Source organism: Rhinichthys klamathensis, unplaced genomic scaffold (assembly GCF_029890125.1).
Source record: "Rhinichthys klamathensis goyatoka isolate OS25496 unplaced genomic scaffold, OSU_Roscu_1.1 h1tg000299l_1, whole genome shotgun sequence".
Classification (NCBI taxonomy): Eukaryota; Metazoa; Chordata; class Actinopteri; order Cypriniformes; family Leuciscidae; genus Rhinichthys; species Rhinichthys klamathensis.
This window is the reverse complement of record NW_026606818.1, coordinates 1,432-145,610: the sequence shown is the minus strand read 5'-3', so window position 1 is coordinate 145,610 and position 144,179 is coordinate 1,432. Positions and strand designations below refer to the sequence as shown.

Genomic DNA, 144,179 nt, shown 5'->3' with positions numbered 1-144,179 from the left:
AGTTGTGACATAAAAAATAATGAATACATTTGTACACTCACATAGTTATTTCCATTTCTAATATATTTTAAAAAAATATATTTATTAAAATAATAAAACAAATAATCAATATTATTATATTTCCATCTAGAATTATTCATCATTGCATCAAAATTAGAATTTCAAATATCAATAGCAAAAAAAGAATATCAGTTGTATATCTGGTATCTTAAAATATATATACTACTATTAATAATAAAATATAGATAATGGCTTTCACAACAACAAACATTATGATACTTGCATTAGATGGCTGTTAACCTATTTTTATGCACATTTTGGGATATTGTATAAAAAACGCTTGATAGAAACGCCAAGATGTGCATAAATTCTAAAAATGCAAATTAAAAAAATGTATTCGCTCAATTGAGCTGGATAAATATTCTATCCAGTAAGAAGACATGCACATAAACTATGATGAAAACACATTTATCGAATAAATCCCTCGATGTACAACAAAACACTCACATGCCTTTGCTTCCAACAGTGGATGTGATTGGATAATTCACCAGCGGACCAATCAAATGTTGGTTGGATCATTCAGAAATGCCTGAGAAATAATTTAATTCCCTTCCAGAAGCGTCTCACACGACTGCGTTCCTAAATACCAGCATCTCAACACAAACATGATGTTTATTGTGTTTCGTCTGACGCTCTGAGACTTCTGAGCAACTTCCATTTTTAATACATATATTTTGCACCAGTTTCCCAGGAAGTGTTGAATTTGTTCTCTTGAACACAAGCGATGGAAACGCTGATTTATTTGCAAAAGTTTTATGCGAAATTCCAAATTTGCGCACAAGTTACATTTGCAACTTTGGATGGAAACATAACTTATGTTTACTGTATCCCTATTCAAATAAATATTGAGTGCAGTGGTCCCACCAGTTGAGTTTAATAGACTGTGAGCTGCCATAGCTGCTTTTAGAGTTGAAGAGCCCAAACTGTGTTTACAGACATGCTGTGGCACCTGTGTGTGTCAAAGAGAACGAGCGGCGCAGGTGCTTGATCACCACTGATGTCACAAAGGTCTCAGTGGGGTCAGGAGAAGCTGGGGGGGGGGGGGGGGGGTTACAGGATGAGACAAAGTTGTGCAAGACCACGGTAGCCAAATGATTCGAAGCGGTTGCTTATTGATGTGTTTTTCCAATATACCTGTGTATATCGTCTCCCTTCAGGAACACTGCACTCAACATTGACATTCTCATTAAAATGATATGATATGTTGTGTAGATATTCAGTTCGAGACCACTGAACAAACATAGTACAAGGCAGTCTCACCAGGATTTGACAGAACATCTAAGATTGCTGCAACACAAAATGACTGAAATTGGAGTGGCTTTCTCAAAATTAGTTATGTCATTAGTGACATTTTGCAATCTTTTCAATAATTATAAAATCATGTAATTATTTCCTTTGACAGTGGAGTTCAATCACCTATAAATATTTTAATGCATGATAAGTAATACACTCACCGGCCACTTTATTAGGTACACCTGTCCAACTGCTCGTTAACACTTAATTTCTAAGCAGCCAATCACATGGCGGCAACTACGTGCATTTAGGCATGTAGACATGGTCAAGACAATCTCCTGCAGTTCAAACCGAGCATCAGTATGGGGAAGAAAGGTGATTTGAGTGACTTTGAACGTGACATGATTGTTGGTGCCAGAAGGGCTGGTCTGAGTTTTTCAGAAACTGCTAATCTACTGGGATTTTCACGCACAACCATCTCTAGGGTTTACAGAGAATGATCCGAAAAAGAAAAAACATCCAGTGAGCGGCAGTTCTGTGGGCGGAAATGCCTTGTTGATGCCAGAGGTCAGAGGAGAATGGCCAGACTGGTTCGAGCTGATAGAAGGGCAACAGTGACTGAAATAACCACTCGTTACAACCGAGGTATGCAGCAAAGCATTTGTGAAGCCACAACACGCACAACCTTGAGGCGGATGGGCTACAACAGCAGAAGACTCCACCGGGTACCACTCATCTCCACTACAAATAGGAAAAAGAGGCTACAATTTGCAAGAGCTCACCAAAATTGAACAGTTGAAGACTGGAAAAATGTTGCCTGGTCTGATGAGTCTCGATTTCTGTTGAGACATTCAGATGTTAGAGTCAGAATTTGGCATAAACAGAATGAGAACATGGAACCATCATGCCTTGTTACCACTGTGCAGGCTGGTGGTGGTGGTGTAATGGTGTGGGGGATGTTTTCCTGGCACACTTTAGGCCCCTTAGTGCCAATTGGGCATCGTTTAAATGCCACGGCCTACCTGAGCATTGTTTCTGACCATGTCCATCCCTTTATGGCCACCATGTACCCATCCTCTGATGGCTACTTCCACCATGCCACAAAGCTCTAATCATTTCAAATTGGTTTCTTGAACATGACAATGAGTTCACTGTACTAAAATGGCCTCCACAGTCACCAGATCTCAACCCAATAGAGCATCTTTGGGATGTGGTGGAACGGGAGATTCGCATCATGGATGTGCAGCCGACAAATCTGCGGCAACTGTGTGATGCCATCATGTCAATATGGACCAAACTCCCTGAGGAATGCTTCCAGCACCTTGTTGAATCTATGCCACGAAGAATTGAGGCAGTTCTGAAGGCAAAAGGGGGTCCAACCCGTTACTAGCATGGGGTACCTAATAAAGTGGCCGGTGAGTGTATATACATTCAGTATATATTACTGGCCAAAAGTTTGGCATAATTATGATTTTAGTAATTGTTTTTAAGTTAATTTAAGTTTCTTATGCTCAAGGCTACATTTATTGGAGCAAAAACACAACACTTTTGAATGGTGTCAGTTTCCACAAAAATATGAAGTAGCAAAAAGTAATGAAAAAATATAAAAAATAAGAAGAAAAATTATTCTTGAGCAGCAAATCAGCATATTAAAATGATTTCTGAAGGATCATGTGACACTGAAAACTGGAGTAATGATGATGAAAATTCAGCTTTGAATCACTATATATACTGTATGTATGTATATATACAGGTCCTTCTAAAAAAATTAGCATATTGTGATAAAGTTCATTATTTTCCATAATGTAATGATAAAAATGAAATTTTCATATATTTTAGATTCATTGCACACCAACTGAAATATTTCAGGTCTTTTATTTTTTTTAATACTGATGATTTTGGCATACAGCTCATGAAAACCCAAAATTCCTGTCTCAAAAAATTAGCATATCATGAATAGGGTCTCTAAACGAGCTATTAACCTAATCATCTGAATCAACTAATTAACTCTAAACACCTGCAAAAGATTCCTGAGGCTTTTAAAAACTCCATTCATTACTTCATTACTCAAAACCACAATCATGGGTAAGACTGCCGACCTGACTGCTGTCCAGAAGGCCATCATTGACACCCTCAAGCAAGAGGGTAAGACAGAAAGAAATTTCTGAACAAATAGGCTGTTCCCAGAGTGCTGTATCAAGGCACCTCAGTGGGAAGTCTGTGGGAAGGAAAAAGTGTGGCAAAAAACGCTGCACAACGAGAAGAGGTGACCAGACCCTGAGGAAGATTGTGGAGAAGGACCGATTCCAGACCTTGGGGGACCTGCGGAAGCAGTGGACTGAGTCTGGAGTAGAAACATCCAGAGCCACCGTGCACAGGCGTGTGCAGGACATGGGCTACAGGTGCCGCATTCCCCAGGTCAAGCCACTTTTGAACCAGAAACAGCGGCAGAAGCGCCTGACCTGGGCTACAGAGAAGCAGCACTGGACTGCTGCTCAGTTTTGTATGTCATTCGGAAATCAAGGTGCCAGAGTCTGGAGGAAGACTGGGGAGAAGGAAATGCCAAAATGCCTGAAGTCCAGTGTCAAGTACCCACAGTCTGTGATGGTCTGGGGTGCCATGTCAGCTGCTGGTGTTGGTCCACTGTGTTTTATCAAGGGCAGGGTCAATGCAGCTAGCTATCAGGAGATTTTGGAGCACTTCATGCTTCCATCTGCTGAAAAGCTTTATGGAGATGAAGATTTCATTTTTCAGCACGACCTGGCACCTGCTCACAGTGCCAAAACCACTGGTAAATGGTTTACTGACCATGGTATTACTGTGCTCAATTGGCCTGCCAACTCTCCTGACCTGAACCCCATAGAGAATCTGTGGGATATTGTGAAGAGAAAGTTGAGAGACGCAAGACCCAACACTCTGGATGAGCTTAAGGCCGCTATCGAAGCATCCTGGGCCTCCATAACACCTCAGCAGTGCCACAGGCTGATTGCCTCCATGCCACGCCGCATTGAAGCAGTCATTTCTGCAAAAGGATTCCCGACCAAGTATTGACTATTGAGTGCATAACTGAACATAATTATTTGAAGTTTTTTTTGTATTAAAAACACTTCTTTTATTGGTCGGATGAAATATGCTAATTTTTTGAGACAGGAAATTTGGGTTTTCATGAGCTGTATGCCAAAATCTTCAGTATTAAAACAATAAAAGACCTGAAATATTTCAGTTGGTGTGCAATGAATCTAAAATATATGAAAGTTTAATTTTTATCATTACATTATGGAAAATAATGAACTTTATCACAATATGCTAATTTTTTGAGAAGGACCTGTAGAAAGAAAACTATATGATATTATTTAATGTTTGCTAATTAATATGTGTACTAAGATATAATACAGTTGTTTAAAAATTCACAATATTAATATAGTTTTTACTGTTCTCAATTAAATGCACCCCTTGGTGAGAATAAGAGACTTTTTTCAAAAACACTAAAAAAAATCTCACCAATCCCAAGTTTTTGAATGGTGGTGTATGCAAACAGATGTTTTGCATCATAGTTTCATCATAGACAACAGTTAGTTCTGCTCCTCTAATATTATTGTCCGAACAATATTAAGTATCAGTACTTGTAATAATGATATCATCACTGGAACACTGTAGTAACCAATCAGCATCCAGGACTAAAATCGTTTTTTATAAAAAAAAAAAAAAAAAAAAAAAGAATTTAGATTTGTTCATGTTGTGGCTGCAATTGTTGCAATCACATTGACAGAGACTAGCCTTCATTATAAAGTGACACAAGAAACAAAATGCGCTGTAACAAACCTAAAAAACCACCGAATGATCAAGCACGTATAAACATAACAATGCAGCCGCTACGCAAACAATCTTCAGGAGGGAAAGAGGAAATGCAGAGCGCTCCATCAAAATACACATCAGGGTTATTATTAGAATCGGTGTGGGGATTCCCCTTCTCCTCCAGTGTGCTGATCAAGACCTCTTCAAGCCAAATCCCGGCATTGTGACTCTGGTCTTCACTGACCGCTGACACTGACAGATGGAGGGATGGTGTGGGTGGATTAACCAGAGGCGATAGGAAGGAAAAGGAGGGGCTGGTGCATTAAAGACTTTCCCTTTTAAAACGCCTTTGTCTGTCCCGACTAACCTGGACCATAAAGGCACATCACTCTTTACACGCGGGACCCCCTGCAACGGTTTCCCAATACAAAATGTCACTTCCTCTCTAGGTGGGCAGCCTGTTGTCATGCAGGCACTGTGGTATTTATTTATTTAGGGGTGACGGTTATTGTTTTCCTGTCTGAAGTTGCTCATTACATATAGAGTCCCGCAATGATCATAGAGATGTACAAGTTTCCATTCGTCGACGCATCCGGCATCTTAGAACAGTTAACTAGACACTGTTCATCACTCACACTAACAAAACGATTCATTTTCATAGAACATGTCACTGCATTGAGCAGCCAATGGCTGTAAAAACCACCAGGCTATAACTTAGACGAAATGGGATAACCTTTCAGGGGCGAGAATGTGCTTGATTCGTGTTGTTACGTATAACTCAATATGCAATATCCATATGCAGAATTATCACTCTAATAATAAACTAAATGCTGTGAAAATCATCTGCAGATATAGATATTAATACACACTAGGTTGCAGATGCAGTGAACTCGCTCTCATGGTCCGTCTATGGCGGACGGCTTATATATAGCAGTCCGTAGACAAGACACTAATGAGGCATCTATGTTTAAATATATATATATATATATATATACACAGTGTATATATGGCAAGGATGGTGTATTTTTGTAGGCCAAAAGCTGGAAAGAGAGAGAATTTTAGCACTTCCAGTTCCATTGTCCCGAAATTCAATGCGTTTTTAAATCACGCTCTTGCAAATGATTCTAACTCAAACTTTCAGGGAAAATGTTTTTTTTAAAATAAAGAGTTGTGGAAAGTTTAGTTGAAGCCATGCAACTATGGTGTAGCTTTTTTTCTAAAAGTGATTGTATTTTGGCTTCAGTTTGTGAAGATTATCATGATGAACAAAACGTGTAAGAATTATAAACTAGAGCCTATTTCCCGCAATAATCCAAAAGCCAATGGAAAAATCTTATTGTGTTTTTGTCGAGGGCACCAGGGTGATGCGGGCCTACAAAAATACATCATCCCTGCAGCGCTCTATGAACCCACCCGATGACATCTTTCATTAGTCATTAAAGGCATAGTTTATGCAAAAAAAAAATATATATTCTAATTAAAATCATTTACTCACCCTCATGGAGATATTCACATTGACTAACACTGACTTTCATTTGTTTCGACCAAAACACTACCATTTTAGTGACAGTAGGAGTAAAATTACCTGTAAATATATTAGTGCTGTCAAATCAATTAATCGTGATTAATGACATCTAACATAAAAGTATTTTGTGTGTGTGTGTATGTGTATATACACACATATAACATACACTCGTATTATATAATATTACAAACTTTTGTGTTAGATGTGATTAATCGCGATTAATCTATTTGACAGCACTATGAGTTAACAGTAATTAAGCAAACATTATACCCAAATATAGATATAGATATATATTTATGTATTCATTCTGTAGGACATAGACGTAATATCATATTCCAAAACAATCTTTAAAGACACTATAGTTTGTCTAGTTTAGTTTTTTTGGGAAACCTGAGTGAAAAGAGTTGTTATTTCTACTTTCTTTTTTTAGCAAGTAACCAAAATCCAATGAAATCCTGAATGGAAAAAGAGGAAATGCAACACGAAATGTGTTTGGTGTCTGCGTCCAGCACCTACTAACTCTTCATTGCAACAGCTCCAGAAATAAGACACCTTTCAAGAGTGGCATATATTTTCTAGCATCAGAGGAACGTGTGCGCATGATATCACTTACCATGAAGACAGGACCACAGCAGGTGAAGAGAACGACAAAACGGTTGTCAGTGTCCTACATCACTGTTTTTTAATGACTGGCAGCATTTTGACAGCTACATATACGCACTAGAAACAGGCCAGGTGACAGAAATGAGCTGCAAATGAGCCACTGTATGAAGATTTTTAATGTCTGTATTCATAGCAGACTGTCTTCAAAGGGGAAAGCATGCAGATATACAAAGTAGTAGCATACAGTGGCCTCAAAAAGTATTTGGACACTTTTAAAAGTGTAATAGTAAAACATCAAACCAAATGGCATCTATAAGTATTTTCTCTACTAAGTAATTTCACTTTTTGCTGCTATTACTTTCAACCGACTGATGTGGAGGTGATTTTTAGTGGATGTATAAAAAGTCAGTTCCCCTCATCGTAGAATAACCACAGGTGCAGTTTATCACATTACCTTTAAAGATCCACTAACATTTGACAACAGGAAGAAGCTAAGTACTTTGTCTTCAGCCCTATTATGATGGTAATTGTTTCTCATACACTGTAAAAAATAAAATGCCATTTTTACGGTAAAATACCGGCAGCTGTGGTTGCCAGAACTTTACCGTCAATAACCGACGTTATTGGTTTTACAGACTTAACTTAAAATTTACAGTAATACACCGTATTTTATTATCTGATATAATGTTAATTTACCAACCTATGTATGTATTAATTTCTGTTTTGTACCAATGTAATACACTGACAACCAACAATCATCACAGCAGTGATGAGAGTCACATGATCAATCAAAGCTCATCACAAGCAGCTCTTCCACGAAAGTTAGTACTACTAATATATAGAAGCTGCACAGTCTCATTCACACAAACACTAAACAGCATCATGGTAACACATGAAATTTTAAAAATGCAATAAACATTAATTTAACAACATTAAATGTAACATAAAACTCTAATGTACATAACTGATAAGAAAAGAACTAAGAAAACTATGAAGAAACAGTTATTTCAACAAAAATACATCAAATGCGAAGTGTCACGCAGGGAATTGTGGGAATGTCAATTTACGGTTTTTCACTGTAAATTATACAATGAGTTGTTCTTTTTCACTTTCAAAAACTGTAAATTTAACGGTATTTTATAGTAAAATTACATTAAATGTACCGTTAGATCTATCACAGTTATTTACCGTATATAGTAAGGAAAATTTCTGTTAACCAATTAACAGTTTTTCACTGTAGCATTTTTACAGTGTAGGGATGTACAGTATTTTCCGCATTTGGGGTTAGTCTGCAATTTTATTGCTGCTTGAATACAAAACGTCTGTTTTTCTCCCACCACCCGCCTGAAAATCCCCGGCCGAATTACCTATGTTTTTTTTGATGAACACCAAGGTCGTGTGGTGATTTAATTGCTGATCTCGAAGTTTACAAGAAGAGATCAATTCAAAATTCACTGTTTAAATCCTTTTTGACCACTGCCGAGCACCGTACGACAACTGTTACAATTCGTGGTAATTTGCATTTTAACGATTTTTTTATTGAAATGCTGGAAAGTAATACAAAAACAATATTTCATCATTGCTGTTAAGAACAAAAAGGAGAAAGAGAAGAAAAGCATAAAATGGGTCAATATTATGGCAGCAACAGGTATGCAATACAATTTTAAAATATGTATTATGTACAATTATATAGATTATGAATATAAAACAAGTAGTGTTATGTTGACCTGTTGACCTTGTAAATACGAGGTTGCATTAACTTATTTCTGCTCATTTCCACTTTTTTAAAATGACATACTGTACATCATTTTGAGAGATAATCTGATAATCATTTTGATTGCCATCTAAATGCATGAGTTTTATCACTGAGCTGCCATTCGAATTTTATTTTTACAGACGGATGGACACATGAGAAACAATTACCGTCCGGATAGGGCTTTAATTTTGTATGCATCTTTCTTTATAATAAATGCCATTTGGTTTGATATTTCATCACATTCTGGCCACATTCATACATTTTAAACTATGACTTCAGTGTCCAAATATTTTATGAGGCCACTTTGGTTATTACTCTACCTGACAAGAAACTTAAGAGTCTCTCTCAAACGCCCACACTTACAAATGGACCTTTTTCAGCCTTTAATTTTATTTTATTTTCAGCCTAAACAACATTAACTTCACTTGAAACATTACTGCAGTCCTCTTGGCCCTAAACATGTTTTGCTGATACCTTCCAATTTCATCCATCTTTACACTTCTCCTGCTCCCCTCTCTCTCTCTCTCTCTCTCTCTCTCTCTCTCTGCCCTGGGCCTTCCCCCACTCCTCAGCATTGCTATTTTAGGCGAGTGCACCTGTCATTCTCACATTCCCCTCCACTGCTGACTGGCAGATAGTTCAGAGGCTCTTTCAGGGCAGAGGAGGGTCTGTGATCCCACAGCCACAGAAAACCAAGCATTAACTACAACATACTATTATACTACAACTACTGTACTTCAACTGCTGTCACTTTTAATCAATTGAATACACCCTTGAATAAGAATAAGCTTTCTGTAGAACGTTGTGTTACAGGTTTCAGCACAGATATTACAAAAAAAATCTTTTTTTAAAATAAATCCTGTTCTTTTTAACTTTCTATATATCAAAGAATCCTGAAAAAAAAAGTATCACGGTTTCCAGACATATTTTAGCCAGCACAACTGTTTTTAACATAATACATGTTCCCTGAGCAGAAAAACTGCGTATAAGAATGATTTCTGAAGGATCATGTGACACTGAAACTAGAGTAATGATGCTGAAAATTCAGCTTTGCATCACCAAAAAAAATTACATTTTAAAATATATACAGTTTTTCTTTTAAATGTAATATTATTATTTACACTGTTACTGTATTTACTGTATTTTTGTATTGTTAAAAACATTTTTTAAAAACATTACTGATCCCAAACTGTACTGTTTATACAAATGTTATTCACATTATTTTTATGAATTCCAAAATGTATGATTTAATCATTTTAATTTATATGCACCAATTGCTGACATGTGAAATGATTCATTGCAATTGACAGTTTACACTAAATGAATCAAACCTACCAACTTGAAACGTTGCTACTGAAGATTAAAGGGGTCATGACATGGATTTTTATTTTATTTTAATATGTTCTTTGAGGTTCACTCATGTTAATTAAGTTTTTAGCACACAAAACAAAACATATGTGGAAAAATTATTATTTTCAATCCTCATTCTGACCCTCAGTCTGAAATGATCCGTTTTAAGGCGCTGCTACTTTAAGGCTTGCCAGTAAATGGCCTCTGTTATGATTGGCTAACCTCATTGCATAGGAAACAGTATCAACTCCCACTCGCTATTGCACGGGTTGCTGATTCATCTTTCAATAAAAGCTTATTTCCGAACTCTCCATTACACTGTGCCTCTTTTACAAAACATCTGCAGTCAAATGCTCTGAACAAACATATAATCCTGCAACCCAATCCATGACTATCCACAAACTATTCACTTGTTCCTGACGCTGGTCTCCTCTGAAGTGTCTACAGAAATGAGCAAACAAGCCGTTTAAACGTCAAAGCGAACGTTCTTTCACTCTTCCATTTGTCCTGTTGTCGACAGGCTAAAGTGTGTGGAGTGTGTCAGAAACTGAACACACATCTGTATGCTGTATCAGTGTAGACAGCATCAGTGATTATAATGGGCTCTATTTGCTTTTTGATGCGAACCTCACAACCAGTAGGCGAATGTCAGCCGTTAAGCGACTGAACGCCAGTGTATCTATGATTCGATGATGCACTGTAGAACTGGAGGCAGTAATATACAAATATCACAACCCCACAGTATCCAAACGAGCCTTTTTTGAAGCTTGATTGAATAAATATTTTGTTTATAATTTGAAACTTGCAGGATATTTTAATGGTAGAGACCTCTTATATGTCAAAAGATCAAGGCAAATTTGATTTCTCATGTCATGACCATTTAAATCAGTTAATCTAGCCTATTAAAACAGAGAGATCGCAAAACTAGTCTAATGACGCGGTCTTTGAGAAACATATAATGGTCAAATAAAAAAAGTAAACTAGAAAATAATTGCAATATTCACTTTATATGAATATATTTGCTCAACGAGTGAAACACCTCAATATTTTGTGTTCACAAAATACTACATTTGCAATGTTACATCTAACAAAAATTTTTTTTTTTAATCTTTTATATTAAAACACTGACTAATGGCACAGTGATGGAAAATAAAATATGACAAACTTTGGTTGATAAAACAAACAAATTGTGTACACTTCGTTGTCAAGGCCTAATAACTACTATCTCTCTGTCCCAGGGGTCTATATGAGAGGCACTTATAAAGGCTCTCATCACTGATGCAGTTTCATCAACTGCTGAAAACATCTAAAGCCCTTAAACATGAAACATCCGCAGTTTTATGAGTCATAACCATGACTTCACCAACATAATTTCAATAGTTTGACTCACAGAAGCTCGATCATGTGCTTATGGGTCATTGTTTAGAGAAATATAACATAATCCTAATTAATCTTGGATCTTTGTTTATCCAACAAGAATTAGATCTCTGTGTTTTTTTATCCAAACAATGGAAGTCAAAGGGTGAACTATTGCTTAGATGTTGTCAATGAAGAGTACCAGTATTCTTTCTATGCAAGTAAGGCAGCTTTCAGATCGTTCTGTTACTTTTACAAAACAAAGACCCAACAATCCAGAGAAACAATAAAGAAACATTAAATCAAACATTTAAAGTGGAGAATATATAATAATCTTATAGTATAATTTCAAAATTGGGCAGATAACATTGAAATTCACTGTAACAATCCAGGTAAAGATGAGGAAATTGCATTGTATTTCATTGCTCCCTTCAACAAGTGCAATAAAATACAACATAAGTTGAGTGAACTTCCTCTCTGCTCTCAACTTTAAAACTTGCCTTCTTTGAACCCTGCATGTAGTCACATTTACCTAACGTATCAAACACATTTCTTACCTGAAACTTGTTTAAACATCATATGACATTTATGACAAAAATTAGGGATGTCCCGATCAGGGTTTTTTGCCCTCGAGTCCGAGTCATTTGATTTTGAGTATCTACCGATACCGAGTCCCGATCCGATACTTATATAATACACAAAAAAAGAATAAAGAGGAGAGAAAAAACAGATCCAGGATGTTCCTTATTTTTTATTTAATTCACCTTATTTTAACATTTAACAACTCTGTTAATAGAGCACTTCTGTGAGGTAGCTTGAACAATCAAGTAATAAATAACATAAAATCTTCACTTTTGGACTTTAGTGCAACAGTAAATATAGAAAAAGTATAATCTAAAAACAAATAACACCTCAACTTAAAATACCCGGCAGGCATGTAAACAAAAAATAAAAATGTTTTAAAACTGTATAAAAAAATAATGCGAATATATATATACATTAGGGGTGTAACAGTTCACAAAATGTGCGGTTTGGTTCGATACGATACAGCAAAAAGAAAGAAATGCCAGAGAAATTTCCTATTTATTAAAAGAAAAACAATTTTTTAAATAAGTTTGAGTTTTCCTACATCTTGAAACTTTCAGGTTTATAAATGGGGGTAATCTTTGAAGGATGAACAAATAATGTTTTGGTAATCACATTAAAAATAACATTTAAATACGTTGTGGTGGTCGCGCCAGCGTGGATTTTGTCTGCAGGAAAAATGGTCCTAGGAATCGTTCGGTTTGTATGTGTACCGAACCGGAAGCCTCGTACCGAAACGATTCAATAATTACGAATACATGTACCGTTACACCCCTAATTTACATATATCCGAGTCCTGATCGGGAGGTAACGTCCGATTTCGATCGAGTCTGAAACCACGTGATCGGGCCCGATTTCCGCTCGCGTGATCGGATCGAGACATCCCTAACAAAAATGTGACAAAACAAAACAACTTGAATTATCCTGTTTATACGTTTACTCAAACTCTCCCGCCATCTAGCTTCAAAATGAATCACAAGGATTCCTCACCCTGGGTCACATGACCGTAAAGGATACAATTACTTCCTTGAAGTGACCATTGCATGTACCCATCGCTGATAAACTTGTGGAAGGGCCCTTCGTGAAGTGATTCAGTTGTTCACTTTTGTTTGGAAAGCCCCAAAAACGCCATTTGGAATTCGCTCTTATGCTTTCAAAGCTTAGCCTCTCAGAAATTGCCTATCCTACCTTTAATTATGTAAAATACATAATTACTAAATAATCTATATTGTCAGACAAACTCTAGGCTACTTTAAAGGTTAACTGAACTATCAAATGTATAGAAAACGTTAATGTGACCCTGGACCACAAAACCAGTCACATGGGTCAAATTTCTGAGATTGAGATTTATACATCATTTGAAAGCTGAATAAATAAGCTTTCCATTGATGTATGGTTTGTTAGAATAGGACCATATTTTGGCCGAGATGCAACTATTTGAAAATCTGGAATCTGAGGGTGCAAAAAAATCAAAACATTGAGAAAATCGCCTTGTCCATTGAAAAGTTGTCCATTTATGTTTGCGATTGTGCTGCATTCACTCACAAAAACAAATGTTTTATATATTTACGGTAGGAAATTTATAAAATATCTTCATGGAACATGATCTTTATTTAATATCCTAATGATTTTTGGCATAAAAGACAATAGATAATTTTGACCCATAAAATGTATTGTTGGCTATTGGTTTTGTGGTCCCGGGTCACATTTGAGGGTCTGACCACTGATGATACACTTGAATAATTGGTGTTTTTGGTTAAAACAAGGGAATACATTTTTGTTATTCCAAACTCATAGATGTTTTAGCTAACGTTTTTTATTGTGTTTTGTTGTAAAAGTTGTGTTATGATTGAAGTCACCATTATGGTGATTAGTGTGATCTACAGTGAAGTTTCTTCCATTTCTTCCAACTCAAAGAAGTAACCTTTTTCATTTTGCCCAACAAACTGTGACCCAAGTTAGACAAAGGAAGTTCTACAACAATATTGTAATGTTATTGCTCAGATTAATTTTAAAATGCTACTTGAATACACAAGTAAAAAACATAATTTTTTTGTTTATTATGTTTGATGTAAGCACAGACCAACTTAATATAACAATTTTGTAATGTGGACTCATGCATATTCTGTAAAGCTGCTTTGAAACGATGTGTATTGTGATGTAATGCATAATTTACTGTTATTACTATAGTAAGTACATGTATAGTGTAACCTTAAAATAAATGATCAACTTTATTTTTTTACAGTGTAGATTAATAACTGTGTAAATAACTATTGTGAACATAGCATAGCAATGAAAGAAATGAGTCTTTGCTGTTACAAATAAACATCGTGAATTGAATAAATGACTTAAAAAACACATAATATTGATGATGAGGAGATAAAATATTCTACAATGACTGTTTTTAATGTCATATATTCATGTTGGTGCCAAGATCTCCATCTACATTTATGCATTTAGCAGACGCTTCTACTCAAAGCGACTTACAACAGAGGAACATGAGAAAAGCTATGAAGCTGCTGTCATATGTGTGTTATAATTTGAACCATGAGTAATTTTCCTTCACACATTACAGTGCAGTAGTGGACTCAAGGGGTCAGTAAAAGTTTCTGGCTGACGTAAGCGATTCTTCTGGCGTGCTAGCAGAGGGAACACCTGTTTATTGTAAAGATGTGACAGAGCACACAAATCTATGTCTCTGAACAGATGGTCTGTCAGGGCTGAGGTGTAGATTCGATCATCTGTGGGCTAAGCAAAATATAAGCCCAAGGAAGACTGCTGCTTTACACACTCAAGACCTGAGGAATCTTCTGAAGAGCTCATGGTCTAATCCTCCATCTCACACACACACACACACACACCATGAAGAGTCCCCTGTGACGGACAGGCCCTTATTGTGGACTCTATCTGCATAACTGAGCACTAAAATTAGTGCTTCTAGATCCTTCTCACCTCATTTCTGAGGCTGATCATCACAAAATTCCATCTTTAGACTTACAACATTTTAAATAAATCAGTTAACCCCTCAATACCATATTTCTAAGAGTGTGAGATGTTTAAATGCTCATTATGTCACAGTAGCCACTAAACTAACTGCCTTTCTCTCTCTTTACCCTTATTTTGTTCTCTATTACTCATGCACAAATCAATCAATTATCGTTTAGAAGTGATTACAGGCTCCAATTCACAATACTTAGATGCTTTTATGTCTCATGTGCAACACACACATGTAAAAACACACACATACTCGCTGTCCTCCCTATGGAAAGACGAAGTAGGACACAGACTCTCTTGCTCTCCCTCCTGAGTGTCAGGCGCTTATAGTGGAGGAACTATAAAAGGAAACGGCTGTTATAGCCTGGAACCCGAATACCCCCTCAAATGCACTCCAACACCACTGATGCTATTCTCTCTCTCTCTTTTCCATCGCTTTATTTTCAACACCTTTAAGGAGCTCAGTAAAACCTGGAGAAAGCTATCCAGTAGCATTGGCATTCATCTCAATAGCAGTGGCTTGGCTGGCGCTGGACCTCTTTTGAAAATATGGCATCAGGAATTTTTGTCACACTTTAGATTAGGGTCCAATTCTCACTCTTAACTAACACTTAACCACGACTTTTGCCTCAATAAACTCCTAATTCCTGCTTATTAATAGTTAGTAAGGTAGTTGTTAAGTTTAGGTATTGGGTAGGATTAAAGGATGTAGAATATGGTCACGCTGAATAAAGGTCCTTGCACACTGAGTCCGAAATTCACATGCAAAATTTTCGCACGTTAAAAAATAAATACAACCTCATGTCAATCACGCTTACACACTGCCTCCGAAACTTTCGTCCGTCATAAAAAAAATTCGGATCGGGTTCGATTTTCTGTGTTTTTCGCATCCGTAGCAAGCAGTTTGAATTGTGTTTTGACAATTCAGAGCCACCGAATCACAAATACGGAAAAACTTGTACGAAAATTTCGGACTCAGTGTGCAAGGACCTTAAGGCTTTAATATGTCCATAATATAAGAACAAATAGCCAACATATGCTAATAAACAACTAGTTAATAGTGAGAATTGGATTCTAAACTGAAGTGTTTTTAAATATTTTTTTTGTGTCAATCACCTGAGCCATGAATGCATTGTGATTCTGGAGCCGCATGAAAATGATGTCATGACAACATTAGCAGCTTTTGCCCCTTTGGGCCAAACCATTCTGAAAACAGGGGGTGCTTTCACAACTGAGCATTTGTTTCCAAACCTGGTGCGTTTTCTCTCTTGGTTCGGTTCGTTTAGGCATATGTAAACTGGGCAATCGCTCTTGGATCCGCACCAAAAAAAGCGCCAAAGACCGCCTGACTCGGCCCGATTGCAGACGAACTCTGGGGCGGTTCGCTTGAGGTGTGAAAGCAATCCGACCCAACGGACCAAATGATATTATAATTCATAACGGGAAATGTGCTATATAAATAGCAGTAGTGTCTGATTCTGTGAGTGAGCACATTAGCTATCACAGTTGAAAACAAAAAGAGCACCTCTTCATCTTAAAATGTTGTGTAATTGCGCTTCTCCATGCGAGAATGCTGTCCCATGAAGCCTTGATGCATTACAACATTCGTATGTTCGCTTGTGTCTTGACACCGATAACCTCTAGACAGCACTGCGAGATCCAGAGAGAGCATGTTTGAATTTGCTGCAGTAATAAAATGAATGTAGTATATCATTTAACAGCGGGAATGACGACTCAGTCGTGTAGTGTTTGTCTCGACAGTTACAAATAAAGCCACAATAAGCTCATGGAGCGAACTTGTCAATCATCTTGATGGATGATGCAGAGGAAAAACTGACTAATAAGAGGACAGTTGTCCTCACATGTGACTTGCTTAGGCTGCGTTCACACTGCAGGGGCTTAATGCTCAAATCCGATTTTTGGAAAAAATTAGATTTTTTTGCAAGGCGTTCACATTTCCAATTAAATGCGACCTTTTGTGATCTCCTGTGTGAACGTGAAATGACCCAGAAGTGACCCGCATGCGCAGAAGAGTACTCAACGGTCAACGACGTCACTTGTTTGCGGAAGTAGCTAAACATGAATGTCAACAGTGGAGCTCGTTTAGCAATATTAAAGTTATTTGTGTGGGTGCGGAGTCGGCGGAGTGGCTTCACTAAAACAGAATTCATCAGTAACTTCCGAATGACCAGATCCACCTTCGATTATGTTTGAGCACCTTCGATTAACTCTGTCACGGAAGAGACACGTCTGCGGCGGACCATAACAGTGCAACGCGTTGGAGTGTAGTGGCTAGCTACAGGTGCGTGCTATCGTACAATAGCTAACTTGTTTATCTTCTCATTCCCGCCTACTTCAACGCAGAATTATGACGTTTGTCGCATATCAATGGCGTGCGGGTCGGATACATGTGACCTGGCCGTTCAGATTGAGGTCGCATTTCAAAAGATCGGATACATATCGGATTTGGACCACATACCCAAGTGGCCTGGGTCGCATTTGAAAAGATCGGATCTGTGTCGTTCAGACTGTCATGAAAAGATCAGATACAGGTCGCATAGGGGCAAAAAAACGACCCCGGAATTGGGTCGTTTCAGCCTGCAGTGTGATTGAAGCCTTAAACACATTTTGGTACGTTTTGAAAGGTTGCCTTGTGAAAGCGAACCGAACCAAGAAGAAAATGCAACATTGTATCAAATTAAGTCTTTGTTTCGGAACAAAACAAACAATCTGTCGGCGTGAAAACACCCAAAATGTGCCTTGCCAAACCAGGCTCAAGTGGAAATATAACTGGAACCATTCCTTACCGTTCTTATGGCGCTTTTTCACTGCATAGTACGGTACGGCACGGTTTGGCGCTTTTCCACTGCATGGTACGGTACGGCTCGGCTCGGTACGGCTCACTTGTGGCGCTTTTCCACTGCATGGTACGGCACGGTACGGCTCGCTTTGGCTCGCTTTAAATGGTACCACCTCTGTCGAGGTTCCAAGCGTACCGTACCGATACTAAAATGTGACGTGAACACACTGCAGATCACTGATTGGTCAGACAGAATCGTCACTACCAGCGTCATTGTATTTGCGAGACATCAAACCCGCTAGATTTAAATAGCCAGTAACAGCCACCGCTGTTCTTCACAAAGAGCCGGCAAAAGTAATGATTTTGAATATGTAAAATATAGCAAGGAGATATTTTAATTGTTTATTAATAAAACAAAAGTTTTCTTAGTCGGCTAAGATGAAGTTGACGATGCTGACTCGCGATCTTCAGTAGCCGAGTGAACGCGCCAGAGAGAAATGCACATTTCATAAGGATTACATAAGCAGAGAGCAGTCTGTAGTCTGTTTTCTTTCGTTTTGAATTGTTCTGTTTAAAAGTAGACATGTGAGGCAAGTAGGCTACCTTATATGCTGAGTTTCGGTTCATTTATGAGACGAGCTCCAGTTCACACGCCGGCGCCTCCGTTTCCTATCTATCGTCTGCTATATTTACTACTTCTTATTTATTAAATCCAGGCAATTGGTTGATGAAACATTGATTAAAATTAAGATACAATTAATACAAAACGAAATTCAGGTTAAAGAAAGGTTTTGTGCTTTCTGTTGGATGTCTAAGTGAAAGTTTTAAAGCATCTTTTAGTGCCGCTGTCAGAGCGCTCACGTCCGTAACGGAGAACACATCCGTAACATTGTTTTTTCCTCATAAATGCGAACACGAAAAATAAAATAAAATAAAATAAAATGAATATTTTATGTACTGTGGAGACTGAGAGCCAACCCTTCTTCATCCGGTGGGTATTTGGTTTGCGCAGTGTAATTCACATAATCACTAAAAAATATTTTGCCTCCAAGTTTTTGTTTTTTTAAGCAATCAGAAATCCGAGGGCACTGCTATAATCCCACCCACTTTGAAGCGGTACTAACTGCAGTGGAAAACCAAACCGAGCTAAAGCGAACCGAGCCGTGCCGTGCTGAGCCGAGTCGTACCACGCAGTGGAAAAGCGAAGCGAGCCGAACAGTGCCGCGCCGAGCCGAGCCGAACCGTACTGAGCCGTACCAGCAGTGGAAAAGCGCTGTTAGAACCGTTCGGCCCGATGGTGGAAACGTGGCTATTGATTGCATGATGGCACCATAAGGGCCAATTCACAAAGAACAGGGCAGTGGACCGGGAATACAAATGCAAGGTCTAGAGACGTGTTTTTTAACTGTTTACATAGACATAAACAATGGGAAAGCAGTGCAGAACAGCCATTAAGAACACCAGGGATGTAACATTATTGTGAAAGAGTGCCATGGCATGTCTCAGAAACCAAAGATGTCAGTAAAAAAACCAAAGGGCTTTCCTGAAAGGATTCCCCAAGGACAGATACTGGTGAGCCCTTCAGAAAACTGCCAGTTCTTGACTGACCCACACATGCTGAGTCACTGTATGGCTTACAGCAGTTACACACACTCTCCACACAATACCTCTAAATCTCACATAAACACTCTCACACTTCATTAGTATGATGCTGGGATATCGTCATATATGCAGATGAAGATTGCAAAAAAAAAAAAAAAAATTTGTATTCATACTTCTTTTAACAACAGTTAAGTAAAAAGCAGAAAAACTAATAAAGATGGATTACTGCTACAGGTTCCATAATTATTAAAACACACTGACAGATATTATGTTCTCTCATACCTGTGTACTACATATACTCTCCTATTTCCCTTCCACTCATCCCTCTTTTGTCTTTTCCAGTCCTCTGAGTGATATGAAAAAAAAAACCAGAGTGTGTAAGTGGGAGTGAAGAGGAAGAGGTGGGCCGTTTCTAACACACACACACACACACACACACACACACACACACACACACACACACACACACACACACACACACACACACACACACAAATATAGTCAAAGAGTTCCTTCACACCAGATGACACTAAACATCAGTCATAAAACTCAACTAAAATAATTATTCATGTAAACGAAAGGGCAAAATGTTCATTTGAAATCTAATGATGCCTGTAAAAAAAATCACTTCAGACAAGTCTATAGTCTGCATCCTTCCCTTCCCGACAACAATACAGAAATGTCTTTACTCTTTACGCACGTGTGGGCTCAGAACAGCTGTGAGACTTTGTATTGGTGTCTCGTGAAGAATATACAAATCTGACCTCTGATCATAAAGGCGTGAGGGATTCTTTGCAGCATTGTCATCCACATAAAGCTCTAATTAGCATTCCTAAATGAGGCATGCGGGAGTATTATGAGAGATCAGCTGATCCCACTGGCCAAATGTCCAGACTGACGTCTCAAAAGACCATCTTCAACATCCAGTGCATCAATTTATAAAACTGTCAGCTACAACTCTAAATTCTGATAGGATGCATCATTGCTTGGCAGCTGTAAATATGTTATTTAATGTAAATTATAGGAAAAATTAAGGAATATTTTTTTTTAAACTACAATATAAAAATAAAAAAACTACTGGCTAAATTACTCAAGTTACCCAAAATTAACTTCTTGTTTATATAATTATCTAATAAAAGAAAAGTAAATGCCACATAGGCTATTGCTTCATTATTAATACATTTAACTGTTTATGGTACATTGATGTCTCGCATTTTCTTCATATTACTATTGCCACCATTTTAAAAGCAATATTATAAAATAGGACTTTGTGAATACGGATTTTACCTCAGTTGAGTTATTTTTTTAGAAAATAAGAACACCTCTTACCCATGATACAAGTCCATGCAACACACAGCCTTAAGAGCTTTTTGCATTAATAATCTATAATCTTCTAAGGAACTTCCCTATATACTGTGATTTTTGACATTAGCTAAATGCCAAAATGGCATCATTTTCAACTAAAGAAGGAGCCAAGGGTCCTTTATATATTCAATGAATTAACCATGATTTATTTTGTGATTCCAGAAGTTTCAAGAACAGTATGTTCTTCAAAAAAACCTGAAGAACTGCTCATAAAACATTCACTACTAGGCTTAAGAGATATAAGGATCTCAAGCTGACTAGACGTCACTGTAGCTTTACCCATTAATAGACACGGTAAATTCCAGCACAGCTTCAACAACCAGAATGAAACAACCTTTCACAATGTATAATGCTTTACAGTGAACTCTGTTAGAGAGCTACATATGGCAGTTTATCTGTTCAATAAAGTACATTATTCACTTGTTGTTGAGTAATAAAAATGCCATCTTTGTTTCACTTTTACAACATTTCAAATCCCTCAGTTCTCGCCATCTCTGAGAAGCCAAGCCGATGTTGGTTCTTGTTTTATTACGAGCTCTGTAACAACTAACCTTAGACACTTTTCTCTATTTACAGAGATGACAAGACGCAGGCAAGTGACGAATTTACGCAATTTCCAGCGAAAACCCTCCTGACAGGTCAAAAATATAAACACTTATAATAGGCTTGTCATAGTGAATCAGGGTAAGAGATGTTTTGGAAGAAGTATTGATGATGTATTGGCTAATTATTTAAATTTGGTTAATTTTGAACCAAAAAAGGTTACATGGTGTAACTTTAATTATTTGCTATTGATAGTTTATCTGCTTTTTTAACATTTTAATTTCAGAGCTTGAATTTCGGCGTGGGATTGCGGGTATTGCACATAATTAATTCTAATCATTCCCGCAGGTCTCCCACTTATAATGCGGGAAATTTCCGCAACCATTGCTTCAACTTTACCATGTAGGTTGTATTAGTAAATGAATCCACCCTCAGATTATAAAATCAAATCAGTCTTTTTAAAACAGCGTGGGTGATTCAGCAGAGCTGCCGCGTCTTCTCTCTCTCTCTCTCTCTAAATAAGTTTAAGGAATCAGGATTAATAGCCTATGTATTTAATTTAGTCAGGACTAAAATACTACCCAGTTTTGACTTTATTCAGTTTCTGTAGGCCTATTTCTGAATACTAGTGTCAGACCTATTCAAAAACATTTCTCTTTATTGCTATATTTATTCTATTGTATTTATTTGTGCTACTTTTTTCAAATGAATTAAAAAGCTCCCTTGTGTTATGTAAATTCTTAACAACAATATTACCCCATTGTAAAAATGCGATTGCGCAAATATTTAGGCGAGATAAATGTAATACATTGTTTTTGGAAACCCCAACCCCAACTCCCCTTCAAACAAAAAAAAAGTGCATCCCCCCCATGAGAATCACCTAAGTGGGATTTCCCCCACAATTTCCAAAACGAAATTCAGGCCCTGAATATATTATTTTTTATAACTTTTAAGTTATCGTGTGGCTCCCATTGGAAAGTCCCCCTAGTGGTCCCCGGCCCCTGACAATCTCAGTTTCAAATTTTCCACTTCTCTCAATCTCCTAATTCATGTCACATATGCTGTATAATTCCAATTCTTCTTGTTCTTGTTCTTCTTGTACGGCCTTTTCCCCGAGTGTGTAGACTGTGTAAGCTGTGCTCAGTTTGAGAGATGAGGGGCAGAGGCCAGCTGTCCCCCTCAAGGAGCTCGCCTGCTTGTTGCGTCTTACTCTCCACTTCTAAAAGTCTCTCCTTTCCTGAGGTAAAAATAGCTAACGATGCAAACAGATGCACCAGCCGCTGTCCATCCACACACATTCACATCCATCCATCGAATGACAGAATCTTCTGGAAGAATATGCGGAAAGATGCAGCACTTACAATGAGTTCACAGTCAGCAATAACAAAAGCAGGACATGTCCCTGATAAGAGACGTTGTTAGGCAGACTATCAAGTCCATAAGCAGATCAGAAGACAAGTGGGCCACCATAAAAATAGTCAACTAAATACAGGATGAGAAACAGGCTTGCACAATTGTCCAAAAACACCACAGTAACAATTTAACCTGAATAAGCCATGAGCGTATGGATGGAGGAGTCAACAAAATATCTATTAGGGTGTCAAGCACTTGACAAATAAATTAGCATGCATGCTTAAAAACAACCGAACGGATCTACACTCGCATGCAGGAACATCCCTAACAATTCAGCAACGATGGAACCAAAAGTTCAAGATAGAGGGGAACCAGATATAAAAGTTCAAGAATCTTGCGTTTAATATGTACCTACACTACTTAACCACTAGTCTAAATACTGGGGGGGAGACATGAGTGTCTATAGTGAAAAAAGAGTTAAAACTATTTCGTTGAGATTCAACTTTGAGTCCTCCCAAATAACATTATTATTGAGTGAAAAGCAGGTCAAGCGACACTTACCGTCCGTAGGAACTGTATCTCTTCATCTCCCCCCTCTCCCTCTGCCATCCTTCTCCGAGGGTTATTTGCAGCTCCTCAGGAGAAATCAGAAAATCCTTCCGTTTTGTCCTCAGTGTTTCAGTGTCTTCTCTCTCTCTCAGTGTGTGTGTGTGTGTGTGTGGGTGTGCTGGAGGACAGCGTGAGTCCTCCTGTAGCTCTCACGGTGGAGTGAGAGAGAGTGACAGAAGATTCAGCACTGCTCCTCTCTCTCTCTCTCTCTCTCAGATCCTGCTCTACCTTCTTACACACTCACACACTGCAACCATATTTGCACAAGTGGGCCACCCCCTTTGCCTAAAACTGATCCTTGCACAAGTCTAATGAGCTATAAATGGAAAATGTGCTTGTGTGTGATGTCTGAGAAGACACTAAGACACATATGTACTCATACAGGCAAACAAGAAATCAGTTTAGTTTTCCAGAACAATATTTGTGCACAAACACACGGTAAACAGCTCGGACACAGAGGAGTCCTAATGTGAGCCGCACACAGGCAGATACACTGGGCACAGATGTGACTGAAGCAGAATACAGACGGACAATTCACACAAAAACATTCAAATCAATGAATTTCTATTCTGGCACCGTATTTGAAACAAATATCAATATATTAATAAATATTAATGTACTGGTTATATATATATATATATTTTTTTTATTTTTTTTACCGAATTGCTGCCTAAAACACTGATTTTTTAAATAAATGTAATAATTAATATACATTTTTAAATGTTACAATTAATTTATTTATAAGATTTTTTTAAGAACTTTATTTCTGGCACTGTATTTGAAATAAATAGCAATATATTAATGAATTCTGATTATATATTTGTTTTATATTTTATAGTTTTTTATTTATTTATATATAATTATAAAAAAATATGTTCTTTATTTATTAATATCTGTTATCATTATATATATATATATATATATATATATATATATATATATAGTATATATATAGTATATATATATATAAACCTAATTGCTGCTTAAACAACTGATTATATTAAAAATATATTTATACATTTAAACAAATGTAATAAATAATATAGATTTTAAATGCTATAATTATATTAATTAATTACTTAATAATAATAAAATATATATAATTATTATTATATATATATATATATATATATATATATATGTAATAATATACATTTTTAAAATGTTATAATTAATTAATTTCTAAGATTTTTTTAAAGAACTTTATATCTGGCACTGTATTTGAAATAAATAGCAATATATTAATGAATTCTGATTATATATTTGTTTTATATTATATCGTTTTTTTATTTTTTTATATATAATTATAAAAACATGTTCTTTATATATTAATATCTGTTATCATTATATCTATAGTATATATATATATATATATATATATATATAAACCTAATTGCTGCTTAAACAACTAATTATATTAAAAATATATTTTATATATTTAAACAAATGTAATAAATAATATAGATTTTAAATGCTATAATTATATTAATTAATTACTTAATAAAAAAATATATATATTTAATTATTTTTTATATATATATATATATATTGTATATTTATGTAATAATTAATATACATTTTTTAAATGTTATAATTAATTAATTTATAAGATTTTTTAAAGAACTTTATATCTGGCACTGTATTTGAAATAAATATCAACATATTAATGAATTCTGATTATATATTTGTTTTATATTATATAGTTTTTTATTTATTTATTTATAATTATAAAAAAATATGTTCTTTATATATTAATATCTGTTATCATTATACATATATATATATATATATATATATATATATAGTATATATATATATATAAACCTAATTGCTGCTTAAACAACTGATTATATTAAAAATATATTTATATATTTAAACAAATGTAATAAATAAAATATAGATTTTAAATGCTATAATTATATTAATTATTTACTTAATACAAATAAATAAATAAAACATATATATATATATAATTATTTACAGTATATTAAAATATAATTTAGTACATGTAGGATACAAATTGTATTAGAATACCAATGGCTACATGCAAAATTCTCCGAAATCCGTCGTAGTATAATGACTTTTGTCTGATGATGACCTTTCTCCAATGCAGAAAATATTTTCGTTTGGAAAATACTGTATACACTATCCACATTATTATGTCATTTTAAGACTCTGGATCATGAACGAAATGTAAATGATGAAAATAAAATCAACAGCCTAACAGGGCACTGAGCCAACAGACCAATTAAACAAGCAATTAATGAGATAGATAGATAGATAGATAGATAGATAGATAGATAGATAGATAGATAGATAGATAGATAGATAGATAGATAGATAGATAGATAGATAGATAGATAGATAGATAGATAGATAGATAGATAGATAGATAGATAGACATGGCTAATTATATATTCAATCATATTTCCCTGTTCTGCGTCCACAGACACACACAGAGATCACCGGTCGGTCGGCTAGACAAAATGACAGCTGCATAAGCAACACACCCCTAAAATTAGTCTAGGACAATCAGCCAACGTGCTGCACTCATCAACACACTCACATACAGACACACACACACACACAACACACTCATCCTGACCACAAACACAATGAAATATGACAGCTGGCATCCCTCCTCACCTCCACAATCTCCATCTAAGTGTCATCTCCGTGCGTGTCCCTCCTCTCTTCTAAGCCCAGCTGCAACTACATCAGAGTATGGAGTAACAGGGATGCTGATGGATTTTGGGGAGTCTGAACTTCAGAGAGCATGCTCAGACATCACGTAATGAAGACTGGGAACCCGAGTGCATTTGCTGAGCACATCCTGTAGTCCTTCAAAGTCCCCGCTAGATGGCAGTGTATCACCTCATAAACTCACTACGGGAAGAAAACAGAAGCTAAAATTATTTACAGAAGGCTTTGTTTAAATATGAGATGTGCATTAGGTTTCTATAATACATAAGACTATGATACATATTAATATAATACTCTTTATATGATAATGAAATAACTGGTTTCTCTATAATTTACTAAAACGCTTCCCTACGGCACTCATATTCAATTACGTCTTGACAACTGCATTTCGGCTTTTTAAATGAAAAGCGAAACTTAATTAACTTAAATTTACTTAGATATTAATGATATTGATCATTTAAAAAAGGTAATTAATGATTTAATCACATTTAATTCCTTCTTTTCCTGAATGGAAAAAAGTCCTGATTAGTTTTTCAAAACTTCCGTTCCAACTGTCTCTATTTCCGGTCGAAAACGAGCTTAGCGACCAATCACAACTTTTATTATTTGAACATGTGATTAAAAAGTAATAATCAATTTGTTCATAAAGATTGTAAAATATTGTGTGTAGCCTATATATGGTAACTTGTCAAGAATTATTTCAAGTGTTTCACCATTTTAATCACCTTGCAGCTGTTTTTCCTGATCACTTGGACAGGTCTACACTATGATAAATACATTTTTAATGTAGCCTATATTCAGTGTAGTCTCAATTAATATATGTGCATAAAACTGCAAATAAAATGAGAACTTTATACAGAAATATAGTCTACTACAGGCCTATAAACACTGTTCCTAATAGTTACCACATTTTTTGTAGAAGCAATAACTGGCTATAGTAACTAGTATTTTGGTGAAACCCATAGTTTGCTAATAATATTTGCTACATTTGTGCTCTGGCTGGCCAACAACAGATGAAGCAATTAATAGCATGTATGGGCTTGATAGAACCAGTTTCTAGTACATTTTTAGCTAAGGTGATCATTTAGTTTTATGTATGAATAGATACATTGATAATTTTTAACACTGATGTTGGGTGCCGATGTGGTTTCTTGAGTTGTGCAATCGCAATTGCAGAATGTGCAGCGAGAAACTTGCTGATGATGTCAAAAAGAAAAAAAATCTACAAAGATAAGCAATTTGAAAAGTCCAGCTCCACCTGTTACTGACAAATACACAGTCCTCCCTCAGATATAACTCAGTAAAATAAGCCAGTGCAAGTGCTTCCTTGCCATATGAAAGACTAGTTTAACCATTTGAGGAAGTAAACAAAGGTGGAGTGATGAGCAAGGGCTCTGTTGCAAGTTCATTTGTGGTGGTAAAAAGCCAAAAAAACAGTCTTCACACAACACACGAATGCTTCTGCAACGACTCAGATATATCTGTGTCCCCTTTAATACAGAGCAGACGAGACACATTTCACAGAATTGATATTCTAGGTGTCATTCTGAAAGATGGTGGTTGATTCATTCACACTCATCCTTCAACCGACAGAAGCCCCCCTCGTCTGGCTCGTAGGAGAATCCCACCTCTGTGTGAATACACACACACACATGGGCACAGGTTCCCACAGAGTTTGCATGCAGACACACGCACGGACACACATGCAGCAGTCTTTCCTATCATCTCCTCTCCTCCATCTTCAACAAGGCATCCTTTCAGTGACCCGCTCCAGCTGCACGTGGAGGGATTCAACCCTGGAGACACTACCTTACTGTTAAAGAGAGAAAACGAAGGGATGATCGGATTAAAAATGGACTCAGGGCTAACAAGTGAACAGAAACAGCAGGTACAGACACGCGGCGATACTGTACTGTACGCGGAAATTCGTGGAAAACACACCCGAAGGCTCACTCATTTACCTGTGGCCTGAAGGCAAGGAACTGGTACTGAAATATGTGTAAAAACACACACACAGAAACAAACACACACACACACATATTTTAAGGGGACTTTCCATAGACATAATGATTTCTATACTGTACATTCTCTCCCCTTACACTAACCCGACCCCTAAACCTACCCATCACAAAAACCTTTCTGCGTTTTTACATTTTCATAAACATCACTTAGTATGATTTATAAGCTCGTTTCCTCAAGGGGACCAAGAAATGTCCACACAAGCTCACGGATTTTGGATATTGCCATCTTTGTAGGGACATTTTGTCCCCATAACGTAAGGTTTACCAGGCCAGACACACACACACGCACGCAAGCATTCGCACCACACACATACACACACTCACACACACACACACACACACACACACACACACACACACACACACACTCACACGCATGCACTAACACACACACAAGAAGCTAATGAGAGCAGACTCTGGACTGAGTTCTCAGTCTGATTTGGCCCCTGTCTGTTTTCAATCGGCCTTTCAATGATTTTTAATTTATATCACTCACTCTCACACTCTTTCCAAAGAGCTCAATCCCTCCCTCTCTTCATTCTCACTCACTTTTTTCCCCTCCCTCTGTCACACAAGCACGCGGATGACAGTTCCCCTATCTCTCAGAGCCAGTGCCTGTATTTTAAATAGGGACTTGTTTGTATTGAATGCAGTTTGCTGTTTGTTGTGATTATGCTCATTTCGACTTTTTTCTTTTTTGGGTCTACGGTTTCAGTTTTTTTCATTTCTAATGCGGTATCGTTGAATAGGCGTTTGCTGAACTTTCTTTTATTTATTGTTTTGGTAACTCTTTGCCCTGTGGTTGAAGTTCTCTAATAATATTCAGAGAAGCAGAAAAGAGGGGGAGTGTGTGAGAGTGAGTGAGTGAGTGAGTGAAGGAGAGAGAGAGAGACAACTCTGAGCCGCAACAGCTGGTTTTCAGGTTTGAAGTTTTGACAGCCGTGACTGAACAGCCACTGTTCGTCCCAGCCTGTACGAGGTCACTTAGTACCTCTGGCTGGAGGAGAGCGAGTGCAAGGTGCCTGATGGGACAAGTAGGGGTTTAAGCAGCCCGGAGGGACACCAGCAGGACACCGGTGGACAGGATTCGGCACCATGAATCGCAAGGAGTCAAAGAGGTACAGACTTTCTATTACATTCTGCCTGTCCTTTGACAGTCCATTGACAGGCGGCTACTCTCTTTAGAAATGATTCGATGACACCTCAGCGCAAAGCTCTGCTTTAGTTCTCCGTGTCACTGGGTTTAATGTGCACTTGAGGCTTGATAAGTGTGTCGGTGCCTCATTTTGCAGCGCATTGCAAAGTGATCACTGTGGTTATCTGACAAAGCTGTGGTTTCTCATCATGTTCTTCAGAACATTGTGTTTAGGTTTCAGTTCTCTGTGAGAAAGACAGGCTAGTCACTTTCAAAACGGTTCAAAATGCACATTCATCATTCAGACGCTCTCTTCGGGGATCAGACTATGTTTGCATTTGCAAGATTGTATAGATTCACACATGTGTGCTGTGAAGAAGCAGGGGTGCTTGTCTCTGATCTTTAAGAGGGGATTTCGCACTAGGGAGATGAATTGCTTTTGACCTAGTTATACTCCTGTGACCTGTTGTGGATAGAGGTATGTTCGCGCGCTGTGTTTACAGTACATAAGAGGCATTAGCAGGAATATACTGGTCGGTGTTGTGAAGAAACATTGCTATTGTCCACTCATTTAATACCTAATCAGTAAGTTAACTGATGCTACAAACGGAGTCAGATTTTAAAAGAGTGTCAGTGTACATAAAAGTTCTGCCTGCGTAAAATGACTAGTGTAACTAGATAAATGTCATAAATCAACGTGAGAATGGTAAAATCGATATTTCTGACTAGAAGCCTATGGGGCGTCTGTTTTGTGCATGTTATCTCAGAGGTCTTATCTGATTGCTTGGAAATGACAGACATAGCAGTGGCTACAGTGATGCTATCAGCATGAGTCTCATCACAGCAAGTTTATGCAAGCATGTACTACTTCATATTTAATGATTAATATTTAATATTCAATATTTCAATAAAAATAATACTTAATATTAAATATATAATTTGAAAATTATATATATATATATATATAGTATATATATATATATATACACAACTATATATATAAATATTATATATATATACATATATAAGTATAAAATAATATATAATAAACTTATTGTAAATTATATGTATATATATATACATTATACATATATATATATATATATATATATATATATATATTCAATGTATATTTGACAAATATCACTATTTGTCAAATATAAATGTTTTTTTCACATCTGAGATCTTAATACTAAATATATAATTTGAAAATTATATATATAAAACAGATATATGAAAGCCATTATAACAAATAAATATGATATACAAATATATAAAATATATATATATATATATATATTTATATATAGTTTAAAATATGTATTTTATATATATGATGCCTTCATAAATGATTTTAATATATATTTGACAAATATCAGTATTTTTCAAATGAAAAATATTACAGGTACATGAGATGGAGGGTATAGACTAATGGAGAGAGAGAGAGAGAGAGAGAGAGAGAGAGAGAGAGAGAGAGAGAGAGAGAGAGGGAGGGTGGGCTAAAAACAAGACCTTCAAAGTGCTCTGGCATCAATTAATCAATTAACGAAAGAAAGGGAAGAATTTGCATGTTCCCTGACTCTTTGTGTGTGTGTGTGTGTGTGTCTGTGTGTGTGCATGTGTGTGCATGCCTGCGTGCGTGCGTCTGTGTGTATGTATGTGTGTGTGTGTGCGTGAGTGTGTGTGTATGCGTGCGTGTGAGTGTGCGTGCGTGAGTGTGCGTGCGTGCGTTGGTGTGTGTGTGTGCGTGCGTGCGTGTGTGTGTGTGTGTGTGTGTGTGTGTGTGTGTGTGTGTGTGTGTGTGTGTGTGTGTGGAGGGAGAGCGTTGGGGGTAGGGTAATGGAGCTGGAGATGCAGCCAGGAACTGGGAGTAAAACACTGGCTACTGTGGCAGGGAAGGGGTAGGGGAGGTTGGGGGGATTTCCAAAGAGAAAGGAGAAGTTGTTTTCTGAATGACATGAATAGAGCAATGGGTGCAGGAGGAGAGGAAGAGAAAGTGAGCGAGTAGGTGCTATGCATGGCTGAAACACTCATACACTGTATGATTGCAAATGCTTCATTGGATTATGATACTGAATGCCAGGGGTCATGTGCAGATGCAAACAAACCAAACATACTCAAAAAGAAGTTCACTGAGCTAAAAACAGCACACTGGTTCTATAGGGGTCAGTATATTTAATTATAATAATTGATCATTTTTCACATTAATATTTGTTGTAAAACGAAGCAAGACTGAGTGAAGGTGAAATATACAGTACTATTAGATCAACAGAGGTCCAATTATTTATCCAAGCTTAAGTTGCGTTCACATTTACTGTTGCTTGCGAATTTTCACAAGCGAAATCCAGTCATTTCAATAGGAATCCATGCTTTCTGGCAGAGAAAGTGTGAAGAGTACCTGAAGACCATACTTCAGTAAAAGTACAGATACCTTACAGTGAAAATGACTCCATTACAAGTTCCAAGTAACCAACTTCAATCCCACTTGAGTAAGTCTTAAAGGGGTCATATAATGGTACATGCACTTTTTCAAGTTGATTGTACTAAAATGTGTGTTGGCAGTACCCATCATATAATGGTAAAAATCTATCCAGTGTTTTTTTTTAATCTCCTTATATGTTTGCCCCAGTCTCAAATCGAGCCGTCTGACCGTGTGACGTCACACGGTCGGACGCCCCTCCCACGATTATTGATTGACAGCAGCGTTTCAACACAGACCCGCCCTGAGCGAGCTGTCATCATAGTCCGTCATTGTTGATACGCTGGAGCAGAATGGCGTCTAAGCGATTGTGGTGTTCTGTTCTTGGGTGTAATAACGAACACAGCAGTCATTTTGATGTTCCTAAATCCGAACCGCTAAAGACGCAGTGGCTGAGTTTTGTTTTCGAAGGGAATATTCCCCACGATCAACGTCAATGCTTTCATGTTTGGGCGAATCATTTCTCACCAGACTGCTTTATAAACGAGGGTCAGTATAAAGCTGGATTTGCTAAGAAGCTGCTGCTGAAAAAAGGTACCAACTATTCGTGTTCCTGCTGAACCTCCAGAAGAAGTGAGTGTAAAGTTTTATAACCTTTATATTAATCTTTGCAAATCGGAAAAAAAAGTTTTTCATGACCATTAACTGTAACATCAATCAATCTGTCAATGAAGTAACGTATACATCAGTAAACACATAGCGTTCGTATCTCACTACTCTACCCTGCCAGTGCATACAAAGATAGATCAAAGTGACATTACGTTAACCAACCATTCAGAAACGTCCTGTTCGAGCCTTAATTGTCGAACTTCTTCGGGCCGTCATCTTGTTCCGGGTCCGACTCCGACTCCGGTTCAAATTGATACGATTGCACAGATGTGTCCTCGAGACTCCCGCTGTCATTCTTTCTCCAAAATATACCCTCAACTGTTGTCAAGGCAACACTCCACGTGCGTTGTGTCAAAACGCCAGCAGAACAGAGGGGTGGAGTCAGCGAAGCTCATTATCATTTAAAGACACATGCACTTAAATGGCGTGCTGAAAACAGAGCTGTTTTTGACCAGGTAAAATAAGTGTTTTCCTACAATACTAATGAGAATTTTTAATTAAAGTATATTACAAACTTTTTATTTAGACCCTAAAGAATCATATTAACTTGTATAAAAATGGCATTATATGACCCCTTTAAGAGTATCTGATTTTAACAGTAAGCCTACTTAAGTATTTGAATGGCTCAAAGATGCTCTAGTCCTCGCCACCTAAGAGACATGCGAAGAAACAGTTGATTTGGAGAGCAAGCACTCAAGTAGTGTCAAATGCTTGCTTTCTGGAGTTTCATGTGAGGGTGAAAAGTTTTCCACAGCGATTTCGCTCAAGGTGGTCACGCAAATTTTCCGTGCTGACCACCAGAAATCTGCTTGGCTTGAAAGTTCTGACTTCTGTGTGAGAAGTGCTTCATACATCGCTATGCTATTGACAATGGACCTTTTTTTGCCCCTCGAAATTTCGCGAGACAGGGATAGCTGAAGGTCAGTGTAATGGACGTGCTGAAACGTACACAATGCTACCCCCCACACTAAAGGCCGGGACACACCCAGCCGATGGTCGCCCCCGGACAAATTTCGGCCGCTTTCGAGCGTCGGTCAGCTACGTTTTTTCGGTGTGTTCTGGTTTTCATGGGCCGATTCAGCATGTTGAATCGGCATTGGTGAGAGAGAGAACTCTGATTGGCTTAGCACAAGAATAAAAGCGAGTGATGAAAGCGAGCAGAAGAAGTCAAGGCGGTACAGACAAGACGGCTGTTATAATTTTACATCATCTTACCTAAGCATTCGAATGCACGAATATTACCATAAAACATGATCTGACTGGATCAGCGTGATTGATATTTCAAATGCTAAGCAAGCATTGCTTTGTTTACGGTTTGTATATATGCAGTCCTAGTTTCGGTTTCCCTTTTTGAATGACGAAGATAGACTATTGAGACCTGCTGATATAGACAGATATTTCCTTACACGCAGGAGCAGAACGCATATGCTAGTTGACAGTCGCCTTTAGTCCTTTTGGTGTGTTCAAGCGCAGCTTTTTGGCCGAGACGTGGCGACGAGAGGCGAGAAAACAGTCAGCTTTCGTCGCCGCTAGTTCTTTGACGTTGGCTTGGTGTGTCCCGGGCTTAACAAGCTTTTGCAACCAATTGTAAAGACCTTTCAGGATGTCCCTTACTCCAACCTCCAGATACCCACACACTAATTCTCACTGAAATATTGCTAATGTGACAGCACCTTTAGAGTAAAAAAAAAAAAAAAAAATTATCACATTGACAGTTTAAAAAGTCAAAATTACAATACATAAAAATGCAATTGAGTGACATGAGCATTTTGTTCTAACTTCATGCATTCTTTTTTATCAACACTTGAATGTGGCTAAGTTTCATTAAAAAAGCAACATTTTAAACAAAAAGATGAGAAAATCATGTTTTTGTCAAAGACTACATCCGGATCAGATTCAGAACGATGATCAAAACACAGATGGAGTCGATCGAGTGTTATATGCTGTTTAATGTTTGCGTTATTTTACAAGAGCGTAAGCAATGCTTCTATCGCTTGTTTCTGCTTCTTCTCCTGTGTTTTGATCCGGAGATTTAGTACTCTATCGGAAAATATGTAATAGCGCCCCCTACTGTATAACAATGAAAACACGGATTGCTGGAAATTATCATCAAGGTGGGGAAGCGTTGTCATAAATGACAGAAAATTCTGTCAATGGTGGGGAAAGAGTTAAATAGCGATATAAGATCAAATTCAAATCGCAACTCTTAGATATAGTCGTAATTATAAAATCACAGGGCTTTCTTTTAAGTTTAAATTTGAACTTTTTTTACAATAACACCAAATATTGATTCAACATTGTAAGGTCCCAGGTGATTCCACACTGCATATACATTTGCATAGACTTGTTTACATTTACATTAACCAAGTGCATTTTCCCTCATTTGTTTACTGTATGTATGAGTCTGTATCTATGTGTGTATGTGTGTATGTCTGCAGAGTGTGTATTGTCTATTGTCATCAGCCGTAGAGCAGGTTGATGCAAATAAGCAAGCAAGAGAGGTGAAAATGTGATGGTGAATTTGCATTATGCAGTCATGTCTAATATCTGGCCTGTCAGAAATAGAATGAAAGGAAGAGAAGGAAATATGAGGTGTATTTTATGAAGGTATAAATAGGAAGGCCAAAATATCTTCCCGGTCTACAAACTTTAACCGAAGTGAATTTATGCTCTGGGCTCGCTTGAGTGTGTATTCGTGTAGCCCTGATCTCAATGGTTAGACTTGGTTTGCTTAATGAGATGAGAAGGTCAGTGTGTACGTGAGCAGAGAGAATTGAAAACGAGTGTGTTGAACTGGACATTGGTTCAAGAGGAAGGGAGAGAGAGCGTTTGGGAGGGGTTTGGACGTTCTAAGAACTCATCGCTACTTCTCTGCAGTCTCGACCAGCTTCCTGTTCGTGACACTGCCGTCACCGACCACAGTGATTATTGCTGATGCTGTCAGAGACATAATTCGATGTCCAAGTCCAAGAAGGACATATTACTAACTTACGCATTTACCAGCAGATGTGAATTTTACAGACTGTTAGACTGATGTACAATGTTGTTGTTTTCTTTGTGTGACTGATAAAATAAGAGCAAAGCAGAAAGACAGAGATGCTTATCTACTCTCTCTAACTGTCTCTCTTCCTGTGACATTGACGACCTGAATAGTGGCATCTACTGTATAGGGGGACAGATATCAACACACAACCTTACATATACTGTAAACATCAACTTACTTGATCTACCGGTAGGGCTTGCAGAGCGCGAACAGTCACACATGTACACAGGCCTGTGCAGCAGACTTCAAGTGGAACCCATTGCTCTTGGTAAAAAAAAGAAAATGTGTTAGTGTAGATATAAATAATATTTATTTTCGCACCTGTGTCTGCAGGTTTACATCTGAACAACTAGTCACTAGATATTTATATTTTATAAAGAGTGTTGCTTGCTGCTCTGTGCAAAACTCACTGCAAAGGTGCTAGGGTGGTTTCTAGTAGGGCTGGGTAAAAAAAATATATATATTTCTCGATTCTCATTTGGAAGAACTGATATCAATTCCCCTCTGAGCCCTTTTTCTTCAGGAAAATCAATGTAATATATTTTCGTTCTAAAATATTTTTTCGATTATTATTTCGAATTTTGAGGGGATTTTATAATACTATGCAATATTTATAACATTTTAATAAAAAAAATCATTTAAATAAATTTGAAATATTGCATTTATTGAAAAATAATTATTTTTTTAAATAAACTAACATATCCGAATCATTTTGTGTGTGTGTGTGTGTGTTCACAGAATACTGCCACAAAAGTCACCAAGTGCCCTGCCATTTATGAAGCAAAATGTTAAAAATTCAAAACGTAAAATGTTTTTGGTCAGTTCTGACCGAAGAGGCCTAGAGGGTTCAATCGCAAAAGTCGATCTTTCCGTCTGTTTTCCGTTGATGAATAAACAACTTTAACACGCATCCCATCCATTAAATCGCAATACGCTTGGTGCTTTATTACTTCTGATATGAAACAACATCTCAGCTTTCAAATTCTGTCAAATCTATGACGAAATAATACCGTTTTGGCGCTCTTTATTGTGGCGCAACATGTCGCCTTCACGATGCGCACGCGAATGATCATCTCTTCCCCGTTTTATTGCTGCTAGTTATACAACATGAAATAAACACGATGTAGAAGGTATGTTGAAAGATACAGTACAACTTACTGAAATCCGTATCATGTCTCATGTAAGCACTCAATCAGTGTTTCAATCGCGGAATGACATCAATAATAGCCTACAGCTTGAAATATAATGTCATGTAATGTTACATCCTTAGTTAAGCCATTCAATGCCCAGAAACGTGTTATACCGCTAGAAAAATGAACTTAGACAGGAGAATTTTGATAAATATATGCACTATAGGCCTATTGCATATTCATTGTATTTCTACATATCATGTTCTTCAGTTTTGCCATCTTTACCTGATAGGCCCAAATGAATCGATATCGAATCAATTAGAATCGAATCGCAAGCTTGTGAATTGAATTGAATCGTGAAATTTGTGTCAATCCCCATCCCTAGTTGCCTATTTATTCACTAGGTCTTCTGTGGGTTAGAGTGTACTGGCAGGTTGTTAGGGTGTTTCTAAGTGGTTGCTAGGGCATTTCTGGATGGCTGCTAAGTTGTTCTGGGTTGTTACTAGGGTGTTTCTAAATGGTTGCTAATGTGTTCTGTATCTGCCCGGACATTTCTAAGTGATTTCTAAGTGCTTTATTCAAGTGTTTGTCTGGCTGGTTGCAAGACTATAAGTGGTGGCTTGTTTGGTTGCTAGGGCATTTCTAAGTGTTTGCTTTAGTGTTCTGTGTGGTTGCTAGGGCGTTTCTAAGTAGGAATCGGGGTGTTCTGGCTGGTTGCTAGGTTATTTATGTTGTTTATAAGGTGTTCTGCATAGATTTCTTTGCATTCTTTTATTCAAGGTCATGTGGCGTATCAATCTTCTTTTGGTCACACGTCTTCACGTGATATAAATTCGAACTTTGGGGCGCAGCGAAATGCGAAACATGTTTGCTTGAGCTAGCTAGGCCTAGTGTTTCCTATACCCCACATTTGCATGCGTAAGAATGGAAGTCAATGGAACAAAATGTGTAGAATTACCCCTTTTCAGTAGTTGCTGGGGAGTTTTGATTGGTTGCTAGGGCTTTTTTAAGTGGTTGCTAAGGAGTTCTGGATGGTTGCTGGTAGGGTTAACACCTGTCACGGTTTTACCGGGATTGTCCTTCTTTTTAATAACCGGTCCCGGGAAATTTATGCACTCTCCCGGGACACTGAATGTCCCGGTTTTCGAAAGGCTACGTGAATATGTATATGTTCAAACTGTGTAGCGCGTGCACGGCTGAGAGGGAGAGAGCGAGAGACCTTGCATGTGTGTGCTAGTGTGCGTGTGTGCCTCAAAAAGCGCATGTAATTGCATCGATATGTCCCGGTTTTTTATCAGACATAGGTGGCAACCCTAGTTGCTGAGGAGTTTAGACAGGTTGCTTGGGAGTTTCTAAGTGGTTGCTAGGTGTTTGCTTATTGGCCTAAGTCAAAAGATCACATGCCTCGAGTCTCTATGATTTTCTCACCCTTTAATATGACTCAGTTTGTGACATTTTTTGTTATGTACCCCATGAGAAACTGTCAGACCTATGAGAAAAGAAACAGGATATTAGAATAAACAAACAATTTAAAGGTATAGTTCACACAAAAATGAAAATTTTCCCATAATTGACTCGCCCTTGAGTCATCCTAGTGTTCTTTCAGCCAAACCCATTCTGAGTTAGGCTATATTAAAAAATATCCGGGCTCTTCCAAGCTTTATAATGGGAGTGAATGGTACCCAAAAAAGTGCATCCATCCTTCATAAAAGTAATCCATGCGGCTCCATGGGGTTAATAAATGCCTTCTGAAGTGAAGCGACGTTTTTTTTTGTAAGAAAAATATTCACATTTATAACTTTATAAACTATAATCACTGGCTTCCATACCTAATGGCCGTACGTGGGTCTAGTTCCGGCGGAACCATTCACTCCCATTATAAAGCTTAGAAGAGCCAGGATATTTTTTAATATAAAAATACTCTGATTGTGTTTTGCTGAAAGAAGAAAGTCAGTAGAAATTATATACCTAGGATGGCTTGAGAGTAAGAAAAGTATGGGATAATTAAAATTTTTGGGTGAACTATGCCTTTAAGCCCAAAGCATACTTCAGCTGTCCACATTCCACAATGGTACGCAGACTGTCTGCATACAACAGTGCATGTGCGAATGATTTGAGGGCTTGAAAACAAAGTCCACTAGATAGTGCACAGGCGCCGGACGTGTTTTCCGCGCTCACAGCCTAAGTATACATTAAAAGGCTCCCGAGACTGAGAGGAATGCAGAAAATTAAGTATACCAGGGCCTTTAGGTGGCTGTGCAGTATCTTTAGGTGTATGTGCTAATACCTAAGAGGTAGTCTAAGCGAAACAGAACACTTAACACAACATTTCTCACAACCAGATCACATATAAACCATGACACACAGCCATTATCGGAAAAAAAAGCCCCATCATCACTACTGTGGTTTTCAATCCAGCATTAGGGAACCACAAATGAAGTGTTCATCATCAACAACATATTTCATAATATTAAACAAAAGATCTAAATGCTGCTTAGCCTGGTAAAGACAAGTGACCGATGAGATACTGTGAAACTTCTGTGGTTTGATGGACGTCTAAAACTATGTTCTGTAAACTGTTGCTATATATACTATGTTTAGTTTGTTTGCGTTTGGGAATTTTTAATTAATGCTTGTGTCCATGTCCCATTTGCACTGTTGATCAGCATTGGTTGTTTGAATATACCTTTTTTTTTTCTTCACGTGTTTGCAGCAGCAGGAAATCCTGTGCTGTGATAAAGACCAGGAGACCAGTTCAGAGGAGAATGACTTGCCCGAGTCCTCAGGAGATCAGCCGGGTCCTTCAGAGTCCACCGGCTCACTCTTTCCGCTCTGCCAGCCTGGACGAACTCATCGTCCGCTGCCTCCACTGCTTCGGTCAGTGTTCGACTCACCTGTATCTGTCTGTCAGTGTCAGCCTCACCCTACATGACAGCCATTTGCATTCAACAGGTTGCTTGTCCTGATGTTTTCATGAAGAAAACATGACCAAATGATGACTTCCGAATAGTTAAAGTAGTTACATCCAGGGCTTCACATTAACAACCGGGGTTGAAATTTATATATAATATATACGTACATTTTTCAATTGTACTCTTTTAAAAAGGCATCTAAAATAATAAACTAAGTGCGATGCATTTTTGTCAAAAAATATAGATTTTTTCAATGCATATCGATACTGGAATATCTGAAACGCTTCCCATACTCATTTTCCACGGAATACACGATTCCAGCTGCGCTTTCTTGCTCTCTCATCTCTCTGATTTTGTGCTCACACCCAAGTGTGTGCACATAAAGCCGCCTTTCAGTACTAAAATAGTTCCTTTTCGCTGCTTATTGCGCTTAAACCGTCAAATACACACAAAATAATGTCAAAATGCCGGTCTTGGCGAGTACTCACGTAAACACAGTCAGTTATGTTTTAAGTGAACGTAAAGAGTTGAGAAAAAAACGTTCGTGTAACACTAATCCGTGCGTCACGTCTTAAAGTGACAGCAGCCTAATATACCTGCTGACAAATTATGAGATAATATTAAAAATATCTATATGGCAGTTTTTCCCCATGGTAGCTTGGTACCACAATGGCTAGTGAGAAAAAAATGTAAGTGTCAAGTCACTTGTCAGAACAAAAAGTCAAACATCTCCCACTTTTCTGGGGTTTCCAGCCCTGTCTCTGGCCTCATGTGCCCATCATTCCCAGTATCCGTGTGCCAGCCAGATTATGTAAGTCTGCCCGAGTAGTTTGAGGGACAGCTGCTCTTGTCAAAGAGAGAGGGAGAGAGAAAAAGAGAAACAGAGGGAAATCTTTTGGTTTACTAGCATTCAAGGCCTGGGAATGTGTTTGTCCCTCTATGCTAATGAGACAAAGCCTGATTGTGCGCCTCAGTTTCGCAGGCCTGCCCTCTCTCTTGCTCTCTCTATCTTTAGATGTCTCTCCCCCTCTCCCTCAGTTGTTTTTTTCATCATCCCCCTTTTTATAATACACTTTGCAATTTTTTTTCTTACCCTAAGTATTAAACTAGCGATCCACTATATATTTGTACCAAATCTGTTATTGGTCAATATTTGAGATTTTTAAATTCATCAGTATTGGTTGATACTAAATATTTCATGTTTATTTCCCACTTTTTTACCTTTAGATTAGCCTGGCTAACGTCACACCACGTCTCATTGACATTGAGACGTGGTCTGGGAACCACATGTTCATTTTCTCGTATTTGAGGCGGGGTTTACGAACGCCCAGAGCCGTTTATTGGGTGCTACGAATGTCTATCAAATGCGCCTGTACGTAGCTCATAGCCAATCGTTTCAATTATACCAGATGACGCATGTAGAGCGAAAGAAATTAGACGAGGAAGAAGACGATGGGTCCGAGATTTATTTGCGTTCTAAACTACTTAGAACAATATCTAAGGCTGCATCGAAAGGTAACTTCGCGTCTGCTGCCATGTTGGATCCATAGGTATAAACAAACTGCTTCGGTGTGTCGCATAGACGTCGTCATCGTCTTGCTGCTCCCTCCCCGTTCTGTGATTGGTCCCCTCGCTGAGGCGAAAATCTGGTCCATGGTATCCAGACTGCCTTGCAGCGTGAATAAAATCGTGCTGCGCAAAGGCAGTGTGGGGAAACCCAGGCTACCTTTAGATTACCTTTTACATCATCTAATTCTCACTTTAAAGTTGATAATTACAAATAATTATCATTAAATAACACTGTTAAATGTAATCATTAGCAAACCTTAAAATGAATACTCATCAATGTACATTAAAGTAATATTCACCTTAAAAAGGAACATTTTAAAGAGAATGTAGAATTCAGAAGCACTTGTTATTAGCAACACCGGTGGCTGATAAGTGAACTGCAGCCAGCGACGTATTGCTCGTGCTCGCACTCGTACACACGTAACGTACAAGACCCGATATACTCACGGAAAAGTTCTTTTTCGTTCTTTGCTTAAAAGTAAAAAGAAGTTGGAAATTCCTTTGCAGCGATATTGTTGTGATTCCTGTCTTGTGTGGACTTTTGTTATTTCCTGTTCTGTGCCATGTTTTGTAGTCCTTTGTAGTTTTTCTTGTTTATTAGTCTTCCCAGGTGTTTCTGGTAAGCCACGCCCCCCTTGTTATCTTGTTTAGCTTGTTTGCCTTTGTATTTAAGCCCTGTGTCTAGTTCAGTCTTTGTGAGTTCTTGATGTTGTAACGTTGGTTGTTCTGTTCCTGTTCCCGAATCTTGTTCCTGAGCCTATGTCTGAATTTGAGAAGTTTTGAGTTTATTTAATTAAAGTGTGCTGCACGTGGATCCTGCTTCCTCCTATGATTCAACCACATCATTACAGATATACCATAAACGAACATCCACACTGCTGACAGCGACGATTATATGAATATATAAAAATGTGCTGCACGCTTTCCTCTCAATAACAAAATAAACACACAACAAAAACGACAGCGGTGAGAAAGCAGCAGTTTAGAAAGCATCTGATATTAAAATTACACTTTTATGAAAGTTTGATTATAAAGTATATTTGAGACTATATAGACTGTATAGATCTGGCTATGCGAGACAATAGTTTGAATTAATAACATTATAAGCTTTCATTTAATGTGTCATTGAACAGCTCTCGGGAGCGCGTAAGCGTCACATGCTTTTGATTTTCCCGGCAAAAACATAAAAATCAGTCTACAGGCTTTCATAGACAAACTAGGAAGTCGGAAAAGATGTCTATTCACACATTGGCAATTAAAAAGCGATTAATATGTGAAAATTCTTCCAGATAGCCCCTTTAATATCGCCCATTTATTGGTCATCGGTCAAAAACATTCAAATAATACTTAAAGGGATAGTTCACCCCAAAATGAAAATTCTGTCAGTAATTACTCTCCCTCATGTTGTTCAACCCCGTAAGACTTTCGTTCATCTTCGGAACACAAATTAAGATATTTTTGATTAAATCTGAGAGCTGTCTCCCTCCTCCATAGGCTTCTTAAGGGATCGAAACTGGCCGGCCCAAAAGTTTTGAAAGACATCATTAAAATAGTCCGAGTGACTACAGTGGCTCAATCTTAAGTTTATCAAGCGACGAGAATACTTTTTGTGCGCAAAAAACAAACAAAAATTACGACTTTATTCAACTATTCATTTCCTTCTCTGTACGGCCGTGAGATTTCATGTAGTGATATTGCGCAAAGCTTCTGTGTTGCACGTCACACGCAGGCTCACGATTGGCCGACGCTGGTCATGTGTGTGATGCGTGTGACGTACAACCTAGAAGCTTTGCGTATTTTCACTACGTGAAATCTCGAGGCCAACAGAGAAGGAAATGAATAGTTGAATAAAGTCGTTATTTTTGTATGTCTTTCATAACTTTTGGGCCGGCCAGTGTCGATCCCTTAAGAAGCCTATGGAGGAGTGATCCAGCTCTCAGATTTAATCAAAAATATCTTAATTTGTGTTCCGAAGATGAACGAAAGTCTTACGTAATTACTGACAGAATTTTCATTTTTGGGTGAACTATCCCTTTAACTCGTCCTGAAACCATTTCTGCTAAGGATGAATGATTCCTGAAATCACGTGGCATATTGAGAAGACGACTTTTATAAGATGTGCGATTTTCAGATGGCAGACAATAAAATAAACGGGGGGGGGGGGGGGGGGTCATATTGAAGGCGAAATCCAAGCCATGTATAGAGAGGACAATATAGACTTGGGCTTGGCAGGTGGGCTCAAACCCATCTTGTATCTAATTCTAAACATTTTGTTTTGTAGACTCGGAAGGGAAACTGATCAGAGGGACGCAGCTTGTCCATATGACCCTGATGATGCATAACTGGGTCGTACCATCACACATCTTCGCCCATAAGCTGCTTTCTCTATATCCTCCTTCAAGCACCACTGCCATTATTTTACCCCGTCCATCATCCATAGAATAGTCTTGTGTTCAGTCACAGCCTCACATGGCTCTTAATCCCACTGACAAAGAAACAAGAGCTGCCCTGTTTTAGTTTAGCCTGTTTATTGAGGGCGGATTATTTTCACTGAGTGTAAGTGTTTGTAGTCTCGTTTTTCTGTTCTTCCTCCTTGACTTGTTAAAACATATAAGGATTGTCCTTCAGAGAAAAGGGGACAGAGGCGCCCACAAATCTGCCACTTCATCAGGTTGGTGGATCCACAACATTCACGCGTGCACCTAAAAATCACTGAATGAATGAAAGGTTTCATTGGATTCGTTGTCCTCCGCTTCTTCTGTGTCTGTCTCAGGCAGTGGATGAATCAGTTCCGACTGATGTTTGAGGTGGACCCTCTGTTAGAAGAAGCAATGGGAGATCTCTGGGCTCTGGTCAGGGTTGAAGGAACCGATTCACACTATCAGCTCTTCAATACACCTTACATGTGAGTGTTTGTATATGCGAGATTCAAGTAGCTTTATAGGCATGCCAGAAAATCTTTCGGTCAGTAACCTTATATCTACTGTAAGTGGAAATGTGTGTTTCTCGTTATTTAAAAAAAACTTTTGATAGTTTTGATTTCCTTAGACATAATTCAATTTGTGTAATTTTATAGTATTGCTAACTGCACTATAATGCTGAAAAGAACAGTTTATATGTGACGAGCTTCGGAACAGTATAAGTTATTTGTTTCAGTAAAAGTCTTTGTTTCTGACTACATTCTTGTCTTCACCAGTCTGATTTGTGACGATCTATTTGGTTTCTGTCTGTCCATCACTATGTCTGAAACCAGTAATCCTCCAGTGAATGTTTCCCAGACTCCCTCTCCCTCTGTGAAGAAAAGGAAGGTTTCGCTGCTGTTTGACCACATGGAACCAGATGAGATGGCCGAACACCTCAGCTACTTGGAGTTCAAAAACTTCTGTAACGTCTCAGTAAGTCACCCTGAAGGCTTATGACAGTATCTCTCACATCTGACCAGATGTTGCAGGGAAAGCTAGTGCAATCTGAGACTATGCGACAGTCTAACCTCATATAATGCTGAAGTGACGGCACAGACTTGCGCTGACTAATAAAGCAACCATAATCACACCCATTGCACTCATACCAGGACATGTCAGATCATATCAGAGGATCGTTATGTCTTGTCGATCACATTCATGAGTGCTCGACACATCTGGATTCAGCTGTGACTGTTGTTGTGTGTCACGTTAGTTCCTGGACTACCGCAGTTACGTGGTTCATGGCTCAGTGAGGGATAATCCGGCGCTCGAGCGCTCTGTCATGCTCTGCAACGGAGTCTCCCAGTGGGTCCAGCTCATGATCCTCAACAGACACACCCCACAGCAGCGAGCAGAGGTCTTCACCAAGTTCATTCATGTAGCACAGGTAATTACATACAAACACACACACATTCAGTCGAGCGCAACGGTAGGCTTCCCCAAATACAAGTAACATTCATTTTCTCCTGAGAAATTGAACTTTAGCAATGAAATGTAAACACTTTAAGACACCTACAATAGGATCAGAGGTTGTTAAATGATGGTATACGATTTCTTTTTTTTTAAAAGCAGGTCCAAATTCACGATAAAGATCTACACTACCCATAATCCTGGAGAGGAAGCGATATTATGTGGCAACAAAGATCTAATTACTTTGATATTTATTTAAATTGTTAATATTAATTATTAACTATATATATATATATATATGTGTGTGCTGTCCAATTGATTAATCGCATCTAACATAAAAGTTTGTTTATATAATACATTGTGTGTATATATATTTTTTATATTTATATATAAAATATATGCATGTGTATATATACACACACACACACACACACACTGACACACACATACACACATATACATGCATACATATATGTGTGTGTACACACATGACATACATATAATATTTATATTATATTTTTTTATATATATATATATATATATATATATATACATATATTAAATAAACACAAATTTTATGTTAGATGCTATTCATCGATTTAACAGCACTAATATAGATACAGTATACAGTGACATTTTGTAATAAAATATCCGTAGTCTATACTTACAATTAATCACCTATAATTAATAGTTTAAATAATCAGTCAAATCAGTATATAATCAATAATTGCTGTTTTGATTACATCCAAGCCAGTACTTAGTGGAATTTGTAGTTAATTCATTCATACGCAATCTTTTACTTCCTTTGTATATTTTTTCTGCTTCTAATCAAAGTTTGTACTGTTGGGATTCTTTTGGCTTTAAACTTTTTTTCTTTTTTTTTGAAGAATGTTTTTAAAAAAAATACTCTTTGGAGAAAATGAATTGGATTGGATAAACACACCTGGAAACCAATTTTGTGAGCACTGAGCAGTCGCTGTTGCGTTCTGTTGTGGATCTGAAAATGAAAGAATTGTACATGTTGAAATATGCAGTCTGGAACAGTACGTCTGTAACTTTCCATCAAGACACTGACGTAAAATGTACTATAGAGAACATGACAAAACATGTGGTTTATCTCCGACCCTGCGGCAATTCGTTTTTTAGGTTGCCTGTGATATCTGTCCGTGAGATGTCTGACTCATCGTAAAACATTTTACAACATGACACTGAAGACATGAACATTTTTTTGATTACAAAATTTAAAACCATGTAAATTCATCATCGGTCGGTTGATGAGTGACACCTATCAGGATAAGCCGGCTCACTTTGAGGATGCCTGAGCATTTCATTTATTGGTTCAGAGGAAACGATTACATCATTATGTGCTTTGTGTGCTGGCCTGTATTTAACCACACAAACATAAACGTACGTACAAGACAACCCAAAGAAAACACCTAGAAAACATGCAAATGCGTCAAATGATGTGTCAGCGAGGAAATCTGATATATAAGTGTGCCACTCGAGTGTAATGTTCCTGTATTGGGAAATGATTTGGGAGAACTGTTGCGTAACTGTCGCTTTCAAGTGCTTTTTTACAGGAAAGAGGATGTAAGCAGCTCGGTGTTGCCATGCATCGAGAGCGTGTAACGCTACGATTCACTGCGTTTTTTCCTCTGTACCCCGGTCTGAGCAGAAGCTGAGAGCTCTACAGAACTTCAATACTCTGATGGCGGTGATAGGAGGCCTGTGTCATAGTTCCATCTCTCGTCTTAAAGACACAGCCAGCCTGCTGTCCTCTGATGTCACAAAGGTCAGTCTGTCTGACCCCTAGGTTTGCTAGCCACATCCTCTTTGCTCACACGCAACTATTTTTACAAGGGCTTAACAAATTGCCTGATGTTAAGTCATTGATCTATGTATTGATTCTTTGATTAGTTCGAAACAGCTGCATCTTCACAACACAGCCACCATAAGTCAATCATTTTCACTGTTTTCAGTGTTTAATATTAGTTCAGTTGTATGCAGTTCTAGTGGAGCCAAATCCACAGAAATCTAGGTTTCCCTCCAAATTCAGTGCAAAAATGATTGCAGATTGTTTGTGGGCCAGTCTTACTGAAGGATTCGGGCTCCTTGCGTAAATGTTTTAGTTGTTGTCCTATTTTGGAAGGACAATTGAAATAACACTCTTGCTGTTTTGCCCTTGTGTAAGGTACAGGTTGCTTAAGGTTGAACTGTTTCTGCGAGCAGGGTACTATAAATCTCTGAATACCTTTATTCAGCATTAAATTAATCAAAAGTGACAGTAAATACATTTATAATATTACAAAAGATTTCTATTTCAAATAAATGCTGTTCTTTTGAACTTTCTGTTCATCAAAGGTTCCTGAATCATGGTTGCAATTAAATTACATTTTAAAATTGTAATAATATTTCACAATATTTCTGTTTTTACTACATTTCTGATTGATGCAGCATAAGATAACATTAAAAATATTTTGAAATCCAAACTTTCAAAAGGTAGTGTACATTATGCTTATATTAATTTATACAACTTGAAATGTTAAAAAATGTATAAGTGTATGTTGAAATTAACAGATTAATAAATTATGTAATTACAAAAGTGGAGTAAGCGATTTCTGATTGGACTGAGCAGCACAACACACTTATACCCAATCAGCAGTAGGGGGTGTGTCCCCTCATGATGGGGGAGGAGAGTGTGCCAATCAGCAGTGAGGGGCGTGTCCACTCATGATGGGGGAGGAGAGTGTGAGCAAGAGGGAGTTTTGAAGAAACACTGTAGAAAGAGAGATGGCCGAGAGACATTACAAATACAAAAGAGAAAATCTCAGAGGACTATCACAGGAAAAAGGAGGATTATGATCAGGCAAGAGCTTTAGGACATGCATTAATATTAGAAAAGCTTTTCAGCACTGGAGAGACCTAAGCGGGAAGGCCTGAGGTTGCGTTGTTTCTGCTCCATTAATGAGTAACATTGGTTTTGCCACGTTTCACAGATCCAAGATATATGTTATTGTAATGTTAGGTATAGTAACAGGACAGTTTTGACTGTCTTTGTTTGTCTGGAGCTGCTGGAAACTAACAACCAACTCTTATGTACTCTGTTTATTTTTTGTTCTTCCTTGTCGTTCGTTCGTCGTCTTTGCTTTATTTTTTCCGAAGCATTATTTTGCTTTGCCTCAGCTATGATAAAGAGTCATCCACTCTTGCATTGTGTGTTGGTGCATTTTGGGGGCAGAGCAGGGGTGTGTTTGTTTGGGTTGATTTAAAATATCAACAGTGTTTCTCAGAAATCATTTACTGGACCTTTAACTAATATTAAAAAAGCGATCTTTAAAACTAAATGAGATCTAATTTCTCAGAAAGGCTCAACACCTGTTATTTCCCTTTCCCCCCCAGACTCTCAGTGAGCTCACAGAGCTGCTGTCATCCTACAGCAACTATTCAAACTACAGGCGGGTGTATAGCGAATGCACTGGATTCAAGGTGCCCATCTTAGGTGTTCATCTCAAAGATCTGATCTCCCTCAACGAGGCGTTGCCAGACTACCTTGAGGACGATAAGATCAACTTGGGGAAACTGCAGCATTTATACAGCAACATTAGCGACTTGTTGGCCATCCATGACTGCACCCCACCGTTTGAGTCCAACAAAGACCTGCTGCACCTGCTAACGGTGAGACAGAGGAAATGGTGGTTTGAAAGTGATTTATTAACAACAAATCCATTTATACTGGAAAGCCTTTCTTCTCGGAAGTGTTTGTTGTGCCTCATGCATGCTGTGGGTTGTAAATACCTGACCAGGCCCCACCAGTACATGGAATAATTGTGTCTATTTAGAAGCATGTAAACATGTCTTTATTAGATTTCCATAGAGAGCCTGCATCTATTTATAAGCCTAAATAAGTATTTTTAACATCTCGCCGGGCAGCCCTCATCTTTGTGGTTATGCTCGGCTGTTTGTGTGTGATACTGAGAGATGTGGATTGCAAACAGTAGGCGTCCTCTCATGTGTGACGGTTCTGCCCCACCTTGCCCACAGCTCTCGCTAGACTTGTGTTACACGGAGGATGAGATATATGAGCTCTCCTACGCAAAGGAACCCAAGAACCCCAAAATTCAGGTGAGGCCCTCAAAATAAACATTGCCTTGCTATCTGGCTATAGCTCATGCTTAGGATTCAGGCTTCAATCAAACACCTAACACAAGATATTAATGTCAACGACATGGGTATATTTATTTATATAGTTCTTAAATATTAATTTATTTAAATGTATTCATTTATAGATGAATGATTTGAATACACATCTATTATGAGAAGTCTATCTATCTATCTATCTATCTATCTTTTATCCATCTTCTATCCATCCATCCATTTATCATCTATCTATATATCATCCATCCATCATCTCTCTATATTCTATCCATCCATCCATCTGAAAGTCTTGAAAAAAATATAATTTTTTTGCAATTTATACATTAAAATGTTCACAGGTAATTGTACTCTTACTGTCATTGACACCAGTTACTAATGACTAGTTTGTCTATCTATCTATCTATCTATCTATCTATCTATCTATCTATCTATCTATCTATCTATCTATCTATCTATCTATCTATATCTATCTATCTATCTTCTATCCATCCATCCATCTATCATCCACCCATCATCTCTCTATCTTCTATCCATCCATCCATCTGAATGTCTTGAAAAAAAAAATGCAATTTTTTGCAATTTATACATTAAATGTTCACAGGTAATTGTACTCTTACTGTCATTGACACCAGTTACTAATGACTAGTTTGCAATCAAGTTTTAATAGCAAAAGAGCTCAAAAAGGTCACAAATGGCATCATAATTTTTGAAAAAGCTACTACAAATTCATTTTGGGTCACAATAATCCTAAAAGTTCTTAAGAAGTTTGCAAACATCAGCAGGCGAAAAATGCCATATGGACCATTATATCATAGAGAATTGGAGTTGTGCTTTTTTGACATGGCCCAGTAAGAAACCAGCAATAACACTATGAACCACATGGAACACCCTGAAAACCTCTCAGAGCGCCTGAGCAACCACATAGCAACACCCTGGTAACCTCCAACGGTACCATGGCATTATTGCAAGCAAGCATCACTCAGATTTTCTTCAGAAAGTATGAAAATGTAGTTCTCTAACATCTTAAAAAGACTGCATGCACAAACTTTGACACGCATTACATATTAGACATATTCAACCGGCTGATATTCACGACTTATGCTAGTGTTTTCATATCGTCTGACCTTGTATGTGACCTGTTTATAGACAGGGAGTATCCCGTTCAGATGTGTGGGTACAGGATTCGGCGCACTCCTCTTTGTGCAAACACTTCAAAGAAAACCACAAAAAAGACACATTGCTGAAAGACGCGCGATCGTTATCTTCGTTGCTTTCTGTGTGGGTGTTGTTACGCACAAGCTTTGTTTGATTATTTCCTATAAAGCCTCTTGCCCTCTTCGCATTTTACAAATAAAACGGCTTTGTTTGTATAACGTTTTCCAACGTCGCTGATCTTATGAGCGCTGGTGTTATGCAAGTGTCAAAACAAAACTGTCAGGTCTCTAACCACACTTGTTCTGTAGCCCGTAGCTCCGGTGAAGCCCCCAGTGGTTGCAGAGTGGGGTTCGGGACTGACTCCACGCCTGGATCCCGCAACCATCTCCAAACACGTTAAACAGATGGTGGATGTAAGTGAGAAACGTGCTTTTTCCCACTCTTATAGGGCCAGTTCCTTACTGTGACAGTGTGACAGGTTCCTGGCCGTCCACTCTCACTTCCTTAACAGCATGCAAGACCAAATGTCACAAACAGATTTCAGATGTCAGTCTCTCGCTTTCAAGATAACAATGATTGCGTTGCCCCCTACAGTCCATCATGAAGAACTATGATTTGAACATGGACGGCTACATTTCTCTGGAGGACTTTGAGAAGATTGCTGCAAATTTCCCCTTCTCCTTCTGCACACACGAGAGCGATAGGTATGAGGCCTTTCACACTCCGATAGACGCAACCCGCAAAACACACAAGAAGTGAAACTAACACTTTTTTTCGTCCAAAGCTTTTTTGGTGTTTTAGAAAGGAGTATCTTAAGATCACCACGACTACATATATTTGATCAAAAATACAGTAAAAAAATCCATTTACTATTTCAAACTGTTTATTCCTGTGATGCAAAGCTGGATTTTCAGCATTATTACTCCAGTCTTCAGGGTCACATGATCCTTCAGAAATCATTCAAATGGATTTTGATTGATTTGAAAATTGAAATATTTTGTAACATTATAAAACTTGATTAATTTGTCTTAATTGCTATATATATATATTTTCTCCAGGCTTGATTGACTTGTGTGTGCAATTCATTAAATGAATCAATCTCTGTCCTTTATTTTTCAGAGAAGGAGAGATCAGTAGAGAGGAAATCACTTCATATTTCATACGTGGGATGTCAGTGTGTGCTAAGCTCGGCTTCAATCTCCACAACTTCCACGAGACCACGTTCAAAAGGCCCACATTCTGTGACTCCTGCGGAGGATTTGTGAGTGTTTAAACTGAGGACCATTGCATCTGTGCAGCTCTGTCTTTGTACCTCATTTAACTTTTGTCCCTCTATTGTCCCAATAGTTATGGGGAGTCATAAAGCAAGGCTACCACTGCAAAGGTTAGAACATACGAATCCACCAGTTTCCTATAGATAGGCACATCCGCACCATTTATCATAACCCTGCTCTTTCTTTCAGACTGTGGAGTCAACTGTCATAAGCACTGTAAGGATGTGGTGGGAATGGAGTGTATGAAGAGGTTCCAGGTGACCAGTAGCTCGTGTCCCAGCACCCCAGGCCCCGTCTCAGGCCACCACACTAAGGGCAACAGCTGGAGTGAGTTTTCTTATGCCAATCATGATACTGTATTCAGTAAGTCAGCCAGTCAATATCGCAGGGTGATCATGGCATAGAGGGACTTTGTACTATCCTGAAGAGGTTTATATTTGCAATAATGACCTTTTGGTTGTACACTATGCCATTTTTAAATGATTATCACATAAATCGGGTAAATGGATATGAAATATTGATTTGAGAATTATATCATTATGCAATAAGAAAGAGACCATGGTGTGATCATGAAACTAGCATAGCTAAGAGGAAGAAAAATATTTGGATAGGAATATTTGTGTGTTAATTATATTGTTTGTTAATATATTTTAGCAGTCATTATTAAAAAGAAGATTGCATGTTAACACAGTCAACAAATCAGAATTTAAAGTATTCCAGAACACCTTGTATTAAAGGTGCACCCACTGTGTAATACTTAGAAGGATCTGTTGACAGAAATGCAATATCACATACATAACTATGTTTTCAGTGATGTATAAAGACATTACATAATGAACCGTTATGTTTTAAGTACAATAGTATGCTACCATTCGTGAAACTGTTTAATGGGTATTTTAAGCATATTAAGATATGAACAACAGCGGTATGCTATTTTAAAATGAACCAGGTATCACCCCCATAATGATGTATTTCCAATTTAAACAGGAAGTTCGGTCGGGTCATATATATACACTCACCGGCCACTTTATTAGGTACCCCATGCTAGTAACGGGTTGGACCCCCTTTTGCCTTCAGAACTGCCTCAATTCTTCGTGGCATAGATTCAACAAGGTGCTGGAAGCATTCCTCAGGGAGTTTGGTCCATATTGACATGATGGCATCACACAGTTGCCGCAGATTTGTCGGCTGCACATCCATGATGCGAATCTCCCGTTCCACCACATCCCAAAGATGCTCTATTGGGTTGAGATCTGGTGACTGTGGAGGCCATTTTAGTACAGTGAACTCATTGTCATGTTCAAGAAACCAATTTGAAATGATTAGAGCTTTGTGACATGGTGGAAGTAGCCATCAGAGGATGGGTACATGGTGGCCATAAAGGGATGGACATGGTCAGAAACAATGCTCAGGTAGGCCGTGGCATTTAAACGATGCCCAATTGGCACTAAGGGGCCTAAAGTGTGCCAGGAAAACATCCCCCACACCATTACACCACCACCACCAGCCTGCACAGTGGTAACAAGGCATGATGGATCCATGTTCTCATTCTGTTTACGCCAAATTCTGACTCTAACATCTGAATGTCTCAACAGAAATCGAGACTCATCAGACCAGGCAACATTTTTCCAGTCTTCAACTGTTCAATTTTGGTGAGCTCTTGCAAATTGTAGCCTCTTTTTCCTATTTGTAGTGGAGATGAGTGGTACCCGGTGGAGTCTTCTGCTGTTGTAGCCCATCCGCCTCAAGGTTGTGCGTGTTGTGGCTTCACAAATGCTTTGCTGCATACCTCGGTTGTAACGAGTGGTTATTTCAGTCACTGTTGCCCTTCTATCAGCTCGAACCAGTCTGGCCATTCTCCTCTGACCTCTGGCATCAACAATGCATTTCCGCCCACAGAACTGCCGCTCACTGGATGTTTTTTCTTTTTCGGACCATTCTCTGTAAACCCTAGAGATGGTTGTGCGTGAAAATCCCAGTAGATTAGCAGTTTCTGAAATACTCAGACCAGCCCTTCTGGCACCAACAATCATGCCACGTTCAAAGTCACTCAAATCAACTTTCTTCCCCATACTGATGCTTGGTTTGAACTGCAGGAGATTGTCTTGACCATGTCTACATGCCTAAATGCACTGAGTTGCCGCCATGTGATTGGCTGCTTAGAAATTAAGTGTTAACGAGCAGTTGGACAGGTGTACCTAATAAAGTGGCCGGTGAGTGTATATCGAAGAGCCAGTACCTTTTATTTTTAAGTCAGCATGAAATGTAAATTCAAGGTGTTTTCTGAATGCATATTGTGAGTGATTCATCCATGTGTATGTTTTAATTTTAAAAGTCTTAATATTTTGGTGAAATGACAGACTTCTCTCTGGTGACGTATGTCAAACATCATTTAGTCCGCTAGTCCGATGCACCGGCTGTACGTCAACACTTGTGTCACTTTTTCAACAGACATCACAGTTCTCCTAACCAACTTTCAGTTAGGTGTTAAGTTCACATTCAAAATGCATGAAAGCTATCATTCTTCCATAACACTAGCAAAGATTGTCACATGCATCAATGCAACTGCTGTTGTGCTCACAGTGTGAAGCGTTTTGAAAAACTGACCTAAGTATCGAGAAATGTGTCCTAGGGATTGTAAAAAAACAACTATTTGCATAGACAAGAACTTTAATTTGCTGCTTGGCGTCAGTTGTAAATGGTATTGGGGTGTTATAATTTTAGAAACTGTTTGATAAGACATTTGTGTAGTGCAGGATGAGTCATCAGTATATTCTTGATCTGTTTTCCTGGAAGAGTAAGACTGAAATTGAAATGTGTATATCTGCTAAAAGTGAATTCATGTCAATGTCTGCGAGTACACTAGCACACAGATAGCTTCAAAGCTAATACACATGGATTAAGAGCCATAGAAATCCGTTAAGTCTTCATAAAACGGAAGCTGTGACAGTATTGTCTTCCCTATTGTGACGTGAAACGTCTTCTCGAACAAAAAAAAGAAAGAAAAAAAGAACAGCGGGACTGATTGGATGGTTGTTAGCCGTGCGTAGCCAGATCTTCAGACTGACTTCATAGCAGCTTTTATTGGCCAAGGACCGTCCAGAGGCCGTCTGACCGACATGTAAAGCAACCAATCAAATCAGTTCGTTCTGTTCCGCGCAGTGTTGGGGAAGTTACTTTTAAAAAGTAGTGTAACTCGTTACTTCTTAAAAAAAGTAATCCGTTACTTTACTTAGTTACCCCATATGGAAAGTAACTTTTTACGTTACTTGTTACTTTTACGTTACTTTTATGTTGCTTGACTTTGGGCAGAACACAATATCTGTTCCTAAATGTGTAGACCTACATAAAATTCTACTATGCAGAATGTCATATATAATGCCATAAATTCATAATGCATTCATCAAAATGTTTAATATTTATGAAGAAATGCCCGTTAATGGATAGGCATATGTATGGGCAGCGCTAGGGAGGGGCTAGAAAGAAAGCCCCCAAGAAAGACCAAAGCTCCCCGTTAGCACCCCCAAAAATAATTTCTGGGAGCAAAAACGTATCTTGTTATTTCGACATAATAAGGGGACATTCTAATCTGCATTAAGCCAAATTAAGCGTTCTTATAATGGTTTTCTATGGGAGGAAAATGCTTAACGTGTAATTAAAAGCAATGGGTTCATATTCTAGGCTCATCTGATTTTTTGTACATAGTATAGCCTACTTTATTATGATTTTAGTATCATAATGATTAATAAATGCACGCACAATTATCCGTGAACTTGATAAATGTTGCAGATATGTTTTACTACGCACGTAAACAAATGCCTTTCAACTTATGTGCAAAATTCAGAATTAAATAAATGTGCAGCAATTTGTACAAATAGGGAGGGGCTAGAAAGAAAGCCCCCAAGAAAGACCTACTATAGTCTAGGCCTACTATACGTGTTGTAGCCATTAAATAAGCGCATTTAGTTTCATATTTGTTAAAATATTATAATGTTATTTTTTTTCCATCTATGTTGATTATGAAAAGTGAACAGCATGAGTAAGATGGATGCGCAATATATCGGGAGACATTCGGTCAGACATGATTTTGACCACTTCATTAAGTCTTGTTTTGAAGAAAGCCTTTCTTTAAAGCTAATTTCGTTTTGTATAAATTGTATCTTAATTTTATATCAATAATTTTTTATCAACCAATTGCCTGGATTTAATAAATAAGAAGCAAATATAGCAGACAATATAATCATGACATGGAGGCGCCGGCGCGGTCACTTGTTGCGCGTGAACTGGAGCGCATCTCATCATAAATTAACTGAAACTCAGCGTATGCCTCACAGACATGAGAAATATATCTATATATAGAAAGCTTGAAATGTCTTTAAACGAAACAATTCAAAACAAAAAGAAATAGGCTACTCTCTGATTATGTAATCCATTATGTGCATTTCTCTCTGTAGGCGTTCACCACGGAGATGGCGATCGCTGTCAAATCTGTCCCTGGGAAAAGTAACGTTGCGCCGAATTGAAAAAGGAACTACGTTTCGTTACCAAATTTTCAGTAGTAGCGCATTACACTACTTTTTACCAGAAAAAGTAGTTACGTTACTGTAACGCGTTACACACAACACTGGTTCCGCGTCATGTTTAGGGGCGTGAAAATGTAATGTCGATGTCCCTACAATAACAGACTGGTGTGTAAAACTCTTGGACGTACTTTAAAAGTCTTTGCCATGAACTTTACATACTTTTGAAGATCCAGCGTTTAGTTGACCCTGATAAGCGCTCATTGTCACAGTTGTAAACACAACGGCGTTCTTTTTCCGTGAGGGGGTTTGGCTTCACGGCGGCTTTGTTTACAGGCTTTGTTTGTTAAAGAACGCGACACACACGTCTCCTGCTAATCCTGTCGAATTCAACCAATCAGATGACGACTTCAAAAATGCTGGATTGTTTCCAGTTAAGTGTGCCATATGCATCAGACGTTCAGCCGTGTGCGTGACCGGTTAAGGCTAGCTTGTGGTTTGCTGTTGCTGTGATCTCATTTGAGTGATGGGTTGTCCCGTCCTTGCGTCACTAAACACGTCATCAAAGAAGAGAAGTTACAAGAGTGAGGGGAAGTTAGCTATTTTCCACGGATAAATCATTTAGAATAAATGCTCAATTTTGATTTCATGGTGACTAAGTTGCCAGATGATTTATTGCCTTTGTTTTCCGGCCTTTCGAATCAGGTTCTGAAGAGGAAGCATTTGTCTTTCCTAATGGAAACCGATCTGAAAGCTCCAAGGGCCAAACTTCATCAGACAGCGACGCCGAGGCGGCCACACTATCCGACAGGTCCACTCAGACAGACCCAGGAGTTTGGACGCCGGTGGCCAAACGGAAAGATCGTCTTCATTCCCAGAAACAACATCCCCCCCTTGAAAAGGTATTGCCATGAAGCACACAATGTTTGGTTTTATCGCATTCCTCACAGCAAACTTAAATAGATTGCATAGAAACTTAAGTTGGTACGTGAGACTGGTTAGCATACACATCTTGAGACTAACGTTACCTGCCTTATCATCCCAGAGTGCCACTCTTCCAGCAAGGGTGCGAGGTTCATCTGCCCCTAGTTCTCTCCTACAGGAGAAAATGGATGAACTGAAGCTGAACAGAGATAAACGAAAGGAGCCAGACTGAAGTAGTCTGTGCAAATGGCCGTTTGTTTGTGTGTGGTGGAACTGTTAACTACACTGGACAGAACAGACTGAAGAACATGTCCTCATCTTTCTCGCCAACTGTCTTGTTCTATTGTCTTCAACAGATTGTTCATGACGTTCATTAAATGTGATGAAATTCTACCCGGAAGGGATTTTATTTAAGGGATTACAGATGGTCCGCTTCCTCAGGGCTCTTTGAAACCCTGCCGGTGGATCCGTACAGTAAGAACTCTCTATGCACCAGCGTCAACTGCCAGCGAGGACTGGTTAAACGGACCTCGCATCTACTCAAAGGTGGACTGCGACATCATCAACCTCACTACCACTCGTATTTGTACGAGACCGATGGACTTTCTTGCCTTTCGTCACAAAGTGCGAGGTGCTTTCTGCAAGAATCGTCCGATCGAGTACAAACATCTACTGCCTTAACATTCACACTGATGGAAAATGACCAACTGTATTGGACTTGAACAGGAAGAACGTACCTCCTCTGTTAAGGGACGTGATTTCGGTGCTGATATAACACCCAGAATGCATCACTGTGCCTTATGTAATGAACAATTCACTGAGGAGACGACAAAGGGTATTATATCACTGTTTATATCAGACAATAGTCCTGTCTCAATTCATTAGTGATCGTGTCCATCTGGCGTATGGAAAAAGAGCGGGAGAGGGTCAATTAAAACGAACACTGTGGACCAATTTTGATTGTGTTTCTAACATGTTTTCTGTTAGATCATCTCCAACTTGAATGTCTGTTTTACTAAATCTTGAATTTAGGCTATAGATTTTTATTTATTGAGGAATGATAAATCTTAAGTATTTTCCATAATAAAGCACTGCCTGATGTGATTGAAATAAAAATGACAAATGACCGAAATGTTTTTTTTTTGTCCCATACGAATGAACGCTGGTTTCATTAAATTCGACATGTTGTGAGTGTGACAGCACTTTTAAACCATCAGCAGAGCCACTGTAGTGTTTTACAATTTAATTCTCAAAGCAAAAATGGATTGGACAGGACAGAACAAATAACGTCCACGAAGAACACTAAACAGTTCAGAAATAAATGCGGTAGTTTCTCAGCCAGGATAGTTATGAACACTTAAAATTGGCTTGCGTTTTCTTGCGGAAGAGAAGTTATCAACACAAAACCCTTCATCTTCTCATCTGCGATGCCAATGAGTATCTAAAACATTGAACAACTACAATTTAAACCAAAAAAAAAATCTTTACACTCACGTCTCGTGTTAAATTAAGACTTATAATAGTTATATGAAAAGCAGCTTCATTCCAAATTAAATCAAATTTAAGCAAATCAAAACTTTGTTCAGTGTTGAAGCATTTGACAGTTTCTACACCTGCAGGCTGGTTGTGGTACTACAACATGAAGCACCTTCCAATAATAATATCTTTCACATATATTAGAAATCAGTCATGTTATGGTCCTTCATTTCAAACTCGGGGGTTGTATCTTGTATGATCATATCTGTACATTTTATACGGAGTCATTTAGTTCCAAACAATCGTTGACTTATAACAGTCTTGGTAATAAATGTGTACATGGTATGAAAGAGAAAATTAAATGATGTGGACGGACGTGTTTTAATAAGAGAAGCGTGGCATGGTGTGTGTATACGTGTGTGTGATTACAGAGGTGAGGATGTCAGAGCGTTGTTCCTGTTCACTGTGAGCCCTGCTGTCCAGAGTAGTTCCCACTCCCATATTGACTGTAGTACTGGTTCCACTGGCTCTGATTCTGATAATACTGCTGCCACTGCTGCGCATACTGGAGAAAAACATCATGCTTTAATAAAACGACAACTTTACAACAAGCTTTAGGAACTTATTTTACAGATGACAACATGTGACGTCGTACTCAAAGCCTTGTGAACACTCTTAGTGAGCATGGAGTGAACGCACCTATGGTTTTACATTTCAATCTGATCTAATAATGACAAAAGTGTTTAAACATAATAAGAAGACCTAAAATGATTATAAAATATTCAAGGAATGTTAAAAAAAAAATCTATTAACAGGATATGTGGCATGCAGACAATAATTTGAATCACTCAATCAGTTTATTATAATAAAGAACAGAAATTGCATTTACAGTGTACACACACTTCATTGTTTACACACCATTTTTAAATAAAAAAGGCAAACTTTTTATGCGTTTTGCCCGTTCATTTACATGACCACAGTGTTTTGGGGGCCTGAAAATGCAAACTTTTGAAAACGGGTTTCAAAGTGCATGTTTTTGAAAATGATAGCATTATTGTCTCTGTGTAAATTACAAAAACATGAATTTGTGAGAACGGTGACATCATGCGCACGTGTGTATTACGTGTTCGGTCTATAGGTGCGTAGTGTTTCTTTACAACTACGTTTTTGCGGATCCTTGTGAACGAAGATCGTTTTGACAATCTGTCCTTGAGAAACGCCAAATGAAAACTGTTCCGTTGTAGTACATGAATAGTTTTTAAATGGACTTCTTTCACTTTATTATAAAATTAACATTCGGGTGGAGTGCCAACAATCTGTCATATGCTTCATTATTATTAGCAGTAATAAAATTTCTCGGATATTGATTTGTACATTTTAAACCCAGAATATTAACCCCTTTGTATGATAGTTGAGAGATATTCCGAGTTTATACGATTTTACCAAGAGTAGCAGATTAGAAGCTTTTAAAACTGTTCTTTGAGGGACAAGTCAAAATGATTTTCAGCTGCCACAAAAGCTTTCACACACTGTAGCTAAAGTTGTTTTTAAATCACAGAACATTCCTTGTAACTCACCTGTTGATACTGTTGATTGTAGTTTTGCTGGTTATATGATTGCCCAGATCCTTGACTGTCATGGTAACCTTGTCCATAACCTGGATATTGGCTGTAGTTGCCATAGTTGTAGCCTTGGTTGTAGTTTCCTTGGCTATAGTTGCCCTGGTTGTAGCCTTGATTATAACCCTGATGATAACTCTAAAAGATGTTGGGGGGGAAATAGAAAGCAAAATAAAACAAAAACAACAACAAGTAGATAAATGCACACAAACATCTCATAAGGCCCCGATATACTCCCAGTAAAGTTCATTTTTGTCATTTAGCAAACATCCTGACGCCACCCACACTACTGAGACGTTTAGATGAACGTGTGTATGTGCATGCTTTTTACTTTTCAACAACATAAACACACACAAAGAACAGCAGTTAAAGGGGTCCGATTATGCCCTTTTAAGAAGTCTTGATTTTGGGATGTAGTAGAGTATGCTTTTATGCTTGATTGTTTAAAAATCACATTATGTTTCACATATTTTACATTATTAAAGCACCTCTCTCCCAGTCTGGCCCAAACGAATCATTTCGAAGAAGCCCCTCCTTTCAAAATACGAAATGTGCTGTGATTGGTTAGCTGGCCCAGTGTGTTGGGATTAGCAGCACGTATCGAGTGTTGGGGAAATGTCACACCCCTAACCATAACCACAAGCTCTCCTCGGATGTAAATATTAAGAGTGACGTCGATTTCAAACCAATTCAAGCCTGATTCAGACTTACAAGATGATCGTCCAGAACGGATTTCATGCACAGACATAGATTTCCCCTGGACATGGCTGTAAACATCACTCACTTGGCTATTTCCCTCTTTGCTATAGGAGCCGTAGCGGTTATTACTGTGGGTTCCTTCAGACTGATGTCTGCTGCTGTATCCATCTCGCCCGTCTCTGTAATTTCCTCCCCAGCGGCTCTGACTGTAACCATCGCGGTTATAACCTGACAAAGCACAGAGCAAGATGACAAAAACACAAATGACAGAATTGTTGACTAAGTGATCATGACACCCATAAGGTCGCTCCACCTCCCCTATAGCCTCCTGCAGGAGCTCCTCTGTTCCGGTGGTCTCCTCTTGATCCTCCGTGGTTGTCGTACTGCTGGTGGCTGCTTTCACGTCTCCGGGATCCCCAGCTGTCCATGCGTTTCTCAGGAGGAGGCCCGGCCTTACGACCCTCCTCATTGTACCGTTTCACCAGCTCCTCTGCCTCAACTTTCTGAAGCTCAACAAAGATCACCTCATCCAGGAAGTCTCCAACCTCTGGGAGCGCAAAGTTGGCTTTAAAGCCATGGAAAGAGGAAAGAAGGTGGGACAGATCAAACTAACAGAAAACAAAAACTTTATTCAATTCGGAACTCACAGAGAATATTGCTATGAGGATGATGGAACTTTTTTTTAAAGGTGCATTGCGCAACATTTCATGTTAAAAATACCCGTTTTTCTAACCCATACATGCTTAAACAATTGCCTGATGGGCTGAATGAGCCCTTCTCTGATCACTGCGATTGCCTCTGTAATCCTGTACAGTAAAATAAATAAGAGGGATTCGGGATGGATTTGAGACTGGGCGTGACGTCATGCGCGTTCACGCTCACCTGGCTATGTCTGGCAGGATTGTGTATTCGCCGCCATTCTCCGTATCAGCGAAGACAACTCGAGCGACAAAACTTCAGTCAACTTTTGACAAAAGTAGAAGATGGATTCTAAGAGACCGGCTTGTAGTTCATTCCGAACCCCAACGCAAACTCCACGTAAGACAAAGAAAAGAAAACGTTTGTCTAGTGCCACCAAAAGGGCCAAATTGGAGTCAGACACGTGTCGGAATAAGACGAGAGTCAACATTGGGAAGGCTTTCAACAAATGGAGAGATCTCCGGTCTGCTCTAGGGCTCAAACGGGATCCTCACGTTGGCTTTTACAAAGTAATAACTTATATTGTTCATGAACGTGTTTCCATAATAATACAATCATAAGTGGATACAGTAAACACATAAAACAGTTCAACATGGAGATAGATGGAAACAAAAACCAAAGTTTTCTACTACCCCCGTTTTACCCTCACACATAAGTGTGTAATTTACTCAAATGCCTTTCCTTTCATATATTTTAAATGACTTGCAGATTTATAACTGTATTACCTCTGAAGACATTATGACTAAACAAAAGATTTGTGCGGCTGATGCTCCTTTGGTTATGAACAGCTCGTGCTCGTGCAAGCGTGCGTGTGTGTGTGGTCCATGAGCGTGCACACCTCTGGTTGCAGTTTCGCTTGTTGCCAGAGGGGGCATAGTTCTGCAAAAACTCAGAGACTTGCGCAATGCACCTTTAAAACATTTATTTAAAAATCATGCGAGGGAGACGAACAACACTACTGCAAACCAAGAGCAACATCAAAAACACTTCTGGAACTAAACCAAAATGTGTTTATTTGGACTGGTACAATATTAGTGTGAATTATTATTTTATTGGCATTTTTAAATGTTATTGCACTGTAATACACAATGCTTGGTTAGCAGCATCTGATGTTTCATCAAGACACGCAGGTGAGAGTTCAAAAGGACCCAATCAAACTGAGGCCCTGTTTACAGCTGGTAAAGATGCGTTTACGTCGATCGGATCACAAGTAGACGACGGAGACACAAACCCGCTTACATCTGGCGTTTCAATCCGTCTCTTCTGTCCACTTTTAATCACTTCTGTCCTGATTTCTTCGAGGGGAGGCTCTATGGGTGTGTAAATGTTTGGGCTTTTTCAGATCTTTCAATCTAATGGACGAAATAAGCTCATGCAATTTACATATGAACACGACCGGACCCGACAAAAACGCACGGAGAGCATCAGCTTTAGTTTCTGCTCTGACAGCCGTAAGACCAGCCGAACGCTGTGAGTGTGTGTTAGAAACCAGGAACGGTGAGAGAACATTGTGCTTGGCACGTTTTTCATCTTCAAACCAAACTTAGGTCTCCAGCCGACAAAGTTTAAATCCCGTGTGGCTAGAGCGTTTCCCGTAGTGTTCACTCATTAGGTCAGTAGGAGGAGAGTCGGCGTCTTTTGCAAACACATTTGACCATGTAAGCGTTTACACTACCAAAGCAATCCAGTCAAATGCGTTTTTGACTACCTCTGGAAGTGGTCAATAGTGGACAAGTTTTAGACCCCGTTTACACCTGTATTTAGCGTCGTCCACTTGTGATCCGATCGACCAAAATGCATCTTAATATCAGGTGTAAACAGGGCCTGAGAACAGGGGTCCGAGAGATAAAGCCGTTTTCTATGATGATGTACCACTTCATCATAGAAAACGGCTTTATCTCTCTTCATCTCTTATATCTCTCTGTCATTAACCCTCTGGGGTCCAAGGTGTTTTGGGGTCCTTGAGATGTTTTGACATACTCTGACATTTGTGCTTTTTTCAGTTGCTTATAAACATATTACTGGCAAAGGTGTAATTACACTCTATTTAGCACACACAGGGCTACCATAATGTGTTATCAACATGTATGTACATTTTTGTATTTTTGAGAGAATTTTGTTTATGCGTGGTTATTGAAAAAACTAAAACTTAAAGTTTCTGAAATAAGGCCACAAAACACATACTAAATATGTGTCCACAAGACTTTTGACTAATGGATGTTGTTGCCTAGAGTTTTTTCTTCAAAATGATCTGAAAATCATCCTGCCTTATCATTCACATAAAACAATAGATTGGTTTAAATTTAAAAATGACACTTTTTGTTTGGAAAGGCAATATGCGCAGGGGTGTGACCTGCTGTGTTTCACACCTGAGAAGACAATGGGCCCGCATAATGAGCGCATAATGGGGCTGCATACTAATGACCCTTTCATTCAGGTGTGTCACTGAGCCACAAGAATGCAATGACAATATATATATATATATATATATATATATATATATATATATATATATATATATATATATATATATGCCTATATAATACAAAATTGGTTCACAGTTCCAATTATTTATTTATTTTTCAAATTGTGCTTGCAAATTGTATAATATCAAATGTAAAAATTTCTAGTAATTGTGCAGTTAATTATCATACTGTTTTTACTAGGGATGCACCGAATCCAGATTTGTGGGGTTCGGCCGAATACCGAATCCACTGGTTAAGATTCTGCCGAATCCGAAACCGAATACCGAATCCTACTCTCATCCTCAGTCCATTAACACAGTAAACACATTAATGAAGTAAACAAAGTTTTCATTTTATTTTATTACTGTAAATAATAAACACTACTTTTACTTTTATAACTGTAAAAAAAAAAAAAAAAAAAAAAAAAGAATAAGCAACATTATGCATTTTAACAGCGGCGATGTTGTGTAGCCTATTTAGAGTCCTTGACTCCTTGCCACCATGAGACAAATCGGCATTGCAAATTGAACATGTAGCTCGACTTGAATTGCCTTCTTTCACTGAAAGTACTGCCAAACAACACTTTTTCTGCTCACGAGTTCCATTTTCACTTTCTCACAGCCTACTGCATTCGAACGGTCCACCTACTGTAGCGAGTGGAAATAAGGTGTGTCCCCTTTAAGAACTGCGCGCCGTATGTGTCGTGCGCCTCGAACACATGCCCATGTATGCGGGTTATTTCTGTTTGATGCTCATTTTTACCTTATTTTGTTAAGTAGCGCTGTGGACGGTAGAACGTGTGACAGACAGTTACACAAGTTCGATTGTGGAATAAAGTGCGAGTTGTGAGATGCCAATCGCCTCCGTGAGTCTGTCTGGCCTCTGCAATAACTACTACAGGCTTGTTCGACTTGAACCGGCGCTGCACAGACAGATGAGTTTATGACATCAAAGTCCCGCGAGAGCAATTCAAAAGCATAAGGAGCCGTCTGCTCTCTATTCGTTCACGCGGTACTTTGATGTCATTCACTGATCGGTGACTTCGACGTAGCGCGCGTAGTGCAAGCCTAGGGTTCGGTTCGGTGGAAAAAAATTCTGAGGTTCGGCAGAAACCGAACCCCGTTAAAAAGCCCAACATTCGGCCGAATCCGAATCCTGGATTCGGTGCATCCCTAGTTTTTACAGAAAGTTTGGGAATGTATCCCAAATGTGTCACTAATAAAACACAATACAAATAATTTAAAGAGGAGGCTTATATTGAGCTTTTAAGATTTACCTAAGATTTATTTATATGTAGCCTACATATATTTTTGCTATTTTAATAAAAAGGTTACAATTACAACAACAATTAAAATTTTAACTATATTTCAAATGTAATCTTTCTTTGTATTATATACTAAAGTATACATTTTATCATACATATTTCACAGTTGCGGATTAATTAGTTTGAATATAGCTTACAATCGAACAAACACTATAATAACATCTTAGCAACAAGCTTATTTGATGTGGCAGTATTTTACAGTAAAAACGACATCTTGTCTTTCATATGTAACATATCGTTTTTCTGATTAGGACATATAAATGTTAATTTGCAGTTTAATACGTTGCTTATACAAAAATATTTTATTTCAACATATTATTTCAGTCGATTTTTACTCATCTCAGTATTGGAATATAGTTAGGTAAAAGCTGTTCATTCATTCACACACAAAAACGCGATTCAAACAGTCTTTTTGTTTACAGACACTATTCCATATCGCGATTAGCACAAAGCACTTGAAAATAAAGAATGTACCTATTTCCTCGGCTGGATCCGTTGCTCCTCCAAATGAAACTACCTGTAGCCTACTTCTGAGGTAATTTTTTCCAGGATTATTATTAAGATAGTACTATTATTCCTCACAGCATCGTAATATGAGTCTCTTTCGGTGGTTATCCAGCTGATGTGGGCGTGGATCGCCTCAGAGCATTTGTGTTTGAATAGAGCGCGCGCTCCGTGGGCGTGGTCAAATTAACTTTAATGAGCTGAGACGAGAACGACTATCATCTCTCTCTTTTCGTACAGATTACATAAAATGAGAAAAAAAATTTTTTATATAAATTACTTCATTTAAAAGAAGATAATTCAGGCTTCATGCCTGTGTGCCTGTATACCTGTTTGACTGAGTATTTGCAGAGTTACAGATGATTTTTCGGACGCGTTTCAGAATGGACTTCACTGACAGAGAGAACGCAGAACGCGCATCATGTTTATTTTTCTTTATTAGGCGAAAAGCACAACACTTTGTTTTTATTATGAGGTTCCACAAAAAAAATACAAACTTAACAGGATCGAATGATGTACAACACTTATATGTAAGATCAAAATTAACAGAGAAATTTGAGTCTCTTTTGCACTGATAAGGAAAAAAGTCAGCTGGTATCGCCGGCGAGACCGCCGACCCCAGAGAGTTAAAGGAACACTCCGACTTTTTGGGACTTTAGCCTATTCACCTTATCCCCCAGAGTTAGATAAGTCCATACATACCTTTTTCATCTCCGTGCGTGCTATAAGTCTGTTTGACGCACCCACCGCTAGCCTAGCTTAGCACAAAGACTGGATGTAAATGGTTGCAGCTAGCATACTAATCCAAATAAGTGACAAAATAACGCAAACATTTTCCTATTTACATGTTGTGATTTGTATAGTCACAGAGTGTACAAAAAACAAAGTCACATAAGACACAGACATATTTTAACCGTATAAATACTGGGAACTATATTCTCTGAAGGCGAAGCACTGCTACTTGGGCGGAGTGATAACCGCAGCACCTGAGACGCGCCGTGGTGAGGAGCAGAGAACTCCGCCCAAGTAGCAGTGCTTCGCCTTCAGAGAATATAGTTCCCAGTATTTATACGGTTAAAATATGTCTGTGTCTCATGTTACTTTGTTTTTTGTGGTGAATAAAAACCTTCATAAGGTGAATAGGCTAAAGCCCCAAAAAGTGGGAGTGTTCCTTTAAGGTTTAATTACAAAAGGCAGAAGTTTAATCAAGTGATCTTTTATCATTCCTAATGTTGTTGTTTTCCATAGCAGCGTTCTTACCTTTCATTTCTAAAACAGCATGATCGGGCACATCCTTCCCTTCCTCAGTTTGCTTTAACGTTCGCTCTTTTAAATCTTCGTCCGAGGGACAAATTACAACAGCCTTGCGTTGAAAGCCTTCGAAAGGACGCATTTTTCGTCTCTGGGCTGATCCATATACATTTGTCTAGAAAAAGGGACAAGAATGAAGCAGAAGCGGTTTATTATTTTTTCTTTTGCGTTCTGTAAAAAAGTGTTTTCCTAGAACAATATCTGGAACCCTGCAATGAAGTAAGAGTAGATTTTCTTTCTTTCCCTGATGGACTCTTACAACACCTTCACTTTTTTTTAGGGATCCTTCGGCCACGTTCACACAGCAGCAGAATACGGTTGTCATTTGAGTCCTTAATACGGTTACATTCGGTTATTTACGAGAGAGAAAACAGCATTCTATAACCAAACTGTCCATTTTCAGGACTCACAACCAGATTCTCGGAAAGCTTGCGCTGTGTGAACAGAACTGGACAACTAGTTTTCGGTCACGTCATACAGCACGAGAGAGACGCTCTGACATACTGTCCTGAAAAGCCAAGAAATTAGATTTACCACTTACCTTTGTACTGAAAAAAACCCCCCGCTACAACAACAAAAGCAACCCACAGGATAACAGACGTCTCTTTATAACCCAGGATATTTCTTTTAGAATTACCATTGCAACAAAATGTGTTTTTCTCCCTCAGAATACTTGTCTTACTACAGTCATGGGCCACTAATCATTATCAGAGAGGCTCACAGAACAATTCAACATAATTGGAAATGCAAGATAATTAAAATGCTAAAAAGAACATGTTTGATGTTCATGATGTTTTTCTGACACTTCAGTTTGTCCTTTCAATACAACATTCAATCAAAGGCTGCTGCTTCTACTCTATTATATGAAGGATAAGATGAAAGATATTTATCCAGAAAGATAAATTAATTAATTCGAAGAAGAACATGAGAGCTCCTTCACAGTTATGCTTTTGCTGGGAATCATGGGAAGGTGTTTGCTGTACCTGATCCAGGATGTAGTTTCGTTTTTTGCGGGCGGCGATCTGGATCAGTCGGTTCAGACACTGAGTGGCCTGTTGAATCAGGATATCCCAGCGTCCCGCATAGTTACGCTGGCGACGCAATCCCATCACCTACGACCATAAAAGAGAACCATGCTTTTTTTTACCCTTAAAGTGTCCCCTAAAAATGAGCTTTCAGTGAGATTTTGTTTGGGCGCAGTACCAAACTTTTTCACTAGGTCACAACCAGACTCCATTACTGCCCATATAAGGGCGCCTCCATTTCCATATGTGTTTTGAGTGATCTCAACCATTATTTCCACAATTTTCATACAATTTATGTAGTAGACATCCTATTCAGAAGTAATATGAGAAGTTTGGCAGATTTTGATATGAATTCAACCTCTAAGAAACATAAAAATAACAAGTATGTTGCGTTATAGCTTGCTGCCACATCACAAATGGTGAATCTATTTCTTTTTTTTAAACATTTAAAACATTTTCAAACATTATTTTTTTCTAAAATAATTAAATGGATGCTTTCTTTTGAACTCTTGGCATGAACACAAACTTCTACCCTTCTTTCATGATTTTCATGTTCATTGCTATTTCAAAATAAAGGTCTAAACACGCCTTAGGAGTATGAAAATATTATTGTTGCAAATTGATAAATTACGGCTCCTCTGTAATTAATTTTTTGAAAATCAATCACCAAATATGGAAACTAGAGATTGTAAGCTTTCAAATGATATATAGTTTGTCAAGATTAGTTTAGGTTTAGTATAGGATATTACTGTTTTAAAAATGTAATGGATTTGGGCCCACCGGTGGGCCGGTGACACTTAAGATTTTTTTTTTAAAGCAATATACACTACCGTTTAGAAGTATGAAAAATATATACATGTATAAATTTGCACACAAAAAAAAAAAAGTCTGTTCCAGTCAAAAACATGACATCTTTTCTCCAATGTGTGAACCATAAAACACATTTAAACCTGCTGATCCTACCTTCATTTTCTCCATGATGGCGTTTGTGCCCAGGATGTTAAACTTCTTCTCTGGGTTCATTTCTGCATGCTTAGACGCCCATGTGGTTTTACCGCAAGCAGGAAGACCGACCATCATCAGGACCTACAGAAAACAGCCATATACTCTTGATTATACATCTTTATTTGAGACCATATTCACTAATGTTCAAGTTTAGGGACAGCCAGATATTTCAGTTTTTGAAAGAAGTCTCTTATACTCAGAGGCTGCATCTATTTGATCAAAAATACAGTAAAAACCACAATTTTGAGAAATATCACAATTAAAAAAATATTTTTCTATTTGAAAATATTTTAAAATGCAATTTATTCCTGTGATCTTAGCTGAATTTTCAGCATCATTACTCCAGTCTTCAGTGTCACATGATCCTTCAGAAATCACTCTAGTATGATGATAATAAACATTTCTGATTATCAATGTTGAAAACAGTTGTGCTTCTTAATATTGCTGTGGAAACCGTGATACTTTATTATGTTTTTCAGGATTCTTTGATGAATAGAAAGTTCCAAAGAGCAGCATTAATTTAAGATCTTTTGTAACACTAAATGTATTTACTGTCTCCTTTGATCTATTTAATGTACTTTTGCTGAATAAAAGTATTCATTTCTTTAAAAAAAAAAAAATCTTAGTGACCCCAAACTTTTGAACAGTAGTGTATCTATGTACTGTAAAATGTCAAATCAGACAATGTTTGTCTTAAAGATGTTATACAATGATACAAAAGCTTCCCTGCAAAGATAAAGTAAAACATAAAATCTAATGGTCACAAGACCTGTTGAAGGGTCGGACTTATTTTATATTACAAATATATAACCTCTTATATTATATAACAAAAAGGAATCGTAGTTTCTTAAATCTATTGTATTTCTACAGGTTATACCATCATGGCCAATGTCTGTGTCTGATACCTGAGAAGTGAGGAGTGTCTGACCCATGTCAGGAATATAGTAACAGTGTTTATTTATTTAGCCTGGCGAATGTGTACAAACAACTGTGCCTAGGGTCATGAAGGTCAATAACGCACCAAAGTGTCATTGTGTCATTGTCAACAAACTCTTGCTTGCATGTACTGTACATTATGTTCATTTTTTGTTCTCCTTTGTCGTTCGTCATCTTTGCTTTATTTTTCCCACAGCATTATTTTACTTGGCTTCAGCTATGATAAAGAGTCATCCACTCTTGCATTTTGTGGGCAGAACAATGAAGGGAGGGGTGTGTTTGTTTGGGTTGATTTCAAATATCAACAGTTTTTCTCAGAAATCACTCACTGCACCTATACTGGTGTTTCTGTATCCAAAATTAGTTTGAGGCTGGATACTCTTACTTTCTACAACCTTAGGAAGTGTGGAGAGCTCTGACTTCAGTGAACTCTCTGTCAACTTCAGATTTTCATTAAAGGGTTAGTTCACCCAAAAATTATGTCATTAATGACTCCCCCTCATGTCGTCCCAAGCCCGTAAGACCTCCGTTCATCTTCAGAACACAGTTTAAGATATTTTAGATTTAGTCCGAGAGCTTTCTGTCCCTCCATTGTAAATGTATGTACGGTATCCTGTCCTTGTCCAGAAAGGAAATAAAGACATCATCAAAGTAGTCCATGTGACATCAGGGGGTTAGTTAGAGTGTGTTGAAGCATCGAAAATACATTTTGGTCCAAAAATAACAAAAAACTTCGACTTTATTCAGCATTGTATTGTCTTCCGGTTCTGTTGTGGATCCGCGTTCACGAGTCCGCAGTGACGCTGCTGACGTGTGTCTGGTGTGTGTGTGTGTGTGTGTGTGTGTATTCCGGTTCTGTTGTGGATCCGCGTTCAGTGACGCCGCTGACGTAAGACGCTGCTGACGTGTGTCTGGTGTGTGTGTGTGTGTGTGTGTATTCGGGTTCTGTTGTGGATCCGCGTTCAGTGCCGCTGCTGACGTAAGACGCTGCTGACGTGTGTCTGGTGTGTGTGTGTGTGTGTGTGTGTGTGTGTATTCTGGTTCTGTTGTGGATCCGCGTTCAGTGCCGCCGCTGACGTAAGACGCTGCTGACGTGTGTCTGGTGTGTGTGTGTGTGTGTGTGTATTCTGGTTCTGTTGTGGATCCGCGTTCAGTGCCGCTGCTGACGTAAGACGCTGCTGACGTGTGTCTGGTGTGTGTGTGTGTGTGTGTGTATTCTGGTTCTGTTGTGGATCCGCGTTCAGTGCCGCTGCTGACGTAAGACGCTGCTGACGTGTGTCTGGTGTGTGTGTGTGTGTGTGTATTCTGGTTCTGTTGTGGATCCGCGTTCAGTGCCGCTGCTGACGTAAGACGCTGCTGACGTGTGTCTGGTGTGTGTGTGTGTGTGTGTGTATTCTGGTTCTGTTGTGGATCCGCGTTCAGTGCCGCTGCTGACGTAAGACGCTGCTGACGTGTCTCTGGTGTGTGTGTGTGTGTGTGTGTGTGTGTATTCGGGTTCTGTTGTGGATCCGCGTTCAGTGCCGCTGCTGACGTAAGACGCTGCTGACGTGTGTCTGGTGTGTGTGTGTGTGTGTGTGTGTGTATTCGGGTTGTGGATCCGCGTTCAGTGCCGCTGCTGACGTAAGACGCTGCTGACGTGTGTCTGGTGTGTGTGTGTGTGTGTGTGTATTCTGGTTCTGTTGTGGATCCGCGTTCAGTGCCGCTGCTGACGTAAGACGCTGCTGACGTGTCTCTGGTGTGTGTGTGTGTGTGTGTGTGTATTCGGGTTCTGTTGTGGATCCGCGTTCAGTGCCGCCGCTGACGTAAGACGCTGCTGACGTGTGTCTGGTGTGTGTGTGTGTGTTTGTGTGTGTGTATTCTGGTTCTGTTGTGGATCCACGTTCAGTGCCGCTGCTGACGTAAGACGCTGCTGACGTGTCTCTGGTGTGTGTGTGTGTGTGTGTGTATTCGGGTTCTGTTGTGGATCCGCGTTCAGTGCCGCTGCTGACGTGTGTCTGGTGTGTGTGTGTGTGTGTATTCTGGTTCTGTTGTGGATCCGCGTTCAGTGCCGCTGCTGACGTAAGACGCTGCTGACGTGTGTCTGGTGTGTGTGTGTGTGTGTGTATTCGGGTTCTGTTGTGGATCCGCGTTCAGTGCCGCCGCTGACGTGTGTCTGGTGTGTGTGTGTGTGTGTGTATTCGGGTTCTGTTGTGGATCCGCGTTCAGTGCCGCCGCTGACGTAAGACGCTGCTGACGTGTGTCTGGTGTGTGTGTGTGTGTGTGTATTCGGGTTCTGTTGTGGATCCGCGTTCAGTGCCGCCGCTGACGTAAGACGCTGCTGACGTGTGTCTGGTGTGTGTGTGTGTGTGTGTATTCGGGTTCTGTTGTGGATCCGCGTTCAGTGCCACTGCTGACGTAAGACGCTGCTGACGTGATGATGTCTTTATTTCCTTTCTGGACAAGGACAGGATACCGTACATACATTTTCAATGGAGGGACAGAAAGCTCTCGGACTAAATCTAAAATATCTTAAACTGTGTCCCGAAGATGAACGGAGGTCTTACGGGCTTGGGACGACATGAGGGTGAGTCATTAATGACATCATTTTCATTTTGGGTGAACTAACCCTTTAAACATATTGTTTTCTCTTTATGGGTCAAACTGTGTTCCTCAACACTGTATGGAGTGAATTAGGAGAAATTACCTCACAATCAGATTTATTGGTAGGACCAATAGTGCCTCTGACCCTGTTCTCCATGTCGACGGTCCCGATGAATGTGTACTCTTCTGGCAAAGGAAAGAAAGGTTCGTCCTGTTGGCCAAAGTTAAACTGGACAGCGCAGTTCTTCACCAGGATATGAGGATACAGCGCGCGACCAGCCAGCTCTTCTTTAGATATGTGAAATGCCACATCAAGCCACTTCCCGTTCTTTGAGAAAGCCATTTTAACCTGCTCATGGCTATCAAAGTCCTGTAAAAGACAAAAGGTTTATTCATTCAAGTAGTTTTATGTTCGTTATTTAGATTTTCTTTCATTATTCCCTCCGTTCCACAACCAAGTGAGCTGCCTGCCTACCTAAACAGCATTTTAAAGGAATAGTTCACTTAAAAATTAATATTCTGTCATCATTGACTCGCCCTCAAGTTGTTTTAAACCTGTATGAATTTCTTCTGAACACAAAGGAAGATATTTTGAATAATGTTGGTAATCAAACAGTTGATGGACCCCATTGACTTCCATTGTAAGAAAAAAAAAATACAATGGAAGTGAATGGGGTCCATCAATTGTTTGATTACAAACATTCTTCAAAATATCTTCTTTTGTGTTCAGCAGAAGACAGAAATTCCTAAAGGTTTGAAACAACTTGAGTGCGAGTAAATGATGAGAATATTCATTTTTAAGTGACTTACAGTATCATGTCATTAGCTTAGCAACATGCTAATACCACACTCAATTCCAATTCAAGTTTCCTGTGCATAATCCTTCATTGGACCAATTCACATTTAAAGTCAGCTGCCCGATTAGCAGTATACAGCAGCACTCAAGAATAGCACTCACAATATAACATCCGATGACATCGCTTTCACCAAACTTCTCTCCGTAATCTTCAAATTTGCAACTGGAAGACTTTTTCCCTGTTCCGCCATACCCATAAGAGAACGGCTCCTCCCCTGAAACATAGTCATTTCCTAACATAAGTATCAATAAAGATCATTTGTTCAACAAACCCTCAGTGTCCGAGTGAACGTGTGCTTCCTCACCCAGTTGTGTGCTGCAGGAATCTAGAGACCAGCCGACTCTCACGACGTGCGGGTCAGGCTCACTGCTGGGAAGATGCTTTACTGATACATTCTCTAGGATCTAAAAAAAAAAAAAAAAAAAAAAACTTATTCTGATTGACAACTAAATATAATACATTGTAAGAAATTATACTCTGCTCCGATCCAACTTCCACTCCAATATAGATATATTGAAATGTTCCTTCACTTAAAAGAGCTTATTTATCATAGAATTAATTCCTTACAATCTTAAAAGTATCACAGAGTCACGTTTATTACCTATAGCGTGGGAATGACAGCGGGTATTCAAGAACCATCTTGATTACAGGAACTTCAAATAAAAGTTATCACCTTAACATTTGACCGTTCTACATTGGAATGATGTACATTGTGTTTTGCACTTTGGAGTTGTGATGATGATGATGTCACCTGTTAAGCATGAGAGTTCTGCCAGTCCTGTTCTCTCTATTGTGAGTTAAAAGAATCAGTTGGGCTGATTGGATTATCATCAAGATGTGACTGAGACTGTTATGTTGATGAGGTCAGGACTGGCAAACTCCTGTACCTCCTTTACATGAGGAGGGGGAAGACGAATGTAATACAGTATAAATGTTGAGCTGATTTTATTTTCGGGATTCTGTTTGACTCCGCTGAATCCGAAGTGCTGTATGTGTTTCGTTACTACTTTACTGGAATAAACTTCATTTTTGAGATCTTCAACGTCCGAATCATTTTTTTTTCTTACAACATTTATTAAATAGTAGTCATTTTGGGGGGCATCTATAGCAGAGTGTGAGTGGCCTTTGAGGACAACATGCCCAGTGCATTATGGGTGTTGAAGTTTTCCAACTTATTTGGGAAAAGGATGACAACAGGCTTTTTTAGCCTTACTACTATTAGCCTGGTTAAAACCAGACCATTCTCAGTTGTAACGGAGTTATGGTCTGGCAAAGCGTCATAGACAAATCATTTCCAGAGGGGCGTCACCAACGGACGTCGCGGATAGACCTAAACCCAATCAGAGCGATGAAGGAGATGACGTATGCAGAGCGGCGGAGAAACATCTCCGAGTGTTGTTCTTTGCTCGGTTTTTAACAAAAAGGAAACGTTCAAATATCTTAAAACAGACGCGATGGCTGATTCGAACGAGTGATGTTCGACGGCGGCATCCATCTTTGTAATGTAGGCTACAAAATCTGCTTCAAAATCCCAGCGCTGTCATCATCGTGTAAAGCCCGCCCCAACGTTTCTGATTGGTGCCTCGATTTCGACGGATTGGAAATGAGCTTGAATGAGCTCTTTGCCAGACTAACTTTCAGAGCAAATCTAAATTTGCCGGAAGTTGTCTGGGTTTTCCCAGGCTGCTACTGTATAGGCAGCCACATAATTGAAAGCCCATTTCGCCACAGGTGAATTACCCATTTAAGTTTATTTAAAAGTTAACCATAGAGAAACAACAAAACTACACTACATTCAAAAGTGTGTGGTCAGTATGATTTAAAAGAAATTAATATGAACAGACAGTAAAGACATTTAAAATGTTACAAAATACTTCAAATAAATGCTGTTCTTCTGAACTTTCTATTCATCAAATAATCCTGAAAAAAATGTATCACTGTTTCCACAAAAATATTGAGCAACAAAATTTAATTGAGCAATAAAAAAATAATTCCTAAGCAGCAAATCTGCATTTTAGAACGATTTCTGAAGGATTGTGTGACACTAAAGACTGGAATAAGTGAATACAGGGGGAAAAAAAGACATTTTCAAATATATAAAAATAGAAAACAGTTATTTTAAAGAGTTATAATATTTCACAATATTACTGTTTTACTTTATTTTGATCAAATAAATGAGCACTAAAGACATCTTTCATTAAAGCTGCAGTCCGTAGCTTTTCCTCTTTGTCGCCATCTGTCTGTTTGAAATCTGTAACTGCAGTGATTCGCGGAATTATCATCTTTACGTAGGTTGTAAATCGGCATGAAACAGCGCGGATGAACACAGTGCTTTGAGGCGAGTGCTGCTGTCAGTCACCGCGCTGTGTGGATATAATGTCATACAGAATCACAGATTCACTTTTTGAAAGTTTGACCAACATAAGAATTTTCATAAGAAAATGTCTTCTGAACAAGTAAGAAACATCCATTTTTGTTCTGACCAACTAAGGGGGAAAAAGCATTCGACATGATAAGCTTCGTTAGATTTAATCAACGTGATTTACAGCAACCGTGCAAATTATAGCCTACTTTGTTCTCAAATTGTTCATGTTAACAACATCAGCATTGCGTGACTAATGTTAAATTTAGTGTTTTATGGTTACCTGTGTAGTTCAGAATTCATATTCTCCATAATAGCAAAACGAGAAAGGCACAACAAAGGAAACTCCATAACTGTGTGAATTAAGAAAACGTACTGTTACACGATTGAACTATTGAAATGTCTTACTTGTTCAGCAGAAAAAAGCCGTCTCTTCTTCCGTTTCGAACCCCTTCAAAACACGGAGTTCACGCACTTTTCAAAAGCCCCGCCGATGTTTAAATCCTTGTGTTCGCATGAGACGGTTTCTTTCTCTTTCTCTAGCCACCTTAAATCCGAAGTACGAAGTCTTTTGGGTTTTATAACTGCTGAATCTCCAGTTGACACTGATGATTGTTGTTTGGATCTTTCTGGATGCCATAAGTTTAATTATGTAAAGTGCTGCGAGAAAAGCCTATACATCTAAACATCTCCTCACGCGCAGTATAGCCGGCTAGCCGAAACTCCTTCTTTATGTGTACGGGTGGGACGTCATGACGCAAAGACATGCTCGAATTTTTTTTATACAATTATTTTGGATTATTTTTAACTTAAAAAAGTTACGGACAGCAGCTTTAACATGAAAAAAAAAAAAATTACCGACCCCAAACTTTTGAGCGTTATACACATTACCTTCATCTCATAGCACACGCGTCCCTTGTTTACACCATACGTGGCTCGTGCTCCAGACCACAGGTAAGCAAACCCCTCGATGGTCAACGGATATCCACTGCAGCGATCCCGAGAGACTTTGAAGTGCAAGTCACAGTTATCTGTTGAGGTTAGCAGAGAGAATTGCATTAGCATGACTATTTTAGAGATAATAATTCATGATTGAATAAAACAAGCCCTTACGTACAAGTGTCAATGGCCACTAGTGTGCCATCGAAGTCTTCCTCGTCCTCTTCAGCAGGAGGAAGAGGAGAACGGGACCTGTGAACAAACAGAAAATCACAATGTCAATCTACTTGTTAATCCGCATCAAGTCAATATCCTAATGCTGATGATATATGATTATAACAAAAGCTCTGTGGTAAACTCACCTCCTGTCTTCACGGTGTTCATAATAGCTGTAACCGTGGCTCTCATCATAGCGCCTCTTGTGGCCATGATGTGCATGTCCGTCCTGTTCAGACTTGGATTTAACAGTCTGCCGGCTCTCCAGATCTTCCCTTTCACCGTCAGGGTCAGATCGCTGCGGCTCCTGTTGCTCCGGCTTTATCTCATCTTCATTTTTCACCTTCACTGGTGCCACTTCTGCTGTGAAACAATCAATATTCAATATAAAGCACTGGTTGTCAACACTAGAGGGCCTCAGCAAGCCTCCAAAGGAAGCCTGAAGCACTGAAGACGGGGCATCTGAAGTAATGAAAGGGGGCAATGATGTATCAAAATTATCACCAGCTAGAAAAACATAAGTGATGAATGTTGATCTACTAGAGCACTGTAAGTCACTTGAATACCGATATGACTGTTTAGACTGAGGTCGCATTGCAAAACATCAGACCTGAGACCTGTATCGGATTTAGCACCACATATGGAAGTGGCAAGAAACAGATTCTAATATATATATATATATATATATATATATATATATATAAGACTTATACATATTACCATATTCCTGAGTGTATTGTTGTTACTGTGTTTACTTCCTTTTTATTCATTGTCTATAACAATTTCTTTATTTGTGAAAATATGAAAATAATATGTGAAAACAATAAGCTCAAATTATGTTTTATATCGATTCATTTTTCAGTTATTTATTTCTAATTTAGTAAATTAGAAATTATTTATCTCTGTAAAGCTGCTTTGAAACAATCTACATTGCTAAAAGCGCTATATAAATGAGGAAGACTTGACTTGACATAAATATTACGTCAAATTAATATTATATACTATATAATACAATTATATAGTAGTGTTACTTATGTGTGATGAATATTTCAGCTCTCGAAGATATCGGCGCCGGCTATCAAAAAAAAATCTATAATGGTCAAGAGGTAGAAAATATCATAAGTTTTAATTACGTGTATATGAACAAGCGAGCCAAAGTCACGAGCCAGTGGGACACATAACTCAAAATTGAGGATGAAATGCATTCTCACTCTCAGCGGTCGCCTGTTGTCCCTCCACAGTCTCAGATTTAGTTTCGCCTTCAGGGCTTTTAGGATCACCATCAGAGCCCTGTTTCTCACCGTCCATCTGCCCTGGATCAGACCGCTCGTCATTCCCAGCCTCAACACCTGTGTGACACACATGAGGTCACAAATGCATTATCATCATCATCATTAGATCAAAAGCATGCATCTTCCTGCACACAAACTCTAGTACCTGCTTCTGTCTCCTCATCACAGGTGTGTTTCTTCTCCTCCTCATCACAGGTGTGTTTCTTCTCCTCCTCCTCCAGAGCCTCCTGCAGACGCTCCACCAGATCCGCTTTAAGGCCTCGGGTCTCCATCCCTCGCTTCTGCAGCTCCTCTTTCAGCTCGTTCACCTTCAGTTTCTTCACATCCATGCTCATCATGCATGACATAACGTGGAGCCCTTGCTCCCAATCCTGCTGATGGAAGACAACTGTGATTATCTCCAGAACATCAATAATGCTTTTGCATTGCATAACCCACTGTGATTTGGAATATGTTAGCTAGTTTTGAGCTACTGGTCACTAAAAAACCTAATGACCAGCTCAGACTAGCAAGACACCAGTTAAAACCAACTACAACCATTTAGGATCATGTGCATTTTGCTGGTCCAAGTAGAAACCAGCTATGATTTTTTAAGCAGGGTGGGTCATTCGCACAGCTAACCGGCTAAATCACGTGCACACCTAAGTTGTGCAGTAAATACATGTGTAAACACGCGAATCTACTGTAATCCAGCAAATGCTTTCACATCTATGATGCGATATAATTAGAAATGACACATGCATTCGTCGGATTTGTCAAACTGCGGATTCTAGCTAACTGTGCTCATGTAAATGGACATTGATTTCACTAATGCAAACTCGATAATGTCAGTAAAAAAAAGTCTACATGGACTTACCAGAGGAAAAGCTGTTGTTCAGTTGAAGGAGTGTGTGCGTTGTGTAAACACAGGACCAGAACAGCGCGTGCTTCAGCACAGGTCAGCAGAAGAGAAGACTGACTGAGACTGAATGATGTCCAGTGTTTGAGTGCTGCCTCCTACCGGACACATCCGACGGCTTGCAGACATGAGAGATTCAATGTTTATGGACGGACATTCCTTTAATATTTACGTCAAGTCAAGTCAAGTCACATTTATTTATATAGCGCTTTTCACAATACAGATTGCATCAAAGCAGCTTCACAGTGATAACATGAAAGTAGTACAACACAGTTCAATAATATTGTTGAATATTAAATATCCCGTAGTTCACGTAGCAGACCAGCACAGTGAATGTTTACCAATAAATTGAATTCTACCCAATAATATATACAATTATATATTCATTCAAATACATACGTTACGTAGTTCATCCAGCAGACCAGCACAGTGAATGTTTACCAATAAATTGAATTCTACCCAATAATATATACAATTATATATTCATTCAAATACATATCTCCTTTAAGTAATACAGTTATTTTTGTAGGCAAAATTAAAGTGTCTTTATTAACTTAAGTGTTGGGTGGTAACACGAGTTATGTAAGAGATTACTTTTCAAGTAACTAAAGTAATGCATTACTTTTACATTTACAGCAAAACATTAGTTTTCTTCTTCTTCAAACAAGAGACACAAGTTACTTTGTTTTCCAATGTATTGACTGAAAGCTGTCCTGTCCTCAGAAATCAGGAGTGAGAGTAGAGGCATCCTGTGTGTGAACATCCTGATTATTGTAGATCTAGACTAAATGTGAACATGCATTTCATCATCTCACTTGCACAAAAACAGATTCAGTATTCCTCAAAATGAATAAATATAGTGAAATGAAAACTAAGAATAGCAGGCTATGCAAACCTGCAATAATTCAATGTTAAATAACACAAATATACTTTATGTATTTAAACTCACTTTATTAACCAATGTCTTTGCTGCTGACCTTCGATGATCCAATTCAACAGTACTAATAAGCAAAAATTACTTTATATAAACATCACATTTGAGCACATTTATTGCTGAAGTAAGAGTGTTGAACTTTATTATAACAGCAGCACACCTAAAAGGGTTGTTTGAGCTATATATAAATATATAAGCACATACTTTAGTTGTGTAGTGACAATACAAGTAATCTTTTCTATTCTAAAGCCATTATATATGGGAACTCTTACATTTTAAGTGCTAAAACTTTTCACCTTTATGTACTTCTGTAAACACAACATTTTGTGCCTTTAATATATTGAAAATGGTGCTAAAATTTTCTCATGTGATATTTGAAAAAAATGGCATTTGATAACCACAAAATGTTTTTACAATTGTAATATAATCAAGATACAAAAAAAAACCAACCATCATAGAATATTTAACTTTATTTTACAATGATAAATATACACCCATATACACACGCCATATTAAACACAGCAGTCTTTTGATGTAATGGGTATATTCTCGCAGCACACACTCTCTCCGCTTCCCATATTGAGGGACTCATCCATATTCACTATATAGAATTTGTCATTCAAGTATTTACAATTCAAGTGCATTTTCAGATCATTAATGAACGATGAATGCCCAACTCCGACAGCATATTACATTAAAGCAAAAAAATGGAAAAGAATCACTGAAATGTTATGAAATAATAAGTGGTCAAACGTTTAACAGCGTCATCAAATAACTAACAACTTTCATTTGAAAACAGCATCATTCAACCAAACAGATAAAGAACAAGAAGCTTTTATTATGTAATGCTGGCGGTCAGTCACTTATCAGACACAAACACTCTCTTTTCCTTCCTCATTTGTAGAGCCTCGTGTGTATGGGAGGGTTTAACCATGTGTTAATATGGCAGTGCTGCACCACAACTGAAATGTCCCCATGAACCGGTCTCTTTACCCTCCTTAGGGCATGTTTTAGTGATGCAAGTTGTTACTTGGTGCTTGGGGCTGTTGGGAGGGACAGCAGAAGTCTATTAACCTCTCTGATTTGGGCATCCAGTGTCTCTGTGGCGAGTGCAAGCTCTCCTAGTTGCGTCTGCAGACTGGTAATGGTTTGTGCGAGCTCCTCTTCCTTGCGCCGGGAGTTGGTGGCCTGCCGGCTGTACTCGAGCACCATACAGCCTCCACCGATGAGGAAAATGATGGCTTCCCCGAGCAGCTCCGCTCCCAGCTCTGCTGCTGCCTCTTCATTCAACGGTTTGATGGTGGAGCCTCGGAAACCCATAATTCTCATCTTCGTTCTCATCTCGATCCAGTGATACGCTACAGAGAAAACATCAGAGAATTCATGGAAAGATGCACTTTGGTTTTACCTTCAATGTAACAGACTAGTCAAGTCATGTCACCTTTATTTACATGGTGCTTCATACAATACAGATTGTTAAAAAAAGAATAATAAAAAAACAGCTTACAGTGATAACAGGAACATTATTTAATGATGTGAACAGAGTTAAATTCGGCTGTAAAGCAGCTGTAGAAGAAAATAGTGTCATTGTTCAGCAGAAGTCAGTTCAGTGTTGATTCAGTTACGTTGTAAACCTTTACCATGGCTTTACCATGGACCTTTACCATGGCTGTTCCCTGTTGGTGGAATGATCTGCCTAACTCAACCAGAGCTTCTGAGTCAGTAGCCACTTTCAAGAAACTGCTGAAGACATATCTTTTTCGGCAGCACTTGATTCAGTAGAATTAACACTTTCTCTTTTATTAACACTCTTCTATTCTAAAAAAAAAAAAAAAAAACTGCACTAAAATTAAACTGAGAGGGGTTATAGCACTTACGTATTGTTGTCCTACTGTTAGTTTAACTGCTTCTATTGTTCTCATTTGTAAGTCGCTTTGGATAAAAGCGTCTGCTAAATGAATAAATGTAAATGTAAAGATAATAAATTATTAAATTTGTTTATTTCATCTACAAAGCAGTTCTGCAGAAAGCGGTGACTTCATTGTGTATTCAAATGATATTAAAACATTAACTAGAATATACTATAATATTTTTTAAAAGATTAGTATTTAAAAACTAGAATATTTTAAAGAGAGACTAGTATATAAAAGCTATCATATAAAAGTAATATTCATTAAAATTATAATATATATAAAAAAAGATATCTATATCTATTTTCTAGCAAAAGTGGACAGTGACTGGATCGTTGTCTTCAACCAATAAGACATATATTCCAAGAAATTATTTGAGTGCGCACAAAAGAAAAGACGATCAGTTGTCTGTCTGCTCTATGTCAAGGATTTTAAAATCAAGAGCTAGCAAAAGGCACTTTCGTTGTACTCTCAATGACAGATGAGTCCCGCCCCCATTAAACAAACTCGAACCTCATTTGTCGAAAGGGAACTTCTTTCTAGTATCTTATTGGTCACTTGGTAAATCAGTTGTTGAAAACACCCAATAAGAACATCGCAGCAGTCGCGATTGGCCAGAGCCATCTCTCAACGGCTCTGCGATTGGCTAAATAGCCAATACAGACAAACGTCATTGGCGTGTGTTCTTTCGACGTTTACGCCTACAGACACCGTAAGCATGGACTGACATCATATCGTCAAACACGAATAGACAAATGTCAGCTTACCTTGGGCCGGAGGAAGGCAAACATAATTCTTAAAGAATTCACTTCTCCGCGCGCCTGCTTTTATCCTGTTAGCCACTGGTTTCCCCAATTGTCGTACGCCTAGATAGAGCAGCTTTGCAATTGGAAAGGCACCGACAACCATCTTGGCGGATAATGCGTCATCTAAGAAGGCGGGATGATAAGGACGTCACATGGATAAAAAAAATATATACATAGGTCATGCCTCATAAGCGGCCGCTTGACGTAAGCCGTCCGCCATATTGGAACGGTCAAAGCCGAGCAAGTTGACGGAGCGTCTGACACATGTATGAATATCTACATCTGCAATAGACTTCTTCAGATGATTATGCTCAACTCAATACAAAACGGTGTCAGCTGAGCTAACACGACATTAAACAAAGTAAAAACATGTCATTTTGAGTCAATACATTAAAAAACCCACAAACCAACACATTCTCACATATGAAAGTTTATCCTATTTCTTCGGGAATTTAAATCTCGGCGGTTTCACAACTAGAAGCTGCAGTGCACAATGTGAGTGAAGACACTCTGACCGTTCCAAGATGGCGGACGCGCCGACGTGTCTGGAGCGGTCAAATGTGACATCTACGTATGCATATCTATTATGTGTAATATTAATAACGTTGGTTTAATATTCATGAGATTTATAAATATATGTATATTTTAGTTTAAGAAAAAAATATATATAACCCCTATCGTACTTTATTTATTTTTTAAGAGTTGCTCCTATTTGTTTACTAGCCTATATGTATAGTATACGGACATTTTTACACTGGAATTCTTACAATGCATTCTAAACAGCTCTTAAATAAATACATAAAAACAATCACGATACAAGTAAGAAACAAATATAATAACGTCTGCGCGGATTGGGTCGTATTGTTTACCTGCGCCAGCTGTGAAACACCTGGATCGGGTTTCAGAAGCAGTGGGCTGGACTGAATTTCTCTGAACTTCACAGGCAAGAGTTAAACAAACACCATTGAAATGTTTTCCAGCTAGTCATGTAACACATCCATGCTCAGCGGGACTAAGTTCTAGGACTTTAAACAGCACGACAACCTCACAACTGTTACAGCTTCACGGTAAAGGAATATTTATGTTATTGTGCTTTTGACTGAGAGTTCAGTACTTTTACTTGTCTTTGAGAAGGCGATGTGGATTATACAGTGGACTCGGTCGTGTCCATTATGGCAGGCCTTTTAGGAACCTTTTAAAGAATTATATATTTTAAAATATGTACTGTTTCGAAAGTTTTTTTTTTGTTTTGTTTTTTTAAAGGCGCCTTTGTGTTAGAGAATGTGGAAGGAGGAGTCAGAGAAGCTTTAATGGTAATCAGATGTCTTGGAAAAAGCTTTTGAAGTCTGTTCTCATTGAGCTGTCCACTCAACAATATAGTATTCATTATTCAACCTGAATGAAGTCTTTCAATCCACCAAAAGTTCGAGCTCTTATTTATTTAGTAGCCTAATAATGTAGTTTTGTAGTACTTTGTGTTGTTCAGAATTTGAATACTTAAAGGGGCCTGTCAACATGAAAGCCAGTTGCTTCTTGTTACAGATGTTCGTTAGCATTTCTTGTCGGGATACATGAGGACTAAACCTTTTAACCCTATAAAGCACTGTATCATATTTGATATATATGAAGGCCTCTAAATCATCAAAATGATCAAAGGTTTTTCTTTGCTGAAAAACCTGTCCACAATCTTCTAGCAAGTAAAAGGCTTTTAGCATTATTCAAAAAAGATTAAATTAATATTGTTAGTAATATTTCAAGATGAACACTTTATAATCCATACATCATTTTTTAGACACTTCATGTTCAAACGTATACGTCAAATATGATACAACAAGGCTTTTGAGGAACGTTTATTTGTTCATCTCTCAAGCAGAATTGTATTACATTGCATTATATAAGTACAAAAAAAATAACAGTTTCTTTCTTCTGTTGAACACAAAATAAGGTATTTAAAGAATGTTGGGATCCAGACAGTTGACGGCACCCATTGACTTGATATGAATGCCATTTTTTTATACTATGGAAGTCAATGGCTACCACAGTCTAAAAAATGCTGGGTTGTTTTAACCCAAATTCGGGTCAAATATAGACAAACCCAGCCTTTGGGTTAAATTACATTTTTAAACCACACGTTTGAGTTTGTCCATATTTGACTCAAAATTGGGTTAAACCAACCCTGCATTTGTTTACCAACATTCTTTAAAATATCTTATTTTGTGTTCAACAAAAGAAAGAAACTCATGCAGGTTTGGAATATCACGAGGATGAGTAAATGATGACAGAATAAAAAATGTTGTCTGAACTATATATTTAACAACACATATTATTGGGAGATTGTGAGAGTGACAACTGATATTTACAGTAAATGCATTTTATCTAAGTTGTCTGCTATAATGTTCTAAACATCTCATTGATTTACTTGTTTGGGCCTCTGGATTAAATGTTGGTGGTCCTCCTCCATGCATATTCTCACTAAATGGGCTATAAAAGCAAAATATTGTACAAAATGTGAAACATAAGCCTACATGCAAAATTTTCCTTAATAGGTTCAACAAACTTGCAGTTCAGAAAATAGATGTTTCTGACTATTGTTTCATATGTCAGGCTTTTTTACTGGGTTAAACATGCCACATCTTTTTTTCATGTGTGTTGGGATTAAGTTCAATTTCAGCATTCAGGCCTTATTTACCATCATACCAAAAGCTGTCAGAACCAGCTGAACTGCATATCTGTCTGATCCTGTCCTGCTACAACTTGTTTGGAGCTTTTTTGGTTCCCTTTTGCACTTCATAATCGGACAAATTTGCATGTTTGTTCAATCACATGCCTGTCCTTGTGTCCACTGCGGTTAATGTTGTAAAGGTCGGATGCAGTCGGGGTGGATGTTGGATATCTTGTGTGATTCACAAGGAATGTTAAGCTTGTAATTCCGAAGACTTGAGAGATTCCAGAGGCAAATGTAATGCGAGACTCTTCAGATTCCCCTCTACACCGGCTGCACATAAACAAACATCCCTTAGAAAAACAGCAGTGTCTAGTATCGTTGGTCAGAAAGAGTGTGTGAGTTGTATTAAAACCCACCCCATGGGATCAGCATGACTAACAGGGTTTAGTCAGAATGTTCTCTAGTGGCCGTCATTGTCTGAAAATGAACCTGACACTCCCCAATCTAGTGTGTCTGTCAACCCAAAACTTCAAGCCAAATATGATATGTCTTGATTTCTAAGTTGATTGTTTGGCATTTCAGCAGTGGCAGGAGATGCAGTAGACTTGACTCAGACTTGTTTTTGCATCTGTCTTTGTGTTTTTGTACTTCTATTTCAGTATAACAGTTTTATTTCACACCCAAAAATATTTTTTATATATATATATATAATTTACTCACTCTCATGCTATTCCAAACCTGTATGACTTGCGTTCTTCTGTCGAACATTTTGAAGAACAGTCATGTGACGCATTTTATGAACAAAACACTGAGTAATTTTAAAAATATCTTAAAATAAAAAAAAGTAACATTGCTTTTTATTTTACAATTTAACGCCCACTTCAATGACTCAGCAAAAATCTAGCTTTTAATAATTAAACATTATTATAGACAAGTGAACAGTCATTAATAAAATAAAGAACAAATACAAGTTACAAGCATAGAAGCATAGATGATAAATACAATATAACAAAGTTACAAGTAAAGTATGGTTTAAAGGGACACTATGCAGCTTTTTTAGCTTAACTGAACAGCTTCAGAGTTATTGAAATGGTTATATAACTTCTTTCGGGTTGAATGGTGGGCGTCTCGACCCCCCCTGGTGCCTGTGAGCGCAAAAATCTCACTTGCAACTTCGGTGCGGCGGGCCGCGTCAGGAAGTATCGCGTGATATCAGCTCTCGCGATGTAACAAATTCCTTTACGGCAACTCACACATACACACAGGAACAAGGTATAGATGGATGGAGTTTGTCACACTATCGTCATGGCTGAGCCGGCATATAAGATGCAGAAAGCTAGGAAAGCATTGTCGGAGGAACAGAGAAAGAGGAAACGGCAGACTGACCGAGCGAGGAGTCGGGCACGAGCATAGGCGTAATTTGCGGGTGTGCTATGTCCCCATTGAAACTTCTCGCGGCACGGATGTACCATTACAAACAAATAAAACATCTCCAGGTAACTCTAGTAGAGCATTCATTTCGTCCGTTTGTTAAATAAGAGGCGATCTGAAATGTGTTATTTTTGAAATCAAGTGACCAAAGTGCTCGTTGCCTCTGCGATCAGTGGTGCAGATAAGTTACAGTGTTCTGTTGTGACGCGCGCCTGAATCCGTTGCGGGGACTGAGAGACTCTCTATATTTTGTTATGGTGAAATCACAAAATCTAATGCACAAAAAACATATCCCTGCTTGAAATACAACCACTAATAAACAATCGGTTTTGATGAGGAAAATAAACTATACTACTAGTACCGATTAGAACCCAGAACCTCTGACACACTTGGCAAAAGTTCTGCCTCTGGACCATTAAAATTGTCGGATCTATGTATTTAATCACGTGAAAATTCTCACCACTAACAACATATATTATATCTCATTAAACGACAAATTAAACACAATGTACTATTGTATACTGTGAGTGGTATTTACGACAGTAACGTTAAATTCAAGTACTCCACAGTAACTCTAGGGGTCGCTGTTTGACAAAAACGGGATTTGTGCATAATGCCCCTTTAACAGTATTCAGGTACAGAAATGTAATCCTTAAATGTAAAATAACACTATAGTGTTCACTGTATAAATTAAACATAGATTAATCTTTGTTAAAGATGTGTTTTGTTTGATTAACATTAATGACACAATGACGGCTGTCACTTTAAGACCCAATGAACAGATCCAATATAATGATACACATCCCATTTCTTTCTCAACTGTTTACGTTCACTGAAGACATAACCGACTCATAAACCGTGTTTATGAGAATACTTGCAGAGACAGGCATTTTTTAACATAATTTTGTGTGTATGAGTGTTCAAGTTCAAGGAGAATCAAGAGGAATTTGCATGCTGTCTGAAACACGTCTCTCTCTGTGTGATCGAGTTCTTGTTCGCCTCTTCTTGCGCTTGAATGTTTTAAAATCGCTTGATTGTGTAAATTATCAAGAGACAACATTGGCCCTCATTTATCATTCTTGCGTAGAAACGGGCGTATATGTTGGCATTAGATTATGCTTACACTCCTCTCACCGCCTGATTTATGAAGCTGTGCGTACCTTTGAAATCCAGGTGTACGCAATACCTGCCCTTGATAAATCCCGCGGCTGGAAACGATCGTCATTAGAATAGCACGCCCCTATATATTCAAGTCTCCGCTTCCCCCACGCCCTCATTTTACGCCATGGACACATGGAAGACGGCACAGAAGAGAAACTTCTCTGACGTGGAGCCGAAATGACCTATCACAATGCATTGTTTTACAGCACGTCTTTTGAATTAGCATTCAATTTCGAATCACGTTACATGTATTGGGGTGTACGATAGTGATGATGATGATGTGATGTGGAGTACTATTCATTCACATTAATAATTGCATGACAATTTGTAATATTCTTATTATTATTAGTATGATTTGTATTATTAATGACGCTTATTGTTATTTAGAAGAAGAATGTCATTATTATTATTTACATTATTATTATTATTATTTAAAAGAAGAAGAATGTATTTTTTATTATTTTGTCAGTCTGAATTATTTTTTGGTCATTGAAAGCCTTTCGTTACCGAACCCAGTCCGTGCGCACCAGCCCGGCCTAACCCTGAAACGTCAGGGTAAAGCGCACAGGCTCGCAACTGAAGGAATACATATGGCTACAAATCAAATGCTTTGGTAAAGTCACACAAATTAAACATTGAAGTCCATGTTGCTCAAAAATAAACACTGAAGTTTATAATTACTATGTTGTTGTTTTTTTGTTTTACAGTGGGTCATAATATATAATATCTTTTAGTTTGTCAGTGCGTTTTGTGGTGTTAGGATTTGTTTTTCTGCGCATTTCCGCACTAACTCAAAACGTGCGTACACCATCTCCTGAGCTGGTGTAGGATTTGAGCGTGCCGTACGCCACCGTCCATATTGATAAATCTCAAAGTCACCGTGGTTTTGGGTGTACGCCAGGTGTACGCTGGAAATTTGGTGTACGCACTTTTGATAAATGAGGGCCAACATGTGCACATGATAAACTTTCACTCTATGATGGTTAAACTTAGCAATTAATCCACAAATCACATGCGTGCGGAACCGTGGGGCCTGGTCCGTATGGATCACGGATCAACTGCGATCCGTTGCACTCCTAGTTATAGGGACGCCTATAGGAGACTAAATTTGCTCCCACTTCAGAGTAGGGTAGCCTGACTTCGTCATACTCATATTCTAGTCAGAATGTGAGTCTGATATTGCTCCATAGGGCTTTGATTATGAGGCGTGTCTTAACCGAACCAGGGGAAAAAAAACTCTGTACTCAATTGGATAGACTTACAACCAATCAGAGCAACGCAGTAAGTGACGTATGTTGAGCTACGCATAGTTGTCAACAGAACTCAACTGCACACACACTGGAAGAAGTAGTAAAATAATGAGTGTTGCTTCTTTTACTTGGTCCTCCATGAGTGCGACCAAAGGAGAAACCACAACGACCACAGGGTTTTCATTGCGTCCCGTCTTCTTAGAGACCATCGGAGCCAGCTGATAAATTAAACTATTGCCGAATCCCGTAGGAAGGACGGCAAACACATCTTTCCGATCGACAAATGCCTTGATTGCAGTTCTCTGTTCGTCTTTTAAAATGAATGCGCTGTCGATTTCTTCTACAACAGACGCGATAGCGGGATCTCTACATCTCAGTTCTCCAGCTGCAGTCATCTCTGAGGGAAACCAGTTCAACCCAAGCGCTCTTTGATGACGTGATGATTACGTAACTGCAGATCATCTGTCCATCATCGTGTAAAGCCCGCCCTGGCAATTTGATTGGCCCGACTAATTCTGAACCGATCATAATTACTCCTCAATGGATCGAGTCCAGACCGAACTTCCCGACCAAAAAATGTTGTGGGCTGGGTTCGGGCTGGCATCCAGGCTAGAGTAGGGTCTAACCCAGCACAAAAGGAACTAACAGTGACGCAAATGTACGTTGAATGGGCGAACACACAACAAAAACACAGCTCCGATCACAGCATCTTCAATCCTCCAGGTGTTTAATGCCGTCACTGTTAACCGGCTTACGTCACAGAGTTACTGGCGGTGCGAATGCAAAGGAAAATGGCTCTGGGGGAAATCTAGTTCTCGGGGGACCATCTTTGATGCTAGTTCATATATCTGAGTTCCTATAACTGCCTGGTGCGAAAGCCCATAATGTGACAATGGGGTGGGGTTCATAAGATTTTTATCTTTTGTATTCAGTCGATGGTCCGTGTCATGGGAAAGGTTGCTCCACTCCCCTTCAGAAGCAGCCTTTCAAGGGTTTGAAATAAAATCCCAAGATTCATGTAATCAATGCCTTTCATTGTAAGAGCAGCGTTCTGGGCTTTTGTACATGGCCATTTTGCAGTCATTGCATATTTGTGTAGTTGATTTTTATTCTTTATCTGATGATCTTTATCTCAGAAAAAAAGGTACAAAAGCTGTCACTGGGGTGGTACCTTTTCAAAAGGTACACTTGTACCTAAAGGGTGCATCATGTATTGGTATCTTAAAGATACATGTTAGAACCCAAAGATACCGCCCTAGTGACAGTTTTTTTTTTAACCTTTTTCTGATAGTGTATCTGCCGTCTCAGCTGGTCATAAATCATTACACCTTTTTGGCAAGGTCCTACATGAATTCCTAACCTGTTACATGCTGTTTGAATTCTTAGTTTGTTTTTATCAGTTAGACTATGAAACACTCTTGTGGTCTCTACAATTATAACTTTAGTTGTTTCAATGCCGTGAGGTAGCGTCATGTCTGAGACCTGTCATGAATGTTCACCTATAATTAAAAGTGACTTATAGGGATAGTTCACTCAGTCATTATGTTACTCCAAATCGGTATGACTTACTTTTTCTGTCTGACACCAAAGAATTCAAAGGGGTTCAAAATGACTGAACCTCATTGACTAAGACAAATAAAATATTTTAAAATGTATCAAAGAATGGGGAAAAGAAGTGGTGCACGGGGTGTGAAGTCCTTATCTCTGTGCTCTTTGGATGTAAGGTGTGGTTAAGCTAAAAAAATAAAGATATTCAAAGGCACTCGAATAATGTTGAAAAAGTTAAAAAGCGTTTATATAATCATGGCTTTATCATTTAAAGTACACACCTACACGTTGCGCCTTACAAGCCTTTGTCAGGGTGTCGAAATATATCTTTCACAATATATTTTGTTTTCTACAGAAGTGAGTCAGATTTGGAATGACACGAGGGTGAGTAAATGATGACCAAATCGTCAATGTTAGGTGAACTATGCCTTTAATTACTATCTGGAAACTGGGGATCTAGATGCTGCTCAGATTAGGCTGGGACAAAATGTGCTATTTGTTGTCTTGTCTGTAGATAGTGATTGACCTTTATTTATTGTTCCTTGGTTTTTGTAACGATTCAGCATGAAGCTTGGTTACTGTTACATATTAACACTTTTCAAATGAAGCTAGCTAATATAAATCTAGGGCTGAAACGAAAGAGTATTTTTGATAATCAATTAATCTGTTGGTTATTTTGGTGATTATTTGGATGACAAAGTTAATATAGCCTATATATAAAAAATATGAATTATTAAACAATGGAAATAAATAATTTAAAACATTAATACATATTTATTATAATAAATTAAAGTTATAGTAAAATGAATTATAAAATGAATTAATTTTAATCATTTAGAAAAATGTTATTCCACATCCTGCCAAATGCTGTCCTCCAAACAATGTGCAATTTGAAGGCTATAAAAACAAATGTGTATTGAAGTAAGCACTTTGCTCACGAGACACGAGATTGGGTTCATGAGATCGAGACGAGATTTTTGCCCAGTATTTTTAAGAAATCCTCAATGACAAAATTCATGACTGGAAAAATAGTCTGCAGGTGCATTTTGAAATGTTTTAACTAATCATCTTTCTGAGTATGAATTATCATATGCATTGTAAGACAACAATATACAAGCACTGATTGGCTCTCTCCTGTATGATTTCACTCGAGTCTCTTCAGACCTTACTGTACATGAATTATTATGAGCTTGATTGAGGCTGTGTATGACCTCCTAATTGAACTCCGTTCCACAAATTGAACAGAAATAAAATGGTAAGCCCAAAATAAATAACAGGTTTTTTTATAAGTGCAAACAATACAGCAAACAGAGACCAGAGCTACTACACAGCCCAGCCTAACTTTGGTTTGAATCCTCCGCCATGGTCTTGTCAGTCATCTCGCCTTACTCTCGTCACATGATCAGTGAACTGATTCCATGGCGATAGCTTTTTACCTCTGTAAGAAATCTCGTCACATTTTAATATCGCGAGATCTCGTAACACCCCTATTGCTTACCATTTTAACCCTCTGGGGTTGTTTGGTCATTTTGAAAAATTGCTACATCATTGTATGACACACTGTGACTTTTGTGGCTGTCGCTGTGTGACCGCAAAAAAATTGTGGACTTGATTCTAAAAATTAAAAAAATTATCACACTTGTGTTGTTCGCGGTCAGAAATTACCACCATTGGAAATTACCACCATAGAAAATGAATGGGAAATACAAAAAATATGAACAAAGAGGAATATTTTGGGGGTAAAATCTACAAATCATTAACAATACAGAAAAAAATCTCATGACAGTGAAGGGGTTACACTTTTAAAGATTGAGAGTGCAAAATAGACACATGTAATGAGGTTGACTAAGCTCTGATAAAGATTTCCTTTTCAATTCGTTACATTTTTATTGAGTTTTGACTTTTGATGATATATGTAACAAAATGTCTTTCTGTGTTCAGGTTTTACTGTAGTAAAACTTAAAGAAAACCTGACACTTCTTCTAATCAATTTTTCAAACAGAAAAAATCTAAACCTTGACAAAAAAAATTTATTTGAGAATGTCTAAATATATATATATACAAATCCACAACCTAATAAAAGTAAGAAAGCTAGTGGTTACACAATGGCATTACAGATGTTTTTCTTTTTGTACTCCCACCGGATGACACTAATCTGCCTTCAAAAATAGGATTTTAAAGGCATTGTCTCTTTTAACATGAAATGCAGCTTTAATTTAATTTAAGTTTTTTTTTTCAATTGGAAAACATGAGCGAAGAACCCGAAGATACACATAAAATGATCTCAAAATACAAAATTAAAAAAATATATTATTGAACAAAAATATATAACATTGATTTTACTGAAAATAAAAAAAGTTACATTACATTCTTTCTCTGTTGACCGCGAGCAACATAAGCGTGACTCCTAATTGAACAATTCCAAAAGGTTAAAACAGAAGTTAAAAATTAAAAAAAGAATAATTAACAAAAACAAGCACAAACTAAATATTAACTGATAGAAGGAGCTCACATTCAATAATCTGGTGGATGTTTTCCATGCACAGTGCACAGCAATTAACTGATAATCAAATTATCTTCAATATATTATATTATGTATAATATTATCTTCACTAATCTGTCAATTATTTTCAATATCGATTATTATTGATCAGTTTTTGCAGCGCTATATAAGTAATAAATTAAAGCCTTTATATTTATAAGACAGAGGCTGAGATTTACAAGATGCAAATAAATGATTACTTTGACATTCATATCATGCAAATCAGGGTAAAGGACAAGTGTAAAAACTGATTTTGTTGAGAAAGAGAGAACATGAGCAGATGGTGTCTGTCACCGCACCCTGATTCATCAGAGAAAAGCACTTTTAGTCATGGTTTCCGCCCCAGGCTCAGGGCTAGGTCTTCTTATCAGCGCAGAACGAGAGTTATTATTAACCCGTGTCACTCTCAACCACATTCCAGGCTCGCTGTATTGGCAAACGACCGCGGAGCAGTGAAATGAGAGGTGGAGATCAGGGTTTAAAGGAGAACTCCGGTGCAAAATGAACCTCGGGTGTAATAACACATTGGTACAGACTAAATCGTTCCCTGAGATTTGTTTTCATGATAATCGAATGTAAAGAGTTTTATCTCTAAAAACAGTTTAGCTTATAACGCTAGTATATTGGGCATCGAGTAAGCAAAAAGAGATCGCTAGTTAATACCATTGACAAGGCTCAAATTAGCCCCACACTAACACGGCAGTATAATGAGTGTCCTTACATGCAAACCGAAGCATTGAGAACTTTGTAAGTGTTTAGACAGTTTAATAAGAAGATACTTTACACAGACAGTACAGTTAGCGCATACAGACAGGAGCCATCTTGGAAAACAGTCTCGATCAATCGAACCACGAAGGTGATCGAACAGTACGTGTAGATATTGAAGATAAGATAAATTACATTTATTTTTTTATTTTCTCTGTTGCGTTCAGTGCTTCTCTTATGCGCTCAGTGCTTTCTTCCGGAAACAACGGACCATATGAGATTCCAAGTCACAGTTCAGCTCACGTATCACCGTGTTCGTGGTTTGACTGATCGAGACTGTTTTCCAAGATGGGTCCTGTCTGTATGCGCTAACTGTACTGTCTGTGTAAAGTATCTTCTTATTAAACTGTCTAAACACTTACAAAGTTCTCAATGCTTCGGTTTGCATGTAAGGACACTCATTATGCTGCCGTGTTAGTGTGGGGCTAATTTGAGCCTTGTCAATGGTATTAACTAGCGATCTCTTTTTGCTTACTCGATGCCCAATATACTAGCGTTATAAGCTAAACTGTTTTTAGAGATAAAACTCTTTACATTCGATTATCATGAAAACAAATCTCAGGGAACGATTTAGTCTGTACCAATGTGTTATTACACCCGAGGTTCATTTTGCACCGGAGTTCTCCTTTAAGATCAGATGAGGAACACAAAGAGAGTGTGTGAGAATACAGGTAGAGGGGGTGTAAACTATTGTGTTTTCCACGCTATTTAACCGTGCATTCAGAACAACGTGCAAAGTGAAAAAACACCTAATGTGTTAGATGTTGCACATGCTTGTTAATATCATCCATCATTTATTGCACAGTTTTTAAAAAACTGCCTTTCGAAACTTGGGGTCAGTAAGATATTATTATTATTATTATTATTATTATTATTATTTATCCTTTTTTAAACTTTTATTCAGTCGGGATGCATTAAATTGTTCAGAAGTTACAGTAAAAACGTTTATAGTATGTTTATATAGAAATATTTCTATGTCAAATAATAAAAATATTAAGAATAATAACTGCTTTCACATGTTTCTTAAGCAGCAAATTAAGGATCTGAAGGATCATGTGACTCTGGAAACCGGAGTAATGATGCTGAAAATGATCACAGGAATAAATGACATTTTAAAATAATAGATAAATAAAATATACTAGATGTTTTCATTTATATAATTGTGCAGGCTATTCTACAAACACATCTTAAATGTCTAATAAAAATATACTATACATCATCATCATATTAGAAGTGTATTCAAGTTATTATATGTGTAAATTGCATTTTTTTTAATGTATTTTTTAATAAAAGTTATAGATCTGAATGGGAAAAAAAAGCATGTCTATGACCCTATTACATTTCCCATGGTCAAAATAAAACCATGTTTTGTAACTTATGTAATGGTGTATTAACCGCTCAAGTAAAATTTCAGAAATCTTGTCACTTTATTTTAGGAAGGGAGGGCATTTAGAAGTGCTTTTGTTTAGGTGACCCTGGCAATGCTCTATAGATCAGTCAAAAGGCACATGTACACACAGTTTATTACACTGTGACGAGTGAAAGTGTCAGATCTAATAAGCTCATGGAAGTGACTGTGTGTAACCCCACTAAAAGTTCACCAAATATCAGCTTAATGTTATTCATAAGTCATTGTGTCACAAAGGACGATATGTCTAATTGTAAACTTCTTCCAATATTGAAAACTGCACAAAGAACAGGCAAATTACTAATAACGTTTTTTTGTATTATTATTAAAAAAAAATTCACCTACAGAGGGTGAAAGTCTGTTTCTATGCACAGCCCACATGTCTATATGTTCTCACACATGTTGGGTAAGTATATAGACACATCAGCATGTGAAAGTCTCAGTGTCACTTGCTCTTGATTCAACAACTGTTAATTATAGTGTAAAGAAAGGCTTGCAGCAACAGATGTTGCACGTGGGACAGGGCGTTTCTCTGAAGGCATTTTTTGACTGTTGAAATGCGTTGGAAAGTCTCGTAAGTCCTGATCTATATGTCAATGCTTTAATAGGTTGTGCAATCTTCGCTATTGCAGAATAATCATGACTCAATAATTTTATATATATACACTACCGTTCAAAAGTTTGGGGTCAGTGAGAATTTTATTTTTTATTTTTTGGAGGAAAGAAATCAATACTTTTATTTATCAAGGAATAATTAATTTGATCGAAAGTGACAGTAAAGACATTTATAATGTTACAAAAGATTCTAACCCTAACCCAATTCATCAAAGAATCCAAAAAAAAAAAAAAAAAACTGTACAACTGACAGACCAACAACTGTTTCAACATTGATAATAATAATAAATGTTTCTTGAGCATCAAATCCTCATATTATACTGATTTGTGAAGCATCATTTGACACTGAAGACACTGACACTGGTGATGCTGAAAATTCAGCTTTGATCACAGGAATAAATTACACTTTACTATATATTCACACAGAAAACAGCTGATTTACACTGGAATAATATTTAATACTATAACTGATTTTTGTTGTATTTTTAATAAAATAAGCGCAGCCATGGTTAGCAGAAGAGAATTCTTTTAAAAGTATTTAAAATCGTACCGACCCCAAACTTTTGAACGGTAGTGTATATAAAATGTGTATAATATGCTTTATTGACACACTACTGTTAAAAAGACTGGGTCGGTAAGATTTTTGTTTTTGCACACAAAGGCTGCATTTATTTGACCAAAACTACCGTTAAAACAGCGATATTGTTCACATTTCAATATTTCAATATCATTAAAATTTTAAGTAATTGTTTTCTGTTTTATATATAGTGAATGTAATTTACTATTTTCAGCATCATTACTCAGTCTTGAGTGTCACATGATCCTTCAGAAATCATTCTAAGATGATGATTTGCTGCTCAAGGAACATTTATTTTCATAATCAGAGTTGAAAACAGTTGTGCTGCTTAACCCTTTCATGCATGAATTATTATAACCTCAGTCAGGATTTTTTTTCCTATGTGTTTTTATTGCTCTTAGGGCATGAAAAACAAGATTTGATTTTTATTTAATTTTTTTTACACATTTTCCAAAGAGATTTTCAGGTGTCCACTTGAGTGGACAGCATGCATTAGTGGTTTAAACTGAAGAGATACTATATTAAACATAATACAATAATCAAACAGATAAAGTATGTGTATTTAACAAACTAATCAATACAATTATATCAAATCATGTGCTATAAAAAACTATAAAATATAAAAAAATATCAAAACTATAAAATATATACAAAAAATATAAATCCGAAATATTGCAAAGGCAATTGAACTTCATACAAGTTGCACTTCGTGTATCTTTGATATCAGAACATGAGGACGTGATTCCATCAGAAATTTCTACTGCCTGTCAAGGTACAACTGTGGAAACCACTCAGATGCTCCCTCCAGTGTGCAGAGTATGTCAATTTACCCTTATTAGCTGATAATTCTGATTATGTTCAAGATAGACACATTTCTAGCAAAGTCCTCTTCTGAGAATACCTAGCGATACCTATTTTTCAATCTCATCTGAAATTAGCAGTGTTGGGGCATGCATAACTTATTCAGATTACTTTTTTGATGTTACAAGTAAAGTAATGTGTTACAAGTAACATGCATTACATAATCAGATTACTTTTTGATCTAACAAGTAAAGTAATTAATTACAAGTAATGTGCATTACGCAATCAGATTACTTTTTGTTGTTACGAGTAAAGTAACGCATTACAAGTAACATTCATTACGTAAACAGATAACTTTTTGATCTAACAAGTAATGCATTACGTAATTAGATTACTTTTTTGATGAAATGAGTAAAGTAATACATAAGTCACATAAATTATGTAATCACATAACTTTTTTCGTTGTCAATGAAATTAACATTCTAATAATACAAATACATTTATTTACAGTAAAAAAAAGTCACAGCAGATGAAGTATTTTCAAAAACAATATTCACAGCATAAGTATGAATTGTAGCTGAAATATAGCCATTGATGCATGAGGTCCACTATAGTGGACAGGTGATTAATCAGATTTTTCTCCCAATCTAAAATCAAAACTTGGAAATTTTTACTGTCATATGACTCATTAGATACTGCTTGATGCTGCAATATTTTTTTTTACCTACAAGAGTCTCCTAGGATAGAAGGAATGGGTGGATATTCCGGAGCAACTTGGCATGTCTGACTGACCATTGGCCATCTTGGTTTGGAGGGGGAAAAACTCGAAACACAACGGCTTGCAACTTGGTTGCAATGTATAGGATGATGCACCAGGGTCCACTGAAGAGATTGATGTGCAACTTTGCCATCAAAACCCTTGCAAATTCAAGAAAATGCTTTTTTAATAGCTGTCCACTGTAGTGACCACTATGCATGAAAGGGTTAATATTTTTTTTTCTCACTTTATTTTGATTTTCTCCACATAAAAAAATACATCACACAATTACAGATAGCATTGAAATATCACATTTATTTATAGTTCTTAGTACGTATAATAATTCCATCTCAGGACAGAGACAGAGGAGGTATACAATTATGGATCTGTCATATGATGCAAATTATGTTCAAACAGCATTACGCATGAATTCAAAATAAAGGAAAGGAGAAAATAAAATAATAGCAGAATTACATACAATATACACAAGAACAGCAACCATAAACCAAAAAAAGAAAAAAGATAACCGATTATTCTTTATATTTAAAAGCCGATAATAACCGATATATTGGCCGATAAATCTAAATCTGAATTTTTACATTATTTTTGAGAGCCTGATTACAAAAACAAAAGCCTCACCATTAAAAGCAAATGTTCTCATTATAACTGTATGTAGTCTATATGACAGACTTGCTGTATTTTCCTTTTTTGAAGTGATTCCAATCATATCTCAAGCCATACAAAACCATCACGGTGAATCTGGTAAATGTAAAGGTAAAGAAGTGTTTACTGTCAGAACAAAATAAAATAAAAAGTGCTTTAAATAAATAGATAATAGAATGGAGAACAACTGATTTCGAATATTTCCGTTTTGAGTCAGAAAGCATGCTCTTCCTAAAGATTGGATGTTGGAGATTATGATGGACAATGATCTTCTTTTATGCACTCAGGCGGTGTGTTGGATGAATTGGAGGGCACGTCTACAGAAACACAAACACCATGAACTCCCAGGGCAGCTATGGCAGCAACTTGATGTGTGAGTATTGCAGTACACCAGCAGTTATGTTTCATTCCTATGTGGGACAGGTCCTAATAATAAGGTTACATGTCTAAGCATGCTAAGATTTTTCAGTCTTTTGTGAGTGTCTACAAAATGGCAAATAAGGTGCTACTGTACATAGTTCTGGAGTGGCGTGTTACATCATGTTTCCTGTCCTTTGTCTGACCACTTAGACTCATTATTGTATATTTACTCAATGTTTGTGTGTGTATGTTGTAGTTCAGTCCATCAACGATGAACTGAACGCATCTTTAGCCACAGCGGACGAGCTGTCACGGGAGTTCAGCTCTCTCTTGTCAGAAGCCACTCCTGTTGCGCAAACCACTTCTGCACAGGTACAGCACTGACTCAAGACTGAGCTACTACTGTCAAGCCCTTTTTCTTTCTTATTTTGGTACTTGACATTTCGAAGGAGTTACACCGCACTCACGATCATCAAGGTGCCAGACAAACAAGACTAAAGATCTCCACAAATAAATAAACTGTCCGCACACTTAAATCCTTTAAGCAAATTGAATCACCAAGGTTTCGGTCAAAAGACCATCCTCAGGGCATACTGACAATAAATGTAACAATCAATTTAACTGTGTTCAAACACATCAGGACAATCAACAGTGATTACCAACACCTGTGAAAGCCAGGTAGGAGAGTTGTAGTCCAATAGTGGGAGTTGTAGTTTTTCTTTAACCTACCCAATGTTGACATTGACAGTTGACATTTCAAGCAGTGACTCCTGCGGTGATACACATAATATAATCATTATTCATGCAGTTTATAGCTTCATGTTAATCAGTAGACAATGTGGACTACATATGTTTGCTTGTAGACAGATATATTTTATTTCACACAGCATATTTATATATTATATATGCTCTCCAAGACTGCATTTATTTGCTAAAAACAGCAATATTGTGATATTATTACAATTTAAAGTTGTTTTCTATTTTAAAATGTAATTTATTCCTGTGAATTTTCAGCATCATCACTCGGGTCTTCAGTTTCATGCGATTCTTCAGAAATCATTCTAGTATGCTGATTTATGCTCAAGAAAATGTAATTTTTTGTGTGTTTTTTTAAACAGAAACCTAATAATAATAATCATGAATTATTATCTTTATATAATATAATTCAATCAATCATAGCTGAGAAAAACGTCAATAGTTTCTCTCTACAAACAAAGAGACTTTTTGGATTTATAAACCTAATATAGCATTGTGTGTAGCCATTAAATAACAAAGGCTTTTTAATTGAAAAAAGACTGCCATGGTCGTCCCAGAACTTTGAGTTACTATCTACATTCCACAGTTTGAGATGGTGCATATGTGGCTAAATATTGTTCTAGTGTATTTGAATCCAACAGCATGATGTTTTCCTTGATCTTTTTACTGTAGAGGTCCAGTCCCAAACCCCAGGACAGCAGCAATGGCAACAGCGGTTTGTACAGCGCAAACAAGAATGGATCTGAGAACATCAGGACAAGCTTCCCCGCTTCCCAGAGCTCAGACTCCACCATCAACAGGAAAGAAACCAACCTGGACTTTCCTCCTGTCCCCACAATGCGATCTCCATCACCTGGCCTAGACAGCATGAAGTTTAGGCCTTCATCTCCCAGTCCTTTAACCCAGCAGTCCCCTTTCACTACACGTAAAGACAACTCAGATTTTCGATATCCCGTCGACCAAAAGATAGCCCCTAATATGTCTCCGAATACATTGAGACGAATGCCGCAGAGGTCTCAAGAACGAAGCACGAGAGGATCGCTGAGCTATGTGGAACTGTCGCCCTTATCCAGCCCCACATACGACAGTAAAACATCTCGCAGCTTGCTTCAGCCCTCATCTAGCCCCAAGTCTACGATGAACAGGTCACAGAGGCTTGATCGAGGTCCTTCCCCTCAGTCTTTCAGTCAACCATCAGCCAGTACGCTACCACGCAACTTCCAGTCATTCAGACCAGGTAAGCGGGATTTTGAGAGTATTAAAGGGATAGTTCACCCAAAAATGAAAATTCTGTAAGTAATTACTCTCCCTCATGTTGTTCCAACCCCGTAAGACCTTCGTTCATCTTCGGAACACAAATTAAGATATTTTTTTATTAAATCTGAGAGCTGGATCACTCCTCCATAGGCTTCTTAAGGGATCGAAACTGGCCGGCCCAAAAGTTATGAAAGACATCGTTAAAATAGTCCGAGTGACTACAGTGGCTCAACCTTAAGTTTATCAAGCGACGAGAATACTTTTTGTGCGCAAAAAAACAAACAAAAATAACGACTTTATTCAACCATTCATTTCCTTCTCTGTGGGCCGTGATATTTCACGTAGTCAAACTACGCAAAGCTTCTAGGTTGTACGTCACACGCATCACACACATGACCAGCGTCGGCCAATCGTGAGCCTACGTTTGACGTGCAACACAGAAGCTTTGCGCAATATCACTACGTGAAATCTCACGGCCTTACAGAGAAGGAAATTAATAGTTGAATAAAGTCGTTATTTTTGTTTGTTTTTTGCGCACAAAAAGTATTCTCGTCGCTTGATAAACTTAAGGTTGAGCCACTGTAGTCACTCGGACTATTTTAACGATGTCTTTCATAACTTTTGGGTTTAAATGCATGTTACAAAATAAATTATTTTCAAAAGATGGAAAAAAAATGGGAGGGGGAAAACACCCAACTATGCATTAAATAACATAGGAAATGAATACGGGTCATTTTAGACCCACGTTGTGCACTAGAAGAGGTTTGCATTGCTTTTGCATCAAAGGGTTAAAAATAAAGGTTATTTATTGCCATTTTCAGTTCTATGAAGAATCTTTAACATCTATAGAACCTTTCAATTGCACAAAAAGGTTCTTTATAGTGGAAAAGTGTTCTTTAGATTTTTCTTCACACTCTGAAATGTTTCCGGAAATGTTCTTTAGGCAAACCCATGATGATTCTTGTACAGTGTGTACACTACAGTGGACACCAAAGGTCTTTGGTTGGTGGTAAACTTGTCTGTTTGCTTTTTTTGGTTTTTGGTTTGTTCACTCATCGGTTCTTTCTTCCATCTCCTTTCAGAAGAGGGAGTGCAGAGGCAGAAGATCCCCTGGAACGAGACAGATCTGGATGCATACGAGAGAAAGCCTCACCACACCTACGATAGTAAGTTCTGTTGCACAATTTACACAGAATATAACACACAATAACTCACTTTTCTTTCATGAAATTGCATTGCTCAATAGTAAACCAGGAGGCAACATTGTGCAACAATGAACCGAAATTAATAATCAAAGACCTGTTTTTGTTCATTCCGATATTTTCATTGAAATTGAGTGCCTGAACTAGAAACTATTTTATTAAACTATATCAGACTTTACACTGACTGCTACATGAGACAATTCTTAATTTTTTTTTAAATTGATTTGACATAAATGTTAAGTGAATACTGAAAAAGTAAATAATTTAAAATGTGAAGAAAATCGAAATAAATATAAAACAATCTATAACAATTCCAGTCGCATAATATTGCTTCTGTGTAACAAACACATTTAACCATTCATAATATACAATTAATGTATGACTTTAAGTGCTCTAAAAGTTTACAATATTAATAATAACATATATATAAAAAACAGTCCTTTACACAATCTTTAAAGTTTTGATATCCAAGATGTATTATGACAAAGAAATGACTTTTTATTGGTTTATTCAAAGTCATACCTTCATTATTAAGCATTTTATCGCTATATCACGTGCTTGCAAAGTGATGAAAATGGGTTTGTTACCAAGAGGCAACATCATGCAGTAGACTGGGTTAACTGTAAGCACATATCATCATCTGTTGTCAAGTCGCTCTCTTATTAAGGTGATGATACACAGGGCAACTTTTTGAGCAATGTTGCTGGGCAATCTTGCCGAGCGATTGTTGCTTGGGCACTTTCCCATTGAAAATGGGCAATACATTTTTATCTGGATAATTTAGTTCGGTCGTGGGCCCTGTGTCTCAACTGGTTGCCCGTTGACAGCAACACTGCCCAAAAAGTTGCCCCGTGTATCATCACCTTTAATGTTAATTCGTCATTAATTATGTGTTTTCCTCTGTGTTGTAGAGAATGAGTGGATCAGACCAGCTGTACCCAACAGCAACTGGAAAGAATCGAACCTGGATGCACCTTCCTCCGCCAAGAAGGTGAGCAAACTTTGGCGTGTGTGTGTGAAATTGGTTGTTGGTGCCAGTCTTAATATTTCCCAGGGCATTATTACAGTGTGAATGTCATTGTTAACTAATCTGGAATATCTGGATCAACTGAAACCCGTTGACATTTTCTTTTTTTCTCTCCCACATAATGCTTTTTTATGGTTGCTTTTTGCTAATAGTTCAACGACCATATTGTAACTTGTTGATACCATAATTAACAACCAATGAAAAAAAAGTGTATATGTAATTATGTAAAAATGTAATTATTTCCAGGTATAAGAAACAAGTTTAGAAAACTCCCATGAAACAGGCAACAGCTGTCATCTCATTTTCTCACTAGCTCCTGTCCTTACTGTCTTTTGTGCTGTGAATTTTAAATTTTTCCAAATTTATAGTGTGCTCTATTGGCATAAGTATTTTAAATTTGTATTGCCAAAGCATTTGCCTACAGATACAAATAAAAATAAAATAGTGTATAACAACAACAACATAATACTACTACAGCGTAACTGACTGAGAATGTGAAGAGAAAAACTATGCTTTCTATGTTCTCCAATTCTCACAGTTTCTTCTCTGTCTTCAGGATACCGCTCCCCGCTCTCTCCCACCATCTTACAGCTCGCTCCCGAGAAACACTCGTATCTCAGTGCCCCCTGACATCCCCTCAAACCCCAGCTCGGCGTACAGCTCTCAGCAAATCATTTCCCGGATCCCCGTTCCCCCTCCAAGCTCTGAAGTCCGTCAGCACAGGCCCATCCCGCTTTCCTTCATCATGAGGATCCAAAACCCTGGATTCAACAGATACACCCCTGGCCCAATGGGAGAGCCCCAGCCAGGTATATTCCAGCAACAACCTCCCCTGCCCCGAGAATACCTGCGGCACAACCAGACGCCTCAACCTCAGCAAGCGCAAAGACAGCCTCCCTACTATAGAGAAGGTACCAGCTACCAGATGACATGAGTGGGCCAACGACCACTCAATGACGTGACGCACACGATTAATTTATTCAAAAACACAGTTCATACATGCAGTGACCTTTCATGAGCATGTTTTTCATTTCTGAATTAAAATTAATTTTGATTTTGATTGTATTTGTTTTTGATGGCAAGTCAATTAAAAACTAAAACAATGTTTAAAATTAATTCTTGAAATAAAATTTCAGATGTAGTTTATCAGAGTCTTTTATTATTATTTATTTTAAAGCTGATTATTCATATTTTAATATTATTGTTTAATTATATATATATATATATATATATAGTATACACACGGTATATATATTTTAATTTGTATTATGACAAAAAAAACTGTCTGCTAAATCAGAATCATATGGTTCAACCATCACAGAAAAAAAACATAAAACAGGAAATAAAAGTAGACCATATATCATACATTACAATAGCAGATAATTTGACCATTGCATGACCATGGCAAGATTAGTTTTAAAATGTAATGTTGTGCAACTTTCCAAAAAGTTGATATTTGTAAACTGATTTGTGAATAGAAAACACTTTTTCCTTGAAATATCTGTTTACATTTTTCCTTAGAAAATACTGATTGAATTGAAATTGAAAGCATTTATTGTCACTGTATTTGCATACAACAAAATTAGGAGCGCTTATGTGTTTTTATGTGTGTATTCAAGAAAATTACTTATTACTTTTTAACTTGATGGTTGCATAACATGACATTTGTAGTCATGTGATGTTATTAAATTTAGTCATTAAATTGAAGAATTTCTTTTAAAACCATCAATACAAAGATTGTATTTCAACTTTTTAAATGTTTATTATTATTATTATTATTATTATTATTATTCAGGGTTCCAACACAGTTTAGAAAAGTATGGAATTTCATTTGTTTTCTTTTTCCATACTTATCTAGACCATGATCCAGACCTGGAAACTACTCAAAGTATGGACAAATATTTGTGTTTCTAGACTATTGCCCCTATTCCGTTTTCTAAAATATAAAATTATGACTTAAGAATGTATCATACAATGTGTTTTCATGGCAATTGTTTGGTAAGCAATGAAAAAACCCAGAGAAAATAAGATAATTTACAGATGCCTGTACTATATACCAAATATAATGGTGAAGAAAATAATTCTGTATGAACCATTTATGTTAAATATGGTCTGAAAAATCTACAGAGAGCTTTAGAAATTTCAGTCTGGAAAAGTATGGAATTTTGAAATGGATTTAAAATTTATTATGGACGTTTTATTTGCAATTTAAAATGCTATTTTTTTTGTTCGTTGGTTTCTTATAAACAGTACTTCACCCTGGAGATGTTGAAGCTGAGCTTGAGAAACGAGACACAAGTAAAACAGAAGGCCCTGTGTTCATGAAACCAGACGGAGAGGCTAAAGTGGAGGATTTAGAGATGCCCCCTCGTCCTCTCAGTCCCACACGTCTTCAGCCAGTGGTGGCTCCTCAGTCAGAGCTGGACACGGACCTAGACGAAGTGATGCGCATCCGGGCCGAGTTCCCCAGGGCCCTGAAGAGACGCGGCTCAGCCGAAGTTCCTCAGCCCCAGTCTGACCTGCCCATTGCCCAGTCCAACCCTTACAAGCAGATGATGAATAAACTGTTTCGCAGGAAGACCATCCGCATCAAGGAAGAACCACTTGCTGAAAGCGCCAGCTCTTCAGATGGAGAAGAGAGTCCCAAATCTGCTGTGACAATAGATCCAATGCCAATCACAGAGATACAGGTCTCTCCGGAACAGAAGGTGAGAGGCAGACAGATTACATATTGCTCAGTAACAGTGGACACCAATGACAGTTAAGAGGATATTTGATGTGAATCTGCTCTTACAGGGTATTCACTCTATCTTACGGAAGGCCACCAAAGCCAATAAATCCTCCGACCGTAGAGCGCACTTGAGCCCACTGGTTCTGATGTTGGATGGGTCCTTAGTAGGAGAGTTGGAAACTGTTCAGAAGGCTGCACAGGAGGTATGTGTCACTGCTTTGGGATTCGGCTGGTACCGAAGTATGGTTGCTTACAGGTGCTGGCAACTTGCTTCAGCACTGTATAGGGTTATTTTCAGTCTGGGTTAGATAGGGGAGAGCCGGGACGGTTGAAACACTTTTCAGATAAACGTCGTTTTCTAAGATAAGGTTACAGATAGATTTTTTTCGTTTTTGTAATCAACAACTCACAAATGTGTTCTCTTAGCATCATGTGTTATTCGGTACAAATATAGAATGATTTAAGTAAAAATTGACTTTGAACGGGAGTTGTGCTTGGTTTCAATGGTTCCGCCTGAGCGGGACGGTTGCAACACAGGGGGTGGGACGGATGAAACATTACAGTTTAAACTATTCATCTAATGCTTGTTTTTATGAACAATACCTAACAAGTTAATTATGTAGATAATTGTTACAAACATGCTTTGTCATTTATTTTAATTTAAAGGTTCATATTAACCATTTTGTTCTGTCGCCCAATAAACGATAGGCGATAAGCCGTGCGCATTTTGTGTGCTCTTTCTAATATGCTATTTTGACGAATCCGTTTACAATTCATATTCTTACATTTCTTCCTTAAATCATATTTAGTGTTTGCTAGTTGAAAAGCCTGTTATTATGAAGAAAACAACGTCAACCGCGGTTTTCCTATGACCAGATGGATCTGGCAGGATGCGCTGTCGGGACGATTGAAGCACTTGTTTCAACCGTCCCGACTGCGCCTCCTGCCAGTTAAACCCGTTTTACACTTAAACTAAAAAACTCTGATATTACACACTTAAGGATGTGTTGCAGTACTAATACACCTTCCATATTATTATTACAATGGCACATGAAAACATAAATACAACTTGTCAGTAAAAAAAAATTACTGCACGAAAGAATTCACTAACCGCACTCAAAAACAGCTTTCCGGCTCTAACTTTAAAACGACATGACGTAAAGAAGAAATGTTTTCACGGGTCTGATAGGCATTGCGTGCTGTAAGTGCTGACGAAATTTGACGTAAATGACGTGAGTTGTTTTCAAGGAAATCTCTCTGTTTCATCCGTCCCGCGTTTCAATCGCCCCGGCTCTCCCCTACTGTATATATATATATATATCAACAATAGATACTAAAAAACAGACCGCGCACAACTGAATAGATCAGAACACAGGGTCTTGAGTGTGTTTGTCGTCATTAAATACCGTTATTGACGATAACCGTAATATTAAAAAAATGAAATATTGATATTGAGATAATAATACACATGTGATAATATCGTAAATAATCCAGCACCAGTAAATGGTTGACACTCCAACATGGTAGGTGACAATATTGCACCTTAACTCTGGTTTCCACCCGTCATAAATTTTTTTTTATTGATTTTGGCCATGATAATCATACAGTGAAAGTCTGATATTGTGACAGCCTTAGTCTTGAGATGTATTGTATTAAAAAAAAAGATCCCGCCATTGACGGAATTTTTCGGCTTTCCTTGTTTTCACTGTTACATGGTATGTGGCGCTATCACGCAACTTCTGAAAGAGTAGAGAGAATCTCCAGATCAAAACAGGCAAAAAAGGAGCAGAAACAAGCGATAAAAGCATTGTTGTAGTCTTTGAAAAAACACACGATTTTTCTCTGCTTTTTGTCCTTTTTTTATGAAACTTACCCACATTCAAGAGTTGATAAAGATAATAATAATGCATGAAAAAATAATAATGCATGAAAAACATTCACAGGCTCTGTTCTTTCTTTTGATATATTGCTTGTTCAGATATTCATACAACAAAATATTCTTGGGGCCATGAAATTGTGAAAATTATATAAAAATGCTGGCGGTGGCTGGAATTATTATTATTTTTATTTACGTCAGCGGGAAAGAGTTAATGTATATAAGTTTGAATGTAAATATTTGTAATTATTTGTACAAATTAAAAATTAAAACTGGAAGTGAAAAATAAATGTAAAGGAATTACTATAAATGAAACAAAAACTAAATAAAATTACAGTGACTTCACTTTTCAAAGATACAAATTATATTAAATATGTTATAAATATATATGTAACGATTTTGCATAAATAAAAATACTTCAAAATAATACTGAAAATCAAAATACAAAATCAAACCGAATAAAATGTTCAAGTATTCAAGTGTCAAAATGCATCCCGTACTTGTAAATAACGAGTGCACTTGTGTGTCCCTGTATAGATGAGTGACCCGAGCCAGTCTAATGATGAAGGCATCACAGCCCTTCACAATGCCATCTGCGGTGGACACTCACAAGTGGTGGAGTTCCTGGTGCGCATAGGGGCGAACGTTAGCGCTCCGGACAGTCACGGATGGTGAGTGATCAATTTAACAAGTGCACATATATGTCTTTGCATATGTATGTGCACTATATATTCACTCTCATCTCATTGGCAGGACGCCCCTGCACTGTGCTGCATCCTGTAATGAGCGTATAATGTGCGAGTTTCTGGTTCGTAACGGAGCGGCAGTGATGGCCGTAACAGACAGCGATGGGGCCACAGCGTCACAGAAGTGTGACCCGTACGCCCCGGGCTTCGAGGAGTGTGAGGGCTTCCTGAGAGGTGAGGATGGTGTCATGAGAAAAAAAACATTACTTGTACAGAGATAAACTAAATGGCGCAACACAAGTTTTTACAAGCGTAACGCCTACATGTGTGTTAACTCCCAGCATTAAATTTAGCATGTCACAATGAGCTGTGCATTCCTGAGTTAATAGTGTCATTCGCTCATATGGGTTGGAAACAGCGGTCAGTACAAGTCAGGCAATTCATAACTGTAGGGTGGAGATGACATGCAATACACCCTTATTAACTCACCAACACTAGTTTGAGCACAGTCATGTATGCAACAGTTTCATTTGCTGCAGCCACCATTATGCGCAGTTTCACGTGTGTGTTTTTGTTTAGGTGTGGAGGAGGCGATGGGCGTAGAGAACAGTGGGGTGGTGTACGCTCTATGGGGATATCCTGCGCAGACTCCTGACGAACTGAGCTTCAGAGAAGGAGACATGGTGACCATCCTGCAGAAGCCTGAGGGGGTGGACTGGTGGTGGGCTTCACTGTGTGGCAGAGAGGGCTTCGTACCAAACAACTACTTTGGGGTAAGATGAGCTCATTTACACGAAAAATAATGGTCTAATACACGGTTCTCAACTAAGGGATTGAGGCCTGAAATTTAACTTAATTAAAATGCTGAAACAATCATGATGTGTATACTATATATCCCAGTTTCTGGTAATAAAAACGTATTGCATAAAAATATTTCAGACAAGAAGAATATGGGGGAGGGGGCTTTGAATCACTTTGTTTACACTTTATTTTCAAGGTGATGTTGTTACAGTGTAATTACTTTTATTAATTCACTAGATGTAGTGATGTAAAGGTGCAGTAAACGATTTCCGAGAAACGCTGTTGAAAGTGGGTCGGACTGAGCAGCACAACACACTTGTAGCCAATCAGCAGTAAGGGGAGTGTCCACTGATGATGGGGGAAGAGAGTGAGCCAATCAGCAGTAGGGGGCGTGTCCACTGATGATGGGGGAAGAGAGTGAGCCAATCAGCAGTAAGGGGCGTGTCCACTGATGATGGGGGAAGAGAGTGAGCCAATCAGCAGTAGGGGGTGTGTCCACTCATGGTGGGGGAGGAGAGTGTGCCAATTAGCAGTAGGGGGCGTGTCCACTGATGATGGGGGAAGCGAGTGAGCCAATCAGCAGTAGGGGGCGTGTCCACTCATGATGGGGGAGGAGAGTGTGCCAATTAGCAGTAGGGGGCGTGTCCACTCATGATGGGGCAAGAGTGAGCCAATCAGCAGTAGGGGGCGTGTCCACTCATGATGGGGGAGGAGAGTGTGCCAATTAGCAGTAGGGGGCGTGTCCACTCATGATGGGGCAAGAGAGTGAGCCAATCAGCAGTAGGGGGCGTGTCCACTGATGATGGGGGAAGAGAGTGAGCCAATCAGCAGTAGGTGGTGTGTCCACTCATGATGGGGGAGGAATGTGTGCCAATCAGCAGTAGGGGGTGTGTCCACTCATGATGGGGGAGGGGAGAGAGTGAACCAATCAGTAATAGGGGGCGTGTCCACTCATGGTGGGGGAGGGGTGAGAGTGAGCCAATCAGCAGTAGGGGGCGTGTCCACTGATGATGGGGAGGGGAGAGAGTGAGCCAATCAGCAGTAGGGGGCGTGTCTACTCATGATGGGGGAGGGGAGAGAGTGAGCCAATCAGCAGTAGGGGGTGTGTCCACTCATGGTGGGGAAGGAGAGAGAGTGAGCAAGAGGGAGATTTGAAGAAAGACTGTAGAAAGAGAGATGACTGAGAGACATTACAAATACAAAAGAGAAAAGGTCAGAGGAATATCCCTTGAAAAAGAAGGATTATGATCAGGCTAGAGCTTTAGGACCCGTGTTAATATTAGAAAAGTGTTTTGCTTCTGCTACAAACATAAGTAACGTTGGTTGTGCTATGTTTTACAGAACCGATGCTGTTTTTGTAATGTTATTTATAATAACAGGACAGTTTTGAGTATCATTGTCTGTCTGGAGCTGCTGGCGACCAATTTGCATTATTTAGCTTTGCTTCAGCTATGATACAGAGTCATCCACTCTTGCATTGTGTGTTCTTGCATTTTGGGGGCAGAGCAATGAAGGGAGGGGTGTGTTTGTTTGGGTTGATTTCAAATATCAACAGTTTTTCTCATAGATCACTTACTGCACCTTTAAAGCTAGTAGACCGCCTTGGACTAGTAACAAACCAAAATCCATGTTCCATAAGCCAGTTTAAGCTAGTACAGTATGAACCTTTTTCCGGAAAAAAAGTCTTTCTACAATGTTTATAGAAGAAATTAAAACACAAAATATGTGCTGGTGTCTTCCACTGCAATGTTTAATGCTGTTTTTCCGGTCAAGTGAAAATAGCCTTGGATGCTGACATGGCACTAAAATAAAACAATCTGAATCTGGTCAAGTGTAGCAACTTTTCTTTGTCTTTCATACATTCCAATCATTTTTACTCAGTCTTTAAATGTCATTTTGTCCTTTCTTGTTCTCTCACATGCAGCTTTTTCCAAAAGCGCGGCCTAAGTCACTCTGCTGAACCCATCCTCTAACATAAAAGACAAAAGCGATCAGTGCATCTGAATCATGCCATCCAAGTCTGAACACAGGTGTCACATGTGTGTTTGAATATGTGTATGATTTTTTTCTCTTCTGTCTTGTATAATGGACAGCTATGATGGGATTGTAGTTCAAACCCATAAAATGTCAGTTCAGTTTTCACTATAAGAACACCATGACAAAGTCACTTCACTGGGAATAGTGGATATAAACGTTTATATAGACCTTACCAATGGTAAAACTGTCATTAAGAACAATTTATCTTGTAAATCAGAGCATGCTGCCTATATCATTTGAGAATGGGGACTTAGTTTCATTGTATAAGCAAACTGGACTGGATTAGATAATAATGTATAAAAGTCTCATCATCCGTTTGTTTGGAAAGGCTCATTCTCTGTCCTGACTAATGATTTTCAGCACTGAGCAGAAAGGAATTCATCAGTCTGTCAGTATTGCTTTTTTATGCATATTTTTCACGTTTGTTTTATCAGTTGTTAATCAGTAATGTTGCATAAATGCAAAAAGGGGTTTTTAGAGATGCATTTGAATAACTAGTGTCCTAACTCAGCTTTAATTTCTTTTTACAGTATTCCACACCAAAATGTTAGCTTTTTATTTTTTTATGTAACTTTTAACTTGCTGTTTCTATCTGTTTTCATAGTTACCTTTATGTAGTATGAAATATGAGTGAAAGTTTTCCTCTCATAACAATATGCTCTCCATGTGGGTTGTATATGAAATATTTGCTTTGATGTGAGGGAGGTTTGCTTTAGAGATGTGTGTGCGTGAGTGAGTGTTTGTTTGATTAGCCTTGTTGAATCCACTGACTGTGACTGTTAAGAATACAATGACAAATTGTTACTCTCTGTAATACTCTTGCACAAAAGAAACATAAATAAATACTAATTGTACATTTGTGGTTTGTTTGAATCTTTATGGGACATACATAATTGCTAATAAAGCTCTTTGCACACAGGATTACACAGTGCATGCAAGCCACCAGTAGAGGGCAAAGCCCAGTCATTTTTGATATCACACAAATCAGATTTGCACCCATCACCCTTAGAGGTCTCCCAAGCAGCATTCTCATTTACTCGTGTGTGAAATGAATGGGGGGAGAAGTCTGCAAATGATATATGGGCTTAATTTTCTTCAAACTCTTGGTCAGGTATAAATCCAATGTATTTTGATTAATGAGTTTGAAAGATTCTATAAAGATGGGGAATATATAATTTGAAGCATATTTGATTAATCAATTATTTTGCATTATTATATTTACTCTGGTTTAATTAAGGCAAAACAAGCTAGTAATTAATCTTGTTAATTAAGTTCCAGAGGATTCTTTTGATCAGCCTGCTATCAGATAGACTCACTCAAAAGATGCATGCTGACAGTGTGATGAAAGAATTTCATATAGCCTATGCAAATATAATTCTGGGCATAGCCTGTTAATAACACAAAGCCACCACCTACACTGGAAGAACTGGAGTATCATCCAGAGCTTTTATTATCTATTTGCTTGTAATATCTTTATGCTTGTTGTGTGGTAAGATTACATAAGCCTCGAGGGGCTTTATTCTCTTGAATACCGTGTTCGGAGAACCATGGACTAAGTAAACATCACTGCACTATTATAGTCACAGCTGGGTACTCGTTTATGGAGCGAAAGTACTTGTGTAACAAATGCAGATGTCTTCTGCGCATGCTGCGATTGTTGTGTGCTATTATGCGGGGTTTTTTATCAAGTGTGTAATAAATATCGATTATAATTGTTTACATATTTATTATAATAAACAAATCACCACTCATACCGGTACCACTTTCATGTTTCTCGTATCACTCCGCGACATCTCGCTCTCGTCGTCGTTTAATAGGCTTTATGCCGAGCGTCACGTGAACAAGCCGGAAAACAGGTCACATCGCTTCCGATTCAGGTCTTTTGTATGTGCTTCATGAAATTTTTTGCGGTTTTACTCAAGATAACTTAAAAGGAGCAAGCGAAAATGAGCATAACCAATGTCCCTCGCATGTGCAGATTGATATTTAAAAGTTTTTTAATTTTTCTTCTTCACACTAACGTTTAGATATTTAAATAGCATAAAACACCAATAACAAAGTGAACTTTAGTAGGTTAGCTGATTACCTTAAAAATCCATAGATATCGTAGTTAGTTCTTACCATAGATATCGTATAGAGACTAGATGCCCTATTGGCCGCTGGAAACCGAGAAATCCGGCCGCCATCTTGAACCGGTCGTATTCCTAGTTTCGTTAAGTGGCAGCAGATAAGATGCCAGAGCATTGTGGAGCATTTTCCTGTTCTAATCGTCGGACCATCGAAAATAGGGCTTTTCACAAGTAAGTCTTAACATTACCGTACTATTGGTTGTATTTTGTGAACAGAATATTACCAGATAATCAAGAAGGAGCAAGGATATTTGCTATTACTGTACTGAAATCGTTGTGAAATGCTGTTTACATCAGCCGGTGTTCACCCGGCATGGAGAGGTGGGGTAACTGTTAAAGTAGTAATTACAAGAGCTTCTAGGTTATCAGATTAGCATTCAACTGCCCTGTTGTATAGCTAGGTTATTTGTGTTTGAGCATGTAACAGGAGACCAGTTACACGTATGGGATGATTATAGTATCAAAATGATTAACACGTGCAAGCACACTTATTAATGAACTTGATACATGTTGCAGAAATGTTTTATCCATGCCTTTCAACTTGCGTGTGCAATGTTCAAAATTGAATGAATGTGAAGCAATTTGTACAAATAGAGACATTTTTGTGAATACAAATGTTTTCCTTTGTATTAGTGTATCATAATTTGCACATGCAACACAGAAGCTGTGGATCGGTGACACGCGTGCATTCATTGACGTCTTTTCTTTGTCGATCTCATTTGATTCATTTGGATTTTGAGACTTTGTTTTTGCGGTTTTTAAGCATTTCACAACCCACACACAAACAACTACAAATGAATAGGCCTGGTGCTAATTATTAATGTGTGCACAACTACCCATCTATTTGACAAATTCACAAATGTGCATCACTACATTTAAACTAATACAATACAACTTGTGTGTACAAAATCCAAAATCACATGAATGTGCAGCATTTTGTACAAATAGAGACATAGTTGTTAATACAAAACCTCGATTTTGTATTAATGTAAGCCAGAATTTGTGCATGCAACAAGTAAGATGTGCAGTTGTGGATCAGGTGACACGCGTGCATTCATTGACTCGTTTCTGAGTCGATCCTATTTGATTCATTTGGATTTTGAGACTTTCATTTCGCGGGTTTCGCCTTGCACGATCCACACACACTGTCTGAGAAAAGCTGCTACCACTAGATGGCAGTATTCTGCTAAAACAGACAACGGCCGCGTAATCAAGCGTTCTTCCGCATTTAAGACGCTTAATGAGAGTGATATTGAAGCACCAAATTTAGTACACAATAATATAGGCCTACCCTATTAATAAAGCATACTTTATAGAGGCAAACATTACATCAGATTATGAACAACACCCATAGAAAACCATTACTTGCATGTTCAATACGGTATATTGGCTACTGAGTTTAAATATCACCGTCTTACTGCATTGACGTTAAACTTTTTCTTTATAATATGCTCTATGGGAGGAAAACTATACACTCACCGGCCACTTTATTAGGTACACCTGTCCAACTGCTCGTTAACACTTAATTTCTAAGCAGCCAATCACATGGCGGCAACTCAGTGCATTTAGGCATGTAGACATGGTCAAGACAATCTCCTGCAGTTCAAACCGAGCATCAGTATGGGGAAGAAAGTTGATTTGAGTGACTTTGAACGTGGCATGATTGTTGGTGCCAGAAGGGCTGGTCTGAGTATTTCAGAAACTGCTAATCTACTGGGATTTTCACGCACAACCATCTCTAGGGTTTACAGAGAATGGTCCGAAAAAGAAAAAACATCCAGTGAGCGGCAGTTCTGTGGGCGGAAATGCCTTGTTGATGTCAGAGGAGAATGGCCAGACTGGTTCGAGCTGATAGAAGGGCAACAGTGACTGAAATAACCACTCGTTACAACCGAGGTATGCAGCAAAGCATTTGTGAAGCCACAACACGCACAACCTTGAGGCGGATGGGCTACAACAGCAGAAGACTCCACCGGGTACCACTCATCTCCACTACAAATAGGAAAAAGAGGCTACAATTTGCAAGAGCTCACCAAAATTGAACAGTTGAAGACTGGAAAAATGTTGCCTGGTCTGATGAGTCTCGATTTCTGTTGAGACATTCAGATGGTAGAGTCAGAATTTGGCGTAAACAGAATGAGAACATGGAACCATCATGCCTTGTTACCACTGTGCAGGCTGGTGGTGGTGGTGTAATGGTGTGGGGGATGTTTTCCTGGCACATTTTAGGCCCCTTAGTGCCAATTGGGCATCGTTTAAATGCCACGGCCTACCTGAGCATTGTTTCTGACCATGTCCATCCCTTTATGGCCACCATGTACCCATCCTCTGATGGCTACTTCCACCATGTCACAAAGCTCTAATCATTTCAAATTGGTTTCTTGAACATGACAATGAGTTCACTGTACTAAAATGGCCTCCACAGTCACCAGATCTCAACCCAATAGAGCATCTTTGGGATGTGGTGGAACGGGAGATTCACATCATGGATGTGCAGCCGACAAATCTGCGGCAACTGTGTGATGCCATCATGTCAATATGGACCAAACTCCCTGAGGAATGCTTCCAGCACCTTGTTGAATCTATGCCACGAAGAATTGAGGCAGTTCTGAAGGCAAAAGGGGGTCCAACCCGTTACTAGCATGGGGTACCTAATAAAGTGGCCGGTGAGTGTATAGCCTACAGACAAGAGACTACATGAACGCAAGTTAATGGCATTTTCCTTCCTGTTAAAAAAAAGGTGAAATTTCGCAGTTGCGTTCATATTGCTTATTTTTATCTGACTACACATTGTATACAAGCTTTGGAATTTGAAAATGTCTGTTTATAAATATTAAAGACGATTTTCGTAGTACATTTGTTTTCCCTTGACCCTTAAGCCACTGTTATAGCAGGCTATAGTCTTACTATAGCACGATGAGTTTTAACAATATGCAACCCCATTGTATATCAACATGAAATATTAATTGAAAATCAACTGGCGTAGCGGGCCTGTAGCTGCATATTTCTACATGAGAATGCTTTGACGCGCTAACCACAGCTCATGATGCACAAGGGAACGTCTGCCAATTCCACTAACTGCGTTAAATTCACTGATCTATATAATGTCATTCTATATAGATCAGTGGTTAAAACGTATAATTTGTTTTAATTCAAATTACTTTTAAAATTTAATAACAGACATTTTCAAATTCCAAAGCTCGTAGAAGGTTTCTGTAAGACTGACTTACAAGTAAAATTTGGACAATAGGCCTACTTCCCTTCATGTAGCCTGTATTCTCCATACAAATACTGTATGCAGAATACAGGCCAGAATACCACCAAAAGGGTTTTTTCATGTTCAAAATGGTTGTAGTATGTTCCTAGTGACTAGACTGGCTTACTACAGGTGAAATTGTCCCAATACCTCCCTTCATGTAGCCTATTTACAGTAAACAATTATTATTTTATATAAAAATTACTTTAACGGGTTTTTGGTGACTTACTACAGGTGAATAATGTAAAATTTCACCTGACTTATCACTAGGAACGTACTACAACCTTTGGAACATGAATAGAAAAACAATTTACAGTAATTTAAAAAATTAACTTTAAAAAAGTCAGTCTGCCCATTAGACTTATAGACTTATAATATAACCTTGGAAGTATGTTCATTTGAATGAATGACTGGACGTTTATATTTTTTTGACTGTGAGTGGAGTTTGCAGATGGTCCCTTTATAAAATGTGGCGAATATCAAACCTAAAACTTACTTCACTGCGCTCTCGGACAGGTTGCTCTCCCATTCACATGCAAAGTTAAACGCAACTGCATAATTTCATGTTAAGCTTTTTTAACAGGCTCGGGAAGGAAAATTTTATTAACTTGAAACGCCGTTCATGTAGTCTCTTGTCTGTAGGCTATATAGTTTTCCTCCCATAGAGCATATTATAAAGAAAAAGTTTAACGTCAATGCAGTAAGACGGTGATATTTAAACTCAGTAGCCAATATACCGTATTGAACATGCAAGTAATGGTTTTCTATGGGTGTTGTTCATAATCTGATGTAATGTTTGCCTCTATAAAGTATGCTTTATTAATAGGGTAGGCCTATATTATTGTGTACTAAATTTGGTGCTTCAATATCACTCTCATTAAGCGTCTTAAATGCGGAAGAACGCTTGATTACGCGGCCGTTGTCTGTTTTAGCAGAATACTGCCATCTAGTGGTAGCAGCTTTTCTCAGACAGTGTGTGTGGATCGTGCAAGGCGAAACCCGCGAAATGAAAGTCTCAAAATCCAAATGAATCAAATAGGATCGACTCAGAAACGAGTCAATGAATGCACGCGTGTCACCTGATCCACAACTGCACATCTTACTTGTTGCATGCACAAATTCTGGCTTACATTAATACAAAATCGAGGTTTTGTATTAACAACTATGTCTCTATTTGTACAAAATGCTGCACATTCATGTGATTTTGGATTTTGTACACACAAGTTGTATTGTATTAGTTTAAATGTAGTGACGCACATTTGTGAATTTGTCAAATAGATGGGTAGTTGTGCACACATTAATAATTAGCACCAGGCCTATTCATTTGTAGTTTGTGTGTGGGTTGTGAAATGCTTAAAAACCGCGAAAACAAAGTCTCAAAATCCAAATGAATCAAATGAGATCGACAAAGAAAAGACATCAATGAATGCACGCGTGTCACCGATCCACACATGCACAGCTTCTGTGTTGCATGTGCAAATTATGATACACTAATACAAAGGAAAACATTTGTATTCACAAAAATGTCTCTATTTGTACAAATTGCTTCACATTCATTCAATTTTGAACTTTGCACACGCAAGTTGAAAGGCATGGATAAAACATTTCTGCAACATGTATCAAGTTCATTAATAAGTGTGCTTCCACGTGTTAATCATTTTGATACTATAATCATCCCATATACACGCACATGATATCAGGAAGCAATGTAAATGCAAGCATTACAGCGATGCGCAAATTGAGTTACCCCTCCAACTTCTAGTTTTATTGATAACCTATACCTTATCACATGCGATTTGGCTATTGATATTACAGAAGTCCTGTGGTAAAATTACATTATTAACTTACTCCATCTACCCTTGTAAAGTTAATCCGAATAGGGCTTTAGTCTCGACATTTTCCCCTCCCACATCCACATACAATAAAAAAGGTAGGCTTAATGTTGTCCGAATTTAATTTTTTAGAAATTACTGATGCAAACACGTTGAAAAGCTTCTTCTCAATTTTTATTACAGGTGGCTGCGTTCGGTGGATTCGGTGGCTGCGTTATGTGTGTGAAAGTGTGTGTGTGTGTGTGTGTGTTCGTGTGTATGTGCGTGTCACAAATCATAAATTGTTTCTTCAACTTATTAAAATATCTTACTTTACTGCAACTATCTGTTTCTGCTTCTTTATTATATTTATAGTGTGTGATTTATAAAATACATTATATCCTTCATCACACATATAGTGTCTGGTCACTTTATATCTTATATCAGAAAGAATATTATATTACTGTTAAGCAGGGGCGGCCTTACCTATGTTTCACCCGTTTCAATTGAAACGGGCCCTGCCCTCCAAGGGGGCCGCAACAGACCAGCAAAATCCCATTCATTTTCTCGGTAGAACATTGATTTTCAGCCATAATGTCTAAACCATTCAAGGTAGATTGACCACGAGCTACGAGGTTGTGAAATGAAAGTTTCTGCTCCTTTAAAAGCCACAAGCTACGAAATCAACCTTGTTATTTGCAAAACACTGACGTCTGATTGGTAGAACTCGCGGTTACCATGGCGACGTTTACCACCCCCGCGAATGGCTTAAGCGATCTGAAATATAATATCGGTAGTTTATGTATTTATACCTTTGCGTTTTTTGCCGTTAGGTTAAAATGTTATTTTGAGCAGAAAAAGAATTATAAGAGGAAATGAAACTGAAAAACAAAAGATATCGGACAACAAAAGAAAAGCTTTATTCAGTCTACCAAAAGTGAAGTTATTCCATGATATATAATTGTATATAGTTTTAATCAAATAAGGTTGGATTATTTCTATGTTGAGCTGCCTGTTCATGAAGCTGAAAGTGCACATAATAAAATAATATACCATTGATGCAAACCAACAGGAATCCTTGCTTTTTCAGCTCTATTATGTTTGTTTTATGTAGGGCCCCATATTAGTTATTGAAACGGCCCCCAGATGCTTAAGGCCGCCACTGCTGTTAAGTCTACTATGGATATTAAAATACGCCGAACCATGTGTCCTGTATCATAGCTACATGAATGACCTTTGCAGCAAAAAAAAAACGCGTGAAAATCAGTTCAGTATTCAGTGAGATATGATTAATTTAATGCGCTGACAGCTCATTTCACCTGCCTGAGCGGAGCGGATGACCGGTTTAAGATGGCGGCTCCAATTCTCGTCCATGCCAATAGGCAGTAGTGGTCGATAGGGCGTCTACCTATATGATGTCTATGGTTCTTACGGCCGTTAACACTTTCTCTAACAAGCGGATGCAATGAGACCTGTTTCCTGGTTTGGTCACGTGACGCTCGGCATAAAGCCTATTGCGCCTTTTTGCATTTGAAACGATGCGGCTTGAACGAGGGAAGTAATAGACAAGAAAGTGAAATTAGGCTCAAAAAAAAAAAAATGCTGGCCTGGGAGGTCTTCAGTAGGCCTAATATTTATTTTAGACAGTAGTCTATTATTTCTTTCTTTCACCGTAGACAAGCTAACGGCTACTGCTCAGAAGAACACAAACCGGTAAGAGACACTACAAAATGATGTGCGATAGAAACTTTAGAGAAAGATAACACAGCTGAATTGCAGGTTAGGCCTAAACAAGTAGGCTATTTTGTTTCTTAAAGTCAAAATGAAACGGAAGTTGCGAATACGATTGTCTTTTCTTCCCTGTTGTAACGTAACCTATTCGAATCGAAACTGCTTCTCGAACAAGAAAACTGCGCGGGACTTGATTTTAGAATTGATTTTGATCTTGATTTTGCCATGATGAACTGTGAGTGTGAGTGACAGGTTGTTTCGCCCTAACGTCATTAAACAATTCATCAGAGAAAAGGACATGTTACGGCAAGTGGGAGGGTAAGTTATTTTGATTCAAGATTACAAGGAATATAAATAAATATAATAAAATAATAATAATATGCACAGGTAAATCATTTATAATAAATACAGCACTGCCATATTGTCAAATGTATTATGCAACTCTTTGGAATACTTGATTCTGATTGGTCAAAGGCATCATGCGGATTTGCTTATTGGATTAGAATCTAGATTATCTTGTTTCATTCAAAAGTGTGGAGCAAAAAGAAAAAAATATATTTCTCTCGCAAAAGCATTGCATTTTCCCAAAGAAGATTTCCAGACACCCGTGAAAAATATAGGTCTTCATATCAGGCCTACCATCGTGATGATTTCAAGATACATCCCCACCCCATGAATACAATTTCAACTCTCAAGCCCCCCTGAGAATTATAAACAGGTGTCCTGGCGCCGGAACTGATTCATATACATGCATAGAACAAACCAATGTTCATCCCTCCCTGTGAGAGGTGTGTTTGATGCAGGACTGGTGCTGTTGTGATGGGGCTTTATATTGAATGGTGATTGTGTGAAGGTAGAACTCATTTGATGCCTCATTGGAACCCCATTATGATGGAGGGAAGAGAGAATAGAGTGCTTTGGAAAACTGGACCAGAGAGAGCGTGCACCCTTCAGAAACAAACCAAACCTCATATCCACAGGCACACCTGAATGCTTTTCAGCTTTTTTTAGTCTCTCTCTCCCACTCTTCTGACCTCATCCCTTTATTTCCCATACCTCGTTTTTTTTGCCCTGTTGAGTTCCACTCCACTTCCAGCCATCATCTGCTTTATCCTCTCTTGATTCTCTCGCACTGTCTTTTTCCTTCGGTGTTTTTTCTTCTGTCTGTCTCTCCCCCTGTTTTTCCCTTCCCCTTTCTCAGACACACACTGTTAGTCTAGAGATGAGTTGGCCATTATTAGAGATGGCATTTTGGCCCATCAGCTCCTGACAGGCCCGCTTGACGTGACAAGACGGTGTACGTGCACCTCAAAACAAATAAATGTGTAATCAGCCTCCAACCGATGTCTCTAAAGGAAAATATAGAGAGAGAAAAAATAATTGGAGTGGAAAAATGGTATGGTAGAAATGAAAGGCCGTTGTTTCTTTATCTCTTCTTGTGTAAATTGAGAAAAGGAAACCTGTCAGCTGAATATGAAGATAATCCATATTTTAGTGTGTAAAATTAATAGTAGAATGGTATTGGTTTACATGACCAAATGCATCATAAAGTTTAATTATCGGACATGTGCACATGACATGACCTCAGATAAAACTATATATCGACAACAGCATGATGACTGATTTCAGAGGCCTGTCCATTCAAACTGAAAACAAAAAATCTGATGTGGCATGTGGCACTAAAATTAGGCACATTATATTTAAAGCCATTTAACATTGCACATCATCAAGCCCTCATATGAATTATTTCCCACAGAAACACTTTTTCTCAATAGAAAGTCTACCCAGAAGAGTGGAAGCTGTTGTAGCTGCAAACAGGGGATTAACTCCATCTTAATGTCTATTATTTATAATACGATGTCATTACAGCCCCTGTTGGTGCAAAGATCAGGTGTCCCAATACTTTTCTCCATATAGTGTATTTTTTAAATCTATTTTGAGTTTTTTAGTAATTTTAGTACTTCAACTTATTTCTGTTAGTCGGCAGCTTAAGTTTTACATCTAATATTTATATTTGATTTCAGCTTTATTTCAATTACCTACTGATTTTTAATAGTTTTAGCTAACCAAAACAACGCTGGGCCTCACACAAGCTATCACACACACACACACATCACCCAGACGGCTCCTCCTTGCACAGATCCCTGTCCCTGAAGTCATAAATGTTGAATGTTCATCTTTAAAGTATTAAAGGCCATGTGCCGAGTAATTACCACAGAAGATATTAGCTTTATAAGATGGACACTTGGGAGATCTTTCTGTAAACAAGCACATTTCATAATGCATTATGCACAGGGCAGACAATGCAGCGAGTGGCACACATATGGACGGGGGCTGGTATGAGTAACAAATACACACTGACTGACTGACTGCAAATGACGCCATTACAACATTTTATTACGCTTTTCATTTTTCCTTTTAAGAGCGTTTAATCAGTGCTTGTGCCTCCGTGAACAAATTCAGTGAACCTAATTAAAAAATTAAATCATCTTGTTTGTTTAACATGATGAACATGAAATGATTGCAGTCAGTAATTGTGGCAACACAAACCCTATGATAAACCAAAATACACAGCACAGTAACATAGCAGTTGAGGAGACTGCTATGTTGAGATAGAATATACATTTGTATTAGAAGGAAAGTTTTTAATGTAATTATCGAATTTTGTTGACATTTGTTTTTTAACCAGTTAGCTAAATGTCTATCATTTACAATAGAATATTTTGAAACAAATTTTTTCTATATACTATTTAAGATGTTTAAGATATAAATATTAGATATAGATATATATCTAATATAGATATTTTGGCTAAATACCATTCGATAATGACTTTTTTGAAAAGAATATGTATTTTATTTGACTGACTTGTAGTCTAATGGTTAGATACTTGCTACTTGTATTGTAGTATTTTGTATTGTCCATGTTATTAATATCAAGAAAAATATAATGCTTCAAGAACCAGTCATTTTTTAACTTCATAACTTCATTTTTCGGTTGTTTGCCAGGATGAAATTGCATTTAGATTATGAGATTCAAATTTCAACAAATAGCCTCTCTGTATTTACTGTGTTCTCGCAGTGCACCCTATAAATTAAGAATATACAATTATTTTTACTTCATGCGTGTACTGTAGCGTTTCTCATTTGTAGGCATATATAGAAGTAAATAACTTAACACGTCACTGTAGACAAATGAACCCTGCCACGTTTGTTAAGTCGGCCATGAGTGTTGACTTATGTGTTTACGGTGTTGGTTCAAGCCTTAATTATGGGTTCAGACACCTACCCCAAAAAAACGCCCTATAATTTGCACATAGATATTAAACATATCATCGGGTTGACACACACACACACACACTCACAGCATGCATGAGTCCATGAGGCTCACAAAATAGGGCAAAAGAGACAGTGAGTGCCATATAAAAATATCTTCTCATCATTCCCCCTCTTCTTCTTCTCACCACTCTCCCTGTTTTTCTCTTTATCTCCTGCTCCGCTCTTCATACCCTCCTGTCCCTCTCTCTGTTCCTCTGGAGTAATGAATAATAAAGGGATGCTTGTCTTCTCTCCCTCCTCCGGTTAATCAGGCCTCGCCTGGCTGCCCTCTCTGTCCCCTCCTTTCCTCTCTCGCAACCGTTCTTTAATAAATCATTCAGAGTTTTAGGACGACAGCAGCCGCAAGTGGAGGAGAACACCACTAAAGACCTCCACATCCACAAATATCCTCTTCCCGTGTCTCCATTTTCTTCTATGTTCCTCATGAGACACATTTCCATCTATTACTCTCACTCACCTGCTCTTACGCCATCCACGCTTCCCTTTTTATATCAGTCTCTCTCTTTCTCTCTCTCTCCCATGTAACATTTCAGTGAAAGCGTCAGCCTAAAACACATTCCCAGGTGCATTTATACAGGAAATGAGATTGCACGGCGATGATATGCATTTACACAGAAACTGGTTGATTCCAAGAGCACTGATATACAGTCCAACAGTATTTGAGGCTGTCTACATTTGACACGACAAAAAAAAACATTGCAAATCTATGGCCACGTTCACACAGCAGCAGAATACAGTTGTCAGTCCTGTATTTGAGTCCCTAATATGGTTTCATTCACACACAGTTCAATTATTTATGGGAGTGACAACCTAATTCTATAACTGAACTCACACCTGTATAATTTATGGACTCACAACCCCATTCTTAGAAAACCCGCCCTGTGTAAACAGAACCGGACTGGACAACTAGTTTTCTGTCACGTCATGCAGTCTGAGAGAGTCGCTCTGCACAAACACATGTCTACCGAGTCACGTGTGCTTTCGGTAACTTACAGCGATGGAGATATTCAGTGTGTCATTGAAGGTTTTATGTACCCATCAGTTTTGTGTTATGTGTGACTCAAATGCTCCGCTCTCCACCCTAAAAGCTGTTGTCAGTTAATGAAGATTTGACGGATGAACTCGTGGCTTGAGTCTTAGACTCTTGTCGTATCAAAAGTTTTACGAATTTTCAGTTTTATGGACGTTGCCATCTTTGATATTACTTTGGTCACTGGTAACTGATGGTTACTGGTTAGAGAATATGAACTTGACTCCCGTTGCACGTTCATACAGACAGTATTCGAGACGCTACTGTAAGTTGCAGTGTGAACGGGACATTTCGAGACTGACACCTGTAAGTAAATGTGATTGTCAATCCCAAAAACTGACAGTGTAAATGTAGCCTATGTGTTTTTTGTGTCATAGGTAGTGTGAGCGCTTGGAGTATGTCAGAAATAGAATGAGGCATCAGTCATACTGTCGGGAATTTGTCATGTTGTATCGCTACATCCAGTGTAGACAGCATCACTGATTATAATAGTTATTTGCTTTTGTCACGTCGTGCCACTCGTGTCTGGTGTAGACACAAGCTGCATTGGAAATAGCATACTTACCTACTATTCGAAATAAGTACCCTACTTAAGAGAGTATTTGATTTCAGATGCAGCCATTATGTTACTGCTGGGGTCCTAATGGGTGAGTCATTGAATTATTGATTAGCTAAATTATATATGTGTGCAAGAAAGTTTCATCCTTGTCCAGTGTCTGCGCTACTTCTCTCTAGAAGTGATGACAAATAAAAATGTCTTCGTGCTCATGTAAACTAGAGTTGCGTGAATCCCCTCACACAATTTAGTTGTTGATCTTGTAGTTTGTTGTCTTCTGTTTTATCCATTTATTTTTTAACTAAAACATCAGGTTGGGGAAGTGTTGCCACTTTGTGGACAAACTAATTTGTGCAAAAAAAATGTAAGACACGCATGTAAGCTGAGCGAAAACAAATCTTGCTATGCGAGTACAGAATGCATGTATTATGCTGCTGATGACATTTATGTTATGCGGATTGTATGAATAACCTAGCCTACTCGTACAAACCAAAGTATACTTTGGGCTATTGGGTAATTGAATTATTCAGTCAACTGATTCATCTGATTCATTCATGCGACTGGCTGAATTAAAAATAGCACACTACTCGTACTGTTTCTGCAATATAAAAATGACAAACTAAGACAAAAATAGAACAAGTAACTGGCAATATTGTGTCTAAAATGTAAGTTAACTCAATTTTAACTTCACTCTGAACTGTTGTGTTAAAACAAAATCACACTGAAACTAGTGACTATAGAAATAAAAATATGATAATATAATTGGTAAAGGAATAGAAAATGAATGTATAAATATTGTATTTATTTTTGTGTTTTTATTTGTAAGTATTGTATACATTAATATAAAGAATAATAATATAAATATTATTTATCATATTAAAGTCCCCCTGTTCTGAAAATCAAGTTTTTTATGTTTTTTAATGTCTATGTGGTGTTTTTAATATGCTTTAAGACAAACCATGTGCAAATTCATAAGTCGACACCAATACTGAGTATTTTCTCCTTAAAACTGCAGTGAACCAAAGACGGTCTGAAAAACACGGTTTGAAATCGCTGGTGTTTCTGACGTCACAAATTACCTTGTAACCAATCAGATCAACGTGTGATCATCAACGAGCGGGGCTCATTTGCATATTCATTAAACCACATGTACTAAATGAGGCAAGAGTGTAGAGTTACATTCAAGCTATTTTAAGGCATGACAAATTTTATTTTCAAGGGAAAACGTTTAAATATGTCATTTTGGTGATCAAAGATGAGTTTTAAGAGATAAAATGATTGACTACAGGGGGACTTTAATAGCTGCCATATTTTAGTTCTGCTTTTAAGTGTCATTGCATTCTTCCACAGATTTTGGAGCAGACAGAGCCACCTCAGAGTAGCCTCATCTTTGTAAAGACACCTTAGGAGACTAGATGTAGTGGTGAGTAAACAGACTTGGGGTGCTTTCACACCTGCCTCATTTAGTTCGGTTGAATCGCACTAGAGTTCGCTTTCCCCTTGGTGCGGTTCGTTTGGGCAGGTGTAAATGCAGCAATCGCACTCGGGTGCGCACCAAAAGTGGACCAAACAAGCATATCGAGACCTCCTCGAAGATCGTTTTGTTTGTGGTGAGAACGTGATCCAACCTCGAACAGACCCAACTGCCAAAGAACTGCGCATTTTTGGACTAAACCAGCTGTCGTAGTCAAACAAAACTATTATTTAGATTGCCAATAGCGCTCCCTTTAAGCCAGGGGTAGGCAAGTTTGGTCCTAGAGAGCCGCTGTCCTGCAGAGTTTGGCTCCAACACTGAAAAAAACCTCTCCTGCCTTTAGCCTTAGTAATCCTGAAGACATTGATTAGCTTGTTCAGGTGTGTTTGATTAGGGTTGGAAATAAATTCTGCAGGACAGCGGCTCCCTAGGACCGAACTTGCCTACCCCTAGCTGCTTTAAGCCATCACTTACTTACCGCGTTCTCCACTCTCTCTAAAACTAAGTTGTCCGCACTGCACAGTGAATCTCTTATTTATATCACGTCTAGACTTTGTTGTTTATGAGGGGATTTGTGAAAGGATAAAGCTTGTGCTGATTCTGAACATTGTGAGCAAATTCTCCGCATGTCTGCGGGGTTTTCCTCCTCTGTGTTTACTTCCGGGAGTTCTGTTGGAATTTCCCTGCTTGTAATTCTGACCAATCGAAGTGCAGTTATGGAAATATGTTCTAGACACATCTGGCAAACGAGTGATCTGGATGTTGTCACGTGACTGCATTTTGTGTCATGATTCTGCCTTAGGCCCTGTCCCAAATGGAACCCTAAGCACTCGCGGTCTTCCTCTGAGTCCGCACTTTCGCAACGTAACGCCGCTTTGAATGTCGGGAAAAAGTCTGCTGTGGAGTCCGCATAAGCGCGGGCTCAGCAAAAGTGCGCATCAAGGGCGCAAATCGACCGCAGAGGGGGCGCTCGCGAGCACCCTTCTGAGATCTAAAAATGACAAATGGGACACACTGCGGTCTCACGGACTTAACGGACACGCGCACGCGGCAGCCATTGTAAGTCCACAAGACCGAAAGTGCACATGAAGTGTGCCATTTGGGATTGGGCCTTAGTATCCTTGATTTTCCTAGTCGTGAGGCAGGATCATGGCAGACCCGTGTTTTGTGTACAAGCGCATGGCCAATTGTTTGGACCATGTGCTTGTGTTGTCTCGTTACGTTACCCCGCCCCCTTGTTATCCTCGTCTCGTCATTATTGTCTAGTCAGTTTCACCTGTCCTTGTCATTAGTGTCCCTTTATAATCCCCTTGTGTTTGCTGTCCTGTGTCGGTTCATTGTTTGACATCGTCATACGTTGTGTGAGTCTTGCCGTGAGTAATCTGTTGAGAGTCTTGTCATCAAGAAGTTCTGTTCCTGTTGTAGTTGTTAGTTTACTGTCTGAGTATTTGCCTTGCCCTGTCTTGTTTTGCCCCATCGTGGGCTTTTGTTTTCTGTTTTTGTCCTTTAATAAATCCTGCGAAAGTCATTTGCTGTCTGCGCTTGGGTTCATCCGCCATCCACATAACAATTTTGGTTTGTTTCATCAACTGATTCGGACCAGAGTAATCAGTGTGGTGTGAAAAGGAACCAAAACCTCTTGGTCTCTTGGTCCGGACCATTGACTGGAAAAAAAGATGGACGCCAGATGGACGCCCTTCGCTCTCTTCCATTGGTCAGAACTGAAGCCGCCAGAATCTCGATATGGCGCTGACATCTTGGAACTTGAGTCTGCGCAGTAGCGGTTTCGGGACCAGACCTGCGCAGTCGTGAGCAGGAAGTAAAGCCGCGAAATCAAGGCCCCGCCCTCACTCTCGCGGAATCAATCGCAAGCTCCTGCACTTTTTTTTTTTTTTTAGTCATTATAAAAATTTAGATATTAAATTTAAAGCTCCAATCTCCTCAGTCCTCCGAAGATCTCGAAAAAAGTCTGTTGGTGCTTCGGTGACTACTTCGGTCAGAGAATCTGTCAATCACAGCTGTCAATCATGATGTCACAGCACCGCATCAAATAACTAAAAACAAACTTATTTAAAAAAAAACACTTGAAATTACATCAGCGTGATAAAAACTACAGTAAATGACAGAAACCAACTTTGGAAAAACGATATTTGAAGTGTAATTTTAATTGTTTAGTTGGTCTCACGTGCCGTTGAATAACGAGGAGGCGGGGTTTATGACCTATACTAGGACCAGCCACCAGGGGGGCGATCGAGACCTTTTGGCTTCACTTTTCAGGGCTTGTGCGGCACGCTTGGTCCGGACCAAATGAACCGAACTACAGATGTGAAAGCAGCACCCTTATTCTCTCTGATCCAACATGAAGGGCAAAAATCTGACTCCACCTCAGGGAGAGCGCAAGTCAGGAGAGACATCATTCTGCTCTCACTCTCTCTTTAATCACTCTTCTGGTCATTAAGTCCAACTCTGTCTCTCTGATTCCCTCTATCTATATACTGCCTTGATTTATGCCACCATTCTGTCTTACTTTCCCCCTTTTTCTTTATTATCTCGCTCTGTCTGCCTGTCTCTCTTCTCCTCTCCAGGGTCAGGTTCTGTGACAATTACTTTTAATCTGCCTCCATTACCAAATCTCCCTTCCATTCCTTGGTTCACAGTATTAATCACTTTAATTGCCACAGAGTCTGAGACACACACCGCTTTCACCCTCTTCTGAAAGGTGTTCCCATTGTGAGTCTAATCCCCTTAAATGGCCACTTCGGCATTTATTTCATTATTTCTCATCTTCTTCACAGTCATCAGAATCCCACTAAACCTCACGAAATCCCTTGAATGTGTGAATTTGGAAGGAAAGGATAATAGCACATACCGAGACCTCTGTTTGCGTGTGTTTGTGAGGTAGACGTAATAAAGACACACATTGTACTCTGTGTGGGTGTGTGTTTGGGAGGCGAGGATAAGAAAGCCTCATGAGTGAGTCTCAAATGCATATTGTTTGTGATAGAGCAGTTTAAAGTGAGCTACAGTCTCACCTTGTGTCATTATGTGTTTGTCTGATGTTGTTAATGATTGTTAAAAGGCTAGCTGACCCAAAAAATTTAAATTATTTTACTCACCCTTGTGAAAAAAGTGCGCTTAATTGTAGTTAATGTGAACTTCAAATTTTAAATATATATATATACACTCACCGCCCACTTTATTAGGTACACCTGTCCAACTGCTCGTTAACACTTAATTTCTAAGCAGCCAATCACATGGCGGCAACTCAGTGCATTTAGGCATGTAGACATGGTCAAGACAATCTCCTGCAGTTCAAACCGAGCATCAGTATGGGGAAGAAAGTTCATTTGAGTGACTTTGAACGTGGCATGATTGTTGGTGCCAGAAGGGCTGGTCTGAGTATTTCAGAAACTGCTAATCTACTGGGATTTTCACGCACAACCATCTCTAGGGTTTACAGAGAATGGTCCGAAAAAGAAAAAACATCCAGTGAGCGGCAGTTCTGTGGGCGGAAATGCCTTGTTGATGCCAGAGGTCAGAGGAGAATGGCCAGACTGGTTCGAGCTGATAGAAGGGCAACAGTGACTGAAATAACCACTCGTTACAACCGAGGTATGCAGCAAAGCATTTGTGAAGCCACAACACGCACAACCTTGAGGCGGATGGGCTACAACAGCAGAAGACTCCACCGGGTACCACTCATCTCCACTACAAATAGGAAAAAGAGGCTACAATTTGCAAGAGCTCACCAAAATTGAACAGTTGAAGACTGGAAAAATGTTGCCTGGTCTGATGAGTCTCGATTTCTGTTGAGACATTCAGATGTTAGAGTCAGAATTTGGCGTAAACAGAATGAGAACATGGAACCATCATGCCTTGTTACCACTGTGCAGGCTGGTGGTGGTGGTGTAATGGTGTGGGGGATGTTTTCCTGGCACACTTTAGGCCCCTTAGTGCCAATTGGGCATCGTTTAAATGCCACGGCCTACCTGAGCATTGTTTCTGACCATGTCCATCCCTTTATGGCCACCATGTACCCATCCTCTGATGGCTACTTCCACCATGTCACAAAGCTCTAATCATTTCAAATTGGTTTCTTGAACATGACAATGAGTTCACTGTACTAAAATGGCCTCCACAGTCACCAGATCTCAACCCAATAGAGCATCTTTGGGATGTGGTGGAACGGGAGATTCGCATCATGGATGTGCAGCCGACAAATCTGCGGCAACTGTGTGATGCCATCATGTCAATATGGACCAAACTCCCTGAGGAATGCTTCCAGCACCTTGTTGAATCTATGCCACGAAGAATTGAGGCAGTTCTGAAGGCAAAAGGGGGTCCAACCCGTTACTAGCATGGGGTACCTAATAAAGTGGGCGGTGAGTGTGTATATATATATATATATATATATATATATATATATATATATATATATATATATATATATATATATATATATATATATATAAAACTGTACTTGCAGATAATATTAATGAAACAAAAAGCAACTTAAGAATACTTAATGAGAGTACACTTTCATGGCAGTTTCTTTACACACTAAATGTCAACTTTAAAGTTTTACTTTGAAGTACATGAAACCAATGTTAACCAGATTAAACCAATATTTGTCATACTTTAAGCCTTGTAGTGAATGTTTTATGAGCAATAGGATAATCTCTCTCTCTCTCTCTCTCTCTCTCTCTCTCTCTCTCTCGGTAATGACTAAAGAACCATATTTATAGTCACGCAGAGCCAAAGCACAACCAAAACAATGTTCTTCCGCAAAATGCATGCAGTTTAGTTTTAGAGGGCCAAAAGTTACATTGTGTACCTTTAATTATAGTGTGTGTTATTCAAAATTACTTTAAGGTTAATATATTTGAAATGTACACGTGTATAACTAATTTCAAATATATTTAAATACATGATATACAAAGTTCAATAGAAATGACATATACTTTATCATAAATGTCGGTGCATTTGGCAGGACATATACTGTATATTATACAATTACAAATAAAGTAAAAAAAGCACTCTAAAGTTCAGCTAATTGCATTTAATGTAAACTTTAACTAATACATTTGCATGTAATTGCAATTAACATTCAGTTCACACTTAAGTATGTTTAAATATGCAATTTCCGTAATAAGTATTTTTTTTAAGTATGCGGAAGTGTACTTTTTCACAAGAGCACCTTTATGTTGTTATAATTTGTATGACATGCTTTCTTCTGCTGGACACAAAAGGAGAATTTTCTTTTTTTACAGTATTTTAGTAAGATTGATTAATACATAATTTGTTTGATTCAGACCTTTCAATGAGTCAATGTATCCACAGTAGTTCACACAATTAGTCTAAATGATTGATTCATTAATCTGCTTCTCAAAGTCACTGACTCAGTAATCTGGTTATGGTGGTTAGCGCACATGTCGTACGAACCAACTTTGTTACTTTTATGGTGCTTTTTTGTCCTGGTTGAGGCTTGAAAACGAGTCCCTTATTGGTATTGCACACAAATTTGACAACTGGTTTTACTTATTGTAGAAAAAGTCATTCGTATGACCAGTCTCATTTTCAAAATGTGTTCTTTTATGTTCCACTAAAGAACGAAAGTCATAATTCGGGTTTGGAACAACATGTGGGTGAATAAATTATGACATTATTATTATTTATATTATTATTAGCTGAATGAATCCATTAAGCCGTCGTTCTTAATGAGGTGGCTCACCAACGCAGTGGCGTAGGCAGAAATTGTATTTTGGGTGGGCCAGTGAAAATGTGAGTGGGCCTATAGTTTTTCATAGAAAAAAATGACTTCAGTAATAATTAACCTTAGAGAGTAGAAAAATGAATAGACAAACTGAAACTGCAAAAACAGTTACACCTTAATATTCGGCAAATCATCATGTTCAACCAACAGAGCTTAATAAAGGCTGGACAAACCAGTGTAGACAATAACCTGTCTATTTTATTCAGGCTAGTCAGCAGTGCAAAGACAGTTCACCCGAAAATAAAGTAAGCTAAAATAATAATATCGCAGTTAGATCGGCGGGTAAACCCACGTTAGGCTGATCGGGAGAGAGGGAGCAAGAAGCAGCCGCCACCAGCACCTGACTAGCCTTCTCCTGGGGTAATGAGTCGGAAGAACTGGGCTGGGTGGACTCGGTAGATGAAGGCAGTGGCGTGTCTTCTTCCTCAACTCTTGCTTTTTTCAAATAGCACATTAAAGAAAGTTGTTTAGCCATTATTGTGGCGCCGACGCCGCTGAGAGTTTTCCTGTCGGAACCCCCAGCAACCATAGCAACCAATAACGTTCCGGAGAGAGGCTTTCTACAACTTGCTTCGACAGTTCCATTTTATTCGGAAAACGAATTAAACACACACAGCAGTCAACAATAAATCAGGTATATATTAATATATTTTCTTAAATACATTTGAATAAAAATAAACTAAAAATGTATTTTTATCAAACTTGCCTGGGCGGGCCAGTGAGTAATGTGGGCGGGCCAGTGCCGCCCTGGCCCAATACTGGCTACGCCCCTGTCACCAAGGCTAATAAAAATAAAATAAAAACTCGTCAGTCTTCGAGAGTCGGATCATCATTGGCAGTGCTGACCCACACTAATAGCAGTATTGTCTCCTAAAGCATGTTACCTCGCCAGCGATGTTTCATTCGCTCTCATCTGCTGTAATGCGATTATGTCAGCGTGAGAAACTCGCTGTGTGTCTGACTCATGGCCAAATGTGTTTGTGCAAGAGAATTCTCAGAACAAAATGAAGTTATTGAACATCCGAGAATGTCTATAAAGACTCAAATAAATCATTTTGATCTAACCTGTTTGCCTATTACAAAATTTCCATACTTCTCATACTTTACTATGATTCTAAACAGCAGAAAACAGCAATGAATAAGAATGAGGAAGCGTTTCCAATCCAAACCTTTGCCTGTAGTGAATGTGTTTGTGTGGGAGAACTGCAGACCAAGAGCAGCTAAATAAATAATCATTAGCAGCCTCTCTTTAATTTAGGTTACAGCTCTTGAGAGGGCTAAAAGCACGCATGACTCAGTCCCCACAGGCTGCTCGTCTCTTTGTTTCACTGAAACCTCTTCTCCTTTCACTCTTTCTCCTCCTGACTTCATTGCTTTTTCTCCCTCCATTTGACCCTTTATTTATTCTCATCTGCCTTCTTTTTCTCATTTGGGTTCAATGTAAATACATCGATTGACGTTTTCTCTCTCTAATGATTCGACCCCTTCAGTTTTAATCTTATCTTCCTTTCAGTCTTATTTCATGCCACCCCACATTCCTACAAATTGGAGAGAGGGTGGGAGTGTTTGAAAACAATCGTTTTTTTGCAATTCTGTTTGATGCTAATGGTGCAAAATTATACACTTTAGCTTATGATATATCACAGCTCATCTGAAACATGCTGTTTTAACTGCAGCGACCCGATTTTTGCAGAGCAATAAATAAAATGGGTTATTAAATCCCAGAGACTTAAATTGAAGGAACCAAGCCATATCGACAACTGGTTTTACTTATTGTAGAAAAAGTCATTCGTATGACTAGATTAAAATCTTGTTTTCATCTAGTCAAGTCAAGTCACTTTTATTAATATAAGCAGCTTTACTGTGATAAAATGCAACAAGGATTGGTTTGGCTGTACAGCAGCTCTAGAAGAAAGTCATTGTCCAGTTTAAGTAAGTTCAGCGTTTATTCATTTCGGTTGTAAATCCAACAATTGTTATTATTCCACAGCAAAACAATGGAAAATTAAATTACTGCTTTACAAAACCATCCCGTGATCTAATTATGACAAATTATATATTGTTGGAAAGGTCTAAGACTTCTAAATAGATATTCTACCCCTGTTTTGTGTCACAAATTATGTAGGAAGAGTAATTGATGAATTTATGACAAGAGTGCACCTCAAAAAATCTGCATCATAACAGTAGGTCTGACCTTTGTCACAAAAAGTCGATGCACCCACTTTTAATCATTGAAACTTATGTTTTTATGCTAAAAGTTCATAATAAAAAATATAATCTAGTATTTTTCAATATTCAATATTATTCAATAAATTATAATATATATATATATATATATATATATTATCCTCTAAAATATAATATTATATTTTTTATCGCCTTTTTTATTATATCACATATTTTAGTAGTTATCATAAATTAGGTATCATTTGAAAGCTTATAAACTCAGAATTCCTCCTGTGAAAACCGTTTTATAATTGAACGTTGCGTTACCATAGAAACGGTAATCTAAATTATTTTATCAGGCTCCTCCCCTTTTGAGCATCATTATATTTCATAATTTATGATCAAAACCTTTTCTAATCTTGACAAAACACATATTGTCAGAAAGGTCTGTGTCTCAAGGTTCCATATTTTGTGACAGAATTGATATTTGGACAGAAATTTATTAATTTGTTAAGGCAGAATGTTTACAACTAAATTCAATGGAATTCAATGGCACCCGGTGGCTATTTTTGGTACTACGCCTAAACAAATCTCATGGGAACTTCAATTTTTGTGATATCAACTTCAAATTTGGAACATAACTTGGTTAGATTTACGGCTTTGATTTTATAGTAATTTTAGAGTAAAAAATATTTTTAAAATATATATTTTATATAAAATAAAAAATATTTAGTACAGTATATTTGATTTACTGTAAATTTGACAGCTAAGGGGTTAAAAACCTTGAAATGGAGACATTCTCTGACAAACATCCCTTCAAACCACACAACCATGAGATTAAACAACAATAGCAAGGAAATAAGTAAAATAATAAGTCATATAAAATATATAAACAGAAAATAAATGAATACTTTAAAAAATTGAAAACCTTAGATCCTTCACAATGCATTAAACAGTTATCATCAAAGTCCTAATTGTCTGAGCAATGCCTCCCTCATTCAATTTATCACTGTATGTCAAAAAAAAATTCTCATTTGTGTCATTTTTTTATTTCTCCAAAGGAATTTTAGGAGAAATATTTGATATAGTACGTAGATATCATACAGTATGTGTCTCCTGATCTGAGCAACATCTGAGTCATACATCTCTCCTCCATAAATGGATTGTGTGTTAGCTGGAGCCTGTCTAAATATTGACCGTCACAATGCCTTAATTGCAAATTTCATGGATGAGGCACCTAACAAATGTGAGTTAGACTGAGCATGACTGGAGTGTTCCTGATTATTGAGGACAGAAATGTGCTTTCGATTCTGCCCTCATTTTGCATGTTTGATACGTTTGTTGATGGAAGTCAGCTTGATCCCTCACAAAACGAGTCTTGAGACCTCACATCAGAGCTTCACAGCGGGGGGTAAAGCACGGGAGAGAATAGGAGAGATTGAAATGTGGAGAGGGATTGAACAATTTGGATAGGCAGTGGGATTTTAGTGGGATTTCCTTTTTTTCATCCCATCCCTCCATTCTGATTATCCTTTCAACCAATTTTTCACTCTCCCCCCCCCCTCTTTTAGAGATAAATAATTCATGGCTCCTGAGGCACAGAACAGCGCTGGATCATTCTAGGAAAGATAAGGGATTCTGATGACTGCTGATACTTGGCATGTAACTTGCACAAAGACAGCATCTCTTCCACAGTGATGTACAGCCTACAGCCACGGTACAGCTCAGCCCCCTCACAAGCACACGCACACACTCTTTGTCAGCATTTAGGCTTGGTTTTAGCTACAAGAGAAAGACTGAACTGCTCTTGTCTCAGCTCAAAGTCACCGACAAGTCTGTCCACAGGCCTACATCACTTGATTCCCTTTGAAAGGGAAGATTAAAGCACAAGCCACCCCGGAAACTTCAAAATAGAGCCGTCGGGTTACTGAAACAAAAGCTACTCTGGAAATGTGCTGCAATTATAGTTTTCAGCACAGCACATCCTCACAGACGCACGTCCTGATTTTGCTGAGTTAGATGCGTTCCTTGCTCAACATATTTTGTTAATCCTGGAATAATATTCCTGTCCGAAAATGTATTCCTAACCATATCCCTAGCTTCTAAACCTAACCCTAAGTTATCCCTAAAATCAGAGGAAGGTGAATAAGTGATTTAGAAGCACATAACCCTGGTTTGTACGTTTATACTTGACATAAACTGTAAACTTGTTCCTCAGATCTGATTGGTTGATTCGAATGTTGTTCCAGGTTCAAAAAAGATGTTGATCCAGGAACGTGTTGTACAAATCAGGTTCTGCCTCACACACTGTTAGCTGCTGAATTTATCATTTATAATATCTTTAAATAAAGCCTTGCTTGTTCAAGGATGCTATTAGGGTCAGTGATGCTCATCTTTTGTATTGATTTATTCAAAAATGCATTCAAATTAAGTTAATGTGTACAGTAACAGAGTTAAATACACCCCTTTTCAAGATGTCTGATATTATAATGATGCAAAAAGCCTCATTAAAAGAATGAAAGATGTGGTCAGTAAGATGTATTGATTTATTAATTGATTGAAAAGAAACTTTTAAAGAAGACATTTAATTGATCAAAAACATGCCGCGGTTTCTACAGAAAATATCAAGAAGCACAGCTATTTTCAACATTGATAATGAAATTGAAATAAAATGCAACTTTGAATCATAATGGTGTTGACTTGTTTTGTACCCGGGTGCAAGAGTTCAAAGAGTAGACGTTTAGCGGGAGTGAGTTACTTTCAGTTTCCAGTGCAGGATCCAGTGCGTTGCTGGCAGTAGCAGTGATGCATTTTGCGTCATCCGGGAGACTTTTGGTGACAAATAAATGGGTCTAGGTAACACGCAGATTGAGTAAACATTGTTCTTTTACACATGCTACTCACATTGTTACAATACAAAGCATGTTGAAAATCTGCAAAGTTCCACTTTAAGGTGTGGAAGTCATCAGGTATGAAAGGCTCTTAGATCAGTAGCACCTCAGGGATCAGGGGGTGGAGATGGGTAGGGTTAGAGATCAGGGGGCGGAGATGGGTAGGATTAGGGGTGGGGTTAGGGATTAGGGGGCGTTAGGGTTAGGGAATGGGGCGGACATGGGTAGGTTTAGGGATCAGGGGGCAGGGTTAGGGATCAAGGGGCGGAGATGGGTAGGATTAGGGGTGGGGTTAGGGATCAGGGGGCGGAGATGGGTAGGATTAGGGGTGGGGTTAGGGATCAGGGGGCAGGGTTAGGGATCAGGGGGCGGAGATGGGTAGGATTAGGGGTGGGGTTAGGGATCAGGGGGCGGAGATGGGTAGGATTAGGGGTGGGGTTAGGGATCAGGGGGCGGAGATGGGTAGGATTAGAGGTTAGGGATCAGGGGGCGTTAGGGTTAGGGATCAGGGGGCGGAGATGGGTAGGATTAGGGGTGGGGTTAGGGATTAGGGGGCGTTAGGGTTAGGGAACGGGGCGGACATGGGTAGGTTTAGGGATCAGGGGGCAGGGTTAGGGATCAAGGGGCGGAGATGGGTAGGATTAGGGGTGGGGTTAGGGATCAGGGGGCGGAGATGGGTAGGATTAGGGGTGGGGTTAGGGATCAGGGGGCAGGGTTAGGGATCAGGGGGCGGAGATGGGTAGGATTAGGGGTGGGGTTAGGGATCAGGGGGCGGAGATGGGTAGGATTAGGGGTGGGGTTAGGGATCAGGGGGCGGAGATGGGTAGGATTAGAGGTTAGGTTAGGGATCAGGGGGCGAAGATGGGTAGGATTAGGGGTTAGGTTAGGGATCAGGGGTGGAGATGGGTGGGGTTAGGGATCAGGGGGCGGAGATGGGTAGGATTAGGAGTGGGGTTAGGGATCAGGGGGTGGAGATGGGTAGGATTAGGGGTGGGTTTCAGGGATCAGGGGGCCGAGATGGGTAGGATTAGGGGTGGGGTTAGGGATCAGAGTTAGGGTTAGGGATCAGGGGGCGGAGATGGGAAGGATTAGGGGTGGGGTTAGGGATCAGGGGGCCGAGATGGGTAGGGTTAGGGGTGGGGTTAGGGATCAGAGTTAGGGTGAGGTTAGGGATCAGAGGGTGGAGATGGGTAGGATTAGGGGTGTGGTTAGGGATCAGGGGGCCGAGATGGGTAGGATTAGGGGTGGGGTTAGGGATCAGGGGGTGGAGATGGGTAGGATAAGGGGTGGGGTTAGGGATTAGGGGGCCGAGATGGGTAGGATTAGGGGTGGGGTTATGGATCAGGGGGCCGAGGTGGGTAGGATTAGGGCTGGGGTTAGGGATCAGGGGGTGGAGATGGGTAGGATTAGGTATATGTAAGGTGGGAGGAGTTGGATCCAGATGGTTAGGGGGCAGGGTTAGGGATCAGGGGGCGGAGATGGGTAGGATTAGGGGTGGGGTTAGGGATCAGGGGGCGGAGATGGGTAGGATTAGGGGTGGGGTTAGGGATCAGGGGGCGGAGATGGGTAGGATTAGAGGTTAGGTTAGGGATCAGGGGGCGTTAGGGTTAGGGATCAGGGGGCGGAGATGGGTAGGATTAGGGGTGGGGTTAGGGATTAGGGGGCGTTAGGGTTAGGGAACGGGGCGGACATGGGTAGGTTTAGGGATCAGGGGGCAGGGTTAGGGATCAAGGGGCGGAGATGGGTAGGATTAGGGGTGGGGTTAGGGATCAGGGGGCGGAGATGGGTAGGATTAGGGGTGGGGTTAGGGATCAGGGGGCAGGGTTAGGGATCAGGGGGCGGAGATGGGTAGGATTAGGGGTGGGGTTAGGGATCAGGGGGCGGAGATGGGTAGGATTAGGGGTGGGGTTAGGGATCAGGGGGCGGAGATGGGTAGGATTAGAGGTTAGGTTAGGGATCAGGGGGCGAAGATGGGTAGGATTAGGGGTTAGGTTAGGGATCAGGGGTGGAGATGGGTGGGGTTAGGGATCAGGGGGCGGAGATGGGTAGGATTAGGAGTGGGGTTAGGGATCAGGGGGTGGAGATGGGTAGGATTAGGGGTGGGTTTCAGGGATCAGGGGGTGGAGATGGGTAGGATTAGGGGTGGGTTTCAGGGATCAGGGGGCCGAGATGGGTAGGGTTAGGGGTGGGGTTAGGGATCAGAGTTAGGGTGAGGTTAGGGATCAGAGGGTGGAGATGGGTAGGATTAGGGGTGTGGTTAGGGATCAGGGGGCCGAGATGGGTAGGGTTAGGGGTGGGGTTAGGGATCAGAGTTAGGGTGAGGTTAGGGATCAGAGGGTGGAGATGGGTAGGATTAGGGGTGTGGTTAGGGATCAGGGGGCCGAGATGGGTAGGATTAGGGGTGGGGTTAGGGATCAGGGGGTGGAGATGGGTAGGATAAGGGGTGGGGTTAGGGATTAGGGGGCCGAGATGGGTAGGATTAGGGGTGGGGTTATGGATCAGGGGGCCGAGGTGGGTAGGATTAGGGCTGGGGTTAGGGATCAGGGGGTGGAGATGGGTAGGATTAGGTATATGTAAGGTGGGAGGAGTTGGATCCAGATGGTTAGGGTTAGATTAGGGTTAGGGTTAGGTTAGGGTTAGGTTAACCCTAACCCTACTCCTGGATATTGTGTTCTGCAGTGAGGACTATCTCTCTTAGATCAGGTCCTCTCCCTCCAGCAGTGCTGTGCCATTTAGTTGCTCTAGCTGTGAGAGACTTACACATGTTGGACTGTGAAGATGGAGTATGTGTTGAGTAAGTTGGTTCAGCTGCTGATTCGGTAATGAGCTTGGTGAGGTTGGACGGTCTTTGTGGTGCTGAGGTCGCTGTTTTTGTGTGTGTGTGTGTAACGCTAGACAACAGGGTCAGGAAATCAGTGGGAAACCAGCCGGATTGGGCTCAGCTTCCTTAAGAGGATTGTAATGTGACAAGTCATTAACTGGAGCTACTCTGAGCCGCTGCATGTGCTGACTAAGAGACTGTACTCTTAACAAGCAATGATGAGCTGGTACAGAGCAACTGTATGCTGTCACAAATTCATTATAAATACTAAACCTTATTTGAGGGGGTAATTGAGGTGAATGGTCAGGTATTAGCAGGCCCACAACTCCACAGAAAGATTTTTTTAAATGTACTGTATGCCAAATTGTAAAAAATAAATAAATTATATTTTGGCTAATTTGATGAGGCTTTCAGTTGTCAATTCACACCATCAGAGGTATTTTTTTATTTTTTATCATTGTATGTTTCTGGCTTGCTGTACTGTTGTTCACTAGGTGTTCATATAGAAGCCCATTTCCACCACATAAGAGAAACATTTTTTTGGTAAATTATAATTATGACATTCTAAGTCATAGTTATGACATAAGTTGAAATTAGATTAAGTTATAATTATGAGATACATTTAAAATTATAAGATAAAAAGTGGAAATTAAGACAGTCAAAAGAAAGATGAAAAGAACAATGAAAAGAATGAGATGTAAAGTCATAATTATGACAGAAATTCAAAATTATGAGATAGCAGGTAAAATTTTGAGATACAAAGACATATTATGAGATAAAAAGAAGACCAAGAGTTGTGATATAAAAAGGCCATAATTATTACAAAAACTCATCTCAAACTTTTCTCATCATAGACTGTCATAATTTTGGCCTTTTCTACTTGGTTATTATTTTGAATTTCTATGACATGAACTTTATCTTAAATTAATCTCAGAAGTATGATTTTTAACTTTTAATACTATAAGTTTGACTTTATGTCAATTTAGATATACAATAACATGATTTCTTTTTCTTAAGTTGTAGAAATGGGCTTCCAAATGTTCCTGCTGCTTGATGCCATAACTATTATAACTGGCCATAACTTTTGAAAATCTGATTACAAATGAGATGTGTGCGTTGATACAATTTTTAAAAAATGTTTCTAAACATTTATTAGAGCATGCTCTAAGCCTAATAGATCACAGCAGTGCATAATTCATCATGTCATCAACAAATAAATGATTATCAATTTATGAATACAGCTCAACATACCAACAATAAAAGATTTCTGGTTGTCAATGCATCATTGCAGTTTATTGCATAAATTTAAACTTTTCTCAACTTGACAAGATTGACACACTCAAATCTCATCATGACGGCCAACTGTCGCTCATGTTTCTTGTTATCATCAGCTGTCGTTGAAAATGAATGATGTTTAGTTGCTTTGGCGCTGCAAGTTGTCAAGAGGGCTTTCAGTGTCTAAAGGGCAGTAACCGATTTCTGAGCTCCGAAACACACTTGTAGCCAATCAGCAGTAAGGGACGTGTGAATTTGGGGGCGGGGCCATCAAGATAGGGGTGTGATCCTTTTGGGTAGGGGCGTGTTTGTTTTGGTGATTTGACCATGTTCAAATCCATTTTAAATGCAGAGTTTTGTTAGCCTGGATGCCAGCCCGAACCCCGCCCACAACATTTTTTGGTCGGAAGTTCGGTCTGGACTCGATCCATTGAGGAGTAATTATGATCGGTTCAGAAATCGTCGAGCCAATCAAATTGCCAGGGCGGGCTTTATACGATGATGGACAGATGATCTGCAGTTACGTAATCATCACGTTATCAAAGAGCGCTTGGGTTGAACTGGTTTCCCTCAGAGATGACTGCCGCGGGAGAACTGAGATGTAGAGATCCCGCTATCGCGTCTGTTGTAAAAGAAATCGACAGCGCATTCATTTTAAAAGACGAACAGAGAACTGCAATCAAGGCATTTGTCGATCGAAAGATGTGTTTGCCGTCCTTCCTACGGGATTCGGCAAAAGTTTAATTCATCAGCTGGCTCCGATGGTCTCTAAGAAGACGGGACGCAATGAAAACCCTGTGGTCGTTGTGGTTTCTCCTTTGGTCGCACTCATGGAGGACCAAGTAAAAGAAGCAACACTCATTATTTTACTACTTCTTCCAGCGTGCGTGCAGTTGAGTTCTGTTGACAACTATGTGTAGCTCAACTACGTCACTTACTGCGTTGCTCTGATTGGTTGTAGGTCTATCCAATTGAGTGCAGAGTTTTTTTTTCCCTGGTTCGGTTAAGACACGCCTCATAATCAAAGCCCTATGGAGCCGTATCAGACTCACATTCTGACTAGAATATGAGTATGACGAAGTCAGGCTAGAGGAGTTTTGTCTAAATAGTGCAGAAAATGTGGAAAAAAAAGTGACATTAATGTGGCAGTATAAGAGAATAGTTTGCGTTTTTCTCCATCCTCTGGCTCTTGATGTACATAATAATTCTTTATTTGATTTGATTTGATTTAAGTGTAATGGTCATATTAATATTTCATTGTCTATCTGTGTATGCATTCCAAGCATCCACAAATGTTCATACACATTCACAGTTTTTCATGTGCACATTATTGTCTTCTTTTAGGCTTGTGCGTGTCCAGATGTAATGAGCAGGAGTGGAGCTGAGCGCTGAGCTCATTTGTCTGGGTGTTGTCAGGTGCGTGAGCTCTCTCTGCTGTCACTGGGGATTATTTCAGGCTGTCTGCTCTCTGTGTGCCCGAATAAACAGCATGTGCACTCACATATGCCAATGCCATACATTTCAATATAGGCAGGCTGTGCGTGTATGTGTGTGCTCGATCTTTTGCGTTTGAGAGTGAGGTCAATTAATTTGAACCTCTATTCCCCATGATCCTCCTGCATATAAAAACATCACATACTTCCCATATGGAATTAGTGCTTTAATCACCTGAATAAATGGCCTTGACCTCTTCAGATGTGTGGGTGAGGGGTCAGCGTGCCTCCGCATACGTCATGACAATGACCTTCTGCTTCAGGATGGATTAGAGTTCGGTGTGCTCTTTGCACTTTGCTGCTTTGCATGATGGGAATCCTGGACTAGGTTTACTAGACTGGTTGGTTTACGCACTTGCCAAGCTACTCGTAGTTTAAAGTCACTAAACTACAGTTAGGCTTTTTTGAAAATGTAGTTTCAGTACTAGGTATACATTTATTATTCATTGGACATTGGATTTTTATATTTAAAAAGATATTTTAGTGAGTGTTTAAATCTTTTATTAAATTGTTTTGTTTAGTGTATTTTTATTTGTTCGTTTAATTGTTTTAACGCAATTAAAAATTAGATACTATAGGTGTTCATATGAAGCCTATTTCCACCGGTGAAACCCGAAAAAATTTGAATATCGTG

At 38.5% G+C, this 144,179-nt stretch overlaps 5 protein-coding genes across 20 annotated transcripts in view; 2 read left to right on the top strand and 3 right to left on the bottom strand.

The window, feature by feature from the left end:
- The window catches only part of ryr1b (ryanodine receptor 1b (skeletal)), a 137,071-nt gene extending 110,772 nt beyond the window's left edge, over nt 1-26,299 (bottom strand). For 13 of the 14 annotated variants that reach the window (XM_056270197.1, XM_056270204.1, XM_056270200.1 and 10 more), the window contains exon 1: nt 23,482-23,698. In XM_056270197.1, coding sequence (XP_056126172.1) covers nt 23,482-23,529 — 48 coding nt within the window. In that variant the 5' untranslated portion in view covers nt 23,530-23,698. Of the gene's footprint in view, nt 1-23,481; nt 23,699-26,175 lie in introns of those variants that run through there. The other variant, XM_056270198.1, reaches the window with a different exon arrangement.
- A 2,663-nt stretch (nt 26,300-28,962) lies between these two features.
- Nucleotides 28,963-57,905, top strand: rasgrp4 (RAS guanyl releasing protein 4). 2 transcript variants are annotated; one of them, XM_056270214.1, is made up of 17 exons: nt 28,963-29,371; nt 39,363-39,526; nt 43,412-43,517; nt 43,739-43,801; nt 43,904-44,035; nt 44,384-44,525; nt 44,806-44,979; nt 46,678-46,794; nt 48,402-48,677; nt 49,044-49,124; nt 50,621-50,725; nt 50,907-51,016; nt 51,432-51,573; nt 51,660-51,696; nt 51,776-51,913; nt 56,812-57,008; nt 57,152-57,905. In XM_056270214.1, the coding sequence occupies exons 1-17, from the start codon at nt 29,349-29,351 to the stop codon at nt 57,260-57,262; spliced, it is 2,118 nt and encodes a 705-aa protein (XP_056126189.1). In that variant the 5' UTR covers nt 28,963-29,348; the 3' UTR covers nt 57,263-57,905. The 2 variants fall into 2 exon arrangements, with proteins under 2 accessions (XP_056126189.1, XP_056126188.1); XM_056270213.1 differs by lacking the exons at nt 28,963-29,371; nt 39,363-39,526; nt 43,412-43,517 and having other exon boundaries at nt 43,729-43,801; nt 57,387-57,905.
- A 353-nt stretch (nt 57,906-58,258) lies between these two features.
- On the bottom strand, nt 58,259-79,297 carry hnrnpul1 (heterogeneous nuclear ribonucleoprotein U-like 1). Its single transcript, XM_056270216.1, has 16 exons — nt 79,196-79,297; nt 78,485-78,710; nt 78,259-78,396; nt 77,194-77,410; nt 77,010-77,083; nt 76,784-76,923; nt 73,835-73,934; nt 73,632-73,744; nt 72,777-73,043; nt 69,116-69,238; nt 68,111-68,239; nt 67,077-67,242; nt 61,138-61,389; nt 60,910-61,052; nt 60,084-60,263; nt 58,259-59,071 (listed from the first exon to the last, which is right to left on the bottom strand). The coding sequence occupies exons 2-16, from the start codon at nt 78,684-78,686 to the stop codon at nt 58,967-58,969; spliced, it is 2,349 nt and encodes a 782-aa protein (XP_056126191.1). The 5' UTR covers nt 78,687-78,710; nt 79,196-79,297; the 3' UTR covers nt 58,259-58,966.
- A 1,596-nt stretch (nt 79,298-80,893) lies between these two features.
- On the bottom strand, nt 80,894-83,014 carry opa3 (outer mitochondrial membrane lipid metabolism regulator OPA3). The gene is made up of 2 exons (XM_056270215.1): nt 82,849-83,014; nt 80,894-81,529 (listed from the first exon to the last, which is right to left on the bottom strand). The coding sequence occupies exons 1-2, from the start codon at nt 82,988-82,990 to the stop codon at nt 81,198-81,200; spliced, it is 474 nt and encodes a 157-aa protein (XP_056126190.1). The 5' UTR covers nt 82,991-83,014; the 3' UTR covers nt 80,894-81,197.
- Nucleotides 83,015-83,813: 799 nt separating this feature from the next.
- ppp1r13l (protein phosphatase 1, regulatory subunit 13 like) lies at nt 83,814-112,659 on the top strand. 2 transcript variants are annotated; one of them, XM_056270211.1, is made up of 14 exons: nt 83,814-83,954; nt 99,358-99,443; nt 99,687-99,802; nt 100,859-101,423; nt 102,526-102,609; nt 103,557-103,636; nt 104,229-104,583; nt 105,531-105,560; nt 105,923-106,380; nt 106,469-106,606; nt 108,817-108,950; nt 109,033-109,199; nt 109,545-109,738; nt 111,691-112,659. In XM_056270211.1, exons 2-14 carry the CDS (start codon nt 99,407-99,409, stop codon nt 111,724-111,726), a joined length of 2,394 nt encoding a protein of 797 aa, XP_056126186.1. In that variant the 5' UTR covers nt 83,814-83,954; nt 99,358-99,406; the 3' UTR covers nt 111,727-112,659. The 2 variants fall into 2 exon arrangements, with proteins under 2 accessions (XP_056126186.1, XP_056126187.1); XM_056270212.1 differs by lacking the exon at nt 105,531-105,560 and having other exon boundaries at nt 83,815-83,954.
- Nucleotides 112,660-144,179: the final 31,520 nt, after the last annotated feature.

Bases quoted from the DNA above. Each gene is read 5' to 3' on its own strand.
- opa3 (XM_056270215.1), bottom strand. From the start codon at position 82,990: ATGGTTGTCGGTGCCTTTCCAATTGCAAAGCTGCTCTATCTAGGCGTA. The intron at 81,530-82,848 runs GTAAGCTGACAT...TTTTCTCTGTAG, and splicing joins TTGCCTTCCTCCGGCCCAAG to CGTATCACTGGATCGAGATG.
- hnrnpul1 (XM_056270216.1), bottom strand. From the start codon at position 78,686: ATGTCATGCATGATGAGCATGGATGTGAAGAAACTGAAGGTGAACGAG. The intron at 73,745-73,834 runs GTGAGGAAGCAC...ACTATGTTTCAG, and splicing joins TTCCTGCAGCACACAACTGG to GGGAGGAGCCGTTCTCTTAT. The intron at 73,044-73,631 runs GTGAGTGCTATT...TGTCTTTTACAG, and splicing joins ATGTCATCGGATGTTATATT to GACTTTGATAGCCATGAGCA.
- rasgrp4 (XM_056270214.1), top strand. From the start codon at position 29,349: ATGAATCGCAAGGAGTCAAAGAG. The intron at 44,980-46,677 runs GTAATTACATAC...CGGTCTGAGCAG, and splicing joins AGTTCATTCATGTAGCACAG to AAGCTGAGAGCTCTACAGAA. The intron at 51,017-51,431 runs GTATGAGGCCTT...TTTATTTTTCAG, and splicing joins TGCACACACGAGAGCGATAG to AGAAGGAGAGATCAGTAGAG.
- ppp1r13l (XM_056270211.1), top strand. From the start codon at position 99,407: ATGAACTCCCAGGGCAGCTATGGCAGCAACTTGATGT. The intron at 109,200-109,544 runs GTGAGGATGGTG...GTTTTTGTTTAG, and splicing joins GTGTGAGGGCTTCCTGAGAG to GTGTGGAGGAGGCGATGGGC. The intron at 109,739-111,690 runs GTAAGATGAGCT...TCTCACATGCAG, and splicing joins TACCAAACAACTACTTTGGG to CTTTTTCCAAAAGCGCGGCC.